The 107128-nt window shown below is 51.1% G+C and overlaps 31 protein-coding genes across 31 annotated transcripts; 18 read left to right on the top strand and 13 right to left on the bottom strand.

The window, feature by feature from the left end:
* Positions 1-5777: 5777 nt before the first annotated feature.
* CGCA056_v011547 (uncharacterized protein) lies at positions 5778-7201 on the bottom strand (the record flags this gene model as incomplete). The annotated part of the gene is made up of 2 exons (XM_037326793.1): positions 5778-6093; positions 6165-7201. 2 exons carry the CDS (start codon positions 7199-7201, stop codon positions 5778-5780), a joined length of 1353 nt encoding a protein of 450 aa, XP_037174904.1.
* Positions 7202-13534: 6333 nt separating this feature from the next.
* Positions 13535-15139, top strand: CGCA056_v011546 (uncharacterized protein; the record flags this gene model as incomplete). The annotated part of the gene is made up of 3 exons (XM_037326792.1): positions 13535-13685; positions 13758-14233; positions 14558-15139. 3 exons carry the CDS (start codon positions 13535-13537, stop codon positions 15137-15139), a joined length of 1209 nt encoding a protein of 402 aa, XP_037175672.1.
* Positions 15140-16983: 1844 nt separating this feature from the next.
* On the top strand, positions 16984-18981 carry RTase-0 (putative RNA-directed DNA polymerase from transposon BS; the record flags this gene model as incomplete). The annotated part of the gene is made up of 1 exon (XM_037326791.1): positions 16984-18981. One exon carries the CDS (start codon positions 16984-16986, stop codon positions 18979-18981), a length of 1998 nt encoding a protein of 665 aa, XP_037174855.1.
* Positions 18982-24521: 5540 nt separating this feature from the next.
* On the bottom strand, positions 24522-31159 carry mpas-0 (Methylphloroacetophenone synthase; the record flags this gene model as incomplete). Its single annotated transcript, XM_037326790.1, has 5 exons — positions 24522-24892; positions 24965-25096; positions 25183-25548; positions 25631-25936; positions 25990-31159. The coding sequence occupies 5 exons, from the start codon at positions 31157-31159 to the stop codon at positions 24522-24524; spliced, it is 6345 nt and encodes a 2114-aa protein (XP_037174854.1).
* Positions 31160-36005: 4846 nt separating this feature from the next.
* On the top strand, positions 36006-37386 carry OpS4-1 (FAD-dependent monooxygenase OpS4; the record flags this gene model as incomplete). The annotated part of the gene is made up of 2 exons (XM_037326789.1): positions 36006-36158; positions 36223-37386. The coding sequence occupies 2 exons, from the start codon at positions 36006-36008 to the stop codon at positions 37384-37386; spliced, it is 1317 nt and encodes a 438-aa protein (XP_037174912.1).
* Positions 37387-37893: 507 nt separating this feature from the next.
* On the top strand, positions 37894-39394 carry pgxB-0 (putative exopolygalacturonase B; the record flags this gene model as incomplete). The annotated part of the gene is made up of 4 exons (XM_037326788.1): positions 37894-37942; positions 38087-38375; positions 38426-38550; positions 38604-39394. 4 exons carry the CDS (start codon positions 37894-37896, stop codon positions 39392-39394), a joined length of 1254 nt encoding a protein of 417 aa, XP_037174856.1.
* Positions 39395-39868: 474 nt separating this feature from the next.
* CGCA056_v011541 (uncharacterized protein) lies at positions 39869-40516 on the top strand (the record flags this gene model as incomplete). Its single annotated transcript, XM_037326787.1, has 2 exons — positions 39869-40034; positions 40086-40516. 2 exons carry the CDS (start codon positions 39869-39871, stop codon positions 40514-40516), a joined length of 597 nt encoding a protein of 198 aa, XP_037175540.1.
* Positions 40517-41652: 1136 nt separating this feature from the next.
* CGCA056_v011540 (uncharacterized protein) lies at positions 41653-42012 on the top strand (the record flags this gene model as incomplete). Its single annotated transcript, XM_037326786.1, has 2 exons — positions 41653-41845; positions 41900-42012. The coding sequence occupies 2 exons, from the start codon at positions 41653-41655 to the stop codon at positions 42010-42012; spliced, it is 306 nt and encodes a 101-aa protein (XP_037175681.1).
* Positions 42013-42322: 310 nt separating this feature from the next.
* Positions 42323-44172, bottom strand: CGCA056_v011539 (uncharacterized protein; the record flags this gene model as incomplete). The annotated part of the gene is made up of 3 exons (XM_037326785.1): positions 42323-43804; positions 43859-43993; positions 44044-44172. The coding sequence occupies 3 exons, from the start codon at positions 44170-44172 to the stop codon at positions 42323-42325; spliced, it is 1746 nt and encodes a 581-aa protein (XP_037175541.1).
* Positions 44173-55601: 11429 nt separating this feature from the next.
* On the top strand, positions 55602-56547 carry CGCA056_v011538 (uncharacterized protein; the record flags this gene model as incomplete). The annotated part of the gene is made up of 3 exons (XM_037326784.1): positions 55602-55837; positions 55969-56197; positions 56284-56547. The coding sequence occupies 3 exons, from the start codon at positions 55602-55604 to the stop codon at positions 56545-56547; spliced, it is 729 nt and encodes a 242-aa protein (XP_037175542.1).
* Positions 56548-56709: 162 nt separating this feature from the next.
* Sugct-1 (Succinate--hydroxymethylglutarate CoA-transferase) lies at positions 56710-58440 on the bottom strand (the record flags this gene model as incomplete). Its single annotated transcript, XM_037326783.1, has 1 exon — positions 56710-58440. One exon carries the CDS (start codon positions 58438-58440, stop codon positions 56710-56712), a length of 1731 nt encoding a protein of 576 aa, XP_037175545.1.
* A 1014-nt stretch (positions 58441-59454) lies between these two features.
* lcdH (L-carnitine dehydrogenase) lies at positions 59455-60423 on the top strand (the record flags this gene model as incomplete). Its single annotated transcript, XM_037326782.1, has 1 exon — positions 59455-60423. The coding sequence occupies one exon, from the start codon at positions 59455-59457 to the stop codon at positions 60421-60423; it is 969 nt and encodes a 322-aa protein (XP_037175546.1).
* An 853-nt stretch (positions 60424-61276) lies between these two features.
* On the top strand, positions 61277-61990 carry LAM1-1 (3-hydroxyacyl-CoA dehydrogenase-like protein LAM1; the record flags this gene model as incomplete). Its single annotated transcript, XM_037326781.1, has 1 exon — positions 61277-61990. One exon carries the CDS (start codon positions 61277-61279, stop codon positions 61988-61990), a length of 714 nt encoding a protein of 237 aa, XP_037175543.1.
* Positions 61991-65587: 3597 nt separating this feature from the next.
* Positions 65588-67462, bottom strand: AO-I-1 (Copper amine oxidase 1; the record flags this gene model as incomplete). The annotated part of the gene is made up of 2 exons (XM_037326780.1): positions 65588-67025; positions 67077-67462. 2 exons carry the CDS (start codon positions 67460-67462, stop codon positions 65588-65590), a joined length of 1824 nt encoding a protein of 607 aa, XP_037175544.1.
* A 1272-nt stretch (positions 67463-68734) lies between these two features.
* CGCA056_v011533 (uncharacterized protein) lies at positions 68735-70770 on the bottom strand (the record flags this gene model as incomplete). Its single annotated transcript, XM_037326779.1, has 6 exons — positions 68735-68782; positions 68841-69483; positions 69544-69677; positions 69764-70071; positions 70121-70558; positions 70722-70770. 6 exons carry the CDS (start codon positions 70768-70770, stop codon positions 68735-68737), a joined length of 1620 nt encoding a protein of 539 aa, XP_037175549.1.
* Positions 70771-71332: 562 nt separating this feature from the next.
* On the bottom strand, positions 71333-72434 carry swnH1-0 (Dioxygenase swnH1; the record flags this gene model as incomplete). Its single annotated transcript, XM_037326778.1, has 3 exons — positions 71333-71684; positions 71767-72142; positions 72230-72434. The coding sequence occupies 3 exons, from the start codon at positions 72432-72434 to the stop codon at positions 71333-71335; spliced, it is 933 nt and encodes a 310-aa protein (XP_037175501.1).
* A 1063-nt stretch (positions 72435-73497) lies between these two features.
* CGCA056_v011531 (uncharacterized protein) lies at positions 73498-74129 on the top strand (the record flags this gene model as incomplete). The annotated part of the gene is made up of 3 exons (XM_037326777.1): positions 73498-73707; positions 73781-73880; positions 74122-74129. The coding sequence occupies 3 exons, from the start codon at positions 73498-73500 to the stop codon at positions 74127-74129; spliced, it is 318 nt and encodes a 105-aa protein (XP_037175547.1).
* Positions 74130-74519: 390 nt separating this feature from the next.
* Positions 74520-75108, top strand: BIO5 (7-keto 8-aminopelargonic acid transporter; the record flags this gene model as incomplete). Its single annotated transcript, XM_037326776.1, has 4 exons — positions 74520-74547; positions 74605-74785; positions 74841-74899; positions 75071-75108. 4 exons carry the CDS (start codon positions 74520-74522, stop codon positions 75106-75108), a joined length of 306 nt encoding a protein of 101 aa, XP_037175548.1.
* Positions 75109-76285: 1177 nt separating this feature from the next.
* Positions 76286-77784, bottom strand: CGCA056_v011529 (Brix domain-containing protein; the record flags this gene model as incomplete). Its single annotated transcript, XM_037326775.1, has 4 exons — positions 76286-77188; positions 77242-77387; positions 77453-77528; positions 77587-77784. The coding sequence occupies 4 exons, from the start codon at positions 77782-77784 to the stop codon at positions 76286-76288; spliced, it is 1323 nt and encodes a 440-aa protein (XP_037175634.1).
* Positions 77785-78247: 463 nt separating this feature from the next.
* On the top strand, positions 78248-79970 carry RRP3 (ATP-dependent rRNA helicase RRP3; the record flags this gene model as incomplete). Its single annotated transcript, XM_037326774.1, has 5 exons — positions 78248-78421; positions 78478-78626; positions 78684-78763; positions 78835-79352; positions 79461-79970. The coding sequence occupies 5 exons, from the start codon at positions 78248-78250 to the stop codon at positions 79968-79970; spliced, it is 1431 nt and encodes a 476-aa protein (XP_037174952.1).
* A 1460-nt stretch (positions 79971-81430) lies between these two features.
* MP1-0 (Cell wall mannoprotein 1) lies at positions 81431-81937 on the top strand (the record flags this gene model as incomplete). Its single annotated transcript, XM_037326773.1, has 1 exon — positions 81431-81937. One exon carries the CDS (start codon positions 81431-81433, stop codon positions 81935-81937), a length of 507 nt encoding a protein of 168 aa, XP_037175637.1.
* Positions 81938-82610: 673 nt separating this feature from the next.
* On the bottom strand, positions 82611-84402 carry CGCA056_v011526 (uncharacterized protein; the record flags this gene model as incomplete). The annotated part of the gene is made up of 2 exons (XM_037326772.1): positions 82611-83557; positions 83622-84402. 2 exons carry the CDS (start codon positions 84400-84402, stop codon positions 82611-82613), a joined length of 1728 nt encoding a protein of 575 aa, XP_037174955.1.
* A 3349-nt stretch (positions 84403-87751) lies between these two features.
* klp9 (Kinesin-like motor protein 9) lies at positions 87752-90327 on the top strand (the record flags this gene model as incomplete). Its single annotated transcript, XM_037326771.1, has 3 exons — positions 87752-88096; positions 88165-89262; positions 89323-90327. 3 exons carry the CDS (start codon positions 87752-87754, stop codon positions 90325-90327), a joined length of 2448 nt encoding a protein of 815 aa, XP_037175535.1.
* Positions 90328-90756: 429 nt separating this feature from the next.
* brf1 (Transcription factor IIIB 60 kDa subunit) lies at positions 90757-93012 on the bottom strand (the record flags this gene model as incomplete). Its single annotated transcript, XM_037326770.1, has 2 exons — positions 90757-92315; positions 92373-93012. 2 exons carry the CDS (start codon positions 93010-93012, stop codon positions 90757-90759), a joined length of 2199 nt encoding a protein of 732 aa, XP_037174956.1.
* Positions 93013-94855: 1843 nt separating this feature from the next.
* CGCA056_v011523 (Uncharacterized protein) lies at positions 94856-95485 on the top strand (the record flags this gene model as incomplete). The annotated part of the gene is made up of 2 exons (XM_037326769.1): positions 94856-94937; positions 94986-95485. The coding sequence occupies 2 exons, from the start codon at positions 94856-94858 to the stop codon at positions 95483-95485; spliced, it is 582 nt and encodes a 193-aa protein (XP_037175635.1).
* A 418-nt stretch (positions 95486-95903) lies between these two features.
* On the bottom strand, positions 95904-96804 carry CGCA056_v011522 (uncharacterized protein; the record flags this gene model as incomplete). The annotated part of the gene is made up of 3 exons (XM_037326768.1): positions 95904-96183; positions 96251-96519; positions 96580-96804. 3 exons carry the CDS (start codon positions 96802-96804, stop codon positions 95904-95906), a joined length of 774 nt encoding a protein of 257 aa, XP_037174953.1.
* Positions 96805-97669: 865 nt separating this feature from the next.
* On the bottom strand, positions 97670-98480 carry CGCA056_v011521 (Signal peptidase complex catalytic subunit SEC11; the record flags this gene model as incomplete). The annotated part of the gene is made up of 6 exons (XM_037326767.1): positions 97670-97851; positions 97905-97945; positions 98007-98041; positions 98094-98179; positions 98239-98332; positions 98400-98480. 6 exons carry the CDS (start codon positions 98478-98480, stop codon positions 97670-97672), a joined length of 519 nt encoding a protein of 172 aa, XP_037175636.1.
* A 640-nt stretch (positions 98481-99120) lies between these two features.
* CGCA056_v011520 (13 kDa ribonucleoprotein-associated protein) lies at positions 99121-99614 on the bottom strand (the record flags this gene model as incomplete). The annotated part of the gene is made up of 3 exons (XM_037326766.1): positions 99121-99383; positions 99442-99537; positions 99590-99614. The coding sequence occupies 3 exons, from the start codon at positions 99612-99614 to the stop codon at positions 99121-99123; spliced, it is 384 nt and encodes a 127-aa protein (XP_037174954.1).
* Positions 99615-100654: 1040 nt separating this feature from the next.
* CGCA056_v011519 (uncharacterized protein) lies at positions 100655-101145 on the top strand (the record flags this gene model as incomplete). The annotated part of the gene is made up of 3 exons (XM_037326765.1): positions 100655-100753; positions 100816-101034; positions 101089-101145. The coding sequence occupies 3 exons, from the start codon at positions 100655-100657 to the stop codon at positions 101143-101145; spliced, it is 375 nt and encodes a 124-aa protein (XP_037175266.1).
* A 39-nt stretch (positions 101146-101184) lies between these two features.
* On the top strand, positions 101185-101997 carry CGCA056_v011518 (uncharacterized protein; the record flags this gene model as incomplete). Its single annotated transcript, XM_037326764.1, has 4 exons — positions 101185-101425; positions 101477-101595; positions 101661-101838; positions 101897-101997. The coding sequence occupies 4 exons, from the start codon at positions 101185-101187 to the stop codon at positions 101995-101997; spliced, it is 639 nt and encodes a 212-aa protein (XP_037175279.1).
* A 3102-nt stretch (positions 101998-105099) lies between these two features.
* Positions 105100-106140, top strand: CGCA056_v011517 (uncharacterized protein; the record flags this gene model as incomplete). The annotated part of the gene is made up of 1 exon (XM_037326763.1): positions 105100-106140. One exon carries the CDS (start codon positions 105100-105102, stop codon positions 106138-106140), a length of 1041 nt encoding a protein of 346 aa, XP_037175498.1.
* Between the last annotated feature and the right edge of the window lie 988 nt (positions 106141-107128).

Below are 107128 nucleotides of genomic sequence, written 5' to 3'. Positions count from 1 at the left end.
ACCCTAACATTTTTTCACCTCCTCCCCCCCGACTGATCAAAGCTTCGATGCGGTCTGCCATGTCCCACGGCTGGACGGCCAGCTTCTCGGGCCTGCTTGTGCTGTTCACCATAGTTACAAGCGTCCTGGCTCAGGACCTCGGCATTAAGCTCGACAAAAGCGCCTATGAGAACGCCCAGCGCGTTATCTACTCGTCTAAACTCACGTTCACAGCAGACACTGCTACGCTCTTCACAGACGACCAACTCTATGGGCTTGCCATCTGGCCCACACGCAAATGCAGTCCAAGTTCCGGGCCGACGGTATCGATCAAAACCTTCAGCCCAGCATGATGGCCGCTATGGCTCTCGGGAAGGACATCTACCTATCCTCCAGTTTAAAGGGTGGCTGGTTCGTGTATAACAAGTTCGCCGATTCGCGTTCCAAGCCGGAGGTCCGACTTGCTCTTGAGCAATGCCAGGCACAGCTACAAGCTTCTAAAAAGTCCCCGTCAATAAAGAGCACCAGACCCGAGCGAGCTGTGCGGAAGTCTTCACAGTTCACCAGGTAAGTCTATCCTACTGCAGGTTGGCCACACCATGTCGAATGGTGGGTCTGCCTAGATGCTTACTCTTACTACGCCGTTTCAGTATAACTTGGATGATGAGGTGTCGCAGGAGGCGCGGAGACGGCCCCCAGCCACGCGCATTGTGGCCTTTGGAAAAGCAGGCATAAGTGGCTCCCTAGGACGTGAGTATTACACCCGTCTCACATTCTGTGGTGGGCAGTGCAGTCGATATGATGCTGATGAGATTTGACATAGCACAAAATGCCTGCGGTGGTGGTGAATCTGTCAATGATAAGGGTTTGCTCACTTGGGGATGCAAGCAGTTCATGGCGAACGAAGGCATTACCGTGGCGCGGAAGCCGGCGAGAAATGCTAACTTGGGCCTTCCGAGGCCATTCCCCACATTCACGAAGAAGCAGATCAGCATAATCCCCGCTACCCGTCCGCGCCCTGCCCAAGGCAGCCGGCCAACTAGAGTGGGGCAGCCATCCCGGCCGACACGAGCTAGACAACCACCTACTCGGCCACACTAGCAGTCCCGTACGGATGGACCTATCGACCAAGTATGATGTTAGACTAGAGGAGGTTGTAACGGGCTCAGTGTACTACCGCCTGTAGACGATACGAGGAAGCGAGCCGTGTGGACATAGAGGTCACGGCATCAGTCGTGGTGGTGTATAGGTTAGAATATTTTCCGGCTCTTAGCCTGAACCGGTAGTCCGCTGTGAGACAGGGTTAGGCATATACTAAACCTGTTGAAAAAGTGCGATAGCTGGTCTAGTTCATATAGGCAGACCGAGACTGTAACACACATTGATTCAAAAAAAAAAACGGAGTATCAGATAATAGAAGGGAAATGAGCGAGCGGCGCAAGAACACTTGGCCTTCCTTTTTATGAGCTAGATGATGGGGGATTAAAACAGACCTAAAGGCAGCAAAGCATGCGGCTGTATCAGAGCTGGCTACCAGGAAATCGACAAGCACGCAATGGGTCGCAGAATAAAGACTGCTGCGAATAGTGTGTAGGCAAGTGACCGCTTCACCAAAGATGCTGGCGCGGCCAATGAGCAAGCCATGACAGGCGAAGAGGACGGCAAGCAGCTACTCCTGTCGGTAGCGCAGCAGAAACAAGGTCCTTATATATGGCTATCGGGATTGTATATAATACGTGGAAGAAATGCGGAAACGCAGGACAGGAAGACAACAGCGTAGAGATTATCACAAAGTTAATTACAAGGGACCTTCGCACGATGAAGAACGAGATAGGGACGGGCAATGGGCACATGGAGCTTCGTCCAAGAATAAAGATTCCAGGGAGATCAACGCAGCCCTTCCAAGAAGACACATACGTAAACTATGATACGGATTATCTCAGAAAGGAGCTATAGTCCTAGCGCAGCTACACACACCGGAAAGGGAAGGCTGAATTGGGACTTACACCAGAGTAGAGTATCTGCTTCATCGGAGTGTACCTAGGGACAAGCGGGAGAAACGGTGCGTTTTCTCTTTTTATTGCTAGACGGCACGGCAGTCCCGATTGATTCGCCAAAGGGAAACACGGAGACGGGACTCTAATCACATTCTCTGAGGAAAAAGGGGGCCTCCAACCCGAAGGACTAGTTGCCTTGTGTAGGCATTGTTAATTAAAACAAAAACCAGAGAATGAAGGGGGAAAGGAGAGGGAGAAAAAAAAAAAAGAAAAAGAAAAGAAAACTGGAAAAAAAAAAGGAGTGAAAAAAACACGAAGGAGCTGGAAGCGTATATCAGCCCGCACTGAAACGGCGGTAAACATATATCCATACACCAAATAACGACGAAAGCTTAGAGGAAGGACCTCGACATGGTCTGCTACTAGCCCTATAAGCAACAGCAACGCTGAGACGCTGCGAGGTAGGTAGTGATATATATAGACACGGAGACAACACTAACAATAAGGCCTTTCAGGGGGCAGAACACAAAGATGTGAAAAGAATAGTGGAGACTATATCGATACTGGTCTGAGTCCTGAATGTCTTGGTCGGGACGCAGCTAACTAGGCGCGTATCTATATATGTGCGTGGAAAGATTCCTTCCATCTCATCCAGGATCCTTCAAGGTTCTCTTAACGTCTCGCGCTGCAGAAGCAACAGAAGATCCAGATGTGCGCTAGCTGGACGTCATTGCTCTTGCAACAAAGATTGCTCTGAATTACCCCTTACGCTTCACAACGCTCGGCGCTAGTGTATTGGAAATATAGTGATATGTTAGCTTGGCGCTGCGAGCTTAAAGCGGGCGGATGCAGCTTCTATAATGCCTAGTAGGGCTGTATAAAAACCCACCAATTAACCTACACTAGCTCTCCTCTCCGTCTTAGCCCCATGGTCTGTCCCATCTCTTAATGCCTGAGACACGTCCCTGTTAGCGGCCCTATAAATGCTTCCCCCTCCACTGGAGATTTACAGACGAAAGTAGCAGTTTGAAGTATTTTGGGAGAGATTACATGATTCTATTGGCGAGTGAGAGGCGGGCACTAAAGGGACATGTCTCAGTTATGGAGAAGATAGCCTGTCTTGTTCAGAGCGCATCGTACGACCCTCCTTAGTAGTCCTGCAGGACGCGAGGGAGCCCCCCTCTCTTATACATTTGTGGTGGCTTGCAGCGATAGCGAACACGCCCCGAGGTTAGCCTATCCACGCTCTGGGTTGATCAGCATGAATACCGATTCTGCTAGTAGTAGTCTTCTATCCAGAATCCTACTTATAACCGCTACGATATCTGAGGGCACTGCCTTTCTCTGCCTCTGCATTCTACTCCGTGGGCACTAGACTCCCTCATCTGTCTTGTCCTGCAGAGAGAGTTACTACCTGACTTTCTATCTTCCACGCCAACGGTTCCTACACCGCAATGACGGCGATGTGTCACCGTTGACCGAAAGGCCTTGACCTTACCGCTCGTGGGCAGGCAGATAAACCTCCTGGTTACTACTACTGGTAGACTCACAAGATCCACTATAAGACACATATTTCACAACCATCTCAGAGCGATTGGGTTAGCGGTGGCCCATCCTAGCACAGTGTCCGCACGTCAGAGGGCTTGCGTACTGATCCGCCTTGGGTTTTGGGAGCCGCTGGCATGTAGATATCACTTCTGGGGGCGTGATCGCCACCAAATTACATCATTTCGGGGTACCGGGCCCTCTGCCGACATAGAAGAGGCCTTCGGAAGATAGTCAAGCGCATGTCTGACCCTGACCACGAACACGAAAACAATTAGTTCATGGATCTCTGCATCGCTTCGCCGGTGGAGCTGCGTTGAAAACCATCCGCTTGCTGTCTGCTGCGGTCCGGCGCTCTAGCTATCGCATCAGCGTTGTTGTCCGGGTCATCTAAGTTATCCGGTATTTGACAGGAGGGTTTCGCATCCTCTTTAATACCCGGTCGTCGTCGCCTACTCCGTTGCGTTTCCGACGATAGTGATAAACGTCGAATCCAGCCATTGGAGAGTCTATTATGTCGCGCGACAAGGTGGGTCGTGCTGATGCACGTAGCAGTTGCGGAGAAGTACCGTCCGCAAAGGAAACATCCATCTCCAAAGTTATTGCAACTGTTGTCTCTAGATCTGGCATCAGTGTTGGTCTGGGGGGGATGACGCGACCTTGCCTTCTCTTGGAACCTCGCGTGAAGAACAAGGTCTCTCTAGGGGGTTGTTTAGTACAGCTGAATTGATGCAGGTTGATATGTAAGACTACGCTACATACCCTAGTTAATTGCACGTCTATATGTACGCATATACATACATACGTATATAACATACATACGTATATACATACATACGTATGAGTCTTAACAGTCTGCTGGCAGGCTCGGGCGTGGTTCTACGACGACAGGCAATGGCGTGAACAGGACGAGAAAAGGTCTCCGCGGCGACCAGGTCTCTGCCAATGATCGTTTAGGCTATGGTAGACACGTTGGGCAGGAGTCTGCGCTAACCGAAAGACTACTTGAAGGGTATCTTCTTCCAAACCAGTCCAAAATTGCTTTACAACCCTTTACAGCACTCACTATTACGACCAACCCAAATCTATCAGTTCATCACGCCGACTAGGCAGCCCACTCTTCTCTCTTTTCTTCCATCCCCCTTTTGCTCTTTTTTTTTTTTCCCTTTTTTTTTTCTGTGTTTTTTCCGTCTTGGGTTCCTTGAACGGGCTCATGAGTAAAACTCTCATCCTATCTTCAATCGCCTCATTCATCGCGATGATCGTTATAGTTACGTTCTGTGTCAATGTCGGAACCATGAGACGTGTATGTAAGCTGCGCCTTCCGGTGCCAATGCAGCCTGATAGTCTCTTCAGAATAGGCCTTAAAACAGTTAGACATCATACAGACCGGGCCTAAGGCAGAACTGACATAACATAAAGCCAAGGTTAGATAGAAGCGAGCTCAGTGCGCAAGGCGCAAGTCTATATTCACAGAAACGTAGAAGAATGCCTGGCCGTCTATGTGTACGGCCAGAGACTACGGGGAGCGAAGGCATAGTAGTTGTTTTAGAAACGGCGCGGCGGCGATAGTCTATTGCGGATCAGTTAGGGCACTATGGACAGTGTGTGTGTTGATTGAGCTACAAACCACAGCTCTGTTAGTGCCTCTAGTCGTCTCACGGTTGTGGGTAGGAGAGCACCCGACTGCTTTAGTACCTACAGTGCCCCGCCGCCATAATGGCGTCCGCTCACAATGGATCATTAGCACCGGATTTCGCAGGTCGTTTGTTCAAAGACACTTCGAGCCACTATCAAGCCGTGCCCGTCGTCACTTTGACCACCTCGTTCCCTCTAAGACCCGACATCTGCCCCTATGTGTGGATTCGGCGGAGGAGATGATTCCTTGTTTGGTGGCGGCCGCTGGACATGTATCCCAGGGGCCGAGAAGATGCACAGCTTCTGCGATCGTCTGGACTGCGACTTCGACGCGGTGGGATCTTTCCTCAACAGGGACGTCCCATTTCAAGGACAAGCTCACATCCACGATTTAGGTCCGTAGGGGCCGACCCTGGACAGCATCTACCTCTAAGCCTGGCCCTGAACCGACTTAAACCACGACGGTCACACATCCCTATTAAGTGGAATAGGGACGCGGGCTCCGGATTGGGTGGAAATATAACACCTAGCCGCTTGCCCGGTTGCTTCCACCGGAAGCCAATCAACGAGCTACTGGAGGCGCGGCGCCAAAGTGCAAACCAGTAGAGGCCAACAGCCCTATAGAGACTCCTCTTCTTCTGCAGCCCGCCAGGAGCGGGGGCCTGATACAGCTCTGGGCATGTACTGGACGAATTTTCGGCGACGGCCGCAGCCTCTGGCCCGGCTAGTCGGCTTATATCCGCTGGCGGGAACTTCTGTTACGCAGGCGTTGTTCATCAACGCAAGGGCATCGGTGCAGTCAACGACACGAACGCCGAAGCTCTGGATAATGAGCCTGTTTGTGACCGTGGGATATCCATGGCAAGCACCTTGTAGATGCTTTGCAGCCTCGGCGAGGGCGTGTTGTCTGAAGCGAATGCCGTGTTCGTCGCAGCTAACACGCGTCAATATTCCCCCCTCGGACCTGGTTCCGCCGCATCGGCCGCTAGCTCATAGGGAACGTACCTGATGATGTAGAAGAGTCCATTAAACTTGATGATCATGCTCTTGGCCCCGGCGGCATTATAGCGGCGAACCTCGTCGATGGTGGTCGTTCGAGCCTCGGCCCTCTGGGCGGTGAGTCGCGCGCGCTTCGGCGCGACGTTCGCGGCTGAAGGCTGCCTGCGCTTCGCCGCACTCCGCCCACACTGCCGAGCCAGCCCTTCTGACGCGTTTGTCACACTCCCGACGAGATAGGTCGAGGCCGTCTCATGGCCTAGGCACGCGAAGCGGTGTCTGTCACGGCCAGTACTCTGGCAGGCCTGCTGGACCTGCGGAGATGGCAGCACGACGACGGAACCGGGCGCGACTTCATGGAAGGCTCCCGAGGCCGCTGTGGATGTCCCGGGCGGACCGTCCGGGGGGGGCCGAGCCCCGTCCTCCGGCGGGGATCGACATACAGCGGCCGACGGTCTCATAGTCAGCCCTCCGACCGCGGCAGGAAGCGAGTGTGTCCGGGGCGCGACGGCATTGTGGGGTGCGGCAACATCGGATCCTCCCCCAAACTGAAGGTCGCTCGCCCGACCTGTCGCTCGGGCGGGAGGTTTGCGTTCCGGGACGCCTTCGCCCCACCCCAAGCCGACTATCGGCATGATCTTGCTCGATAATGGGAATCGCCGGTGGTGGTGTAAGAACACCTCTCTCTCCTGCCAATCGACAGTCTCTAATGACCGGTCGCGATCCAGTTGGATCTGTTCGAGACGCCCGTGCCGGATCTCACCTTGATAACGGCATAATAGTTCGACGACATCTGAGGGCAACACCTGACGGCTGATGAATTGGGCCTGGTTTGCCAGGTCGATTCGAACGCTCTGCTGCGCGCGATCGCAGGCGGCCCTAATACGTTCTCTTGCCTCCTTGAACTGCAGCCTGTTGCTGTCCAAGGTGGCGAACCAAGTGTTCCGCTCCTGCTCCAGTGACTCGCGTTCGTTCTGCTCCCGAGATCCGGGATCAATACGGCCGTGTGTTAGCATGCCGGCGGTCCCGCGGTTGAATTCGAACATTGGTAGCGGGTTATCTATCGTTAAGGTGAGGTAGCAGTGGCTGAACGTGAGCTGTGTGTCGGTCTGGGCAGTAGGCTGATTCCCATCCAGCAAACCGCGGATGCCCAGCCCGGTCTCCCTACACCCGACCCTCGCTTCTCCTTAGCGACGGGGCAATGCGCACATAAGAGATGGTCCAGGCCAGACGGTCTCGGCGGTTGAGCTGCCGCGTTCGAAGTCGGCGATAGCGAGGAGCCTCCCGACTCAGCGGCCCTGCTTAGATATGTCAGATACAATCGAGATAACCTCAATCACAGGATCAGAACACCATATACCTTTCAGCTAACAGAGAAGCGCAGCTGGGGAAGTAAGGCCCCGGAAGGGAGAGCTGGCCCTCGAGAGGATAGGGGGAGCCCAGTCTAAACGAGCTTCCTAACAGACACCGTAGTTGAGGTAGGAGTGGATACGGAGGTAATAACGACAGAATAGTCCGCTTTGCTCCTGTGCGTGTCTGCTGCTGCTGCTGCTGCTGATGATGATGATGATGATGATGGAAACTGACGGCGATGTCCTCTGCTAAATCGGATTGCTAAAGGCCCGCCGCGCGCCTTATGTCGCGCGAAGCTTTTTCCAGCGTGTGAAGTGTGGTGATGCTGGACCCCCTGCCTCATGGGGCCCCTCCCCTGCCGGCGGTCCATGCCGGCGGTCCCTGCCAAGCGACATGGGGACTAGCCTCCACTGTACGGATACATGAAGAGCTATACATAGTATGTGGACTGGTAAGTAGTTAAGCTAGCTGGGTCGGCGGCTGGTAGCACCCATAGCTCCATGAGACCCATTCTCCTGTATAATTACCTGCGGCTAACTGAACCTGCGACCCCATACAAGAGATGAGCTCGTGGCGGCGTCCAGCGAGCATTTACCCGAAAGACTGAGATGGTTCGACGATGCAGGAAACCTGCGGCGCGAGCGAGATACCAAGGGGTCCTTGGCAGCACCAAGTCCCATTCCTCTATCCTGCTGGCCATCACGCCTGCCGTCAAACCTGATGCGACCCATTAACTTTATCCGTAGACCAGCCCTCACTACCCGAAGGACCTATCTTTGCCCACCCGGGAGCCCTCTGAATGGCCCCGCGCATGGATGCAATTTTTTCTGGGCCTCTGGCGCCCGACACCCTGGAATCCATTGTTCTTCGGGTCGGCGTGCATAGAGTATAGGCACGGGTAGTGAGTGTTGGCATTGAGAGTCGGGGGCTGGTGCCGTAGCTGCCCGCACACAGGCCGCGGCCGCGGCGTAGCCGTACGGATCCCCGGCAACCCTGTCCGTTCGATCCGTCCTGGATACTCAAGGTCGTGTCCGTATCATCTAGCTGTCAACGCCCCAAGCGTCCGAGCCGGACCTACAGCCCGGAGCGAACGGGATATCCATGCACAGGTTAGCCTCTCGGCGGGCTAGTCGCATTGCAACCTGGGCAAGGATTGCCCGAGCTTGGACAGGGCCGCCTGGGGATTCGTACCCGGCACACTGCCCCACAAATGTTTCAGACGGGCGTCTGTTGACTTTCTCGGCCTATACGATCCTTGTCGATCGTGAGGCCGTCGTTGACAACAGTTCGGACCTTGCCGCTGCGGGCGCCCTGATCTGACCACTGTACGTACCTTAATACGATCACCACACAACGAAAGCTGCTGTAGAGTAGAAGGTCGGACAAGGCTTGGCGTATTGACGTCGGATATATGGTTACATATACTTATATGAATATATATAAATATATGTATTTATATATGCTTACACATATGTATGTATGAAGGCGAGGCGGCTAAGCAAACGTCGTACGGTTCCCCTCCTCCGACCTCATCCCTCAAAACAACCTCAGCGAACGTACCTTCTCAGAGCCCAAATGATCACATCCCCGAGCCTCTGACCATTAACCATAACTTACCCCGAAGCCTAATCTTCAACTAACCCCCACCAGCCCGAAAACGTATATCTTCTTAGCCAAAACCACTCTGAATTAATCCGCGTATTTATGCGACTTTTCTTCGAATTTTGCGCCCGGTTTAAAGACATTCTTCTTCGGTCGGCGTGCAACGGGCGCGCCGTGGGTGGTATCGGCCGCCCGTGTGGGGCACCTAGTATGGGCCTGGTACCGTGGCTAGCCTACGCACAAAGTTGTGGCGTGGCCGCACGAACACCAGTTTTCATCCGTTCGGATAACTCTACAATGAGCAGGAAGTCCAGGGCTGCCAGGCGTTCCGCAAGATTAACGCCGGTTGGTCGTAGGGCTAGGGTTGCCTGACCTGCTTGGTAGGGTCAATACTAAAACGCCGCTACACTAGGTAGTCAAGCAGGGGTCTTGCTCGTTGGCGGTCTGTTTGGCTTCTAAGGAACACCTCAACTGTCAAGTGACTAGGGGCCGCGCAAAGCGAACAGAAAGACGGATGAGATACATACGCTGCATGGAGCTTGCGACAAGTCGAGCTCAGTGTAAGTAGCAGTTGAGTCGACGGCTACCGTCGCCTCGCGCGTCGCTCTCTACTTGAAAGACGGGTATGGACTGCGGTCTCTGCTACAGCCCGTCTGCCCGGGTTGATGGATCGGACTCGGCATTGCTTTCATATGCACTTCGCCTGACTTATCTCGCCCGCGAGAATTTAGGTCGACCAGATAACTATAACTCACAACCAGACCCTATGAACTAGATGACACTCAGTGATGCTTGTAGGTGTTCATTATCCTTCGGAATGCACGATACAGGGCGGTAGACCCCGGCTTCTACGCCCAACGGACGGACGGGGTGTCCGCAAAGCACGATCATATGCGCAGGGTATACAGGTATTCCAACACAGAAAACGTTGACGCATTCACCTAGTAGACCTTAGAATGCCCCATGTGGGAGAGGGACTTCAAAGTTCAGACTGGCTAGCTTAGGCCCAAAGAAGCCACAGGTATATTCGGCTCACCGCCGCCGCAACAGCAAATCACCTTCGCTGAAATAGACCCGGCGACAGATCACACACCCTGACGCCAACGCCGACGCGCACAACGATCCTTTCGGTGATAGCCGACGTCACGTGAGTATTGCTGGGATGTATGTTGCGTCCACAGAAATCATGAGGGACATGTCGAGGATCGCAAGTCGGACCCTTGGGGTGGCATGTGACGTCACTATCTTGTTACCTCAAGAGTCACTCTATAAGTAGGCAGAAGCTTGGCGTGCATTCTATACAAAGACCCATTTCTTTCTCTCTTTTCTCTCTGAAACCCTCCCCCCCCCCCCCCCCCCCCCCCCCCCCCAACACACACCATGTGGATATGCTTGATGTGGTAATTGAGCTTGGATGCTTGTCGATAATGCCTTAACAACATAGCTACACATCACTTGGGCGATGTTTCCATGCTTACTATAAGGGATTGGGTAGACGGAACGGAGAAGCCCGGGAGCAGCTCGGCCAACGGAGGCCGGAGGGCCGGAGAGGCCTGCGGGTCAGGGCACAGAACCATCCACAGAGAGGACTTGGCGAGTACTCGTTGAAGGCTGGAAAAAGCGAATCCTCGAAGAAGCAAGCAAAAATAGCGCAGCAATACCATACATACCTTTTAGGTTCTGCTTCTATCAGTTTGACCTAACCGTGGCCCGTAGCCCCTAAATACCTTTACACTTACGCAGTACGTACCATGGAGTATGATTAAAGCAATGTTTCAAGTGAATCTAGCTACGGAGGGTGCGCGATTGCTGAGCAACATGTTGTATGCCGAGATGAAAGTCCTCGCTAGGGGTCCACGCAGTTCACTACTGAACTATGTCTACTTACTATTCACTAGATGTAGCTCCTAGTACGCAGGTATAGCTATAGAACCCAGGTACAGCAAGAGACATAGAGTAGGCGCTTTTTTGAACTCTTCTCTACTTCTCTATATCGGGGTGTTGGTATACATGTACGCTAGCGAATCATATATTAGATCCTGCCTAGCCCCCGGTTCTGTGTCAGGACGTTTGGGATTTGTAGCATTGTGAACCATGCAAGACAGCGAAGGATTGAACCACATCCACATTGGAATCTCACGTTCACTGTCTGTCACTTAAAGAAACCAAGGACAGGCGCTGGAACCGCATCCAGTGATGTAGCCTCCTAGCTTTGCGGTCTCATACCTATCTCGCCAAGTATCGTTCCCAAGCCTAATGTTATGTTATAGATAGAGCGGCTTGTGTGATAAGTTGCTAATATAACACTCGAGGGCCTCACTCAATCAACGTGGGCGTCTCTCTCATCTATAACGTAGGTCTACAACGCCTGTCTTGTCAGACCAGTATGGGATCCCCCAACCTAGTTCTACCCTATATAGTACCGGAAGACGGAGAGGGAAAGAGAGGGAGAAAGTGGGGGAGATTGATGCCGCTCCCAACATCTTCATACTAGCTCTCCACGCTGGTTTGGCACCAGTGGATGACCTAGCGAGGCCTTGGGCTGACCCTCAGAGACGGAGAGGGGCGGATTTTCCCTTTTCTCAGTCCATGCTTGCGTGGTGCTGTAAAGTGGGACTGGTCCCGTCCGCTCCACATTCCCGATCGCAGAATAGGCTAAACCGACCTGAGGGACTAACAAGAAACCGCAAGTGTATTAGGAGAAAAGCTTTACGGCATTGGGATTTCATGACATGCTGCGTCTGGCCGCCTCTCTCGTCTTACGTTGTGGGATATCTGATTTCTAACCCCGTTCATCCTACCCATGGGTTCCTTTCCTTATTTCAATCCCCACGTCACATATAGTAACTCGGCATGCCTATGGTAGACGAATAGGAACGACGAAATATCATAGACACCGTCCTGCCCTAGCAGACCTCGGGCTTGATTGAGAAAGGGTCAGCAACTTGCCCAGCCTTCCAGAGTCTGTCTCACGGGACAGAGACCAGTTCAACATATGGCTTACAAGCGCTGGACCGTCCCTATCACAGCCCCTAGCACCTTCAGCCGTCGTTAGGGACACATCGCACATTACAAATTACCGAGTGGCCCTGACCATCTCGACATAGTACGTCGCGTTGGTGTGTACTGTGTGTGAGCGCTGGAGTGCATGAAGGTCGGAGACCTTGCTGCGTCACTCGGCAGCGGAGTATGGAACACCCCCCCGGCCGGATGCCACGTAGGCGAGGCAGCAAGCAGCTGGCACCGGCACATGAGGACACCAGGGTCTCCGGGCAGCCGGTCGGCGAGCTGCATGTAAGAGGCATCGCCGGCGCCTTTGCCGTCCTATTGTCGCGCCTTCCTGCTCTGGAGACGCTTGAGATACGGACCTTCGACCGGGCCGGGCATTAGCAGGGTGATAGACCGGCTACGACACTAGCACTCGGAGACCTTACAGTCTTGCTCCTACGTCGGATGATACTTTCGGCCAATAGTGCCAGGCTTATAAACCGTGAGGCGGCTAGCCGGATTGTCGTGCCATTATCCGGCCGCAGGCACCACCGCCAGGTTCGACTTCCACATCAGCGTAGGCGCCGTGCTTTGTATCTTATGACGGACGGCCCCCGTCGGCAACTACGCTAGAATAATTGGTCCTGAGCAAGGTTGACCTCTGCGAGGTAAGCGTGAGCCGGCTGCCCCGCCCGTGCGTGCCCGAACCTCAGGATTCTCCGCAGGGAGGATATCATCGACGCCGAGCACACACCGTCGTAGGCCAACATACACGCCTTTCGCACTTCCTTCGAGGCTTGTGCGCCCTCGCTGGGAGATCTCCTTCAGCCTGATCCTGTGGCTATGCGGCTTCGGTGTGTCACCATATCACCACCCGCGCTGCTCAGATGGGAGATGGAAAGCTTGGGGAGGCTCGCCGACGTGCTCCGTGCTAGCATGGAATACCCGATGTTCTTCTAGCGATATTCCCGAGGGGACAGCCCGATCGTACCGTGGTAGTATTCGTTCGAGACTTAGAACATGTAACATATGGCTCCTAGGCTGTCAAGCTTGAGGGAGTCGAAGGTGGAGATATAGTCGGCAAGTGAGACATCATAGGCCGAAGCGTTAGGGAATAGCATGCATCGGCTCGGGAGGTTTACGGTATAGGCGTCATCACTGCTTGGTTGGGGGGTGGGGGGGTTTCGAATTCACACCGGTAACCTTCTCAAACGCACGCACAACCCTAATTATCTCACTAATAGCCTTTGACTCGCCTGAGCTTTGATGCTGCTATCCGTACGTCGTGTGGAAAAGGAGGGGAAAGAAAAGGATAAAGCGGGGAGAGTCCCCGCACAGGCTAAAGGGGGAAAAAAAGGGAAGAGAGAGAGAGAGGAGATCATGCGTGCGCAGCTTGGCTAGTGCTGGGGTGAAGCTGTATGGCCCGTCAGCTGACAATGGCTTTCAACTCACTGGTGGCGTCCTTAGCCCTCCTAGGGAGTAGTCTTTCGTTCCTAGCAACCTCGAGCGCTTTAATCTTGATTGGTCTTCACCATACTCGACGCCGGTCTCTACGACACACCCTCGTCCTTAACCTCATGGTTGCTGGTAAGGTGTTCTCCTATCAACGTCAATGTTAAGCGGGATGAGACACTAACCAAGACGACCATCAACGCAAAGAAGTCATTAACTCAGCTAATAACACTATATCGGGGATCATCTACGTTAGGGACCAGGAATTACAACGCGGAATAGCGTGCGTCTTGAACGGCGTGTTTAGTCAGCTCTCAACGCAAGCATCCGACTTCTCCATCCTCGCCATCGCTATAGCCACGCTTCTGGTGATATGGCAGAGAACAAGTATGGCGGACAGCTCATCACTTAAGAGATTCTCAATCTGCTGCTGCGTATGGCTTATTCCGATTACTACTAGTGCCTTGGCTGCTAGGATCGGTGTGATAGAGCCAGTTGGCGGGAACTGCTGCTGGATTGCGCGGGACCGGCCCAACCTTCGACTTGGCCTCACCTATGTCTGGCGTCTGTGGATCATATCCACTACCGTTTGCATCTACACTTTCGTCTGGTGCTATCTCAGCCAACGTCCTCGCCCCGCCGCTAGTACGTCCTGGCTTTCGTGCGATACCGGATCACTAACAGTACGCCCGACGACAATGGCCATACTCGAGCCACGAGGAAGAAACTTCACACCAACCAGGCTTATGTGGGGTACGCCTATGAGGTGCTTGCAAGACAGCCGGGCAAAACGTACGAAGTGTTCCCTTTCCCGCGCCTCAGAGTACGCTCTAACTAGGTATTTAGGAGAATCGGATAGCAGATGCGGCAGTGCTGCTGATGATCAAAGTGGGCAGCAAGCTGGGCCGTTGGCTCCGCGTGCTCCTTCCGCGGCCAGAGTCCACAAGGAAAAGAAGCCACACACGACGGTACGCTCGGAGACGTCGCGGCAGAACGAAACCAGTCCGGATACGAGCCAGGTATTCGGACCGAGGGGGGCGGGCATTGGTCGATTAGGCACCAGGGAGCAACAAACACACGTTAGGGCATTAGGTGAACGACGTCCTCTACAAACTACACAGGCACTTACAGCAACGCTTCTTCAGAGAGTCAGGGACTGCTCAGATTTCACCAACGGAGAAGATACTGCGGAATATAACAGCGGAGGTGGGACTGCAAGCCAGTCATGTATTCCTCAACCGTGGGGAGCTTCCCGCCTCCTGGAGTACAGATGGAACCCCAGCAGAGACACCACCGTCGCAAAAGACGGTGTATCGTCAAACGTCACGGCTGCAATGATGGCTAATCTTTCTACCAAAAAGCAGACCCAGACGTCAGAGCGGCGCATTAAGCGCATGATACTGCTGAAATCCTGTCCTATCTTATACATAATTCTCTGGATGCCCAGCCTGTTGAGCGGAATCATAGAGACTTCTGAAGCTAAGACGTTTAGCTCGGTATCAGCAGCGCTGCAAGTCTCCAGCCAGTTTGTTGGTCTTGCTAATGCAGTGACGTACTGCTTCCATGAGAGCGTAGCGTGTATATCATGAGATTGTAAAAGTTATTGATCGCATCAAAGGCTGTAAGCATAATGGTTCTTTCTTTCTTCTTTCCCCCTCCACTCCCCTGGCTGATTTGCTTTCGCGGTTTCCTAATCTACCTTACTAACCAAGCAACCAACCAACCAAGCCACCAGCCAACCAGCCAACCAATTGACCAAGCCCTCACCATTCTCTCAACAGAAAGAAAAGAAAAGAAAAGAAAAACGGAAGAGTCGTTACAACTACGTGGGGTTGGTTAATATGTGCATAATTTACTTGTTCTTCGTTTTAATATTGAACCTCTCATATGCTTTTGCCCCCTTTACCTTCCTCTGTATGTGGCCGGCTTGATTCTCATGATAGGTCAGTATTAATATCTTGGGTGTCTATGATTAAAGCAAGTGTCTGTCTATGCTCTCTATCATAAGTTAAAGAGATGAAGAGAGTAGTCAAGTACACTAAGGACTTAGCACGTGAAGCCATAGTGGCCTTGGATAACTCTAGTACCGCATCGAATGAGTATATGAGGTGATTTAGCTATGGATAGTCTCTCTAATTATGTCTACTGCTCCCCTTAGTATTATTGCCTTATACTTAACTTATTTTCAAGAAGAAATAGGGCGCTTACCACAGCGAGACCAGATGCTAACGCTAACAGAATCCAGCTCTTCGTAGTAAATACTAGCAGCTTCGAGGTAATGGAAAGATGCCTCCAAGCACCCTCAGTGTTACGCCCACACCTACACCCAGGGGCTGACCACGAAGCCATCACAACAACTATCCCTATGAGTAGGGCCCAGGAACAGGGACGCCAGGATAACCAGCTCTCAGTCCCGGAGTCAGCCCTACCACGGCTGATCGACCTAGTAAAGGCTGGGGCTACAGCCTTACCTACTCTAGGGGAACTGCCCAACCCAGCAGAGCTGGACACCCTAGCTGCCCAACTGGTCAGCCTCTTCCATACAGCTATTCAAGCTGTAGGCAAGAGACGGACTAATCAGGGTAGGGGAGCCCCCTGGTGGACAGAAGAATGCTCAGTAGCCCACCAAGCTGCTATTAAGGCTAGGCGCCAACAGGCCCAAGAACCTGGGCTGGTCATACCTCCCCCTATCCTAGAGGAGCAAAAAGTCTTCCTAACAACTGTGAGAAGGGCGAAACGCACCTACTGGACTGCTAAGATCGAAGAGGCTAAGACAGACCAAGACCTATATAAAATTATAGGCTGGCGGAAGTCTAGCCTAGCAGTTAAAGCTCCGCCTCTAATAGTGGAAGGGCAGACGATCAGCAATACCCACGATAAAGCCCAAGCCTTGCGAAAGGCTCTACTTGAGCGATTTAGTGCTACAGACGACCTATCTGGGAACCCTTTTAGTACCCCAGTGGTTGTAAGTCGTATTATACCCTGGCAGAATACAGTTAGCATAGAGGAAGTACGCCAGGCTACTCTGACAAAAGCTACAACCCCTGGGACTGATAGGATTACTACAAAGTTGCTACAATGCACCTGGGGATTAGTAGCCAAGCCTATACAACAGCTCTTCCAGGCCTGCGTTCAAGTAGGCTATTTTCCTAGACCCTTCCGCAATGCGGAAATTGTCATGACCCAGAAGCCAGGGAAAACAGATTTCTCTAAGACTGGGTCTTGGCGCCCAATATCCCTGCTGTCCTGCTTAGGCAAAGGCTTAGAGCGGCTGATAGCAAAGAGGATGGCCTACCTTACTATCCTAGAAGGGGTTGCCAGCCCACAGCAGGTTGGAGCCCTACCAGGGAGGGCTGCAGTCGACCTGACAACCTGTCTAACCCATGAGATTGAGAGGGCTCTAGATACAGGGCTTACTGCGACGCTAGCAACAATGGACGTCAAGGGGGCGTTTGATTCCGTCTTACGAAACCGACTTATTGTCAGGCTACGACAGCAGGGCTGGCCTAGTAGCCTGATCAGACTGATCTACACCTTCACCTCTAGCCGAACAGCCTGCGTCAGGCTAGAGGATACTACTACAGAGGACTTCCCTCTATCCTGTGGACTACCGCAAGGCTCTCCACTATCCCCTATCCTCTTCCTGCTCTATATAGCTGATATCCTAGCTGATGATCGGAAGCTACGGTTTGGCTATGCAGATGATATAGGCTTAGTAGCTACTAGCCCCTCGCTAGAAGAGAACGCTACAGCCCTAGGCCAGGAGATCAGTAGCATCCTCAGCTGGGGAACAGAAAATAAAGTCGCCTTTGACCCAGCTAAGTGTGAGGCAATCCACTTCAGCAGAAAACATCAACAGACAACAGACCTACCAGATATCCAAGCCAGAGGCCTAACTATCAAGGCCTCAATAAAGCCTATAAGATGGTTAGGGGTCTGGTTTGATAGGAGACTCACCTTCCAACACCATGTAGGAATAAAAGTAGCAGCAGCAAAGAAGGTAGCCTATTTCCTACAGCACCTTACAAACACAAAAGGGGGGCTCCCAGCAGCTGCAGTTCGAAAAGCAGCTATTGCTTGCGCCCTCCCAATAGCCCTATATGGAGCTGAGACCTGGTATGCAGGCTTGACCAGACCAGCCCTGAACAGCAGCACCAGTATAGTCGGCACAGGACAGAAGGGTTTAGCCTGTAGAGTCGGAAGAGTTATTACAGCAGCAGCAAGGGCTATCCTACCTGTCTGGAGGACCACACCAACCAGTGCCCTCATCCGAGATGCTGGCCTACCAACAGCAGAGGTGGCCCTTGAGGCAGCGCGACTACGCTTCGCTACACGCCTACAGAAGGTTGACCAACAACATCCCTTGGTCCCAAGGCTTCTACAGCCAGGGCGGCAGCAGACCAGGCTCCAAAGAACAGCTGGCCTCTTACCTAGGTGCCCAAGGCCAGCACTCCTACAGCCGCAATACCCCCTAGGGTCTCACCACCCTATAGTCACACAGACGAAGGAAGCAGCAGCAAGGATCTTCCAGGCCTGGCTTAAGACTGTGCCAGATAAGCATACTATTATCTACTCAGACGGCTCTAAGGCCCCTGATGGCGCTACAGGGTTTGGCTTTGTTATATACCGTAAGAACAAACGTATAGCCCAGGGCTGCGGCCGCCTCAGCTTAGCAGAAGTGTTTGATGGGGAGGCTGAGGGGGCGAGGGCAGGGCTCCGACGGGCCCTCCTTACCTCCCAGGGCCAGCCTATACATATCTGTATCGATAATACCAGCGTTATCCAGGGGATCCGAGGCAGGGTCCCAGACTCCTCACAAGCGGCCTTCCTTGAGATCCAAGAGGCAGCTAGGACGTATGACATACGAACCCATTGGTCCCCAGGGCATGAAGGCATCAAAGGGAACGAGGAAGCAGACAGCCTAGCCAAGGAGGGCACAACCATGCCAGCCCCTAGGGGCCAACTAGCCACCCTGTCAGGGATCAAACGGCTAGCTAGAGAACGTATATGCCGCCAGTATAGAAAATGGTGGAAGCAAGATGCAACACCCCGCTATACCCAACTAGGGCTTAAGGCTTCCCTTGCCTGCCCCCCTGAACTAGCCCTGCCACGGGCTATACTCCATCATCTCCTAGCAGCCCGGTCAGGCCATGGAGACTTCGAACAATACCATCAACGCTTTAACCATACAGAAGCACTGCTTACCTGCTCCTGTGGGGAGGCAAAGGAGGCAGACCACCTAGTCTACTGCCGAAAGACCTTAGCGAGGAGGCTTCAGTGGCCCACCCTCCACCCCTCTAGTCCACAGGAGCCTATAGGACCAATAGGATCTCTGGATCGATACTACAAGGGGCTAATCACTGATCATGAAGGCTTCCAGGCCTTTCTCTGCGTGACAGATTTCTTCCGGAAGATCTGCCCGCGGTACTAGGGCCTAGGTCTGAACCTAGGCCTTAGTAACGAACCCCCCCCCCCTCGTAGAGGAACTGACGAGTATAACGGAACCAGGGAACCAGCGGGAACTAGGGACGGATAGAACACATAGTAGCCTATGGGCAAGATTTGGAGGACGTTAGGAAGAGGCGTGTACTGTAGAGTATATAGCTTGAGCCTGCGGCCCTCCACGCCATATACCCCTCGGGAGGTCGGCCGCAAGGGCGGCTGCGCCCTTGCCGCCACGGCGTTAAATACAACAACAACAACAACAACAACAACACTGCGATAGACGCAGCTGAGACGAAACGCAACGGTTGTTCGGTCTGTTTCCAAACGGACGATATCTGGATTGAGCTGCAATGGGCGGCGAATGCTAGCAAGATGGTGGCTTTAATGCGACAGATAGGGAAGAAGGGTGGAAGAAATTATTAACAAGATATGGGGAGGAAGAAGGGCACGTGGTTACTCCATGAACGAGGGTACTGAGATTGGAAAGGCAAAAATGAATGCAGTTTGAGGGTAGTGTTCCCAGACTGAAAAGTGCAAACGTCATGTTCAGCGACGGTAGAATAAATAAGCCAGAAGTAGCGATCAGGCTTAGCATGCTTCTGGGTATTATTGACGTGTCTTTTGCTGCAAATCTGTATAGGTGTAAGACTGTGGTAGGGAGTGAGGACGTCGTATGAGTGTAGATCGGTTTCTACCGATTTCATTGGCCACGAAATGGTGTGAATGGTATCACGACCCACCGCAGCTACATAAGGTTCTTATCCGGTTAAGGTGTCGGCTCCTTCGGGAACAGAACGGTGTCGGGAGTTGTTTGATTGAGTGGGTTTCGAAAACCGTACGTGACGAATGAAAATGGTTAAAAGGAGCGGCTGCGGCTGAGACGTTGGAGATTGTGAACATGGGATAGTGATCCCTGAGAGCTTGGCTGGAGGGGCAGCAAAAGCAATAACTGGGAACCATTTCGGGCCAATCATTTCGGTCATATCTCAGGAAGAGAAAAGTGGAAAGACACGGCTCTTTTGGGGTGGTCTGCACACCTACGCCACCATATTCAACACCAATTAATCCATCTCGTCTTTTCGCAAATGGTTCTTCATCCTAGTTTTATCCATTAATTACTATAATACACTACACCTATGCACTGCTGCCAACTCATTCTCCGCGGTTTCAAGCGTATGTGAGAATAGACTACGGCACATATGTGTGGTGGCGTTACTTAGCTTCAATCTGGGGCTTTTGGATGGCTTTTCGCATATCCTCTGCGTGCTGAGGTTATCGTAAAGCAGGTTGCTAATCTCTATGAACCTCTCAGTATACTATAGCGATGACCTGATGTACCTCGCCACACTGCGGAGATTCCTCACTAGACCCCTCTTCCTCTACATTCCTCAATCCTCTTCGGCGTTGCGAATTTCAATTTAACGATTGGAACTCTGCTGGGGCGTCGCTTGATGAATACTACGAGGATAGGGCCGCACCTATCATACTAACTGCGTAGCCAACGGATTAAATACACCGCTATTCTTAACCTTTTTCGATAGAACATTATAACATAGACGGATAGAGAGGGCCTTCAGACAGGCACTGTTGTTGCTAGCGATGTGGAATATTACTGCCACCCTAACTCGTTCTAGTGTCCTGATATTGTGGACAGGTAAACTTACCTCATCGTAAGAACGAAGTTCTTTTCGACCTAGGCACTAGGTTAACAGTAGAAAATTCATTGTATGATATTCGGTTGACTCGATTGTTAATGAGGTGACGTATTAAGATAGTAGTTGCATAACTGTTAGGCGAGATCTACATATTAAACAAGAAGTAACTCTATCTGGATATATCCTATGTCCTTCTTCTCACGACCAATCGCAAGCTACATTCAAGAGGGTCTTCAATCACTGTAGCATGATGGTTCTGATGATCGACAAAGTCTATACAATAACGATATTATACTACAACTTCATATAGAAGGGTTGCTATGCTCACGAATCCCTTTCTCCTGCTGTAGGGGTCGTACATGACAGCTCTGGTGAGTAAGGTACAGGTGTTATGGGAATCTGTGACTTGAACGAGACGGACGACTGCGAGGACCCGGGTCCAGGTGAATGGCAATCGCCTTGTGCAAAGGAGGTAGTGGTGCAAAATAGTTCAGGAGAGGCCTTGACGCATTCTCGGAAAGGGAGGGAAGGGCATTCTGCAGTGTCAAGAGCTTTACCTAACCTGTTAGCAAGTCCATTTTTAATATGAACTCTAATGTGAGTTACAAAAACATAGCAAGAATGCATTACACATACCATTTATTTGCATCATTGCTCTAGGAAGAGCTTCGCTGTCCCTGGACGGTGGGTAAATGTGAGGGATTGTCGACGAAGATATCTTGTTGATGGGATGAGATAAAGTAGATGGCGAAGTAGTGGGACCTACGCCGGCGGCAGGAGACGTGGGACCTGCAGGGGCTGGTTTGGAGATATCTTTCGAAAACGATAAACCAGGGCCGGAGTCTGTGCCGGTGCCATTTCGTGCACTATCGACAGGCGTTTCGGGTTCAGGTGAGGAAAAAGAAGAATATTTTGGATAGATGTAGTCGAGGGATAGGTGACGAATGTGACGGGAGGGGGAGAAAGATGGGTCTGGTGAAACTCTGGGAAGTGGTTTTTGTCCAGACGGTGGGGTCGCAGTGGGAGGACTAGCCTGAGGCTTCCGCGACCGACCGCGTCGGAGCTTCACATGATGACCAGTTTGCTCCAGCGGAGGACGCTTTCGAGGCCGACCACGTCCACGCTTCGGCTGAGGCGTATCTTCGGGCCTCAATGGATGCTTCCGCGGACGACCCCGGCCACGCTTCAGCGTCCCCTCTGAGGTGCCTGTCATGGTGATGTTGATGTATGGATTTAGGAAGGGATGCTTGATATTACTGATAAAAAAAGTGAAGGTTGATGTGGAATTAGGATCACATCTTCATCAGAGGAATGTACTACTTTATATAGAAGAAATAAAGGCAGTAGAACTTGAGATAGTCCATTCAATACAAGGCTTAAAGTCACGGATTTCTAGGGTGAGACCACGGTTAGGTTAGTGTGATGATTTACATCCGGAACGGAGACCGCATACGTGGGTTAGCCAATAAAAACGGTAACTTGATCACAACACCGAAAATGATTATGCGGGTTTCAGTGTGGGTCAAATAATACCACAACTATTGGTTAGACATACCTAGAGAACGTGAGGGGAACAAGGATTATGGGACTGTGGTGTAGCTAACAGGTTCTATGAGTACCTGTAGAGGAGTTTAGGTGGGCAATCTCTGTGTAAGTATATTGGACTTACTGCGTCGGTCTAGTTCGTGCGATATCAATTATGAGATAGATGGAAAAAATCTAGAAAAAACAATGGAAGATGTAGTTTGTAGTCATCATGTAGCTGAAGCTCTCTAAAAGCGTGCATCGCAGACATCAGGACGTCGAGTACTGGAGTTCATACGATTGGAATTATCATGAACATAGATACATGTATCTAGGGCTATTATGCAGGTACATAATGACTTGTTAATGCCTGGGCTGAAGGGGTATTATAACCGTTTCTAAGGTGGGAATCTGGTTACTGTGCTGGATTGCGTGATTCGAGTTAAGAAATGAATGTGTGATTACGTACAAGGTCACTTGTGAGAAGGAAATGTATCTCAAGGACCGTTTTTACTATAGGCGAACCATTTTTTTGGTGTTGTACCTTTTCTGATAAGAAACCAGGACCGTGCGCAGATTTTTTCGACCAATCCTAACCAATTGTCAAACCAAATTTGGTTTAGGGATTAGACTCCTAACTGTTAGGCTTGTAGAAGACGGAAGAGAAGCCCCGCGGGGCTTATTGACTAGGCGCGGACGACTTCCGGCTGAATGTGGGGAGGTCGGTCTGTCCATAGGGGAAAAGAAAACATAAAAAGCCCCGCGGGGCTTTCTACTTATATTAGTCAGGAGGGAGATGATGAATTAAATAGCTAGATGATAAAGAACTACTATGTGCTCCTACCTACTTACCTACCTGCCCTGCCCACCCTGCCTACCTAAACAAACCTACCTACCTAAAACCTTACCTGCCTCGCGCGGGGTCTGTCCGTCCTAGCCCTAACCCCCCCCGACCGGTGCCGTGGGCGGGGGCTACTACCCCATGCTTTTGCCGGCCCACTTTAATTTAGCTGGCCGTTTTAATAAACTCTACTTAAGTTCATCGTGGACGTGAGGTTAGGTCTGCTAATAGAAGCTGGGGATTAACATGTTATAATAGTATACTAGGGTTATAGTCTGGTTATAGGTGTTACGACCCGTTATATGTGGATAACAGTCGACCGACCCACTTGGACATCAGGCGGCTAGGATAAGACATTTATACTGCAGGATCACAGGAACAACAGGGACTCACTCGGAGACGGAAGAACTATAGTACAGGTCACGTGATGATAAGAAGGACCGACGAAAGATAAGCGGTCCTGATCTAGGACCGACATGAAGAAAGCAGTCCACACCCGGGGACCGCTCGGAAGATATCGGTCCTCAGTTTAAAGAAACTACTTAGACTTGTATATAGTATGACACTGAGCCTGGCTCATGGTCAAACTTCTATAGCTCTTCAGCAATCAACTTAGTACTCATCCTCACGGATACTCTCAGCTTACCTTCACTGCGAATCACTTGTTGAGTCTAAGACTGATCACCTTAGCCTCTGAAGACCCGATCTACTACAGCCTACGAACTACGACCTACGACCACGACCCAGTGTACTGTTAGAACGTATCAATCCCCAGCTTCTGTTAGCAGACCCTACTGTCGGATAGCTGACCGTAACAATAGGTTATAGGCTGGTAGTAGATCAGACTTTAGAGGCTAAGGTGATCAGTTTTAAGCTTAATAAATAATTTATAGTGAAGGTAAGCTAAGAGTATCTATGAGGATAAATACTAAGTTAATTACTGAAGAGCTATAGAAGTCTGACTATAAGCTAGGCTCAGGGTTATACTATATATAAGTCCAATTCTGAACATATTCCTTTATACCTTAGGTCGATCTGGACCATTCCGATCCAGAATGATCGTTTAGCCCCTAAGTCGTGTTGGATCATATTGATCCAATATGATCGTTATCTTATCGTCACGTGACTTAGACTATAGTTCTTCTGTTACCAAGTGAGTCCCTGTTGTTCCCATGATCCTGCAGTACAAATGTCCTGTCCTAGCCGCCCGATGCCTAAGTGGGTCGGTTATCTGTTATTCCTGCATAACGGGTTGTAACACTAAATAAGAGTTATTATTAATAGCAGTCCTTAGTTCTAAAAAGTAGAATAATAGAGACATATCTACTTTATAAATCAATTAGAGCTTAAGGTGCTCTTATTATCTAAGGACATAAGACGCACACCTGTTCCATATCACCTTTTTTAGTAGAAAGGCATCACACAGGGCAATTCAATCTAATTACTTCAGATATTGTTTGATTTAGACAATCTTGCGGCCCAGCAATCTCTTTCAGTCTCAATTGCCTATGCCACTGCATGGCGTAAAAACGCAAATCCCTTTTCTACCTCTGCCGCAATACTTCCATTTGAATCCTCATCAAGATCTAACAAATGCGACGCGCCATCAATGATCGCAATCCCTGACTCAACCCCGTGCGCTGCAAGGGACTCACTCATGTCTCTGGCTTGCTGGACAGGAACGAGGTCGTCTTCCGTCCCGTGAACGAGGAATGTAGGTGTGCGATACGTCCCGTTAATGACCTGGGCGTGTGGACTAATGGCCATGATACGCTCCCGAGTCGGCCTTTGCAGCGTCTCATAGTCGCTCGCAGACGCTGACTGCGGAATCTGCCCTTTGCTGGGTAGTCCGTCCAACCATATAGGCAAGAGCTGACCTTTCCAGTTTCCATGCAAAATGATCGTTGTCCGAGGATTAGTCCCTGAAGGCCCTTGGCCCAACCACTTACCAGGCGCAACTGGCCTTCCATTTTTCATCACTCGGCTTTCGGTGATTGGATAGTTCTGAACAGCTTCAAGCAAATCATAACCCCGCTTGGCAAGGCTTTGGGTGCCAGAAGGAAAGTTTGGTTGAAACCATGCTACAGGAGCGTCAGTCGTTAAGCCCAGACAACATGGCACACACGAGCGCGGTGTACGTCTCGATGCGCCGATTATGGTGACTTACACTCATCTTCCAATTTTGAAGGGCTGTAGAATGCAAGAATCGCATTGGGCGGCTCGATCCTCTGTTCCAAAGATGTCCACGCCAGAGTCATGGCTAAGTGACCACCACTTGACCAGCCAATCCCAACAACCTTGGGACCAATGCGAAGACCTGGTCGGTTCAAGTTCATGAAGGGTAACTCATGACGGGCCCACTGTAGAGCGGAGCATGCGTCAGCCATGGCACCCTCCGGAAGAGGCATCTCAGGACACAGCCTGTAGTCAACCGCAACTGGTAAGATGCCGTTGTCAAGCAAACGCTGGACATGCTTGGTATTGATGTCATGGCGCGAGAGGCTGATGTGACCGCCCCCATGGAAGAGAAGGCCTAAACTTATGTTCAGCTCTCTGGATCTTGTGACAATCAAGCCGATGTCTATTCGACTATATCAGGACGGAAAATCACTTACCGACTGACCATGTTTGTGACATCAACTCATCGGAAGGCGGAAGATATACGTCGGCAAATAGGCGATTCTGTCCAGTCTGTTTGAACATCACCGTTTGGATGTCGAAACGTTTCTTCGGGATGATGTCTCCAACGTCGGGGCGCGTTTTGAATCCCGTGATGATGCGAAGCATGTTAGACTCAGCCAGCTCGCCTCCGGTCCAATCGACGTGCCCAAACCCGGCCTGCTCGAAGCTTCTCTTCCAAAAGAACTCGTCGGCAAGAACGTGCTTTCTTCCATCCGTCATCGACCACCAGCCATCCATGACTGCAAAGCGGTTAGCATTTTTGAGATCTACAGAAAGAATGGACCAAACTCACGTCCGAAGACAAGATCAAACCAGAACAGGTTTTTAGTGAACTCAACAAGCGTGACAATTCCGTGTGGTTTTAACATTTGTCGAATATTTGTGAGTGAAACGGATAAATCAGCAGTGGCGTGGATGCAGTTGGTTGAAAGGACGAGGTCAAACTTTCCAGTCATATCGGAAGGGGGACTTTTTGTGGCGTTCAAAGTCTGGAACTCTAGCCGTCCAATTGATTGACTCAGTAAGCCGGGTAATTTTCTCTTGGCCCCAGCGACCAGTCCCGCAGAAACGTCTGTGAAAGCGTAGACGAATGGTATTCCGGCATCTCCCAACATCCGAAGGACGTGTTTCGTAGTCGATGCTGTCCCACCACCAATCTCGAGAATATGAATTGGTTGTCCGTTGCCTTTTTTCAGAGCACTCAATGCTTTCTCGAGAAAAGAGCAAAGCTGTTTGCTGGCTGCTAGATAGAAGGGGCCATTGGTGTACACATCTTCCAGGATATTGGCATTCTCCTTATTCCTGAACACCAGAGTCAGAGGGTCAGCTGCTCCAGTCATGCAGTCCGCCAAAGAGCTCCCCGTGATGTTGAGGAGTTTGTGTTCGGATGCATGTCGAGGGAATCGTTGCACGGCTTCCTGCAGCCGTTCAACCACAGACTGCTTAGGGACAGGCGTATCAGCGCGGACCCAGACATTTCCCTTTCGACGGACCAGTCTTGCGTCTTCCAGAATCTCGAAAAGTTGTGATGCAAGAAGAGCGTACTTCGGGAGATATTGAATGGTTGGGAGTTCATCCCCAGCCTTGAAGACTGATAGATCGCATCCAAGTTGCGGGAGAGCGTCGACCACGTATTGCGTAACCAGAGAAGCTTGAATGGGATACACGTCGTCCCAAAATCTGATTGAACCGTAGGTCTTCGCATAGTCATCGGACCCATTCTTGATGTCTTTGAACACTTCATATGCCCTGCGCAGACTTTCTGAACCCCCCACATCGTCGAAACTTTGTGTTTTTGACTCCAACTTCATGACTGCGAACTCACTCGAAGTAGATGTTGGCGTTGACGAACCAGTGCTTTCGGGGTCGTTGGCCTCACTGAATGTGGGGGAAGCGCCTCGGGTAGGCGGACTGGTCATCAACCTGATGGCGTTGGACGACGGGCTGCGAGCACGTATGCATTGAACCAAATCTCCTACGGAGAGCAGACTCTGATACTCCTCCGCACTCAAATCGACCAAAAAGGTTTCGTTGACTTCGTTGAGCACCTCACTCGACAAGAGGGAGTCAATGCCCAGGTCAGCAAGCGAAGCATCGTTTGCGATGGCGCCGAGATCGATCTCTGCAACTCTTGCCAGGAGGCAAAAGACATCCTCGTCGCTGACAACTTTTGATGGGGTGTCGTCTGCGCGTGACACGGCTGTTTGGGATTGAAAGTCTATCGCGGGGACAGAGTCCTCCATCTTCTTCTCTTGAAAATCTTCGACAACGACGCCGCCGACTTTCCCCCCTGCGTTTTTTGAAGACAACGCTCGAACAAGAGATTTTATCAACATCCGAGTGAATCTCGCGCCGTGAATGATAACAACAATTTTTCCGGTTGCTTCGTCGTAAACATATATGTCGTTATCGATATTCCTCGGGTCGTACTCGCGGTACATGGACAGAACTTTCCATTGTCTCGACGGAGTCAGCGAAAAGCTTGGATGGATCTCCACCTTAGTGATTCGCGTGCAAACGAAAACCTCGTTCTCAGAACACAGTCCACTCAAAGCGTTCACATGGATGCCAGACACCTGGACAAAGTTGTCCAAAGCCAACGGGTCCGTTATCATCTTGTCAAATCCTTCGAGGTTGCACTCGGAAGCCAGCTTGACTCGACTGATCGCTTCATCCCCTTTAGCGAAAATGTCCCAGACACCCTTGTACATCTCATCGTACGTGACGACACGGGAAAACACTGAGTAAACCAGCGGACCCCTAAGTGCTACGGTGTCGGTTACATCAGCGGCTGGAAGCTGTCGGACAGTGTGGCGAAGTGCGGTTTCGTATTGGAGAAATTCGGAGTCGTCTTCGGCGTCTTGTTTGGATACAAGACTAACCTCTCCTGATGCATGCATGCTTGGCCGCAGTTGAGGATCTGCCAGAGATGAAGACATCACGCAGAACTTCCAAGACTGCGAGTGTTCGATCTTGGAGAGGGAAAGTACGATACGGCATCCTTCCCCCAGGCCGAGGGCTTCGTCGATTTGAATCTTCTTCCATGTTGCTGAGAATCCTTTGGTCTCTTCGTGCCCCAAAGCCGTAAGCGCAGCTTGTGCCGCCAGTTCCATGTATAATGGGGCTGGGCATAGGGGCTGGCCCACAACTGCATGCCCTTGTATAAGGCGCTTCCACGTTTCATGCTGAGGATCGACATTGAATTCGAGATTGGCTTCAGTCTTCCGCGTTAAAGTAAGGAGGCGACGCGGAGCGGGCGTGGTGCTGCTGTGTTTGGCTGAAGAGTCGAATTCCAAGGGTCCGACTGTGTCTCTCCATTCAAGCCAGTGGCGAGTCTTCTCAAACTGATACGGTGGTAGGAACGGTACATAGGAGTACATCCCTCTCTGGCAAGTATGAAAGTCCCAGAAAGTGACCGATTGCGACTCTTTCCACAAACCAATGGTAACTTGAGTCAAAGAGTCTCGCAGTGATGTCCTATCCCGCAAATTCATCCCGTAAAATGTGTGTTGAGATGCTTCCTCTCCCAACGCTCTGCGGGCCATGGTCGTAATGCCAGAGTTCGTCCCGGCTTCCAGCCAGCAACAGCCAGCAAGTTCCTCGTGAATCTTGATGATAGCTTGATGGAAGAATACTGGTCTTCGGGTGTGTTCTCTGACACGTTGAGGCCAGGGTAAACATTCCGTATCCCGGTCAAGACAGGTCTCGACAGGTATGGAAGGTTTCCGGAAAACGAGTCCCGCAGCAAGAACTTCGAGATCGTGAAGAATTGGCTCCGTGAAGCGCGAATGGAAGGCGTACGGGACGTCGAGAATCTTTGTCTTGGCATTTTGAGCTGTGGGATCCAGTTTGATGAACTGCTCAGCTTGTTCCACCTCCGATTTCGATCCGGAAATGACAGTCAGTCGTGGGCCATTGTGGCAGGCCACTTCGACAGTGACTGTGTCTGAATTCAAGAGTCGACCCAAAGAAACCGGATCAGTCTCGACAAGTAGCATGGAACCAGGGTCCGGACCCCATTTCTCCTTCATCAGTCGCGCACGCCCTGCCACAAGCTTGAGGCCGTCGGATAGTGACAATATGCCAGAAACACAAGTGGCTGTGAGCTCGCCAAAGCTATGGCCTACCAGTTTGGCGACTGTGAGACCGGAATCAATCCAAGCCTTCGCACAAGAGTACTGCATGCTGAAGAGTGCAGAATGCAAGATGACAGGGTCTTCGATTGGCTCGGACTGGAAAATGTAGGGAAGTATTCCAGGAAATCCCTGAGACTTAAGCTCGCTCTGGCAGCAATCAAGATGGTGCCGGAGAAGGGCACAGGATTCGTATGTGTCCTTATCAAGGGCGACGAACTTCGAATTCTGGCCACCGAATGCCATGACGACAGGCCGAGACTGACTCGGTAAATTTACATTCCAAATGCCCGAGGTACTGGACTCATCAAGACGCTCGGTGAGTTGATCCATGCTGGCGGCGTCGAAAGTGGCTGCAAAAGGCAACGATGGATTTTGCCCTGATACGACGCTGAAGGAAAGATCAGCCAAGCGGGCTTGTTCCTGTTGGTTGGGCGACATCGCAAATTGCTTCAGGATTTGTTTGCGCAGAACACCAATATTGGCAGACAGGGATTGTTGGCTAGAGGCTGTAACGATGAATGGGAACGGGGTATCCTTCGGAAGGCGGCTGTTGTTCGTCGTCCGAGCAATGGCCACACATGGCGATGGCGGCTCTGTAACAATAAGTGCTGCGTTACTTCCCGAGGCTCCATAGTTGTTAACACAAATTGTCAGTGGCCCCGGAGATTTCCATTCAATGCCAGTTGTGGTGATGGCGATCCTGTCCGACTCCGAAAGTGTGATCTGAGGGTTCAGTGCCGTGAAGCTGGCTTGAGGGGGAATCCGTTTGTGATGAATCATCAACACCGCTTTGATCACAGCAGCAACCCCAGACGCACTCTCCGTGTGCCCGATGTTTGCCTTGATTGAACCAACATGTAAAAGCTGTTTTGTCTGGCGCCGCAAACCACCAAACGTTCGTCGAATACTCTCAAACTCAATCGGGTCACCCACAGGCGTCCCAGTTCCGTGAGCTTCAACATAAGTAACGTCGTCGGGCGTCATGCGCGAGAATCGTAGCACCTCTTCGTAAAGATCAGATTGCGAGGGCCCATGAGGTACAGTAATGTACGTCTCGTTGCTGTTTTGTCTGACAGCAGAGCCAGGGATCACAGCCAAGATCTTGTCTCCCAACGCTTGCGCCTCTGATAACTTCTTGAGCAAGAGGAGGCCAACGCCCTCTCCTCTGCAATAGCCGTCAGCTTTTGCGTCAAATGACTTGCATTGACCCGTGGTGCTAAGAAACTTTCCAGCATTGAGGTTCTGGAAAAAGTTGGGGCTTGTAAAGACATTGACGCCTCCAGCTAAAGCAGCTGTGCATTTCCCAGCAATGATGTCGGTGCATGCTTTGTTGATAGCCACAGCCGATGAGGAGCATGCAGTGTCGATCGTGGATGATTCGCCGGTCCAACCAAAGAAGTTGCTGATCCTTCCGGCCAAAAACGCTCTGAGTGTTCCCAGTGTCGAAAATGCATTGGGTGGGTGCGATGCGACGTTGTCAGCATAATCGTTTGCGCACACGCCGATGTAACAGCCGACATCCTTGCTAGGTGGCTTAGGACCGTTGAAGTAGTTTGCAGACTCCAGAGCCTGGTAGGCGACCTCGAGCAGAAGGCGTTGTTGTGGATCCATTGAAGATGCCTCTCTACTTGTTTTTCGGAAGAAGCGATGGTCAAAGGCGTCAACGTCATTGATAAGGTTGGCAAAAAATCTCTGAACCTGAGGAGTTCGCCGAAGACCATTTGTCGAAAACCTCTCGGCCGGTATCTCTTGACAAAGCGACTTGCCAGATTCAATGACGTTCCATAGCTCATCGACAGAGTCCGCCCCAGGAAACCTGCAGGCCATGCCCACAATTGCAACCGCAGTATCTGGATAGCTTCTGGCTGGTGTCGAGGCTATCAAAGGCTCGGTTTGATTGGACAGGCGTAGCGGTGGTCTGATTGAGTACGGGCCCAGGAACCGTGAACTTGAAAGGCACCGGACCGGGCCCAGTTCCAAGACATTCCTTGCATCTTGTCCGGGTCTGACCTTCGAGGCGACTTGGCTTACAACCAAGTGCCAGTCGGCCACCTCCGTCATAATGCACTCCAGTATTTCCTCGTGTAGCGGTCGGCCACCAAGAGTCCGGCCGTCCCGATTGGAGCATACGGGGACTATCAGCCCGTCAACCTCTGGAAACCGGAGCTTTGATCCTTGGGCGCAAAACTCCAACAACTGTTGTTTCCAGTGACTAAGCGCTGGTGTGTGATATCGGGCTCTGAGACTGAGAGGCTTCAATGTGTAGTCTTCTAAAGGGATATGTTGGCGAAGTGCTGCTACCTTTGCCGTTGGTACAATAATTGTGCAGCTTGCGTGATCGATCCTAGTTGCAACGTACGACTGTGTCTGAACATACATTAGATGAGAGAAAGACATGTTCATTCGTGGAGTGCTTACGCAAGTGGCACAGGAATCATTCTCTGGAACTTGCGCGGCAATCCCGCATGGCTCATTCTTTCCGTTACATATTAGCAAACATTCTTCTGCTTTCTGAAAGAAGGGATGCTCACATTTACTTCTTCCAAAATAGAAGTTGCAAGGCTGACGTCTAGGTCCAATCCTCGTTGGCGGCGTAGCACGAATGCTGTAGTTGCCCCTGCTTGGGTTTGATCGAAATCCAGATACACTCCAATGCAGAACGAAAGGCGGAGTGCGACAGCAAAATTATGCACCAAGGCTGTCTCGTCCCTGGAATTCGAAATTGCGGTAGCCGATAATAGTCCTAGACAGAATCCCTGGCATCCGCCGTCTGAGATATTGCCAAGTAACTGCTTGTGGGATAGGTCGTTCTCCTTTAAGTACTGGAAATATTGTACCATCCCAAAAAGGACAGACAGAGGGGATGAGATTGAATTCCAGTATTCTTTTATCTGGTCTTCAATGGCGTCAAGGTCGTGCTCCAGCCAGCGTGTCAACTGCACAGCGCACCATCTGCCAGGCGTTCTTTCAAGGCATGGCTCATGAGCCACTAGACACTGAAATAGGGAAGGTAGTTCTGAGATTGAATCCAAGAGTGGCTGTAGGTTGGGAATCTGCCGCAAAGCTGATCTGATGTCATGCAGAGCTAACCCTCTGAAGCCTTCAGAGGCCTGGGGTCCAAAAAAGATAGCTTTCAGAGACATGCTGGAAGGACTTGTAGAATGATTCTCTGACTTGGGCGAATATGAGATGAATGCGGGAACTTTTTTGAATTTACCAAACTAAAGGTGCCAGGTTGGAGGGCCAGAAGGGTTATGTCTCAATGAAGATTAGTCTCTAGCCTGCTCAGCCGTTACTCAATAGCTTCTCAGCGCTTGTCATCTACTGCAGCATCGGAGACTTTAGTGCTTCTTTACAACGGTATTCCACCACTTTGAAACCCTGACCGTCCTGAAACGCACGCGGATAATTGGCCACTGTAGCTCTTATCGATGGAATAGCTTGGCTGCACAACTGCCGGGTTCCTTCCTTGACTCATTTCACATTGGTTTCATGCAGAGTCTTTGGAGATTTCGTGATGTGTGGAAAATAACCCGCGGTGGGTCGTACGAGTAGCAGAGTTTACACAGGCGGCAGCATGTTTTGGGGTCGTCTACAAGGTTGCTTCAGACTTCGCCAGACGTGCCACCGAATGACCAAAGATATTCACAAGCTCCGAGGCAGGCTACTATATCGTTCTCGCTGAAACAGGAAGTGGTCCGGGCTTAGGTTCGGGGGCTCCCGACACAGAAAATGCCTCGCTAAATTGGGTGTGAACCATCCCGGGCCGCGCCCACGGTCCAGGTGACGAGCCCAGACTCCTAAGCCGATGGTTTGTCGATCTGTTGCCCTCCTCTGGACTACAGTTTCCTCTCACCCACACTCCCACGGCATGAAGTTTCTGCCAACAGGTGTCATATTCGCATTTAAATCCAAGATTTTCCTTTGTGGTTGGCTGTGTGCTCATCTCGTCTTCAGCTCAGATCGCGATATCATTCTCCCATCTTACTGCAAGTTTTCTTAAACCTCAGACTAGACAACTATCACTCTGCACCTCATCATGTCACGATCTCCAGGCTCTGAATCGGAAACTCAACAGCTTTTGGGGCTTGTTGACCTACTCCGTGAATCCGTGCTCACCGTTACGCAACAATGGGAGAAGGAACGTAATTCGTCTGTCACGGAGAATTCTGCGCAGCAAACAGTGCCCAGTCCGGATTTGTTCGAGGCTCAAAGAAGAATCGAGGCCATCGCTGGCACACTCATAGCGCTCGTGGCAGAGCCTTCTCACAGGATCCAGCAAGTTATGACTCTGGCTGTCCAAGCGAGAGCACTAATTCTAGCCACTGAGATGAAAATTCCAGACAAGTTGACAGCCGCCGGAAAACAAGGAATCCACGTCAGTATGCTGTCAGAGCGTACCGGGATTGAGTCTCGCAAGCTTGGTAAGTTCAGCCCGAGCCGAACAGATAACCAGCAATGGCCTTGTGGAGGCCCTCTGACGAGTGGGACCCTTGTCCACTACAGCTCGCCTCATGCGAACCTTGTGTACCATTCATATCTTCAATGAGCCTGAAGAGAACCGCTTCACGAATAACCGCATTTCACAAGTCTTAGTGGACAATGAGCCGCTTAGGGCCCTGGTGCAGTTAGCGTACGTATCAAATAGAAAGTATATTGAAGGTCGTAGGCTGATTTTGCGAAAACTCACATAGGAGCATGCACTCATTCACATCTGAGTACTTGGGTAAATACCTTTTGGGTCCGACTGGATCCTCTTATGAAAAAGACGAGACAGCGTTCCAGATCGCGCTTGGCACGGACAAGACGCAGTTCGACTGGTTCGCCGAGAAAGTCACAGTTGAGGAGCTCAAACGTGGAGGTCGCGGTACTGGCTACCCGGGCTTCTTCTCCAGGCCTGGAGACGGCAACTGGGAGGGGCCAGACTCCAACGGGTTGGTATCCCGCCCTGAACTGGCAAACTTCGGAAAAGCGATGATTGGTAGCGGATCGGTCAATAGTCCCGCTCATGTTCTGGACTATCCCTGGAGCAACCTCGGAAACGGTGCCACCGTCGTAGACGTGGGTGGCGGGGTTGGTACGCAACGCTTGCAACCTTCCAATAAACTAAACTTGATTGACTGGCTAATGTCCGTTCAGGAGGTTTCGCCCTTCAAATGCTGAAGGCCCACCCTCACTTGCGGTTCATCGTGCAGGACCGTCCTGAAGTTATCAGTCAAGGGAAGAATGAAGTCTTTCCCACTCATGCGCCGTGGGCATTGAAAGATGACCAAGTCACCTTCATGGACCACGACTTTTTCCAACCTAATCCTGTTGTTGGCGCAGATGTGTATTGGCTTCGTCGCATCCTGTAAGTTCTCTGTTTCTAAGAGCCTGTAACAACAGCTAATGGTCGCAAGGCATGATTGGTCGGATGAGCCGTGCCTCAGAATTCTCAGAGCTCTCAAGGTCGCCATGAGACCCAATTCGAGGATCCTCCTCGCTGATTGCGTGCTGAATACTACTTGCGGATCTCCAGATGTGCCCTCGGCTCCGGATCTGTTGCCTGCCAACTATGGCTATTGGTGCCAATATAACCATGTGCTCGGGATGATTATGATGGCAGAGAATAATGGGATCGAGAGAACTGCATCCGAAGTCAAAGATCTGATCACTAGGGCTGGATTGAGGATCAACAAGATTTGGCCAGTCAGAAGTCTGGTGGGCATAGTTGAGGTAATGCTATAATCCATGTAGCAATAGTTCAGTCTAGAAAAGTCTAGGAAAAGTATGAATACGGTTTCACGCACTAGGCCTTTGAGTATGTAACAAAACCTCAGAATGTGGCAATGGTCTAGTAGCGGGAAATTCCCAGCCGTCTTAACAGCAGGCGTCAGGAATAGCTTGATAAGGTTCCCATTTCGAAGAACTCGCGGGGTCCACCCAGGCATGCTCCTGCCAGTCGGATGGATAGTTCGGCTAGGTTTCGGCTTGCAAGCATAACCATCCTTGTGGTATATCCTACTCCAAATCTTGTGGCCATCGAAGGTTATGGCCGAAAGCGGTATGCCGTCAGTACGCAAGGAATTGTCCAAAAGCGGTAAGCTGTGAGTACAACATCCAAACGTTTCTATCGTTTCAATTCTGTACAGAAAGTGGGCTTTTTTGGAAGACTATTTGCTGTCTTCGCTCATCTCAATTTGTCTCATTGTGAAGAACGTGCCCCAACTTAATCACCAGCCATCTTCGAGCACTCGGATTTACAGTGCATTCGGAAATTTGCGAGTCAGAAGGCTACGGCGGGTAGCTCCGTAAGCTGGAAAAGCTGAGAAATTGAGGGTAAAGTCTATTACGCGACATGTACCAGCAAATCATAGCCGGCATTATGAGACGAACAATACAGGCAACTCCCTTTTCCTTTAATGCCCGTTCAGGCAATACCAAACGTTCTTGCCTTATAGTCACGACGATGCACTCATGTTCTTATCTGCTGCGGAATTCCAGTTGAATGATTAGACCCGATTCGTATTCATAAAGTTTCTACAATCCTCGTTACATACGCTGAAACTCCGTCATCGTGCGTCTGTGCGAAGCGTCTAGTGCCGCTAACCGAGTCCTCGGTTTATGGCCAGATGGCAAGTTTACTGACATTTGGATTTGGGTCTCGATTTTACTTGGACACATTGTGATCAGCATGGCGTCACCAATGAGCCTCGGAAACGACTTTCACGTTATCATCGTCGGTGCAGGACTCGCGGGGCTGTCAGCTGCTTTGTCGATCAAGCTTGCCAACCCATCACATCGAGTAACTATTTTCGAATCTGCAAAGGAATTCAGAGAAGTTGGCGTCAGTTGGATCACAAATCTTGCAGAGAAATCAGGTCGATGGCATCTAACTCACACACTCGCAGGCGGGCATACAGCTTACTCCCAATGGCGTACGCCTCCTTGAGAAGTGGGATGTGATGAAAGAATTGCCTACGGCATTGCCGAACACCATGAGTGTAAGACGCTACGACGGCTCAAAGCTGCTAGCACATGAGCCTTTCCTGCAGCAGCTCTTACAACGCCGCTGTGGCGCCTCGATTATTGATGTCCACCGAGCTGACCTGCAAAACGCCATGCTCGCCAAGTGTGTTGACGAACTGGGTGTGACTATAAAGCTAGGCACCTCAGTAAAGTCAGTCGATTTCAATGACGCCGCAGTGACTCTCGAAAACGGTTCAACAATCCACGGGGACGTTGTTCTTCTCGCAGACGGCCTGTGGTCCACGATTCGCAGCGAGTTCGCTGGGAAGGACCATCCGCCTATCGCGACGGGAGACTTGGCGTACCGGCTTCTCATCTCCGTTGACGAGCTCAGCGGCCCCGATGAGGACGAGCTACGAGAGTTCATCAGCCGTCCTGCCTTGAATTTCTGGATTGGGCCGTCTTCCCACGTCGTTGGGTATTCGTTGCGTGAAGGCACCATGTTCAACTTGGTCTTTCTTCGACCGGACGACTTGCCTGATGGGGTATCCAGGACTGGTGGGACTCAAGCCGAGATCAGCTCAGCACTCCCCTGGGACCCTTTGCTTCTGAAATTTCTAAAGGCGAGCAAAGAGGTGACCAAGTGGAAGCTTATGTGGGCTAAGCCTCTGTCCCAGTTGGCTAATGAAAGCGGGACTTTCTTCATGGCAGGCGATTGTTGCCATCCCATGCTACCATACCTGGCGCAAGGGGCGAACTCGAGTCTAGAGGACGGCGCCGTTCTAGGACATTTACTTGGCAAGGTGTCACAAGCAAACAAGACCAAGCTTCTTCCTGTGGTTTCGAAGGTGTATCAGCGCTTGAGAAACGACAGAACCCGTTGGATCCAGGAGGAGGCATTCCGCCAACGGGATGCACTCCATCTGTCCGATGGCGAGGAACAGAGGGAGAGAGACAGAGACATGGTCGGACAGCTGGGAAATGAAATACGTGGGCCGTTTCCAATTAGGTTCTTTTGTCCTGAAGCCCAGCGGTTGTTGTTTGCGTACGACGCATATGAGCAAGCGGAGAGGGATTGGGACAATGTATCCAGCACCTTATGTTAGCTTATGATTTGCAGTGGTCTCGCAATTCTCGTTAATTCGTACGTCCGTTCATAAGGTACTGTGATCCTCCTGGAATTCAAGCTAGGCTGCTGTCTTGATATTACTCCAGCGCGTTGGACTGAATGTATGCCGATGAGGCCATGGGCGGTTCTAGGCAGGCTTCCGAGACCCGAAGGTACCAATGAAATCAGCCTCCAAGAGTCTAGGCATTGCGCATGTCTGTGGGGACAGACATCAGGAGAAAGATTCCCCGCGCCAAGAACAGCCAAGGTCGGGTAGAAGGAAGCAATAAAATTCCATCAATCAACTCGTCGAGGACTCTACTCCAAGATACTATGGCCCACATAGCGTCCTGGGCAACCAAAGCCCCGATCACCAAGTAGGCAAGTATACCAATGTGGGCTCGTTGTGATACACGAGATTGCATGAGTCGCAGGTGTATATAAAATGGACTCTATATTGCTCAATAATTCACACTTGACCCAACGGCAGCAAGTTATCATCAAGATGAAATACTTTGCTGTGGCTCTTTTGGTCATCCTGAGCAACATCCTTTGTACGTCAGGTTTGAATATACCTCGTACAGCTGAAGAGTTTCGCCTTAAGCATCCTCTGCCCAAGAGGACTATCCCATGCCGCGCATCTTTCACGCCGAAATCATCAGTGAACAATACTGACGATGTCGCTGACTCCTTTTTAGACGCTATGATGCGTGCTAATAATGGAGGGGCTGTGTATCTTCCTGCAGGTCAGACGTTTGTAATCGGCAAACCACTTGACTTGACATTCCTTCATGATGTTCACATCCGCCTTGAGGGAACCATTAAGTTTACCGACGACGTTGAATTTTGGCAAGCCAACGCTTATCAGCATCCGTTTCAAAGATCGCTAATGTTCTGGAAATGGGGCGGTAAAGATGTATGGATTCATGGCGAGGGTGTCATTGACGGACAAGGGCAAAGGTGGTGGAATGAATTTTCTGGACAAGAGTGAGCAACTGCAATCTCGTGCAAAATATTGGACTAACTCTTTGGATCAGAATCTTAGACTCAGACAATGAGTACCTTAGACCCATTCTCTTTTATGCGGAGGGTATCGAGAATTTGACCGTTGAGGGGATTCTGATGAAGGATTCCCCTGTTTGGCACAATTTTATCGTTGACTGTAAATCCACATTCCTATCGAAGATACAGCCGCAGACACTGATACTTCCTCAGCCAAATACATCACATACCGCGATGTCATCGTTGAGGCAAAATCGAACAATGCCACAGTCGAACCGAAGAATGGCGATTTTTTCAACTCTCTCAACGTTGAGCATATTCGTATTGAGCGCGTTTGGGTTGACTCAGACGACGATTGCTTCTCGCCGAAGAGCAATAATACAGATATCCATGTCAATACGATGTACTGTAATAACTCTCATGGGCAATCACTGGGGAGTCTTGGACAGTATGAGGGAGAGTATGTCTTTGTGAAGGACGTTGTGATTGAGAACGTCTGGATGCTGAACGGAAACAACGGTGCCCGCATCAAGGTCTGGGCTGGGGAAAACGTCGCGACTGGGTTTGTGGAGAATGTGACATTTCGAAACTTTTGGTCTGAGAATGACGACTGGCCTATCTTCTTGGACAGTTGTTACTTCAACGTTGACTCGGAAACCTGTAACCGCTTTCCAAGCAAGATGAAGGTCAGTAACGTGCTCTTCGAAAACTTCCGGGGTATCTCAAGTGGGAGCAAGGGGAGGGCTGTTGCAAGGGTGAGTTGTTCAACGAATGAAAATGGGCGATGCAGGGATATCAAGTTCAAGGGGTTTGACGTGCAGAGCCCTTGTGGTGGGGAGGCGGTGGTTATCTGCGATGGGGTTGACGGCGGCCTGGGCATTCCCTGTGTCCCTTTTGCAAGTGAAGAGGCGCAATCGGCGCTGAAAGAGGTATGCGAGCGTGGAAAGGCCACCATTGACCCTCCTTGGGATGTACGAGACTACGGAGAGAGAGGTATCATGTAGAACCCCAGAACATAGCCTTTAAGTTTTCCAGACCTATGGATATGCACAGTGGCATCATTCACAATTTGGATCTCAACCGTCACCTGCCCTTGTTGTCTTATTAGGGAGCAGGAAACCTTACATTTCAACTAGACTTCAACATCGGTGATGTCTTCGCGGTTGGCGTCTGTCTCACTACTTTATTATCGTATCCCCGTCTTTATTCGCTGCAATAGCAACCCTTTTTCTCAAAGTTATGAACATAAGGTGACCCTTCTTTAAACTCCAGGTATCATGTCGACATGTTTTGGCTCCATAAGCAGCCAGGATCGCCGCTACTCCTAATGTAGTTTAGCACAGGACGATGACGCACACGAACCAACCACCCATAGCCGCATCATGATTTCTTTAAAGGGCGGTCGGCTATCGACTTACCCGATCGCGCCAGATTGAGCCTTGTGGAATAAACAACCTTCCAGCACGGTCGCAAGCACAATGACCTTAATCCAAGAATTCTGGTCTTGGATCACCCCTGCTCAAGGCCCGATTTCTGCATCCCCGGGATTGGGACATGCGGCGCCGACTACGTCGCAAGTGCCGTTCCCTCGCTCCGACTCCAAGCCCACCGTAATTGCCTTCCTCCGGCATTGCGGCTGTCCATGTGTGTCCACCACCCCTGCTGCATGGCCACTCTCACTACTAATAACACAAGTCGCCGAAAAGACCTTCCTTCGACTTCGCGACGCAGCTGGCAGATACCGCGACGTCAAACTCATCGCTGTGTCCTATTCTTCAGAGCTACATACGTCGAAATGGCTTGCGGAAGTCGGAGGGGTTGGAGACACCAATCCGGTTGACGTCGTCGTTGACGAAGACCGCACTGTGTACGCCAAGTGGGGCCTTGGCATATCCTCTTTCCTGCACGTCCTGAGCCCGGGAGAATTGAGTGAAGTCTTCAGTCTGGCATGGAACGAGGGTATCAAAAATAGACCAACAGAGAGCGGAAATCGCTGGCAAACCTCTGGAGCTTGGGCAGTCAATGAGGGTGGAATCATTGTTTGGGGGCGTGCGGCCAAAGGAGCTTCCGAAATTCCGGACTTCGACGAAGCTGTGACGCAAGTGAAGACAGAGAATGGTGGGTAACCCGCTCATTCTCTGCAATCGTGTTTCTCTGTCTGCATGCATGAAAGCAATGACGGAATGAGACAAACAAATAGCAATGATTCGCCTCTTGGCTCGTTGAAGCCTCGGAAGATGTCCAATTTTCGCACCACGTAGATGCCAACCTTGAACGTAGTGGGGCGTGTTCCCTGCCGTGACTTGGCGGTCTGCTTTTGCAATCTCTGAATACCTTCGTTCGATTTGTTGCCTGCTACAGTGCCATTTGCTTGCCGTCACTTGGAGATCCTTGGTCACGAACAGCACTGCGTCCTTTACCTCTTGAACTAGACGTCACTCCTTGTTTGTAGACATTCGATGCGAATATTGCCAAGCCACAGGCACACATAGCTGTGTGCAACAGTGATGAGGAGTTATGCAGCAGATCCGTCACCAAAGCGTACGAACAGTGAGAAGTTCTTTCGGTAATCATTATTGGCATCCCCTGAACGCTGCAGCATGGCGTCTGGGATCTCCGCAGAGAGCCTCCCGGCCCATCCCCGATTGGTTCTTCGTGCCAAACGGTCAGGGATTCATTACCAACATTGGTCCACAGCTCCTCGTAAACCCGTCCAATCGTCGCAGCTGTCTTTTTTTGCCACCCAAAAGCTCATTTCCGAACTCACAGTGTTAGGAAACCACGTGATGGTTCATTGGCGCGGGGGCGCGCACATGGATCTACGCAACACTCCGTATCGCCGTTAATTGAGCTCTCGAGTCTGGTACATTTGTAGGTTGACTGTTGGTTTTTCCATTCCAAAATTGTAGACACCGCAACGCGTGTGTAAGTCCACGGCCAACGAGCCGTGCTTCGTTGATTTCATGGGCATTGTTTTATTAGCGTCGACCCTGGTCTAGGAACTTGTTTTGGAGATGGCTGCTGTTGGCGGTGGTGGGGGTCCGACTGTCCCGGTCAGTTGAACCCCCTGCACCCTTAGGCGGCACAGTCAACGTCCGGGAGATCGAGCAAACATTGTTTTCGGCCTGAAATTGACACTCAAGATGGTTTGGGCAGTTCTATTAGTCACCGGAATTCCTGCCTAAAACCCACCGTGCCACTGCCTGCCTTCTACAATCGTGGCTGCATCGCACGAACTTCTGATCCAAGGAAAATCGTTAAGATGGCGCAATTTAACCAACAATCTCCAGAGCAAGCCCACGCGAAGTCGAGCTGCAAATCTGCCTCTTCTTCGTCACGCCCTCCTATGGTCGTACGCATCCCACACGAGGTGACACCTGAGATCGTCCGCCCGAAGCTACTTGTACTAGAGCCACCGTACGAAGGACCCAACGTGCATGAAGTAGGGGTCAAAGGTTCGTGGATACTTTTTTCAGTGGTTACGTTGAGTATCTGATTCAATCTCGCAGCTGTAGGAAGGTTCATGCCGGTCTCCCACTCTCTCAATTGCACCAAAAAGTCCTCTGAAGGAAGTGGCCAACGAGGTCCAGATTTGCGGCCATTATGGTCATGGGTAAGCTGACAGCTTTATCATAATTGGTGCTTGGGTATCGATGCGGCTTGAAGTCTTTTTCTTCTTCTTGCGCTTGCATCGGTCAATTCATATTCTCGGGATGAAAGACCAAGTTTGGCGGTTGGAATTTGCAGTCGAACGGAGAGCTTACGTGGTTTGTTAAGTTGGCACTATAAATGTTTGATTCGCATTGTGGATTTCTAGAGCAACTCAGGGGAAACGGGAGACTCGTGAATGAAGAACTGCATCATTCAATTTTACTCTAATCTGGAAGTTGTGCAGCACCATGTCGGGCGACGGCTTGACATCAAGTCATCTGCTACTGCTTCTTTGGGGGCAGCACCGTCGGAACCGGGGGACGAGTAGTAGTTCTTGGTAATTCCGGAACAGCAGGTGTCGGGATACAAGCACAAGCGCTGCTGACCCGTGCAACAACATGCTTATCCTCTCCGGCGCACGCCTCGGCAGCATACCCAGGCACAAGGATGTCGTCGGTGTTGAGGCGCTGGGTGTAATTGCCACAGAACTCTCCAGACTCCCTTAGGCGATCAGGAATGTGTGAGGCCCGCAACGCCCGAAGGCAATTATCGGCGTTGCAGACAGGTGCTTTTGGGCATTCCTTGGATGTCATCTTGACCACGAAGCTGCCGCGCTCGATTGTGTGTACGAAAATGAAGCCGGACTTGAAGTTGGCAAACGAGGACCACGATCCGAGGAATGCAACTGTGCCACCACCTTCATTCTCATCATCTTCGGGATAAACGTCAAAAAAGCCAGCCTCGCAGATGCTGCTACCCGTTGGGTCCTTAGTAACACTGCTGACGTCAAGCACGTTTAACCCATTCCCGTAGTTCGACTGATACAAATAACCATTCACCATGTACTGGTTGTGGTCAATAGACCTAGTCTTCCCAGCGTAGTGCCCTACATAGACTGGAGCTTCCAAGTTGCGGATGTCCATAATGTGGGTTGTGGGAAGACCTTGCGTCATTGGGCCGACCTTGGCATCCCTCTCGTCGAATTCGTCGTCAATGAACAAGTACTCTTGCCAAGTTTCGTTATTGACTACACCTTGATGTACGTACTGCGCACCAGGGTAGTCTGTAATTGAGATGATGTTTGTGGTGTTGCCGTTCTTATCAGTGACGTCGTAGATAGTAAGAGTATCCTCGTTGTAGCCATAGCAGATGTCTCTTCCATAGTACCGATGGTCTGGGCCACGATATACTAGACACTCAGCATCATGCACATAACCATCCCCCGCAGCGCAGCCAGGGCTTGTTACGTTGGTTGGGTCGCTGATGTCGAGAAAAATCAGACCGCCCCGACAGGGCAGATCGCCTCGCACCCGAATGGTTTCGTTTCCGCCCACAGAGCCACAAGCAATGGCATAGTTGAGTTCGTGATTGACGACGATGTTGTGAGTACGCCCCATAGGGAGCTCGTCCCAGTGCCCAGTAAGCTCTTCCTGAGTGAAGTTCTTTGGGTTTGCGGGATCTAGATCAAGGACCTTCTTCATGTCGAAGAACTGCACTCCATGGTGAATGGCCTCGGACCCAATCACGGCAATATCACCAACGATACGTATTTCGCGCCATTGCGAGCCGATTCGATCGTATTGTGGGAGACGGCCGAGGTAAACCAGCTTTCCCTCCTCTGAGATCTCTGCAAAGGCGGTGCCGTCGTATTGGCCAATGGCGACGAACTCTCTACCATCTGCTGAAGTCCAGCCCCAGGAAGAGGAACCACGTCCACCCCAGCTGCCAAGCGCTTCATGGGAGAGAAAATGATAAAGGTCGATCTTCATTAATTAGCAATGAGACGTTTTCCACGTGCGTGCGTACAATAAGCTTACGTTGTTACACCTGAAGGTATTATGAAAATCTCCAGGGACCGCCTCAGCAAACCCGTTGACACACGGGGCATATCCGAGCTCAGGATACTGGGAACTATCCATATCGCCAGCGGCGATCTCAGCTTCCCATTGAGCCTTTGGGTCTGTCAGCTAAAGCACTCTGATCAAGCAATGATCGCACACACCATCTTGATTCCCATGATGCGGCGATGCACCTCGCCAGAGTCATACTCTGCTTTCGTACCTGCCCCAGCCGCATTGGTTGATCTCAACAGAGACCAGCCGAGGACGGCTGCCGCATGAATGCGCACCATTTCAACGAATCAAAGAAGTGACAATAGCGAGAGCTACCGAGAGATGAGCTGCTTGTACGAGTCAATGAAGATCAAATCACCTGGGTACCATGTTTCAATGAAGCGGCACCGCCGACCTTTAAGTATTGGGAGTCTATATCTCACGCTTCGGCCATTACGGGTTAGCTACCAAGCATCAACAAGATCAGTAAGTCAACTATTGCCAATCAAAGACGGTGTGCGGAGAGCTCAGAACAAGACCTTATTTTCATTCTCACATCAGCCAAAATCCGACTGGAGAGAATCACGCAAGATTTGCTGCCACCCCAGGGCTTGGCTAATGGAACACAACTGCTAAAAGAAGCTAAGTTGATCTTGGACGACTATCACGCTGACCTTGGCAGCCTTGGCATAGTCGGTTGGACGAGTTATCTGCTGGGTCTACTGCGAGCTCCGCCTCAGAATCCCCGCATTGAACACGCACACATAGGTTTTTTGTAGCTTGGCTTTACAATTGTGGTAGGTGGTTACGGCCTTGGCTATCCAACTAGGCACTTGGCCGTTGATAAGAGAGAAAGAAACACTGCTCTTCGCCGCGGTGATGACTGAAAGATGGCTTGCCGCACTGCCAACTCGTCAGCTCGCAACCTCAAACCAGAAACCATTTTACAGCAATGAAAGTCGATTCGAAATTGAGTGCTCGCTTTGATTCCGCCGCTTGCGGCCAATCTCTGGTCTCGATTCAATCAAAACACGAAAGGGCACTAGCTTGCAAGTGAAGTTCGGTTCCTCTGCCCCATCATTTGTCGCCCTGGTTTACCCGATCGTCAATCCAGGTCCCTGCTCCTTATTTCTACCACCATCATGCTCGAAGCCTGCCAGGAATTCTGCTTCGAAAACTTCGCCGGCAGGACATTCATATCATTTGCTAGGCTTGTGCCTAGGCGCATATCGCTGTGTCTGTTCATGCGATGCCAACACTCGTTGAGAAGCGCTGGATTATTTTGCTTAACGCAGTCCTCCTTGACATCGGAGAAACTGGGGTTGCCAGCCCAGTCAACTGTCACCGTTACGTGTCGTTTCTTCTTGCCGTGGCGCCGAGCAAGCCAGTGATTCTTGATGGTTTGAATGTGCCAAAAGTCTGCCATCTTTCCCAGTACCTCCGCGCGATCCACATGAGCAACGCAGTATGCGCCCCAGGCTATGGGGGCGTCATCCTGAAGTACATATTCCGGGAGCCATGTCCACTCAGCCTCAGGTTCTGCCGCGTCCTAACACCCCAAGAAGTCGAGCCTGGTGAGTCGGTTGGGTCAAGACGATGACCCATGATCAGACAGAATTCGAGTTTGTCATTCGTCAGCGTATCGGCTTCGGCAGGCGAGCGATTTTGGCAGTCGATGCCATTATAGATTTGGCGTTGGGTGCGTTCTTAGGTATGTCCAGGGTGGATGTGCGCATTTAGTCATGATGTTGCAAGAGATATTATGTGATGCTGAGAAAGATCGGTCATCCGGCTTGTTGGAGAACATTCTTCAGCTTGTGTTCTTGCATGCATTGAGTGGTTAGGTAGGTCTTCATTAACAACACCATATTCTATTGCTTAAGCCTTTCCTTGCTAGTAGCTAGGCTATTATGTAGTAACAATACGCTATAATTAAAAAGAAAAGGAAAAGGAAGGAGAAAAAGAAAAGATAAATAAAAATAAGATATATAAGCATAGAATAAAGAGCAGTCTTACCTTATAAAGCCTTAGCAATAAGATTCATAAGCTTAATAATACCTGAAAGACTAACTTTATCATCTATAACGTGGTTCATCAGTCAGCCGGCCGGACCAGTCAGCTGGACGTTTTTTTCCCACATACATAACAACATCTAGTATTTCTCAACCACAACGCATTAAATCAACTATTAGTTGTCGCTATCAGAATCTCCTGAGGGTTCGACATCTTTGGAACAGGTTCGCGCGTTATGCCCAGTCTCACCACACATATCACAGCGTCTCCGAGCTGGCTGGGCTCTCTTTGATAGACCCCCCTCGTCATCCTCTTGAGGTGCTGGACGTTTCCCTTTTTGTTTCCCTTCAAGCAAAACCTGAGATTCCTCTATACTAAGTGCCCCTCTAAGCTGGACCTGCGTTCTTTTAGCCCTCTAGCGCTTAGTTGTTACGACCCGTTATGTATGGATAACAGTCGACCGACCCACTTGGGCATCGGGCGGCTAGGATAAGACATTTGTACTGCAGGATCACGGGAACAACAGGGACTCACTCGGAAACGGAAGAACTATGGTATAGGTCACGTGATGATAAGAAGGACCGACGAAAGATAAGCGGTCCTGATCTAGGACCGACATGAAGAAAGCGGTCCACACCCGGGGACCGCTCGGAAGACATCAGTCCTCAGTTTAAAGAAACTACTTAGACTTGTATATAGTATGACCCTAAGCCTGGCTCATGGTCAAACTTCTATAGCTCTTCAGCAATCAACTTAGTATTCATCCTCACGGATACTCTCAGCTTACCTTCACTGCGAATCACTTATTGAGCCTAAGACTGATCACCTTAGCCTCTGAAGACCTAATCTACTACAGCCTACGAACTACGACCTACGACCACGACCCAGTGTACTGTTAGAACGTATCAATCCCCAGCTTCTGTTAGCAGACCCTACTGTCGGATAGCTGACCGTAACACTTTGATTGCTCCTGTTCAGTAAGTTGACTATTGATTCCTACTAACAGTAACGAACGGCAATGTCTTCCCGCGCCTCTGTCAAGTTGCCTACCCTGGGATCCTCGTCCACTTCAGGAGGACGAGCCACCTAAAACCTAGCCTAGGAACTAGGAGACCAGAAGATGAAGGACGACTCAGACAGCGATGATGACACTGAAGAACTCAAGCGCCAGCTTAACAAGACTAACAGCGACTTCAAGGCAATGCGCGAAATGTTTAACCAGAACGCTGCAGCCCTTAGCGAACTCCAGGAACAACACCCGCCAGAGCACCGCCTATGGACAACACAGCGGACCTATGGATCTCAGCATGATGACCAAACCTAACGACAAAAAACCTTAGAACCCTAAGTGCTACAACTGCAATAAGCAAGGCCATATCGCTAAAGACTGCAGACAGCCTAAGAAGCTCCCCTGGAGACCAGTGGCAGAACGACCTCGATAAGTCAACATAATTACAAAAGCCCTATATGCATCCTAATCGTGGACCAGATGCTACGACGATAACTGCTGAGTTCACCTTGAAGATAAAGAAATATCAGGACACTACCTAAGGGATAGCAACCCTAGACGGTCTGGTTACGATATAACCATCCTAGATATTCGTCCTAGGACCCTAGCAATAATGCACTCCAGCAACAGCAAAGTGGCTAGAAAACCAGTTGAACAACTTAACGAGATGCTACGAATTCAACGACTAGAACCAGTCACCCCCTGCATGACTAGCCAGCAGCTCCACTACAAAGAACAACAAATCAAGAAGGAAATAGAGCTAATCCAGCAAGAAGACGACAGATAAGTACGACTATATCAACAATAAGAATCAGAAGAAGAACCAGAACACTAACACGATCCTCTAATAGAATAATAACTCCTCAGTATGACCAACAACTGGACTTTCAGAGAAGGAGAAAGCTCTTCCTATGACTCAGATGAACCTCGCGACGTTGCCTGACAACACGCTCAGACAGGGATCACCTATAGGTTCACCCCTAGTGTGGACGACTCCAGCTCTGAAGAGGAACCTAACGACCAGGAAGGAAGAATTAAGCAACTTCTGAGATACCAAAAAATCGACATGCTTTAAGACAAGCAATAACACCACTTCTATAGCACCTCAGCAGCCTAACGAGACTGAGGCTACACCCCTCAGCTACATATAGAAGATCATCCCGCGCTGAGAAGCAACCACCGGCTTCACTGAACCCTCTTCTGGCCCCAGTGTTTCCACGACAAGTGTAAGGAACATATAGGAGAAAAACATAACTACTAGTTCTACCCCAGAAGATATAACGACAAACCTATCTATAAGATCTACTCGACCTCTGTTATGATCGGATAGACTATAGTATTATTTGAAGACAACCTCGCAGTCTTCAGACCTAGTCCTTAGTTCCCTATAAGATGTCAATATGACGACAGCATGAAATAGGACGAATGCTAATAAGACGAATGCTAAGTTCACTACTAAGAAAAGGCATAAGCCTGGAGAATCATAAAGAATAGACCTAGACCCCCACAGATCAGGATCTGCAAAAACAGCCTCGCAAAAGCATGACGAGAAGGAAAGCAAATCACCTACCTAGGATAACCAGAGCAGTCAAAAAACTAGACTCGCCTACTGACGACGGATCACAACAGGCAACAGATATAAGATCTATTCATCAAATATCACAAGGATATAAGGGTAATATCGAACTTGAAGTTACTATCAATCAGCAGACAACACTCATGCTGATCGACAGCGGAGCTGAAGCAAACTTTATTGCCCCCCAAGCCATTAATAGGCTAGAAATACAATAGGGAGGAAAAGAACAACTATATCAGTTACACACGGCAGAAGGAGAAGAATTCAAGTATGAAGGAGGTACCATCTATAATGAGACTGCGCCCCTTAAGATGAGCTACCTGAATCGAAAAGAAAGAATCTAATTCGATATTGCCGATCTAGGAATATACAACATAGTGCTAGGACTACCCTGGCTACGAATAAGCAACCCACGGATAGATTGGAGCAAAGGCTAACTCTATTAGGACCACGATGATTCAGTCCCTGAGCAGCCCTGTAAGAATCAGGCCTCAAACGAATCAATACGACAAGGAACAGCAAAACGATACCTCTGTCACCTCAAGGCAAAAGAAGCTATATCACAACCACCGACAACAATAGATCTCGAACAGAAGAACGATCTACTTCTGTCTATCCCAGAAGAATATAGAGTGTATGAGAAACTCTTTGCAGCCGAATTAGAAACCAGACTGCCCGAACACACCAGTTTCGATCACGAAATACCCCTCAAAAAAGGGAAGGAACCACGTTTCAACAAAATCTACGGACTCAACCAGACAGAAATAGAAGCCCTAGATAAATACCTTGAAGAAAATCTCAAGAAGGGATATATCAGACCCTCAACGTCACCAGCAGGAAGCCTAATCCTGTTTATACCAAAAAAGAACGGAAAACTACGATTATGCGTCGACTACTGTATGCTTAACAAAATGACGATTAAGAACTGCTACCTACTAACACTTATCGACAAGATGAGACGACTCCTCTATAGAGCTAACTGGTTTACAGCCCTCAACCTCAAAGGAGCCTATAACCTGATCAGAATGAAGCAAGGAGAAGAATGGAAAACCGCTTTCAGAACCCGAAAAGGACATTTCGAGTACCTCGTTATGCCTTTCAGCCTCACCAACGCCCCTGCAACATTCCAAAATATGATCAACTAAGTCTTACGCAAATACGTCAACATCTGCATAGTAGTCTATCTCGACAACATCCTCATCTTCTCATCAACACTTGAGAAACATAAGGAAGACGTACACCACGTCTTATAAGCCCTCTAAGAAGCTAAGCTATTAGTTAAACCTGAGAAAAGCGAATTCTACACAGAGGGTGGAATACCTCAGATTCACTATCACCCCTGGAAAAGTCTATATGTCAGAAAACAAAGTCAAAGCCATCAAGGAATAGCTGGTACCTAACAACCTCAAGGAAGTCCAAGGATTTCTAGGTTTCGTCAACTTCTACTGCAAATTCATCAAAGACTATAGCAAAATCAACGCAGCTCTCATAAGCCTTAGCCGCAAAAACACGCCCTTTATATGGGAAGAACCATAACGAACAGCATTCCAGAAGATCAAGGACCTCATCGCCAGCAAGCCTGTCTTAAGCATTCCAGATCTAACAAAACAGTTCGAAGTAGAACCTAACGCATCTAACTATGCGATAGGAGCATAATTATCTCAATGAGATTCAGAAGGACGACTACACCTATATGCCTTCTTTTCTCGCAAGCTCTACAGACCTGAACTTAACTATCAGGTTCACGATAAAGAACTTATGGCAATCATCGAAGCCTTTAAGGAATAGAGACCTGAGCTCTTAGGAACCACACACAAAGTACTTGTGTATTCAGACCATAAGAACCTTTCACACTTCACAACTTCAAAAGTGTTGAATAAACGACAGATTAGATAGTCAGAATTCCTATCAGAATTCAACTTCTGAATCATCCACCGCAAAGGATCAGATAATAGCAGAGCTGACGCTCTTAGCTGACGACTGGACTATAACGTCCTAGTACCTAAAGAAACCCAGGTGATTCTCAAAGGAAATAACGACAGAGACCTAGTGCTAGCAACCAAACTCTTGATGATAGCTGGACGATCTAGTACTAGCCCGCCTAACGAACTAGACGACGAAGCAATTATGGAGTTTTATGCTCGCCTTGCATATGGTCACCAAGGAATCACAAAAACCTAGAAACAACTACGATAACAATATAGAGAAAAGGTCACTAGAGAACAAGTGGCAAAAGCAATTAAGGATTGTGAGGTCTGCCTCAAAAGCAAACCCGCTTAACATCAACCTTATGGTATGCTACAACCCTTGCCTGTGCTGCAAACCGCCTGGCAATCTATATCCCTCGACTTCATCGTCAAATTACTGAAGTCGTAAGAACCCCTCATAGGAACACACTTTGACAGCGTTCTTGTTATTATGGACCAACTCACGAAGTACGCCTACTTCATCCTATATAAAGAAGCAAGTAACGCTGAAGAATATGCCTACATATTTCTTAAGTATATCATCGCTAACCACAGAACGCCTAAAGAGATTATATCAGACAGAGATAAGATCTTCACTTCTAAATTCTAGAAGTTAATCACATCATAACTCAGCATCAAACAATTAATATCCACTATATTCCACCTATAAACCGACGGACAAACAGAACGAATCAACTAAATCCTCAAAACATATCTCTGCGCCTACGTCAACTATAACTAAGATAATTAGGTTGTACTGCTACTAATAGCCTAGTTCGCCTATAACAGCGCAGTAGGAGAAAGTACTAAGGAATCCCCCTTCTACCTCAACTATAGATTCGAACCAACCGCCTATAGAGAACCCTGAACAGGCCTAGCTGCAGTAAAAGCTGTCGCCTCAATACGCTAAATCAAGGATATCCAGGAAAACGCACGTAAAGAACTCAAATTCGTACGACAAAGAATAACAAAATTTAGCAATAAACAAAGGATTGAGGGACTAACCTTAAAAGAGGGAGATAGCGCCTATCTCATATAGCGAAACATTAAGACAAAGCGACCAAACGACAAACTCAACTATAAAAAACTCAGACCTTTCAAAATTTCACAAGTAATCTCACTAGTCAACTACAAACTAGGACTCCTAGAAACCATGAAGTGTCACCTAGTATTCTATGTCTTACTCCTCAAACCAGCACCATATGGATTATAAACAAACGATATTATCATCGTCGAAGATAACGAACTAGAGTACGAAGTCAAACAGATTATCGACCACCTCAAAGAACCAGAAGGGTATCAATACCTTGTCAAATAGAAAGGATATGGACATAAAGACAATATATAGGAACCAGCCAAAAACATCACCAACGCAGCAGAAGAACTCACAATCTACTGGCAACAACACTAAGAACGAGAAGTCACACCAGCACCTGTTATACTAGCCCAAAAGAACGATGGATATAAGCAGATCAAGCACCCTTATCGCTTCACCAGACCACCCACAGAAGCAGATCGACCGCGACAAGGAAAACCATTTATTCGCCTAGGAACACCAGAAACAAGCTAAGACGACACCAAAGCACCACCAGCATTAGACACCAAAGGGCCTAGATCGACAAAGTCCAGACCAAAGCCAAACTCTTGCCACTCTGGATCGTTAGGCACCCTAGCAGCCTGAAGGTCGTTCACAACCCACTTCTCATAAGCATCTAACGCTGGAAGCACACCATCCTCCTCGTCGATTTCCTGCATTCCCCGCTCAAAAGCCTCAGTCTGACGCTCTCTCACCAACTTCCTCGTCTTACGAATACAACTTAAGCGGCTAGCAGCCTCCGCTATTTAAGTCTGCAAACGAGCAAACTCCTGATGAAGTGCAAGCAGCTCCTCACCAGCCTTCTCTTCTTTTTCATCCCACTCCTTCTGTTGCTTATTCAACTTTTGCACTACAACACGGTTAGTTATCGCTCGGATAAATTAGGATCAGAAGTCACTATATAAGTTGAAGCCACCAGGATGCTATCATAAGGCTTCTTCGCCTTGATATATATACGACACCTAGACGATTTCTCACCAAAACGGCAAGGAACCTTTGCTTGAAAACAACAGGTATAAGGCATGTCGCTAGCTAAAGAATGAGACTTAACATATTCAATCAAAGCTTCGCGCTCACAATCCTTAAGCGTAGTGACGACCGATTTCTTTTTCGATTTTTGAACGCAACCTGATATAGTGTCAGCATTATAGGTAAATCAGGAAGCACGATTAACAGATCCCCAACCTAGGACTAACGACCTACTTATATTAGGTCTTAAGGATAAGACCTTTAGAGAGGGGACCTGATGTTACGACCCGTTATATATAGATAACAGTCGACCGACCCACTTAGGTATCAGGCGGCTAGGATAAGATATTTATACTGCAGGATCACAGGAACAACAGGGACTCACTCGGAAACAGAAGAACTATAGTACAGGTCACATGATGATAAGAAGGACCGACGAAAGATAAGCAGTCCTGATCTAGGACCGACATAAAGAAAGCGGTCCACACCCAGGGACCGCTCAGAAGACATCGGTCCTCAGTTTAAAGAAACTACTTAGACTTGTATATAGTATGACCCTGAGCCTGGCTCATGGTCAAACTTCCATAGCTCTTCAGCAATCAACTTAGTATTCATCCTCACGGATACTCTCAGCTTACCTTCACTGCGAATCACTTGTTGAGCCTAAGACTGATCACCTTAGCCTCTGAAGACCCGATCTACTACAGCCTACGAACTACGACCTATGACCACGACCCAGTGTACTGTTAGAACGTATTAATCCCCAGCTTCTGTTAGCAGACCCTACTGTCGGATAGCTGACCGTAACATTAGTAAGTGCTATATTCGCATCCTTAAGGGTATGAAGCCGATCAGTCAAAATAGTGATTAAGTGCGCTATTACCTACGCACCCTTTAATAATTGCTTAACTGCAGTAATAATTAGTGTTAATAAGCTTCTTTAATAAGCAGAGATATGACTTTTAATAAAGTTAGACTGTGAGATAGTTTGTTATAGGTTAGAGGGCGTTTGCAACTGCTAAGGTGGAGGTGTTGAAGGGTTGGCTATAGGAGGTGTAGGCGTCTATAAATATATATTAAGCTTTTTTGATAATATGTTCTGGGTCCTATAGTGAAATTCTAGTGCCTTAGAAAGCAGACCTAATGTTTTCCTTATTAAAAACCTTATTATAGGCCTAGTGGAAGGTAATAAAGAACTTAGACTTAGTGATGTGATTTATAGAGGCTCTAATGAATTAGTTGATTTTATCACTATATATGCGTTTCAAAGGCAAATAAAGGGCAATATCTAATAGCTATAGTAGATATAATAAGTATGCAGGCATACTAACAGTTATAATATTATTCTGCTTGCAGTAATCATTAAATTCAGCTGACAAATAGCCCTTATGGCTGTTAATAATAAGCATCCAGTAGACGCCCTTAATTTGGTTCTTAGTGTGTTTATCAAAGTGTTTAATCTAGTCAAGACCTATCTGATTGTCTATCTATCTATTAGTAGTGGGTTTGATCACCTAGTTGCCTGGAAAACCTGATTCCATGGTCCATGTCACAGGCTAGAGCCTGGATTGATATCTCCGGCTTCGCCGGAGCAGTTACTGAGATCCGGCTCCGTTAGACCTACTATTCTGCCGCAGTACGCCGCCTAACCCGGCCTGCTTCACCGCTGTTAGGTGCCTACTCTTGTAAAGTCCTTTCTTCCTTCTTCAGCTTAGAATAGTCAATCGACAGCACCTCTACGTTGAACAAGCCTAGGGGCCAGCCCCTTACAGTCCAACTGGCAAGGTGATATACGCCCTTAACGATTATAAACAGAGGGATGCACCACCCACCTAAATTAATATATTTAATGACTATAGCCTATTCATAGTTGCTAGGCTGGACAGACTTTGCTTTGCCGCATCAATCAGCATATATAACCACTATTAACATAGTGATCATGCCTATCATAAAGCCAGTTTCATCAAAATTATATAGGTCCCCCTCTTAGATGCTGTACTTAGCTATTATATTGCGTAATAGCACAAACCACTTTGATATAACCTCAAGATCTTCTTAAAGAGCTCTTTAATAATTATATGGACGATTAAACTTAGTTTTCAGAGCAGGCTGTGAGTCCACAAACCGCCTGGCCTATCGCTTGCCAACAGGCTCGCCATTACGCGCTCTCAGCAGGAGATTAGCCATATCTTCCACACTGCTGAGGCGGAAAGGAAATCCTCTGGAATCCTGTTTAATAACATATTAGAGAAGTGTTTTCTCTTCGATCAGATCGAGTTTATGTTATTAGGGTTGAGCTTGTTCGCGTCGCAGTCGGTTGTTCATTCTATCGGCTAAGGTGCTCTTTGGGATACCGTAGGTCTTTGCAGCACGCGAAATGCTTAAGTTATTACCTGCAGCGCATGTCGATCGGATCGCTTCAATCGCGAGAATGACTTTGTCTTCTTGGGTGTAGATTGGCATTATGGTTGTTGAGATTTTACGCGTCAAAGGTTTAAGTGATTTGGACGTAAGAGTGTTTAGAAAAAAACGTCCGGCTGACTGGTCCGGCCGGCTGACTGATGAACCACGTTATAGAAATCGCTGAGGGCAATTTATACTGGGAAATAACAAAGTGTTGCAAGCAAAAATCCCTCAAAAAGGGCCTGACCGGGGTTCGAACCCGGGGCCTCTCGCAGTTGTTATTAGACAATAACCCAAAGCGAGAATCGTACCACTAGACCATCAGGCCGTATATCCTTACCGCCATGCGGCTTTACTGCGCACCAAGAAGCCGCAGGTGGCCCTAGCGTTAGTACTAACACTGGAAGTTACAAATGGAAATTCTGCTGTCATAATGGAATAATAGTGTAATGCTAGAGAACTATACTCTCACTGAGATAACTGGTTCTTAATAAGATATTAAGAGTCTGATACTTATTATGTTTGATGACAAAAAATCGCAGGATTCGCTAGTGCTTACTAGATCATAGATGGCTTCCATAAGCATGTCGACTTTCTTAACCCCGCTTCTCAGACCAGAATTCCTGACCCAGCCTGGTTTCTATCTTCTGGCCTCATCCCAAAGACAAAAACCCTTTGAGCCAGCATCGCCTGACATGAAGCTTGTTATTGCTGGAGCAAACGGATTTGTGGGAACGGAGCTCGTCCGCCAGAGCTTGCGGCTACCCAGCATCACATCCATAATAGCTCTTTCCAGACGCCCCGTGGATATTAGAAACGGAGGTTCATCTGCTGCCGAGATATCAAAGCTGACGACTGTTGTGGTTGGATCTTATGACACTTACTCTGACGACGAGAAGGCAGTCTTCGCGAATGCGGATGCTTGCATTTGGTGAGTTCCATCATGTCGCGAATCATTCTTCTAGCCCGGCTCTATCTTCTCTGTGCCCATTTGGAAAAGATGAATACAACGTCACGGCATTGCACAGAAAGCGCTGACGATATATTGCATCCATCGGATAGGACAGTAGCAATCACGCCGTCAAGGTCCGATGCCTATGAGTGGGACGAGGTTCAACGCGTTTGTCTGCGCTCACCTCTTGTGGCTCTAAAGACCATGATTGATGCGCGATCTGAGGCAGCATTCGGCCCCAATTTGAAGCCTATTCGATTTGTGTACATGAGCGGCATAGCCTCGGAGCGTGACCAAACCAAGACTCCTAGTTTCAAGCCTAAATATTCCTTGTTACGAGTAAGCTTGATCCGGTTTTGCCCTCCTCTTCTCTCCTGCTTTTCCGTTGAGGCTCGAAAGGTCATTAACCAGGTTCGAATTGACAGGGTGAAGCTGAAAGTGCTATTCTCGCACTCGCGGAAGAACACAGACCAAAAGTCGAGGTGTGCATTGCAAAACCTGGTTGGATTACTGCACCGAATGATTATATGAAGATGGCAATGGGGTTTGCATTAAAATGGGTTGCATCCTTGCCAAGCATTTGTGTCCAAGAGATATCCGCTGCGATGCTTCACCAAGTTGTCAATGGATTTGAAAAGGATACTCTGCTTAACGACGACTTGGCGGGGATAGGTAGAGCCAACATATGATGATCCGGACTCAGGGATAGCATTCCTACTTGAAAGGACAAACTGCTTTGCAGTGACGCCGGAGACATTGTAATCACCAGTAAAGAAATCAATGGTGTTCTGATACAAGAAGACTTCATTCTCCCATTACATATAATCAAGTATGTGGTTAATTTACATCAATCAAAGAAACTTGACTGTTTCTGCCCTCTCGTTTGCATAGGGCACACTCGGTGTCTTCCATTCGGGAGTTGTGTCTTGCTCGCCCTTGAACTTGACCACAGGCTTCAGAATGCTCAACCTCTTCTTGTCGAAAGCGCTATCGTGAAAGCTTTGGAACCAGTCACTCTCGGGCTGTAGGTAATCCCCAAGAACTCTTTGCCATCCATTCCACACGGTGACAAGGAGATCTAGCACGTGGTGTGATCCTCTCATTTCACCCCACTGGAAGCGTTGCTTGCATTCTTCCACGGCGGCTTCGGGATAAAGCCCAACCTCTTCGGTCAGGGCGTAAGCGTTGACACCAGTCAGACTGGCATGCGAATAGTAACTTCCCCCCTCAACTGCCCGTCTCTTCAGGCTCAACATGGCACCAACAGCTCCGAGGACACCGGTTGACATATCGGAAATGGGCAAGCTGGGAAGAACTGCCTCGTTGTTGGACAGATTTAGCGACTTTCCTGTCACGTAAGCAGAACCGGCGGCAGCGTCAGCAATCTGCTGCCAACCGGGCCTTTCAGCATAGTAGCCGTCAGGGCCGAAACAGTTCTCGCTGACGTATACGATGCCACGGCCGCGCTCACCGGCCATCTTGAGCAGATCGTTGAGGCCAAGACCAAACTTCGGCATCTTGTTGATGCGGAAACCCTGAATGAAAACATCGCAGTCCGAGACAAGAGACTTGAGAATGGCGGCGTCTTCATCCTTGCGTAGGTCGATGGCGATTGTTCGTTTTCCGGCGTTCAAGGTCAACTGCATGATGTTGATGTCTGGTAAATGTGGAGGATTCACACGAATCACGTCGGCTCCATACGCAGCCAAAATTGTTCCGATCTGCGGGCCGGCAATGACACGAGTCATCTCTACAACTTTGACACCAGCTAGAGGACGCTTGTCGTTGGGGTCCAGAGGCGGGAAGGCTACCGGAGGTGTTGGGATTGCCTGCTCTTGCTTCTGAACGTTTACCAAGGGATGTCTCGATAGCGAACGTCCCATCTCCGATTCACGCCATTGCTTGGGCGTGAAGCAAATGCTGCCACAGAATCCGTTCAAAAGATTTGTCATCTCCATCTTCTCTGGGCTGAGCTTCGATGTATGTTGGGCAATGAGCCGGGCGGCCTCCTCCGGGGTCTTGGCGGGTGTAGAGGGGTCTACACCAATAGATCGTAGGACCGGCTCAGCATTCATGCTCCCATGAAGCGAATACCAAACCTCGGGGTCGCTTGTAGGGTACAGACCGGTGGCGCGGTATTTGAGAGGAGTGTCGGTCCATCCTCGCTCCCAGTCGGGAAGCAACTCCTTCAACTTGCCCTGTTTAACCAGGCTCACAACATCAACGCCATCCAAGAAAGCGGTCGCAATGCAACCAAACCAAATGGCAGCGTGCGTGGTATTGACTGTAATCTGACGCTCGTCGTTCTTGGCGCCGCGGAGAGTAAGAATTTCGTCGGCCAAGACGCCAGTCATAGCATGCAATGCTGCAGCTACCGAAGTCGCCTTGATAGGTCCGGGGATGACGGGGTACGACTCCCCAGTAAATTGAACTTTGGAGAGATTCCTTTCATCTTGTGTGAAGCCGGGAGTCTGGCTGGCGATAAGACGAAAGATGCGTTCGGTGTCTTCTGGCACAGAGGTGAATGTTTTATCTGTGAAGGTACCCGGGCCGTAGATGTCGGGAATCTTTTCGACAGTCATGATTTATGATGTGTATTCGGAATGGTTTCGAGAAGGAAAGAAAAGGATGCGATAGAGCAGAGTAAGGCTTGCAAGTTGCAATGGCTAAGAGTCCAAGGATATTAGGAAGCTAAAGACCAGAGGGAGTTATTCGATTTATACTCAAAGACGTGTGAGGGCGGGTCATCCGTGGGAATATGGTTGACAATGGCGGAAACGGAGTAAAGACGAAGATATCTCGGTGACCGGTGCGGATTGATTGGAACAGCCGCTGTCGGAAGACCCTTGCGTCCATCAGGGCTGCGAACGCCGTGAGGACCGATGATGTGGGGCAGTGCATCCCGGAGCATGACGTTAACCAGGTCTGAGTCTCGTGCAAGGCAAGGCGTACGCAAGTCGGAGGTTTTTGGTTGACGCGAATGCCGGCGGTCGAGACACCAGACTAAGGCATGAGAAGAGCAGGAATGACGTTGCCGCAAAGCAACGAGACTGTCACGGGCCAAGAGAAGTTTTCTAGAAACTCCACGGACAGGGAGCTGGAATCGCCAAGATTGGTGATCCGGAGATGGCGCACGAGTCGCAGGCCCGCCGCCCTAATTCCGCGGGCGGAATTCTGCCACGCTCTCCACCAAACTGCAGGCCCGTTACCTACCTTTAGCGCGGGGACATCGGCATTGTGGGTCGCGAAGGCATGCCGAGCTTCCACGCTCTCGCGACCGGGATCGGCCCGGACTACGTCGTTACTTTCGGGGCTTCCGTCCGTGTAGCTATCTGAAATATCCAAGTAACCTTCACTCCCTCGTTAAATTCACTGATCATCACATCTTGTTCTCAAAGTTTCATCCGATTTCTGCCACTTTTTCCCAGTTCATAAATACCTCCTTTCTGTGCCCTGCTGCCTGCGTCCCGGTCGTGCCATTAGCACTACCACCACGGTTCTCGAATCACCAGCACACCTCCCGTATCACTGCCCAATTGCAAAGTCCTCAATCACCCAATCACATCCTTTTCTATCACGCCAGCATTTTCTTCATCATGCCTGACATTCACAACGTTGCCATCATCGGCTGTGGGTCGATTGGTGCGTCTTGGGCGGCACTGTTCCTGGCCCAAGGACTCTCCGTTGTCGCCTTCGACATCAATCCAGCCGCCGAGACTTTCCTCCGCAATCTGGTTACCGACGCACTGCCAGTTCTCTCGTCATTGGGGTTGACGAAAGAATCGGATGTCAAAGCGACTGATATCACATTTACAACCGACATGCGCGAAGCCCTCAAGGATGCCGACTTCGTACAAGAAAATGGACCAGAAAAGCTTGGTTTCAAGCGAAACCTATTCATGGAAATGGCCGAAATCATCCGACCCGATACTATCATCGCAACGAGTAGTAGCGGTCTGACATGCTCGAGTATTCAAGAGGGCATGGGTCCCTCCGGGAGGCCGGAGCGATGCGTGGTGGGCCACCCTTTCAACCCCCCGCATCTCATTCCCCTTGTCGAAGTTGTGGGTGGGGACAAAACTTCCGCATCGACTGTGGAAAAGACGATGGATTTCTACGAGCGCATGGGCAAGAAGCCAGTGCATGTCAAGAAAGAGGTTGTGGGCCACGTTGCCAACCGACTACAAGCCGCGTTGGTAAGAGAGGTCATGTATCTTCTCCAGGAGGACATTGTCAATGTAGAAGACATCGACAAGGCTATGAGCTTTGGGCCAGGCCTTCGGTGGGGTGTCATGGGTCCCAGCATGTTGCTTCACTTGGGGGGCGGCGAAGGCGGGATCAAGCATATGGCGGACCATCTCTTAGGTCCCCTTATGACTTGGTATGCGCCCAAAGACCCTGAAGTGACAGATGAGTTGAAGCAAAAGTGGGTGGAAGGAACAATGAACGGGGTTGCTGGGAGGGAGTATCGGCAGTTGGCTAAGCAGCGTGACGAGGAACTCGTCAGATTGCTGAACATTCGGAAAGAGTGGGATGATTATGCGTCAACCGACAAGCAGTTATAGATATGTGAGAGTGTGTGTTAGTGTTAGACTATAATTGATATATCATCTTTATTAAGAGACTTTTTCACGATCTCCTCAGTATTCTCGTCTTCACCTTCTCTTTTCACCCACCTCTCTTCACAACTAGACACTAGTGGTTGAATGGCACTGAAGGATTTGGAAAACCAAACCGCACCGAAACGCGAGGGGTTCATGGGCATGGCACAACTGGGCAATGACGTCCCACATGAAGGCCTTGACCAGGGGCATCCATGTATATAAGCGGGACCACGCGGAATTTCGCCGCGCAATCAGGAAGACATCCGCCGCATTCTGTGACAGTGGGTATGTCGTGAAGACCGAGGTGCGAAATCCGAGTAACGGACGGAACCATAAGTCGCCGTTAGTGGGCTACCTGGTGAATCATTCGCAACTAGCAAATTGAAAACTTTTTTCTACAAGACGGAACCCGACTCGTAGAACTACTCTCGAATGAATCTTCCGTCTTGAAAGACACCGGCCGCGCAACTGAGAAGTGGTCTTTTTAAAGGAACATTTCGCACGGAACGGCTTCTTGTTTTGGTTTTTATCTTTGCCTGGAGGTTTCACTCATTACGACTATCATTACGGCTGTCAGCTCGATTCATTTAACACTGCCTATTTCAAACACTTAGTAACAATGGGCTCACAACCGCAACAACGTCTTTACATCCTTGACACGGATTTGTCTCATCCTCATCAAGACACGCGGGCCGGACGCATATTATCTTGTCTTCCAGATGGGAGTGACCTTCGAACGATTATTGATGATATTGATACTTTACCGGATGGCATTGCCATAGACCATGCAAACGGCCACATGTACTGGACAAACATGGGATCAAGCTTCAAATCCAACAGCGGTTCTATCGAAAGGGCCAACTTGGATGGATCTGACAGGAGAGTTGTTGTTCCTGTGGGAACTTCAGGTGTCTTCACACCGAAACAAATCACCATCGCGAAGAGAAGCCAGAAGCTGTACTGGTGCGACAGAGAAGGCATGAAAGTCATGCGAGCAAATCTCGATGGTTCTGAGGTTGAGATTCTTATTTCGACAGGGAATACCGAGGCAGATATGCTAGATCAATCAAGGTGGTGCGTCGGCATTGCCGTGGATGAGCGGCGAGGCCTCTTCTACTGGACTCAAAAAGGTCCATCAAAGGGCAACCAGGGTCGTATTCTTCGAGCGCCGATCGATCCAGCTTCGGGCGCCAGCGAGTTGGTCCGAGACATTGAAGTGGTCTTTGAGAAGCTGCCGGAGCCGATTGACCTTGAACTCGACGAAGATATCAGTATGCTGTACTGGACAGATCGCGGAGATCCCCCCAAAGGCAATTCTCTCAACCGAGCAAATGTGGAACTGGGAGGAAAGATTGAGATTTTAGCAATTCGCTTGCACGAGACGATCGGTTTGGCTTTGGATAAGAACGCGAGCCTGGTGTATGTGACCGACCTGTCTGGTGGTATATATGCCATCGATGTCAACAAAAAGGAAAAGGCGGTTTTATTTGCAGAATTGGGTGATACCACTGGAATTGCTGTAGCATAACTTCAATACCATCTCAAAGTTAAATCACGATTATTGGGTGTTAATAGTGACATATTTGATATAAGCTTTCGAAGAGCGCGTAGGTCCACGTGACCTCCATACACGTATATTTCGCCAGACCGCATTTTTATCCTTACTTCATTGTTGCTTCTTCTTTGATCACATGATCCGTTCCAACCCCCCCACGCGCGACGTCACGAGAATCTCGCAATCTCGCCCATCCGTGTTTAGTTCACCCCGCAACACTTCTACCAGCCCTGTTTAAAGCCGCAAGGCCAATTGATTTCTCATCTTCCTGCGTCAACCACTGTCGAAATTCACCGCATCATCGCCATCCAGCAGCATTGACAACGAACGCCGAAGATGGTCGCTGCTGGTCTTCGATCAACCTATCATCAGTACAAGCAAGACACAGATGTGGTGGCATCATGGTTGGCATCCTCAGCAATTCAGTCCGGGTACTCTGGTCCTCTCAATGGTTCGGCAAACAGCCCTGCCATCAAGAAACTGAAAGGCAGGGCTCGAATGGAGGCTAAAAAGAAGTTGGCAAAGGCCGCCGCTGCCTCGGCTAGCTCAAAGCGAAAACACGTCATTGCCATCAAAGACTTCGTTCCGCTAGCCGAGCATGTGGCCGACAAGGTCGCTTCTGCGGCTCTTGCAGTCCCGGAATTCTTCTCAGCGGCACTAAACCGTGTTATCAAATCCCGTCGACGGTTTTCTGCTATTCTGCAAAGGTTCCGATCGTTCCAAGACGTTGCCGGGGATTCCCAGCACGCTTATTTTATTTCGGTCCTCGAGAAAGTACGAGACTTTCAAGTCCCACATTGGTTCGTTTGACACGTCGGGCTTGAGAAGCGCTCTACCTACGGATGATGTCAAAAACGATGACAAGCACAACGCTAGGCTTCGGACAGGCAACATGTTTGAATCTCTGAGTGTTTACGAACCCTCTGATGAGTTCTTATCTGCTCCAGACGCAGTGTTCCCCAGTCTCGACGATGTTCAGTACGCGGCTGAGGAAGAAGACACACAGACGGAATCTCTTTTCATTTTGTCGACGCTTCTGGCGGATTTCTTCAAACTTCGTGAGGAAGTATTGGGCCTTTGGCAACAATATCAGGCTGGATCTAGAGATCTTGCTGCCGTTGCGGTAGCTACAAACACTGCCATCAAGCTTGCTCATAGCATGGAAGATGAGGTTTCCACGCAGCTGAAGAAGCTTGGTGGGGTGGAAGAGCTTATCCCGATGGTATTTGGGGGCGCATGTGCAGCTCGGGGGCTGCATCCTGAGGATAAACGTCAACCTACCGATGACTACAACTACAGGTGCTACGCTGAGGCTAATATGTTCTTCTATAACACTTTATGCCTCCTGAACGCCTACAAGGGACAGGGTCTCTCTGACACGTGTCTTTCCTACAATGGAAAGTTCGGCTGGTACAGAGACAATCGCAAGGCTGGAGACGACCGGGAGCGCTGGCAAGAGGATAAAGCGGCTCTATTGGAGCTCTTTGCGGACATGCATGTCATCGTCACGACGCTCAGGGGCATTCAAGTTCAAGACGATTTCGTCAAAGGTTTCAAGCAAATGATGCAGACGAAGAAAATCCCCGGTGTCTGGCTTGCATTTGGCGCACAGATCTACCTAGACATCCTCAAATCCCTTGGTTCTGAAGTCCGCAGGGGCGAGGAAGATTTGAAGAGGATCACGAATTCGTTTGGAGATGTCGTCAGAGAGGCACCAGAGCTTAAGAAGAGTCGCCACTTCAAGGAGGCAGTTGATGATCTCCTGATGTCGGTGGACCAGTGGGGCTCAGATAAAGATATCTTCAACATCATACGGCAAGGTGGCGGTCTGCCAACCAGGCCATCCAACTTCTTGAGTCACAATCCCATGTTCTGCGGTCTACACGTTCACGACATAAGAACAGCGTTCCACCGGCTTGGTATCGAGTTCGCATCCAAGGGAAATTTGATGCATGCTGTCCAGCTGTATCAAGCGCTGCGGCAAGAAGGAATCCTTGGGGAACAGGAGAAGAGAGCGGACCTTGAATTCATTATGAAGATCCAAGGGAACTCAGCGTTCTTTGTGGGAAATCCTCCAACATCTCTTGAGGCCTACTCCAAAAACTTTGCACTCACCAAGGGAATCTCAGCGACGCATTGGTTACCAAATCGCAGCACTAAGAACAGAAAGATTCCGATGTCTCGGGCTGGTATCAGAACCATCAACTACCAGGCTAGGGCATCTATGGCCTTTGCTCAAACGTTCCTAGTTGACTCGGATTCAAGAGGGCTCAATGTCGAGGTGGTTGATCTCATTCTCGACAGCAGTGGATGGTACAAGAAACACGCTTTCGACGGAATTCGGGAACTTGAGTCCGCAAGCACGAATGATGAAAAAGACTCTATCAAGAACAAGAGAAAGGTGCGTGATAATTCAATTTAGTATGATCTTGCACGAGCTATTGGCTGACACTGGGTGTTTCAGGCGGCTATAAGATCTCTTAGTCCAGTCCAGCTCACCCATCAAGTTTGCATGGCTGTCGACGAAGAAGTTCCTGGCATCATGTTCAGTTATTTCAGCTTGAAGCTCACCTGTCGCGAGCTTCTAAAGACTGTGCGTGATGCTGTGGACGAAAACATTGGAGGCGGGTCCCTCAGTTCAGGGCTGCTGCAGCAGATCGATGCACAAGTCTGCGACGTGGTTGGTATAATTTTTTCAGCGGCGATAGGGCAGGGATTCCCGCCTTCCACCGCGCCTCTCAAGGAAGCAGCCGATGCTTTCAGAACCGTTCCAGAGGCGAAGGTCATATCGAATGTGTTGCCTAGTATTACATCGTATAAGACTGAAAAGTTCTTCCCAGCGCTTGAGGACCGTGAACGTGTGTTATTCTGAATCACAATTTTGCGTTTGATACGACTCACTTTGACAGGTTCATCTGCACTTGGTTCAAACTACTCTGACGATGTTTTCTATTAGGCCGGAGACGCTATTTCCAGCGCGCTGCCGAAACTCCGACATTTGAAGTGCGTGTCTTAAGCTTAGGCTTTAGTCCTCTCGATCCAGGAAACTCATGATTAGTGGAACATTTAGTTCATAACGCTGAGGGTACCCCATGCTTGATATCAATAGTTACTTGTTGCAGATTAGTAAGGAAGAACGAAAACAAATCTGTCGCCACTGAGCTGCAAGACATGACACAACTTACACATCATAGTCGTGTCGCAAAAGTTCTCAATCTCAACGTACTAAGATATCACAAATTACAAGTTCAAAACAGAAACCAGCAGTTCCAAGACATTTGCCGCCTGCTTCACTTCTTTCGATTTGACTCGGCGAACTTTCTCCTCATTACCTGCCTGCTGCTTGGCAATATGGAAAGGATCCATCCGCTGCCGTATGAAGAGTTGATTTGTTATGGCGCTGCTCGGACCGCGGAACATCGTTTGAGGGATTCTTGCGAAAAAAGCTTGTCGGCTTCAATGTGCAAGATAGCTTCTCAGCGGGCATGACAGGAAAGTCTATGTCGTATCAGAGTCCATCGTTCTTTAGCAAACTCGTATGTGGTCATTAACGGCATCAAGGAGGGGCAACTAACCTTCAGGCCGAGTGACATGGGTCAGTCCAAAGCAATGCCAAAGTACGACATCCTCATTCTCGGCATTTTCGTCTCGCGTTGCATACGTTGCAAGTCCAGTGTCCTCCCGACTTTGATTGGTGAACTCCCCTGCGGCCCATAACTCATCATCTCGGTATCGTGTTACCCAAATGGGCTTGGATGCAAAAGTTCCCCGCCGATGATTGAATGTCTCAGGTCCCATCATCAACATTTGGCTAGGTGCTGCATGAAGCTTGTATCCAGCCGGCTTGCCCGATATCTCGTTCACGCGGGATGGGTTCGTGATTCGATACGTACGACCGGACGAGAGGTCTAGGTCATAGCCGCCAGGCTTCGTAATTGGAGTGGTTTTGACGCGAAACGCGCATCCAAAGGGGTCAAGATTAGGGTTACCCCGAAGGGACAAACAATCGTCCCGCACGATTGTATTGTTCCTTTCACCATCAAGTATCGGGTCGATGCGCACACAGAAAAGATGTTGGTGATTTACGGCAAGAACCCCAGGAGCTACCACCGTGCCCCACGGGGATACGCTGAGGTCTGGACGGATTGGCATGGTAGACAGGATACCTGTTGCCCGCACTTCAATGTGAAGATTAGCGGCTTGGTCAAGCACAAAGGCTAAAATGTACTCGTAGTTGGCAACAGTCGACGTGCATTGAATGACAAGTTTGCGGTCTCGTACCACTGAAGACTTGCCGTTGCGGAAATTGGTGTGCTTCCAGCCAATGCCGTCATCGACTTCATGCATACAAACCACGTTCGGCATCAGGACAGGGTCTCCGGTAGCCGAGACGCGCACTCCGTCGAAATAGGCGATGTGGCCGAGGCAATCGCATCCAAGAGCTAAGCTATTGGATGTCAGCCCAAACCCAGAGTCACCAAGATCAAAGGCCTGCTTTCGGTGGTAAGGGGTTCGAGGGTCGCCGTAAGGAACCGTCATTTCGCTCATGGACACTCGGTAGAAAAGAGATCTTTCGCCGTACCGCACATCGTGCAAAACGGGACCCTCTCGTAGTGACCATCCCAGTTGGAATTGCCACTTTTGCCAGAGTACAGTTCGATCGTCGATTTGGAAAGATGGGCCTTCAGGTTGAATAATATGCAAAGGCTTCAGATCTTTGCGTAGTGCCTCAGTGCCGAGTATGTTGGCACTATATTCGACAGGCTCGACTGGTGTCCACGGCTGAGTTTCGGTATCAAGTTCATCGCCAACGCCAAGCGGAAGTCTTTGAAGATCCACAAGCTCCATTGTATGCGCATCGAAGATAGGTGCAAGTGGTAACGGGGTTGAATAGTGATTTGCCTCCTCGTCGTCGTTCAGGGCCAAGTACATATAGCATTGAAAAAGTCGTCTTCTTTCGAAAGGGTCATCCGTGCCGTATGCCCAAGGATCGTTCACAATTCGGGCGCTATCCAGCAACTTCAGTATACACTGTTCTAGTAGATTTCATTAGGCATACCTTGGTGGAACTTTCAACTTTGCAATCTCCGCAAGAACTGCCGGGTGCTTATTGCAGGCCTTAGTCACGAGGTCGTATTCTACCCAGTCCACTGGGCCTTGGACGTCTGGAAGTTCTTCGGTGGTCTCTAGAATGCCGCTAGAGACATTCAAAATCGATTTTGTGAGAACTTTCGAGTTCTTTTGGTGGTAATAAATTCGAGCTTTGCGATCCGGTACCCGGTTACCCCTTTGCAGGTGGGCGAGAACCTCGTCTTTGGACGGCTCTGCCAGATCAACCACCTTAAAGCGGATGCACATTGGTGGCAAGCTCAACTCCTGTAGAAGGAGCTGCGATGCCTTGCGGACTTCATCGACTGATAGAGGGTCTAGGGGGTGTTTGGGCATGGTGGCAGAATGAGGAATAAAGACTGTTTGGGACGAGGTGCAACCTATGTCATCTGGTAATAACAATATCGCAAGCCAGTCATTTAAGTATTGTTGAGTCAATCCAAATAACCACACTCGGACACTGCGATCACCTATTACGTCCCTGTATTGAAGGATGATTTGATCCCGAAAACGGAAATAGCTCCAGCGATGGGTTGAGAGAGTATGTGGGATCTTGCGACATCCCGAATCATCCACTATTTGTACCCACGCAAAACTTAACTCCTTTCGACCACCTCGCCTTTGCATGTGACAAAAGAATCAAAATATACATTGCATAAGTTCTTGATATCTTGAAGTACTTGCAAAAGTGGATGCCGAAGTCAAGAGGAATAAAAGTCAAGATGTCGACTTCGCCTATGTACGCCAGTTGGTGCGACGCGCCAGCTTGGCACGCAACCTTGGGGCTGAGGTGGGCCAGATGCATTGTTCGTCCCGAAAAGGAAAAACTGTCAGCAACTATGACGGTGCGGACTGTTGTTCGCGCCTGGCTTGTTCTCCCTATGGCTCCAGCTATGGTATTGTCTTTGAGCGAGCCGGCTTGTCAACGCTTTTTCCAGCTCCTTGCATGTTTACTATTCTCTTATCTCGCATCTATCTCGGGAAGATACAAGACCATCGTGCGAATCTAGCAACCCTCATTCTTACAAGATGCGGGGTTTAATCAATCCCCATAGATACGAAGGTGATTTGTATCATTTGCCCTTACGAATCAGGTGGCGTAATCCCTGAGGACAATCAAGTCTTAGATTTCGAATGAGCGAGTCGATGAATCGTGCTTAGGTGTCGACATTGACACGAGCGTTGCCTTTTGGTGACTGTCTTATCTCAAAGACTACAAGAATGGGATACAAAGGCATTCGGCTTCTTAAAATCAAATTCTCTGCCATAGGCTTCTACTATCCTTCTGTGCAATCTGTCTGAACCAGCCTGGGTGTCTGATTCAAGATTTAAGCACTGAGATAACTGGTGTCGTTCCTGGGACGTGGTAATTTGAGGCGTCAGTAAGGTGTCTGAGTCTAGTCTACATGTAGACTGCCAAAGGCATGGGAGGTGAGACTCCGTTCGGGCCTTGAATATGAAACAAAGTTGACATCAAAATCCTGTATGTGCTTTATTTCCTAAAATGGCAACAGTCCGCATCCGCACATCGGCTCTCTTCGTCACAAATCCGATTACGACGTACAGCGTACACGTATCTCATGGCCGCATGCCTTTTAACTCCATGATTTAAAAGAACAGATATGCATGTTGCTGTCTGAGGGCCTCAGAGCAGGTCTTTTATTGCGCAATCAGTATTTCTTCGGTCGTTTTTGATGTCTTCAAATGTACTTACAAACTCCATCCAAGGGATGTTAGGCCAGGCACGAGTGTGATTCGCCCTAGCTTCCCAAACCTTTTCAAGCACTTCTGTCATTGCAGCATGTTCAAATCCGGTCGAGCGCTTGATTTGCTGGATGCATAGTGTTGCATAATGCATTTGGTGTCCTGTAGAGGTGTCGACAGCGGCGAGGAAAAGGGGAAATAGCAACCGTTTGTGAAAAGGGGAGCTCATTGGTATTCGTGAACTGGCGTCTAGTATAGCGCTGACCGAGACTTTCACCTTTTCAGATTCACAGGGAATTGAAAAGGTGTCTGGCCAACGGATCACTCGCAAAAGACAGGCATGGCGATAGGCGTCGGCAAGATCTCTCCATTCGGTATCAGGGCTGGGATAATCTAGTTCCTCCAGCCTGATATTTCGAAAGAACACTTCTGCATCTTGCAAGACTTGCTCGAAATCGTTCAAACTGATCGATTTGGCTTGGTGGCGTTTGGCCGCTGCGATGACCTCGCCTATGCGATGGAAAACGGCGGGAGGGCAACCAACCAAGGTGTGGAAGCTTGATCGTGCTTTCGGGTCAGCCACGACACATAGGCGAACGGCTTCTGAGTAAGTAAGTTTCTCTGCGCCACTGAAACCCCTCAGTACATCCAACCTAGCGACTTATGTCAGTTGAAATGTTGCGTCTTCAGAAAGCCTGAAATGATGAACCCACCATGCTAGTGCTGACAAGAAGAACATGCTAGCGCTTGACGTCTGTCCGAGGCTTGAGGCCACTGCAACTCTATCGCATAGAAAAGACACCCCTGTCAGATGCACGGCATGGGCGGATATGCCCATTTCGCAGATCTTAGCTCACGTTAGTGTGACTGATGGGCTCGGATCCGGGACGTGGGGGAGTTAATGACGAATTCTAGATTTGCTAAGACACTCACGTCATGCAAGACCAAGAGCAGTATAATCGCCAGTACGGCGTCTTCTTCAGCAGCCGCCAGTCCGTAGATCTCTTCCTTTATGAGAAGCGAACTCAGAGCGTTGAGGGCTGCCACTCGATGTTGTAGAGCCGTAGCCATATCAACCTGTTCAACTCCATAGGGTGACAGAGTCATATGGCATGCGGCCAAGCCCAGGACGGCGTGAAGAACTCCGACATGCTGATGCGCAAGAGGTAACACATGAAGTCGGAACGGATTTCGGGTCTCGTTGACTACAATTGTCAAGTGTTCGCTTAACTTTTCGTCAACTACTCCTTGTGAGCCCCAATACTAGCTTTTTAGTTTGATGGGACTCACAATAAATCAACAAGTTTCGGTTCAGGGCGGTCAGAGGCTCTTTTTCAAAATGGCGCTCAGTAAAAGAAACAGGCGATGGTTGACCAACCGAGATTTGATGGGGAGACGTCGATGCGTCCGGTGATGTGCCCTGATGCAAGAGATGGTGCAAAACTTGCGCACTGCGACTGTCAGTCGATATGGATGTCCGAGGGCTCTGGGCCGACGGGGAACTTCGGTCTTGGCTCGGACCGGGCTTCCTTGAGGGATGTGAGATATTTTCGTCTTGTTGCTGAACTTTGCTGCCGTTGGACGCGACAGCAGTGGACGGCGATTCGCAAAATTGAAACCTGGGGGGGTATCCTTCGCATTGGAGACCTTTCGACTTGCATCGATTGCATGTCGGCCGTGTTCTGTCGCATTTGCGACACTTCTTTCGACAAGTTCCGCATGCCGGGTCTAGAATTCATGTGTCCAAAAATCAGAGCTGGGACATGGGTAGAAATGGGACATAGCTTCCACTTTGCGAGGCAGGGGAAGATGGGGGCTAATTGACGGGGCAGGTTGCGCTTCCTACAGCAGCAGAGCGCAGCAATCCCAATGAATGATTTGTCTGACTTACCCTTTCGAACGGCTTTTGAGCCTCTGGCCATGGCAAGTTTTCCATGCATGATTGATTTTGTCGCTGTGTAAAGCCTTACTCTTGCTGTGGCTCTTCGGCGAGAGTACAGAATGTAGATGAAGGAAACATAATGGACGTCCTGTCTGGCGTCAAGAGCGCCTGCGCTAGTGGAGTTAACGGAGTTCTGACTAAGGGCAATTGAATCAGCACAATGTCCATATGCGGCACCGTCGCCTCCAGTCTGCCGCTATTTTCTTACACCTCTGCCGGGCCGAGCCCTTGTAATTCACATCCCTGTGTACCCTATTGCCGTGTCTCATCGCTGCACAGTCGAATTTCTCCATCTTGCGTGACTCTCTACCATTACCAGCCTTGGTTTTGTTTACGGCAGTAGGAATCAAGAGGCCTTTTGAGAATTCTCATCAAGTTCAAGGTAAAGTTCAGAGGCTCGGACACATGAAAGGGGCCGAGGTGGTCTTTTGAATTTATCGGGTTGTGAACGTGCAAATGGAAAGAAGACATCGTTACACTGTAAGTGTCATTTGAAATGAATCCCCTTGCAAAACCTGGTTTTAATCACTACAAAAGAACGAATAATTTACCCCTGATGCCTAGAAATCGCTTGGCCTTCCGTCCCCTTTCAACTCTGGATGCAGGACAAAGATCGGATCCATTTGGTCAACATATCCACAGGCAGGGTCACTCATGGCGTAACCCATGTATTCCTGAATGGGCCGGTCATAATTCTTCGCAATATCTCGAGGCACGGAGAGATACTGATTCTCCTCTTGTCGTAGATATCCTCGAATGGAAAACGTCGCGAAAACCAGTCGTTTCTCGTTTTGTGTGGTGTTATGTCCGCCGGCATGATATGCTGAGGCCAGCATGATGAAAGCGTCGCCTTTGTCCATCTCGGCATAAATGCACTCGTCAACTCGTGGTGGCAAGTGTCTGTCGGTGCCCCTAGCATTCAAACACTATCAGCACAGTACAACATGCATCCAATGCGGTCGACGCCGAGACTCCACGGGAAGAATCTTCATACCAGAGGTGGCTGCGAGGAATGAACTGGGTGCCTCCATTCTCTTTTGTGACTTTGCTTCCAGCAACGAAAAGGCCTACTGCGGTCTCTCGGTTCTTGTCTCGTTCATCATCCCATGCCTCTATCTCCTGGTGGTGGTTGTGGCTAATGTAGTCATCCCTATGGAGGGGTTGGGCTTTTCCGCCTGGTCCAATCCTCATGGCAGTGCAAGAGTGGACATACGGCTTCGAAACCGACTCCTTTTTCTCGTTGCCCCACCAGAACCAGTTTCGAGTGGTCAGAAAGTGTTCGCACACCTTCTGATATATGGGATTCATCATCTGGGTTCTGGCGTATGTGGGGCTGAGAGCAAGGAGGGCTGGTGCTCGTTGGGTTTCCTCTGCCATTCATCAGCAAGAGCTGCGTTAATGTCTAGTAGCCTCCCAGTAACATGACTGACGGCTGTTGGTAGGCCGATGAGGCTTACTTGGAAAGAATGACCCATTCCACTCAACGTCGTTTTCGAGGCGCTCACGACACTCTTCGTAAGATTGGTCGACGTCCTCAACGGCCACAAGCCCCTTAACAAATACACCTCCATCGCGCTTCAAAAGGTAAATGATATCCTCAATAGGGGTCTCGACTGAGAGCTTCTGGACTTCGGGGCCGTATCTATCGGAAATTCTCGACATGTTCACAGGCTTTGGTAGTGTTCGACAACAGAAGTTAGGGATAGCGGTTGAGATGAGATACGTTAGAGCCAGGGGCTTGGTGTGGAAAAAGGCTTTGGCGTGATGACACGTGTGAAACTGACTTGGATGGGTACCCGGATTGAAAAAAACAAAAAGTTGGTTTTAAAGACCTTCTGACGCTTCGCTTCCGGGGAATGATGGCTCACTGCAGGCTCAAAGAACTTGGGCCCGCTCGTTCCGCCAAGGCGACGCAGAGTCGTGAGCTACCTACCTAGCATTGGGATGGCGTCTGTTTATTCGGTGTGACAGGCACTGCAGCAGGGCAGGCTCCAGCCCACTGCTATGGTTGAGACTATTTCCTAAAGTGGAAAAAGAGAGCGCAAGCCCCATATCACGGTGGGGGTCCGTGAACAATCTAAGTAGCGTCTCTCTCATAACAGCATGCAGGATGGAAATCAATACAGTTGGCACTGCGTTCGGAGTCAGCAGCCGCCGAATGTCACACGAAGGGGTCCGAATGGCAAAGCATCTCAACTGGGGTAAGATCCTATGACCTCCGTGCAGGCTTCAGGTTTGGGGCCATGGTTGGCAAGGAGTTGCACGACCGAAATGTCTCATCGTCACTTGTCAGTGAAAGGTGCGTCGCCCGAATTGCGAATCGCACAGTCTGCGGGTGGAGCCACTAACACGTCTAGGGCATGGCGAATGGATGCCGAAGATATCTACAGCAGCAATTCGCTATCTCTGCTTGGTCTGTGGTTACAATGCATCGACGAACATGAGGTCGATATAGCAGAAGTGTGATAAGAAAATCAGCTGGGCTGTCAAAAGCACCACTTATGAAGTTGTAGAGAGGACATCATTCTCGGTGGAGAGTGAAACGCTATAAAGACCTTGTCATAGCTTGTTTTCTGCGGTCGTGTAAAGAGAGCCGTGGACCTACGTCTTACATTTTTATAGACTTTCGAAACGTCCAATACAACTTCTGTTCGCTTCCATCGACCTGAGAACGATGGACCTTGCCATACATGCCGATACCGTTCCACATGCCGACCCGGCAGCTATGGCGGCCAAGGGCTTCGCGAAGGATGCAGCCTCGAATGAGTCTCTCCACCGATTGAGCATATCCCATGGTACACTAGAGCCCTACGCGAACATCGACGACGCAATCCTGAGAGCCAATGGCCATGATCAAGTCTTGAAGCGCCAATTCAGCTGGGTTTCAGCTTTAGGCCTCTCTTTTTCTATCACCAACTCTTGGATCGGTTATCTTGTACGCCCATGTTCTCTTTGATCATCGCAAAAATGTGAAGCTTCTTATTTTGCGCTGACGGTTTCCGTTGAAGAGCAATTTCGGTCAGAATCTCGTCTATGGTGGGCCGCAATCGTGTATATTTGGGCTCCTCGTCGCCTTTGCCGCTCAGTTTGTCATGACTCTTGGTCTGGGTGAGATAGCTTTTGCTTTCCCGGTCCGTCGTATCTGTCACATACCAACCCGTCTTCACTGTTAATTAAAGTGTAGTCAACCGGTGGCCAGTATCACTTCTGCTACATCTTATCATCTCCAAATACAAGACGATTCGCTGGATACCTGATAGGTTGGATGTCGATGCTGGCTTGGTGGATCGTTACGTAAGTAATTTTCTCTTTGGAGGTCAGTCGTGGTATTTCGAAAGCTAACGTAAAGTGTCTTGAGATGTTCGGGAATATCCTTGTTCTCCATGACCTTAGCTGGTATGATCCAATTTTGGCATCCCGGTTTCGAAGGAACACAATGGCAGATCTATTCAATCTATGTGGGGACTGCCACCGTCACAGGTGCTTTCACCTCCCGAATTCATATCTAATCCTTTGAAACTACATTTCTGACAACTCTCAGTACTTCCTGTGATTTCTGCCTCTCAAAAGATCACCTTCACAGTTCAGCTTTCGTTGTACAGTTCAGTTTTGGGCTTTCTGGTGCTCTTATTTGTAGCCATCGCTTTGCATAAACACAGCCAACCTGCATCTTTCCTGACCCAATCGGGTCTAGGATCAAGTGGATGGTCTGCAGGGATAGCGTGGACCTTGGGTATCGCGAATGCAATGTACGCCTTTGGGGGGACGGATGGTGGTAAGTCACACCCACGTGATGATATCTCGGATAGGGAATCTTTCTAATACTTGGTAGTTATTCATATTAGCGAGGAAATGCCGCATCCCGGTCGCCGAGTCCCACAGGTCATGATGCTGACAATGATCATCGGTCTGGCCACAGCCTTCCCTCTGTTCTTGTCTCTCATGTTCTACATGAAAGACTTTTCGGCAGTTATTTCATCTCGTTTGCCTAGTTTGGAATTGATAAATCAGGTGTTTGTACTCCTATCACGATCGACACTGGCGACTTCAACTCTAATGCAGTCTCAGGACCGGCAACGACAAGGTCACTTTGTCTCTGTTCGCTTACATCCTCTTCGTTTATCTGGGTGAGTGTTTCCGTATCGGCAATAGCCCACTCGTCCCACTGATATCTGTCCCAGTATGTCTTCCATCACAATGGGTCACCAGTGGTCGTCTAGCGTGGGCATTTGCTCGCAATGTAGGTTATGCAACGCAGGAAGTCGTCCCCTCTACGCACTGTTGCTGACTGTTTCCAGAGAGGAGTACCCTTTTCGAGCTACTTCGCAAATGTTGATGGCAAACGACATCTACCCATTCGAACTACCGTCGCTTCTTACGTATTCGCCTGTCTCTACGGTCTTTTGTACTTGGCATCAACCTCTGCCTTTAATTCAATAGTGACCTCAGCAGTCCTTTTCTTGAATATCACTTATGCAGCTCCACAAGCCATCCTCCTCTTTCGGGGCCGACAAAGAAGCTTGCCTCGTCGGTACTTAAACCTTGGCCGGGCTGGATATGTTTGCAACACATTTTCCATTTTGTGGATATTGGTATTGTTGGTTTTCATATGCATGCCACCTAGCCTCCCTGCGACACCTGCCAGCATGAATTATACTGCCGTCATTTTGGTTGGGCTTTTCTTCGTTATCGTTTTCTTGTGGTACATGGACGGAAACAAAAGCTTTCAGGGGCCTGAGATCGATTGGGACATGATCAGATCATTGAACTCGGGTAGGGTTGAGGCCGCAAATGACGCGAGGTGAACCAATCTGGAGAGGTGCCGGAAAGTCGTCCATCTTTGACACCTCTGTACCGTCACGCGCAAAACAGTGACAGTAGTACGCAGAAAATTGTCGCTTGACAGGATAGAATTACAAATCAGAAAACACACACGTAGCATTGCTTCTCGAAAGGGCCTGCTCATCACCTCGTCACACATAAAATAATACGAGACTCGAACACTTCCCGATCTGGAGATGTTCGAAACCCCTCACTCAATCCCCGCAACCCCGAGAATACTACCCTAGCTCGAGCATCCCATGACTCTAAGCCTTGGTCAAGTGCAATTTCTCCCAACTGGACCTGGTCCAACGTTGAACGGAAAGCTGTCCTCTACCATGGATTTCTCTTGGCGGAATTCGAAACTGCACATGCGCACAATGCCGGAGTCTTCTTGTGGGGCATGAACTTGGCTTGCAACATGCTCTCTTTCCATTCAGGTCGCCGACTGAGGAACGATGAGAAACTGTGCCCTCATGGGTATAGGGGCTGGTGATACGGTTCCACGACTTGGGCATCCGGTGGCAGAGCCGTGGCATCGGCGCTCGTCCTTGTCTGTAACCCGCACCCTCACAAGTCTGAAGCGGACGTTCAATGAAACATGTCACAGGGAAGACATGATGCCTTCATCTTCAGCCACTCCTTGGGTATTATTATCCACCATGAACGAGAGTCTCTTCTATCAAGGTCACTCATTCGTTCGTAATCTCTTCCTCCTCGTCCTCCCACTCACCAGCATCTTCCATCTCCTCATTGACTTGGTATTCCGCATCGCCCGCTAGGCCCTCAGTGTCAAACTCGTCGTAGTCGTCCATATCCACATCACTTTCATCCCCAGCGGTGTCGCCACGCTCGGCCTTAGCCTTCCGCTTCTTCTCGACATTCTCTTTCTGCTGCTTCCGCCTGGCCTCCTTCTCCTGTTGCCTCTTCTCCCATCGCTTCTCCAGCTCCCGGATCTCTTCCTTTGTCTTGTGAACGTACTCGTGCCACATGACTTTGCCTGAGCATAAGCCTTCCTCGACCTTGGTCAAACGCAGACGCATGCGCGGACCAAGCTCAACCAGCTTGACGGCGCGCTTCTCGACCCCCTCGGCATCGTCCGCAGCATCGTCTTCAACAGGGGCAGCGCGTTGTTTAGAAATCTTCTTAGCTGTCGGCTCCAGAACCTCGATCTCCGCGTCCGTGTCGATCTCGCTACCACTGGTAGCATCCGTCATGTATCCCTCTCCATCCTCGCCACCAATCATGAAGTCGGCAATATCTTCAAGCTTGCCTAGGTTCGGCACGCCGCCCTTCTTGCCAACCTTCGAAGCCAGCAGCTTCTCTGCCCGATCGAGTCTTCTGAGAGGTCTCGAGATGCCTGTAGCTCGCGTTGTGATAGCGTAGTGCCTAAAGTTGAGAATGAAAGACCCATCATTCTCAGGCGACAGCTCTCTGTTGAGGAGTAGGACTCGGCGGATGTTCTTGAGAGGAGTTTGATTCGGGTTGATGGGCGGGAAAAGAGATTGGAAGACCGAGGTTGCGAGAGATTCGAGGTGCTTAGGGACCTTTGACTTTGCGTCGGAATCGGGGGAGTGGAAGTTGTTCATGACCAACTAAAAGGGGTCAGTCAATGGCTTTTGGGCTGTTCTTGCTGTGAACTACGTACCAAGGGTGGAGCAAGTTGCTCTTTCGCACTGCCTTTGGGTCTCCGTTGAGCCTTTTGAACATCCTTAGCCAAGGAATACTTGTCGACTCGGAAGTTGAATGTTGGGCCTCTCGGGGTTAGGGCGACTCTGAGGTTGACGTTGCCAGCTGGTTATCGTTAGCAGCTGATCCAGCCGGGGATGGTGACAGGGCTTCGAGTTGGGGACACAAACCTTCGGATCTAGAGAACAAAAGGAAATGGGACACGCCCAAGGGACCTGCCATAGTAACATAGTCCTTTAAGTGGTTCTATTGTCCAAATCAGTGTTTGCACAATGTGAAGCTGAAGCGATGGACGGTGGCATACGGCTCTGCGTTCCTTCAGCCGAGAGGCAGTGTTTGGTTCGAGTACACGTCTGACATCAGTGGCAAGCTGCGAAACACTGCTGCCAACTTGACCTGCGCCTATACGGATGACCATCGACCTAGGCACCTTGGCATCGACGGGCTTCTGGGGGTTCGAAGCACCGACGTGCGTCCTCTTTTTTTGGCGAGGTTTCGCCATTGTGTGCGACTTGATGAGCGATTGAGTGTTTTCAAAAGAAGGTTTGAAAGATCGCGCGCAATCTGATTGAGTACGACGGGTCGAGATGGGAGCCTGGAGAGAAGCTGGGGCTCGGACGGAATCGCAGGAGGATCTTGTGATGGTCTTGAGATGGTGCTGGAGAAATGCGCCTGCAGGCGAACGCCCAGTTCTAAAATTTCTTGCCGCTTTCTTTTCTGCCCAATTCTGCATGCTTTTAGACCCACTCTAAAGCTCACCCTGTCCAATCACTCTATGTTTTATCACACCGCTTTCCCCAGCGGTGTCTTACCTAAGCCAGATTTTCGCGGGGCCGCGGGGCCGAGCTTTGCTGGATGTGAAGCTGGCTCTTTTTTTTTTTTTTTTTTTCCCTTGATTCTGCACGTCTTTCTCTCCCGGGTCACTTTGCGCCAACTGCCACAACCAACCAAACACAACCTCCACGATGCCACCAAGCAAACGAGTCAAGATTTCCCACGGCGGCCCTCCGCCCAAGGCCACACGCCAGAAGGAGGCATCTCCCGCCGAGTCTGTCGAGTCCACGTCCGAGCCGGAGCAGGAGCCGGAGGAAGATGTCACCGCCAACAAAGCTGAGAGCGCAAAGACCTTCAAGGACCTTGTGAGTTGACCGTGCTTGCTGCTCGACTGAACACCGGTTAATCTAGCAATCTTCAGGGCATTGTCGATTCTCTTGTTGAAGCCTGCGACCGACTCGGCTACACAAATCCCACACCCATTCAGGCGCAATCGATCCCCCATGCGCTGCAGAATAGAGACGTCATTGGATTGGCCGAGACTGGAAGTGGAAAGACAGCCGCTTTTGCGTGAGTTATACAGATTACCGCTCTGCAATGTCCTGCAGGCTCACAGCTTCTCAACAGGCTGCCCATCATTCAAGCGCTCCTCGATAAGCCCAGCCATCTGTTCGGTCTTGTCCTCGCGCCCACAAGAGAACTGGCAGGTAAGCCGCCGCTTGAGTCACCCTGCTAAAACTTTGAACATAAACTCTAATCAATTACCTGCACTCAACAGCCCAGATCGCCGCAAGTTTCGAAGCCCTAGGCTCGCTAGTGAACCTTCGAGTCGCAGTCATTGTCGGTGGACTGGACATGGTCGCCCAGGCAATCGCCTTGGGCAAGAAGCCTCATATTGTAGTGGCTACACCTGGACGCTTGGTTGACCATCTCGAGAAGACAAAGGGGTTCTCTCTGCGTTCGCTCAAGTACCTGGTCATGGACGAGGCAGACAGACTGTTGGATATGGATTTTGGACCCAGCATCGACAAGATCCTCAAGTTCATTCCCCGTGAACGTCGAACTTTCCTCTTCTCCGCCACTATGAGTTCCAAGATCGAGAGCCTGCAGCGAGCTAGTCTGCGCGACCCCGTGCGCATCAGCATCAGCTCCAGCAGCCACCAGACTGTGTCGACCCTCATCCAAAACTACATCTTTTGCCCCCACAACAAGAAAGATACATACCTCGTCTACTTGGTGAACGAATATTCGGGGAAGAAGATAGTTCTGTTCACAAGAACAGTCACAGAGACACAAGTAAGTCATAGGCGGGTTTCCGGTTTGGGCTCATAAGAGCAAGAGCCTGAGCCTTGGAAACTCCCATGTTCGCCTTATCACCGATGTCCACTAACACCTTCCGTCCAGAGACTCGCCATCCTGCTCCGTACCTTGGGTTTCGGGGCTATCCCGATCCATGGACAGCTGAACCAGACGGCACGTTTGGGCGCGCTGAACAAATTTCGGGCAGGCTCTCGCGATATCCTCGTCGCCACTGACGTTGCGGCCCGAGGTCTCGACATCCCTCTGGTTGACGTTGTCATCAACTTTGATATCCCGTCCGACAGCAAGACATACGTCCACAGAGTAGGTCGTACGGCACGTGCGGGAAAATCCGGCAAGGCCATTACCATAATGACCCAGTATGATCTTGAGATTTATCTACGGATCGAGGCAGCCCTGGGCAAGAAATTGCCCGAATACCCTACCCAGAAGGACGAGGTGGATGTGTTCCAGACGAGAGTCGAGGAAGCTCAAAGAGTCGCCCGTATAGAGATGAAGAACATGATGGACGCCAAGGGCAAGCGGGGTACGGCCTTCAAAAGCGGCAAAGGTGGCAAGAGGCGTCACGACAACATGGACGCCGAGGAGGGATGAAACAGACTCGTGACTGGAAGGCAAGAGGCTTCGCGGTTTATGTACCATGAGATAATTAATGATATTCACTTCCAAAATGTTGACGAGTTCTTTGGAAAACCACGGAGAGCTGACTGGGAAGAGTGTAGCTGTGCACACTGATTGTCAGTTATGACAGCCTCGAGAAGTATTTCTGACGCCAATGATTTCCTCATCAGAGTCCCAGCAAATGTACAGCTTAGCTTCGTGCAGAGAGAGTATAGGTTGTACGAATCAGGTCTCCAATGTTACGCCCCAACACGCGAGTTGCCTCCCGAGTATCGCTGTGTGGATACATGACGGCCGCAAGCTTCAGCCTTCACTGCTTCGCTGAAATGAAGACTGCCATGGCATTCACATGGGTTATGCTATGAACTATGTTCCATGGTCGCTTGAATTGCTGGAATCAAGAAAGCATGGAAGTAATAGAAAGCAAATAGAGGATCCTTACGACAAATGGCCCTACCCGTTGGAAGTAATGTTAAAAACAATGGGGCAAGAGGGCAAGCGCACTATTCCACCTAACTTTGAGATGCCTTCAATTCTAACGGACTTTATTAGAGTTTTTCAGCTCTCAATCCGTCAAATCGTCATTTCTGCAGAGACGCAGGTGATTCGACCCTGCCATCGCAACTACCCAGACTGTCTCGTTCGGACGCGAAAGCTCGGAGGAACCATTGGTTCAGGTCCAAAAAGGCAAAAGGTGCGCCGGCTTACACCAACCACAACGCCCAGCCACTCTCAGCTCGCCTCAACTGCCCGAACCCAAAGCGCAATTGAGCCAGAATGACCAGTGCCGGCGCCGGCGTCATCTAGCGCCGTCCAATGAGAGCAATTTGCGTTCCTCACTCATGTTTGAGTAGTCACATCGGCAGGAACCTTGCATGAGGGGTCAAGTGGTGATCAGCGGGGTGTTCAGGGGATGGGGACATAATCTGGGGTAAAGCCCCTGCTTCTCCTCGGCTTGGATTGTCAGGATGCCCTGTAGAACAGCATGTGTTTGCGATGATTTGTGTGTTGTTTCTCTACATGTTGGTGAGTTGGGCCAACTTCTCGGCCGAGGACATGTGAAGTGCTGCTCAACTACACGGAACTGCATTCGCGCGATCACACCTCGTCTCCGGCTAGGCAGAGCCATCGTGTCACTCCTCCTTGATATGGATTGCGGGGAAAGATGACATCGATGGCAGGCCGCGAGGCGATGAGCAGCTTTGGTAGGCGGAGGAATAGCTCGATTGACATGGCGGTCGCGCGACGATGCCCTACAGATGAAGATGGTTTTCAGCTGGGATCACTGAAGTGGGAGTATAAAAGGGTCCGTTTGGAACTGACAACAATCATGAAAAGAGCCGTATCCATCGTCCTCCTCATCTCCAGCCTTGAATCGTCAAGCTAGTACACCGTTTTCCCATAGCCTCTATCCGTCGGCAACTGTCGCCAACATGCTTCTCAAGTTCTCGCTCCTCGGCCTATTTGCCACCTCCGTCATTGCCGATGGTGCTGCCATTGTGGCCGCCATGGACGAGATCGCCACGCAGAACACGGAGCTGGGCGATACCGTTGCGTCTTGGGACGGCGGCCTGTTCGGCACCCTCCCCATCATCATCGACTCCACCAAGCTGCTCATCAAGATTAACGAGGCCACCAAGGTCGCCGAGGACTCGGAGCCTCTGAACGCCATTGAAGCCATCACCGTTGCGCAGTCGACGCAGAAACTTGCGGGCGGTGTCGAGACCACTCTCGGAAACGTTGTCGACGCGAAGCCCAAGTTCGACAAGCTCCTCCTGAGCCCCATCATTCTCCTCAACCTCAAGCAGGAGAAGAGTGCGGCTGACAAGTTTAGCGCTGCTGTCGTTGAGAAGGTGCCCGAGGCACTACAGGGTGCAGCGAAAACCTTGGTTGCGCAGATCGAGACGGCATTTAACAATGCCATTGACACGTACAGCTAAAGGGCTTCCGAGCCTTGGAGCTCGATGGGTCTGCTATGAAAGTGATGAGGACGTTGTTCAGGCGCCTCCTCATATGACAAGCGCGGGGACGGGTGGAACGCGCGGTTAGCTTCAATGTTTCTTCTCTTCTTGTACATAAGTCAGGCTTCAGGGTGAGGAAACCATTCACGACGTTCCCATTCGATTGAATTGACTTGTGCCGCTGCTGCAGACCAGGTGCATAATGCGGAACGGCCCTAGGAAAGCCAAAGAGCAGTACGCGTGGTCCAACTTGGCGTAAGAAATAAAGCACATCCGCAGACAGAAGTATTGAATATCATAATTTTCATTGATAACTATAGGAGACGTCAACATCGTCAAGCGCTGTATGCGTTCACGCTTCGCGGAGGAATTCCTTCAGCTCCACCAAGACATAGTGCAAGTCCAGGTCTAACGTGATTCGCTGCATGTGAGCCAGGCATTGGCACCTTCGCCAAGTAACTTTTATCTACCGTCTTTTCGTCTGACGGGCCGCTTTTTTTTTCAGAGATAGAACCACAAGAAAACAGAGAAAGAAACAGGCTGCAAAGTATATGAGGCCAGGGATGGCAAGTGCCCGTCACTTTGGAGGACTATCATGCCACGCCATCCTCAACCGTTATATTTCAGGGAGGTCGAGTACCGAAGCATCGTACTAGATGCTTAGTAGGTTGACGTCCGAGATGCTGCGCTGGCGTTTGTGGGCCATGGGGACCTCACTGGACGCCTTGCGCTTCTGGGACATGGATTCGAGGGGGCTGCGCGCGAGATCGCGCATCTGCTTCTTGGAACGCCGCAGAGGAGTTAGGGGGACGGCCGCCGTTTCGAAACGGTCGGATTTCAGTCCGCGGAGAGCTGTGTAGTTGTAAGGGCTGCTGAGGGCGAGGGAGTCTTGGGTAGCCTTGTCGCTCAGGATAAGTCGTTGATTGATCTGGTCACGACGGAATGCTCCGACGTTGTTCGCATTGATATGTGAATGGAGGTCGATGTCGCTTGAGCTGCGCGGGCGGCCAGGAGTGGTGTTCATGGCATCGCCGTCCCATTGTTTCTCGTCCTCGCCGTCAAGAGACCTCGTATCGTCGAATTCGATAAAGTCGTTGATGTCGAGGCTTCGTTCAATCTCATCCTCATCCTCCTCAATCTCCACTGAAGAGCTCTCATCGGCCGTGTTCGGCTCAGACTGGAAGGGGAAGAAAGCCTCGGCGGGTCCCATGGCTTGTGTATTGAGGTAGTCACCGAACGTATTGGAAGAGAACATGGCGCTCATCATGATCTGAGCCGAGTTGCTGAGCATGGGCGAGTTCTGGTTCTCGTCAATGGGGGCAAGGTACGAGAAGTTGAACTGCTCCGGAGACAAGTCAAGGTGACGGCGGCGATGAGGGGTAAAGATCATCATCTTTCTAGAGATGGGGTTCACAACGGCGATAGGCTTGCGCTCAGAGCTGTCGAGGTTGAAGCGGCCAACGCGAGGTTGTCCTCGCTCGCCCTTGACCGGGTGATCCGTGTCGGAGTCATCCCACTGGTCGGCGGATTGCTCGGGACGCTTAATCTTCCGGCGCACGACAGGTTCAGGCTCATCTTCTTCGGTGGTGTCACCATCAGCTGGACAAGCATGTCAGCAATCACGTTTTCGAATCGCAATCTGCATCACGAGGCACAAACTCACTCTCGTAGCCGTCCAGCTCTTGAGTTTCCTCGTAAGCTGCGACTGGAGTGGGCATTTCGGAGACTTCGCCCGCGGTCATGGGGGTAGCAATAGGGGTGTCGTCGTCGCCAAGTTCCTGAATGACAGCCTCGATCTCCGAATCTGCGTCAGGGGCGTAGTCATAGGCTCCATGGTAGTCGCCATGGTAATCCCAGAAAGAATTGGAATTCTCGGATTCGTCATTTTCATCATCATTCTCGATCTCGCGGCGGAAGGCCGGATCGAGTGAACTCTGATCCACAAAGATGTCGGGAAAGAAATCGGCATGATCATCCTCGGTGTCGGTAGAGTCGGAATCACTCGAGGGAACGTCGAAACGAACATGGCGCTCTACTGGCTCAGACCGGTGATGTTGGTGGTCGGAAGCGGCACTCTCCTCGACATCAGACATGATGCCGTCCCAACTGGCACTGTCCTCGACGTCGGCAGCGCCCTCTTCCTCGTCATCATCTTCTTCTTGATCATCGTCGTCATCGTCTTCGTCTTCATCGTCCTCTTCTTGGACAATGGGCGGCCGAGGAGAGCTTGAGATGCTTGGGGGCAGCACCTCGTGGAGGATATGCTCCTCCTCGGCCGCAACGACATCCTCATCGTCGTCATCGGAGGAGTCGCTGATATCTTCAACCGCGGAATAGCCGTCGTCGTCGGAAAGGTTGAAAGAGGAGGAGGAGGTGACTGAATCGCGACGCTTTGCGGCCTTGCGAGAAGCCGCAGACGACTTGTGGCGAACGTTGCGGGACATGGCGGTGATTATGCAGGGGGTGAAACCCAAGACGGTGGTATTGGGAATGTGGGGTGAAGTCTGGAGGAGCGGCGGTGAGGATGCCGTTGGAATATCAAGCTGGTGATAATGGTGGTTGAGGTAGACTAGAGATAGTCTTTCGCCTGGTGTAGTGGTATGTTGATACCGATTTTCGTAATTATAGAGAAGGGGAGGAGAGACAGGCGGTAGGTCGCGATGCCGGCAGGAAGGGGTTAATAGTGAGTAATAGTTTTCTTCGTGGCGGATGGGCGTGGTGTAGCCGAGTGAATGTCGGGCAAAAGTAGTCGCTTCGGATTGAAATCAGATGCAGACTTCCGTCAATGGGCCAGAACCGTTCCCTCGGGAGGGCTCTGGACAGTGAAAGCCTGGGGGATCACTTCGTCGAAAGCAGAGAGGATTGAATGTCTCGATGGGCTGCTGGACTGCAGAGGCGCCTCGATCAGGCACCCCCGCAGTGGGCGTTTACAGCTCAGCGAAAGCGGGCGACATGATCTCGACGAAGTTTGGTAAGGGTATCTGACTGTTCTGTTCGAATATTCTGTGGCTAGGGCGACTTCGTTGTCTGGTAGTTTGGGGTTGAATTGGTGGTTGAAGAAGGGGGGAAAAAAAAGAGAAGGACCGGGAGGAGGGAGGTAAGGTACAACTGGATCCCGAAAATAATGTATGGCTGCCGGGGTCTCCACAGCCAATCGAACTTTTTTTTTTTTTCCCTCGAAATCGCCCAAACTTTTTTTTTTTTTTTCTTTCTTTTTTGGCCCGTACCGGGTCCTGGTTCAGTGGGGTCGCTAAAGCCTGGGAATCTGGCATCGTCTGGCTCGCTTAAAGTGGGTATTGAAGCCCGCGCTAGGCCTGGTTGGGGACACCGTCACCGCCTTTTTGCGCCTGTTCACCCCTGGCGGCCCCTACAGGTGGCCTGCAGACGCTGGAAAAACACGCTGGAGAAGCACCGTCATTAGTGGATTGGTTCCGTGAAGTGTGGAGGAAACCCCTGTGCCTGGCTGCAAGACACCCCCCTCACCTCACGGTCACAGGCCTCTGCTGGACCATCGACCTCATCAAGCCAATTCTGCCCCTCCCCTCTGGCTGCAACGTCCAGTGTCACCTCGCTCGCCTTCCCTCCAGCGCATCTTCTCCCGTCCATTTCGCCAGATTTCCCCCTCCTCGCTGTCGTCACCCGTCGACCTGGTCTGGATCGAGATGGAACCGGGCTGATCATGCCTACATTGCGTGGGATTTAATATCTGGGATTGCGTGTGACCCGCTGAGAACCTTTTGCATGGCTGAAGATCTCTACGTATGCGATATCTTCAATCACATCTTGAGGTACCTATGCAAGCATAGCAGACGACGCTCTACAACAGATGTGGGAGATGCCATGCCTCGTTCACCGTTTCGTCAGCTCGGCGCCTAGCAAATGCAGCGGCAGCAGAGGAGCCATCGAGAGAGGCGCAGCTGATGGCCGGTGCTGGGCTCTTGGTGCAGCATTGTGGACCATACGGCGCCAAAGCCTCACATTCCATGGCTTCCCAAATGTTCTTCATGGGCAAGACATCTCCATTCCTCACTTGCATTGGACTGCTGTGACGAGCGGTGCCTCCACAACGTCCACGTCTCCATTGTGATCCACTGCTTGCCTGCATTTGGGACGCTACGAATACTTGCGGCGAAGTACGTATGGAGCTTCGATATGCAAAATAGGTAGGCGGTCTCCTGATTCGCCTCGGCTTGGCATATCGAGGGGCATCCAGTAGCTCCTGGAAAAGTCGAGCGAGGGGCAGAGTCGAGTCGAGGGGCCATCGAGGAGCAAGACGAGAATGGCCAGCTCATCATCCTGTGTCCGCCTGCTGCTGCAGACGAGCACTCACTACCGCCGTACTGCGTAAACATTCAGTACATCCTCTGCACAAACCGTAATTTCTTTCGTCCAATCCAAGTTGTTTGGTTTGTCTGCGTCTGAATGTTGAGTCACCTCTAGCGGCAAATTGAGCTTATGCTCAACTGCTTCAGAGTTCCAAGCTGGCACACATTCGTCTACGCTATCTGCAGGACCGGACCATGACTTCCAATAGATGAGCATGAGCCAGAGAGGCAAGGAGAGAGGGGAGGTAGAAAGAGACGAAAGAAGGGGGGGGAAATGACGAGCTCTTGCGGGACCCGGTGCAAGCTTCCCGCTTCCTCGGATGCTCGGTGCTGTCCGATGTCGTTTGCAAGAAAAGGGTCCATCGAAGGCAGTCCAAATTTTCGGCCAGTCACACGGGAGTCATAGGGATCAGCCTGGAACGGCACTGGTCCCCGTTGTCTGGCCTCTTGTCGTTCATGACTCACTGACGGAAAATGAGGGGTTGCTAGCCCGCTGGGTGATGCCTGCGCCGGCCTCAACCATTTGACTTTGAGCCTCAAATGGGAGAGGGAAAAAAAAAAATCTGTCCCGCAAGCTAGAGCTCTGCCAGTTCTTCGAAAAGGGGTTGAAAACTCTACCAGGAGGGGGAGCAGACATGACTGACGACGGAGGTTTCTTCCGACGACAAGACACCTGCTGATACAGCCTGTCCGTTGTGCATCACAAGAGGCAAGACGTCTGTTTGATGTTTCATGGTTTGACTTGGGGTTCATCACAGTGACTTTGAGGCGTTGTGGTCTGACTCAACCAACGAAAGACGCAACCATGCTGCCATTCACCAGAGCCAAAGACTGCAAAATGCCTGACCATTCGGGCCGTAAGCTAAGGTACGGAAGTCCTGTCTTTGGTGCAAATGCCCACCCACGCACGAGAAAGGCAATGCGAGCGTACCACGTCAGATCCAAGATAAGGTCAAGTGCGTGCCTAGGTACGCCATGCATAGTACGCAGTACATGCAGAGTGGGAGGTGAGGTTGGATCGAGGCGAAATGGTTTGTCCAGGGCCCAGGTCCCCGAGCATGGAACTCGCTTCGGCCAGGTCCCCCCTCCCCCTCGGTCGGACCCGACGCCACACCAGCAAAGCACAAGCCCCACTAAGAGCTGTGTCTCAGCGGGGTCCACCGTGCAAAACGTGGCGGGGTTGAGAGGGACACAAAAAAAAAAGCGATGCAAAAATCAGGGGAAAGTGCACGGCCCTCCATCACATTTTCTTATCGCTTGTCGAAGCTATAATCGCTTATCATATCTTATCTCGTCTCCGTTGCCCGGTCACCGGCATAAACAAGGATTCTATGCCTTTGGCGAGCTCCTCAAAGATTCGCGCGTCGGACTCAGCTCAGTCAACCTCGACCGACAGAACGCCATACGGGTCTCGCCATACACCAGCATCACTAACCCAACAGCACGAGACACACGACTACCAGACACGATGGATGCTTCAACGTCATCAAACAAGTCGGCCGCGAACCTCTTCCAGGTCTACCTGCGACTGAGGCCACCCCCGGCTGGAGCTGCATCCTCTGACAGATTCCTGAGCGTTGAAGAGCCAGCAGACGGCTCCCATCCGACACACATTACCCTCAACCCTCCGAATGACCGCAAGCGTTCGACCGAGAAATTCGCCTTCACCAAGGTTTTCGAAGAGGATGCCACCCAGCTCGATGTCTTCCACTCCACGGGCATCGCGTCGCTGGTCGATGGTGTCTTGGCTCCCCATGGCGGCCATGGCACAGATGCTTTGATTGCGACCCTTGGTGTCACTGGTTCCGGAAAGGTATACTGTTTTCCCGCTCATGGCACCCATCGCTTGCCGTCAGAACTTGACTGACATTGCTTTTGCAGTCTCACACAATTCTTGGTTCCCGAACCCAACGAGGCATGACCCAGCTTGCGCTGGACGTCGTCTTCCGATCCATCGGCTCCAACATGTACGACTCTCCCAGCCTCGAAGGCTCTCTCCAGGCCGCCGACGTCTCCGACGCAACCATCATGTCAGCCCCATACTTTCTCGAGACCGTCTTTTCCGATTTTGGTTCATCCCGCGGAGGAGGATCGAGAGCAGGCACGCCAATGATTGTAGGAACCCCATCTATTTATGCCGACCCCTTTTCTTCCCACGATGCAACGCGTCAAAACAAGAGACAGCAGCAGCCATTGATGGACATAGGCGGTGTGCGGTTGGTGCCCTCAACTCCGAGTCGGCCACGACGTCGCCGTCCGCATGAATTCTCAATGTCCATTCTTCACCAAACACCTGAGCATCTTCAAGATGCGCAGAAACACTTCATGACCATGACCGCAGCTTCACAGACCAAGAGCCATGCTAAAACTTCCGCAAAGGGCGAACATCATCCTCCACCGACTCCTCGACGAGCTCTGCAGCGACCCTCGAACCTCCCCCAAGCCCCCGACATCAGCTCCATAAACGTTTCTTCCGACCCCGATGCCGACTACGCCGTCGTTCTTTCCATGTACGAAGTCTACAATGACAAGATCTACGATCTCTTGACCCCGCCGATCAAGTCGAACGCCACGAAAGAGTACCGCCGACGGCCCCTTTTGTTCAAGTCGACAGAGCAGTCCGCCGATAGGAAGGTGGTTGCCGGGTTAAAGAAGATTGCCTGCACTAACATGAGAGAAGCCATTATGGTCTTGGAGGCTGGACTGCATGAGCGTCAAGTGGCGGGGACCGGCAGCAACAGCGTGTCGTCCAGAAGCCATGGCTTTTTCTGCGTGGAGGTAAAGAAGCGCCCCAGAGTCGGCCGCAGCCGGACTTGGGCTGGCAATGCCCTGACTATTGTCGATCTCGCCGGCAGTGAACGTGCTCGTGATGCAAAGACCCAAGGTGCCACCCTTGCGGAGGCTGGCAAGATCAACGAGAGCCTCATGTACCTGGGCCAATGCTTGCAGGCCCAGAGCAGTCTGGGAAGCAACAGCAAGGTACGTCATGTTGCACACCAGGCATACTACGACAGAAGCTAACCTCCCTCTCCTTTCCAGCCCAGCGTCATGCCGTTCCGCCAGTGCAAGATGACGGAGCTCCTCTTTTCCAACTCCTTCTCCACCTCGTCCTCTGGTGTGGCTGTTCGTCGCAACCCGCAGCGCGGCGTCATGGTCGTCACAGCAGACGCACACGGTGACCTCAACGCAACTTCTCAGATTCTCAGATACAGTGCTCTGGCGAGAGAAGTCACGGTTCCACGCATTCCCAGCATCACGTCCACTATCCTTGCAGAAAACCCCTTGACTTCTCACGCGTCCCCGCCTCTCACTTCTCCTGACTATCCTCCTCCTCCTCAGCGTCGCGGTTACTTCGGTCACGGCTCGGGAGGACATAGGAACTTCTCCCCTGGCTCTGACAACGGAGACCGAGTCCTCATGGAACACGCTGCGCTCGAGATTGCTCGCATGCAGGAGGAGATCACAAACCTCCACATCGAGCTGGATCACGAGCGCGAGTCACGAGTGTGTGCCGAGGCCCACCTCCTCAGCATGGAGGATCGCCTGATTGAGCTTGAACAGACGGTACGTGAAGATTGCATGGCCGAATTCGACACCCGTTTCGAGCTTGAGCTGGCGCGGTGGAAGGCAACCCTGGCGGCGGAGCAAGAAAAGGGGGAAGAGCACTGGGATCGCAAAATGGAGCTTTTCGAAAAGGGCCTCGGTGTCACAGTAGCAGAGGACGACGACGTTGGCGAGGACAAAGAAAACCTACTGGTGGAAAACCTTGAGCAGGAGAACGAGAGACTGCGTCGCGAGAACGAGATTCTCAAGCGCGAGCTCGCCGGCCGGAGCCCCAGCAAGCGCAAGCCGCTTTCCGAGCGCGAGGACTTTGGAGGCCGCAAGGCAGACAGCAGCGGCGGGCTCAACAACCTGGGCAAGAAGATGGAACGGTTGCGCGTTAGCAACGAGAGCACCGCGAGCACTGGAAGCACAGGTAGCCCGAAGAAGGTGCGCAAGCTTGGTGGCAAGAGATGGGAGCATGCTGCCGATGACGACTTTTGATTTCTTGTTTCGCTCCTTGGGATGTTATCCGCGCTGGATGGTTGCGCATGTTTCATCGGCATATACCCATGGTTCACGTTCTTTGTCTTTGTTTTTTTTTTTTTTTTTTTTTTTTTTCCCCTCTCTGTCCAGGGGTTTTGGTGTTTGCGGGATGGCAACCTTTTTTCCTGTTTGGGTTCACGAGTGGGTGGATAGACGCACAGATATACGATGTAAAAACTAATTTGATGAAATGACCACGGACTCTTGTTGGCCAATCTAAACCCTATCCGTGAAATACATGCATGGCAGCGATGCTGTTGTAGTCTGCCGAGGCCATATGCCATGAGCTCTTGGGGTATCTAAACAATAAAACATGCCTCCCAACCGATTTTCGCCACCTGCAGCCATCCAGTGACGACGAATCAAGCAGCAATCACAACAATCAAGCTACTCGTCGTCGTCGTTTAGTCCGAAGTCATCCTCGTCTTCATCTTCGCCCATACCCTGATCATCGTCATCGTACATGTGTGACTCGTCGCCCATGTCGTCGTAGTCATCACCGCCCCCGAACTCGTCGTCTTGATGGTCGTCCATCTCGTCTCCACTGCCACCCATGTGGTCACTCTCGTCATCAGCGATGGGATCATCAAGCACGCTGGGGGCCTTGCTGGTCGGGCGACTGGCAGCTTCGCTCTCTGGTCGAGATCCAGGGTCGCCGCGATCAGGGACATCAAACATTTGCCGAATGGCGTCGTAGTTGATACGCTTCGAGAAGCCACGTTCTTTCATGACGTTCACGGCAGCCTCTCCGGGGGTACTTGCAGGAGTTGTCTGGCCCTCGCCAATGCGAGGCCTCTTCTTACGCTTCCGGGTGGGTTTCTCCTTCTGGCCCTCGAGCTTCTTGCGGAAGAGTCGTTCCTGAGATTGGCGCAGCCAATCCTTGTTCTCGTTGACCCAAAGAAGCTCCTTGATCTTGATCTCTTCGGGGGTCAAGCAGCAGTTCAGGACCTCGGGGTCGTCGGCAAATTCGTCTTCACCCACCACCGGAGCCATCGAAACAGCCTTGTCAGGCTGCTGTTGTAGTGCCCAGATGGAGTGGATGCGTGCTCGCTGTTCAGCGTTGCTGAATGCCTTGGCGTGCTCGTATGTCTCGGGGTCGTTCATAATTTCTGAGATTTGTTCTTCCATCTCGTTCTCGTCCTGCTCCCATGCTTCGTTGATCGGTAGCTTCGGCTTGGCTTTTGTGGTCTTTTCGGCCTCCGGTTCTGCTTGCGAAGATTCCTCGTTCGTTGTCGTTGCATCACCAAACTCTTCGGCTAGCGTCTCCAAGTGTTGTTTGCTGTTCGCGTCACGGAGTGCGGGCTCATCCTGTTGAATCTTGGACGGCAATGGAGGAATGATGTAGCCGTCCTTGTCGCGGCGGTACTCGATTGCGGGGGCAGATGACAGATCAGGAGGCGGAGGCAGTGGTGCCGGTGTAGCCCGTACGTTCTCTCCGTCATCTGTAACAGCACGCTTGCGCTTCTTGCCCAGCTCCTCTTGCTTCTTTTGCCAGCTTTCGGTGTTCCTGTAGAAGGACGGAGGGTCGTGTGAGTTGGAGCTGAAGTCCTGGGCCAAAAAGTCCTCCACCGTCATCTTACTGGCGTCCGTCACATTGAACTCTGTTAGACGCTCTTGAATGGTATGTGTGGTCACCTTCACAAGGTAAACGATTTCCCTGACAGTTCGGCGGAAGTTGTGCATTCTCGCTGCCATCAGAAGACAAGCGCCGCAGATACCAGAAGGTCGACGGCCCATGACAATCCAGTCTTGTTTCATGCGCTGCACCAGGCGGATGGCGTCTTCGGCAACGCGGTTGGTCATGTGCTTGAACTCAAGTTTGCTTGCCAGCCGGTAGATTAGATCTTCGGGGAAAACTTGTCCTTCGCCGTTGTCGAAGATGAAGACGGTGGCATTGAGTGCTTTGAAGGCTCGGCCAAGCTTGAAAACGTTCAATTGTGTGAGATCTGCGATTTGTTGTTAGTTTTATGGTGGTCGAGTCAGGGAAACGTGTGTGTGCTTACCGGCAAGGTCCATGAGCATGATGCGGCAAGGCTTTTCCGTACGGCAAGCAGCGTATAGACACACTGCGGCTACCATAACCAAAGTTCGACCCTGAACAAAGTTGGCTTGCGAGGCGAGCTTGAAGATTTGAACGGCAGTATTGACCGTGTTCTCTCCAAGATTCAGCTGATGAGCGTAACCCTGCATAAGGGAACGGGCTTCGCGGATGGACTTCTCTCGGTCGTCGGAGCCACCAACACGGCGGAAGGCAGGGCCAAGGGTCCGGACACCAGCTTGGTCGGCGGCAATATAGCTACCCTGGACCATGGCAGCACCGGAGGAAGTCTCGCCAAATTGGACCTCGGCGACAATGTTGCTGTCGTCAGCGACTCGACCACAGGTCTGGCAGACGCCGTCGACGACGTTGGGCTTGACACATGCTTTGTTCGGACATTGTGGGCCCTTGGAGACGGCGACGGTAGCAGGTCTGGCGCGGTTCAGTTGTGCTTGAGCAGCAGCATTGGCGGCAGCAGCAGCGGCATTGGCTTGCTGACGTTCAGCTTGTTCGCGAATCGCTCGAATTCGGTTTGGGGGTTGGAAGGGCTTCGACTTGGTTTGGGGCTTTTGCGACTTCTTGGTGGGCGTTAAAAACGACGACATGGTAGCGAGTTGAGTGCTCTTCGGAGGCAAGCAGTTGAGCTTTGGGTCTTTTTATCCTCAGCGACAGCAAAGGATCGCACAGAAGTATTGTAAGGTAGGGGCAGTGTCCAGGTTTCGGTCGTTCCCTTCCCGTTCTTCTTCGTCGTCTTCTTCTTCTTCTTCTTCCCCCTCCAGGCAGGCACAGGCACAGCCCGCCTCAAGATGGAGAGAGAAAGATTGAGTTTGAAAGACGCGCCTTTGTGCGTATTCAATGCGTGTCCGGTGACGCAATTGTTTCTCGAATCGACAGCAAATCGGTTAGGGGTGTGTGCAAGCGCGGTTGGTGAGGAAGTTGGTCGCTGTTTGCTGCAGCGAGACACGAGATACTGGTGGCCGGCGACGTGAGGCGGGAAATGAAAAATTTGTGGGGGTGGGCGACGAGATGGTCGAGCGGGGGAAGGTGCACCTTTGCTTTCGGAGATGACTGTGAAGACTGCAGCCGACAGGCACAGAATGCTTCCTCGACCACTGGAGGACGGCCTTTGAAGAGGGGCACAGCGCTGACTCAGACACTGACGAGGACCGAAAGGGGCAAATCCCCACTGTAGCCTTCAGCGTTCCGGCGGTCCACGGTTCGAATCCCCATGGCCACCCTCCATCCAGGTTGTCTTCTGCTTTGGCCTGCTTTGGCCTGCTTTGGCCGGTTTGACTTGATTACCTAGGTATCTTACCACGTGTGCCTTAGCTAAGCAGAACCTCTGCGGCTGGCTGGCTCTTGTTCCTTTTCTAGTTAGGCCTTTTCGGTGTGAAATGGCGCCAAAACGATGTCCGGTTGGTTCATGCTCCTCCTTGTTAAAGCGACGGCAGCACATGATGATTCCAAGCGGGCACCATTGCAACTTGACCGACCCAAACTCGGACTCTGACAACAACAAAACAAACCTTCGTTGGCTTATTTCTTCGTTTCTGGGAATTTGAATTCCGTTGAAAAACTTCTTACAAGGACCGACCCGGGTGCGCGAGTTGACAGACTCTACAGAGTGCTTGCTGCTTCGGTCATGAATAAGCCAGCCACGCAGCAAACTTGTTTCCAAAAGCTCACGTTTTACTGCGGAGTCTCCACCGAATTCCCCGTAGATCAGCCGGACTGTTGGTGGTGGCCCCGTGGGCCGAGTCACAGCGCTCTGCCCCGCGTTGTGGAACTGATCCGAGTCACCTTGGACATCTCCCCTGCATCTTTAAGCTTCCAACTGGACAATCGCATGTCGACAACTGTCCAATTCTTGATCCAATTGTCATGAGACGGGCTGTGTCCTAGTCACATTGGTAAGCGAAAAGGACAGATGTGTTGCAGCTACTTCCATTCGTAGCGCAAGTGGCTTCAGGCTTGAAGGTCCGGGCCGGAGCTCAAGCCTGGTTACCTGGAGTTTCAATGTGTTGCCAAAGGCAGATTTGGTCTCTTCTGCACCGTACAATAGTACATCCGTGCCTCTTTTGATCTACGACCTCTAAGAAGCATGGCGGATTACCGGCCCACAAGACCGTTGTCATGCCTAAGATGGAGGTATCTCGCGTGGACCTTGTCGAGCACCTAAGACGCCCGGCGGCCATCCTGCTGCATCCCCGATGCGGGGCAGCCCGGGTCAACTTAATTCTCACACCATCTCAGCGTCTTACAAAGTCCACATGAGTCCTGCATCTAAGGCTATATAAACCAGCATCCCCGTAACCTCCCACCCGACTTTTGCTCATTGAACCCTTGATTCCAATTGAAACATCCTCAGCCCCTTGATACCCAGCGATCTACCTCACAGCCATCTTTCACGTTCAGCTCGCATTAGCCCTTGACGCAGGAACGTTCACAATGTCGAATAACAGCTTCACCCTCTCTGCCGGCCCCGGCACTGATGTCTGGAAGAAGCCCCCCACGACCAACATCTATAACGGTTTGTACATACTCATGCCATCTCAAGAAGTCCATCTGACCATTGCAGCCCCCGTCCATGCTCTTCCAGCCAAGAACCTGAGCGAGTTCAAGTCCGCCAAAATCACCTTCTCGGCAGACTGGTCAGAGCAATACGACCAAGCCGGCCTCATCTTCACCTTTGACTCCGTCTCCGGCACTCGCGAACGGAGATGGATCAAGACCGGCCTGGAGTACTACAACGGCACCCCTCAGCTCAGCACAGTCTCTTGCGACCGCTGGGCCGACTGGAGCATCACCCCCTTGGCCGCTTTTGAGGATTCCAAGAGCATCACCGTGACAATCGAAAAGGGCCGCGATGGTCTCGGTCTCGGTTTCTGGGTCTACTACATCAAACAGGACGGCACCAAGGAGCCGCTGCGCGAGATCTGCTGGGTCTACGGCGACGACGACTCATCAGGCAAGGACTGGAACCTCACTATTGGTGCCCTGGTGGCCCGGCCCGCCAAGGATGCCAAGGACGATCTTGTCGTTCAGTTCAAGGACTTTGACGTGCAATGGTCCACCTAAGCGCAGCAACAAAGCGTGATAATTGCCAAAGTAGTATTGATGAAACAAGTCTTTATTATACGACCATCTTTTTCTTCTCAACCCTCATCACTTCAACCTGTTGTTGACTTCGGGATCCCTGGTGGATGCAAGAGAACCGCAGTGCCCGATGTGCATGTTGAAAGCCGGGTGAGGTACCCGCGAGAGGGGACGCTGAATTCAACATCAGAAGATGAGTAACAGTCGTCATTTTGTTCAAACACTTTTGGCACCCGGGCAGGGAACCACACCATATTGCCATCATAATCCGTGATGGCGCTGTTACTTCAATTGTCCTGCCAAATTACACCGCTTTCAACCGCCAACCGAGCCTGAACGTTACAGCGGGGTATCATAATTCGCTCTTCCCACAAACAGTCTTAGATTATCTATCACCACCTTAACGACTAGCCGGACCATAATATGTGCCATCCGGTCCAGGTGGCACAGACTGCCCCGCGTTTGAAGGGTTGGATGCGGCCGTCTGTTCTCCCTTGTCTTGTTGTTGCGCTGGAATGTACGCTTGCTGAGGTTGGTGGGGGTAGGGCACATAGGATCCAGCTACCGCCTGGCTTTGCATGGGTGGGGGCGCGTTGACGGGTACCATGAAAACAGGCGGCCGAGAGTTGCGCTGGTTGGTCTCTACGCAGGCTCGGACAAAGAGAATGAAGTGGTTGATGCTGTCGCTGTTGATTAGCACACGAGCTCCAACAGTCTCGGGGAGAGGAGAGGGTCCCATGGACTTACAGCAACAGAGCAGTGAAGGCGGTAATGGTGTTCTGCATAGGAACCACCTTAGTCCTGAAGAAGGACTGCCGTCTGCTGCTATAAGAATAGTAATAGTCATCAACATCTCGGAAGTATATGTATGTGCCCTGAAGGCCAACTGCTGCCGCAAAACAGAGCCAGAAGATTAGGTGTAAGCCAACGTGAGCGCCTGGGTGAATTCCTCGTCGGCCTCCTCTTGCGCAAATGGTAATGAGTTCTGCAGTGTCCCAGATGATAGCCACCGCAGCCTGCAAGGTAGACATTAGCCTCGAAACTTTGAGTGGATATGAAGCGCTACGGCGGCTTACCGGCAGCCAGCTCATAACGTAGAATGCGCCGCCGGAGAAGGCAATTGTCAGGACGTATGCAGAGATGCCGATGACGATTAAGCTAAAGACGATGTCGGAACATCGCATCACGATTTTGGCAATGTGCCATGGCTTGCTGTAGGGGATCACACGCTGGTGACCTTGATGTTCGTACGGTTGGTACCCCTGAAGGCCGTATTGCGACTGATGCGCCGGGGAGGACATGTTGTGCGGACTGACGAGTATAAAATCGGGAGGTCTGGTGATGACGGACAAGGACTAACGTGAAGGGTGCGAACGAAAGACTGGTTGTTCCCGAGGGCAGTTTGAGAAAAGAGCGAGGCTATCGACAGAAAAGTACCTAAGAGACGCGAACTGAGTAAAATTTGCTGCGGCAGTTGGATCTCATTTTATTGCACGACTGTGCCGCTCGTGTGTAACCAACAAGCACTGGCACGCGCGATCAGAAGGATTCTGCCTAGTCACATTCGCGACCTAAAAAGAGGGAGGGTCCCTTGGAAGTGGCGTAGATCAGGGTCGTGCCGTTGGGTAGAGCCGTTGGTTCTCGTACGGATTTTCGTGAGAAACCCTGTCAGCGGCGCCGCTGGCTGCCTAGAGAAACATTTGTCCGCTACCGCTCCAGACTTGTGTGGAAATTGGCTCCAAGCAAGGGGTCAGCCTCCCTGATGTGCGGCTGAGGTTCTGGGTCTGACTGGAACCACAAAGGGCCATCTCTATTACCGGAAAGTTGTGGAGTTAAGTGACCTTTTTTTTTTTTTGCGTCGAGCTCTAGTTAAACCACATTGCTGGAAGATCTTTCCAAAATCACGTCTTGGCGCCCGACACCAGAAGTGTATGGGACTTGGAACAGCACTCGGCCACGACGCACCTAGGGCACGAAGGGCGTGCAATGCTGATCGTGATACCAGGTGATCTCATCTAGATCCCGATAGCAGCCAAGTTGTGGCGTGCAACCACTTCCAGTCCCTGCTGCAGCAATTCAACATCCTCCGCTTGTTGATAACCAGTGTTGAACAACCCATAACGCCTTGAATGCAGAACTAATTGACTTTTGTGTCCGTCTGTGGCTTTACTCCCGCTGCAGTACTACGACCAAACCCATGATTCCCAGCATCACCGTCTTGAGCCACGGGTGCTCAGAGAGGAGAATGGTGACGTATCCGACGAAGGGAATGTATGCGACGACTGAACCAATGATGTCGCTTCGTACGAGGAAGTCCTGGCCCTTGGCATACAGTTCTTGATCGGCTCCTGATTTCCTGTTAGCTACCGCCGCAAGGTGCTTGCCCAAGTCTGGTACGCACCCGCATTGTTGTCTCCCTTCGTGAGTAGCTTCGCTTGTGGTCTATGGCGACGAGCCAAATTAGCAATGCAATCACAAGAGCAGCAGAGGAGGGGCGCCATACCCAGAGCCGAACTTTTGGATGACACGGTGGACAATCTGAGGGCACGTCAGCACGCACGAAGCGTCGATTGAAGCAGCTGTCCCGTACCGGAATGTTCTTTCCCTTCACCTCATATACAACAATCTCGCCGACATCCGTTTCTTGGAGGAAGTTTCGGTTCCAGAGGAAGAGCACTGCGTCCGGTCAGCATCACATCGCATGGTTGGAAGCTGGTGCGGCGGGGGAGACGTACAGTCTCCTCTTTGGAAGGCCGGCTCCATACTACCGGAAAGAACAACGACGATGGGAGACGGCGAATCGCTAACGACGGAGAGACCCTTCCACATCTGCGCGCGCGCACGAGTTAGCAAGTGTTCGGCAGGGCCCTGCGGTAGGCGCAGGTGGGCTGCATACCATGAAAGCGGTGGAAAGGATGAGCGCAAAGTTGAGCAGCTGCGACGCCGCCTGGCGTGGGTTTCCGAGACTCGACAACATGGTGAGAGCGGCGGTGGCAGGAGCAGTGGGATCGTGATGTCGAGGTGCGGTTGGCGGACTTGGAGGTTGAAGTTCTGGCCAGCGATGCACCTCGGGCACTTTCAGTGAACCTTCAAGCAAAGAGCACTGGCCACGCGCTTGTCTTCAGGATGTGGAACGTGTCAACGGAGGGAGGTACGTATCTGTCTTATCTTATCGTACCTACCTTAGCTACCCACCTTCCAGCGGGAGATCTGCACAGACCACCTTTTATTTTCCAGGACCGACCTGAGCTTCGTTGTGCTGGGTTCATGCGCTGCAGGCTTGGAACCAGCCGAGAACACGGCGGCTTCTCATGGGAACATCAGGCTTGATAAAATCTCGATCAGAAGGCCATCACAGATTTTCGGAAAAGAGGGAATCCCTTGCAGATGAGCCTAGCTCTAGAAAAGAGTTTTGCTGGCCGAACAGTGTCCATCCACACGCGTGTAATCCGTAGCAGTCACAATTCACAGATTCAAAATTCATCCATCAATGTCGATCTTGTCTTTCTGCTAGCAAGCTACATAGCTAGTGAGGGGCCAAGACAAGAATCATCTCAGATCAAGCTCTTTTACGGCGAGCACCTTTCCGCCCCAAGAAATCTGTGACCACTTGAGAGCTAGATAGCCAGCCTTTCAACCTTGTCTCGCACCACCTGGATGGTACTAGCCAGCTCACTTCCCTCATTGGTAGTGATGCAGGCAGCGATGACTGGGCGACTGACACCGCAAGCCCTTCCGAGAGCCGCCTTGCTAGGGACGAAGACGTAAGGGACGTTCTTGTCCTCGCAAAGCAGGGGGAGGTGGAGAATGACGGCAAGAGGTGCAGCATCCGCAGCGAGCAAAGCGATTTCGCAGGTGCCACGGTTCAGGGCTTTGGTCACTGATCCAGAAGTCAGTCGGATATGCGGGCAGCAAGTTTGGAAGTGAAGACAACGAACCTTCGTTGGCGCCCCGTTTGGCCTGGCGGTGGTGGGTTGCCGTTTGAGCGAGATCGAGCAGCTCCTGGGTGAGAGCAGCATCGGCCAAAGGCCAAGCTGAAGTGGTTGTTAGTCAGGGCCGGCATGCGTTGCATGAGAAGGCACAAACCTGCAGCTTCAGGCGCTGAAGACATTTTGCATGCAAAGGCTCGCCGGATAGGTTCACTGCCTCGCGAATTGGATGCAACTGCTGTGTAGCTGGTGGAAGGCTCGCCCGAGGGTTCACTGCCTTACTGTCTGCGAAGTTGAATGCAAGGAATGAGCCAAATTCCAAGACTTTTTTTCCCATGCACGGATATGTCACCCAGGGTGGAACACGTGACTGATTGTGCATCTTACGTAAGGTGGATTGGTCTGACCTGCCGAAGGTCAGGTACATGGGGCTGTAAGGTAAGGTAGCCGGATAGAAAAGTCCGAGCTGCAGATGCCCTCCATCAACAGCACCCAAGATCATGGTCCGAAGAGGGACGCCAACAGTGTCGACGCTGCACCTTCCCAGACTCTAGCAGGCTAGCCGGCAGTTTCAATTGGAATGTATCTCTCGACCGAACCATAGCAGCTCTTGCAGGTATCTCACAAGAATAGGCATGGGAGGCAAGCACTTCTGGCCCATTCTACTTATGACCTTGTCGACTCTCTTGCTTCCGTTGTGTTCTTGCTGATTGAATAGACAGCTCCTCTGCACGGATCGAAAGACAGAAGGCTAGATACAGCGTACCTTACCTAGTACCTTGGATGCAATTAACTTCCAAATTCATCTTCGTGCAGCCCAATATAGGAGGCTGCGACAACCTCTTGCCTCGCCTCATGACAGAGCCTACTCCTTCCGCGTCAATCATCGTCCTACCTTAGTGCAGTTGCCTCCTTCCGTGAACATCATCAACCCCAACGGCAGCTATGGCTCAATTTTCACAGCGCGGGAAGGCACGGGCTGCACTTTCTCAGCACTTCTCCTCTCGTCACCTCTTGTCACCTCTTGTCTTCGACTGTCCCGCCGACCTCTTGAACCAACATCCCGTTCCAGACCTCATCCTTGGCTTGCTGATTCAACCTTCATCAATAACACAGCCGCATCCACGCTGAACTTCTTGGACTCGATTCTTATTCCATCATCTCTTTGGTATCGAATCCCTGACATTCCCTCAATCTCTCTGCCAGCCTCCGGATCACCTCAATGGACGCCTCCGTCAGAACGCCTTTGCTCCACGGCCAGGCCGGGCATGCAGACGAGGGATTGCCCACGCCAGCCGCCTATGGCCAGGTCCAAGACCATGTAAGAGTTCCTCGCCCATCCTCTGGCCATTCTCCTGGATTTGGCTTATAATCAATTGCCAGCCTGCATTCCTGAGAGCATGCCACTCGCCATGGCGTTGTCTGCCGCAGAACGCCCTCTGCTGGATTCGAGGAGGTGTCGTTGCCTACTTGACCGCAGTCGGTGCAATGATCCTCGACTACAAGCTTCGAGAGAAGTCGCCGTACTCGAACTGGCGCGTCGTCTTTGACTTCTCCATCGTCACTTATTCTCTGCTTTTGATTTACCACTTGGTAGTGCTGGTACGAATCATCGTCGTGGTCCGTGTTGCAGTGACTGACATGGGTTGCATCCAGGGTTGGACCTACACCCATCTCTACCACCCGCACATTGACGACAGCAACCGTGGCTAGGAATACTGGTTGCTCAGACTGTCGTCGCTGCCCTACGACATGTCCAGCCTCCGCAAGCAGTTCTACTTCACCATGTTCTACACAGTCACCACTGTCTTCACCTTCATGAACACCTGCCTCTACTGGTTTGTACAGCTGCCGCACGACGACAATGGGAACGCCGAGCCCCCCAAGCCCCAGCCGTCTGGTGGCTCGCACGCGTCGAGCATGTACGAGCAGTCGTTGGGCTTTGAGATGACTCGCCTGGAGGACATCAATAAGGGCAAACCACATGGGCCTTGTGAGTCATCCTTTCTGATTGGTATGGCCAAGTCTAATGAATTGATGTTAGTCACGGAGATTTTTGGTGAAGGCTGGTTCAAGGCTTTTGTCATCATCAACCTGTTTCTCGTCTCGACAGTCATTGCACTTTTCGAGATATTCTGGCTCAACAGCATCAAGCGCCCTCTGGTGAGTGACGCCAGTGCCGAACTCGGGGAGGCAAGTGCCGGCTGACAAGACTGACCACCGTGCAGGCTGTTAGTGCGCACACATTGGGCGTCATCTTCTTCGCGGGTCTCTACCTCGGTTGGGCAGCCATCGGCAAGATCGAGACCGGCGCCGATGCCTTCTACTGGCTCGACCAGAAGGTGATCGGATCGCGCGAGGCCGTGGTGGCAGCGTCGATTGGATTTGTCATTCTTGCTCCCATTTGTGGGTAACCCGGTACCGAGTGACATGTTGAGAGAGAGAAAGCTGACCGGTTGCCCAGTGTACGCGCTCATGTATGGTCTCATTGGCATGAGGGAGAGTATCTCCCGGGCTGCCCACTCGAGACGGGTAGCCGCCGCTGCCGAAGCAGCGGGCCACTGAGGGACTTTCGGTCGAGACGGGTCTCGTCGGAGATGAGCGGGGGGGATAGGTCGGGCGGTGAGGACGGCGGTGGCCCGGTTCTGGCGGGCTTGGCCATACGTGGTTGTCAGGTGTTCCTATCTTGATGGATGCCTCAGATTGCAGGAGGGATTAAGGCATGCATCGGGCTGGAGTCGAAGGAGGTGTAGTGCCTTGGAGGCGGTGGAGGAGACGACTTGGAGGGGGTGTGAGGATACGATTCCGAAATAACCTAGAACATTATGACTTCCAACAAGAGAGACCTATTTCCGAGCCGAGGCCAGTAAATGACGAATGAAGAGTGACTGACAGAAAAGGAACAGGAGGCATGGGTGATGGGTGATGGGGTTTGCGAGCTATCTTGGTCATTGACGGGACGGCGCGGGGAGAGGAGATGGTCGATGGTAGAGATGGGTCGGTGCGGTACGGCGCAAGGAGCGGTGTTGAGGCGGTGATGCAGGTCACTGGGCTTGCCGACAGTGAAGAGTAGCGGAGAGCAGTCGGCAAGCCGGGGTATGGATTGGCGGAGGACGGGACGGGTGGTCGGGGTGGTCCAAGATGATTGGCGGCGGTGGTTTTGTGCCTGAATCTGCCCGACTAGCTGCATGGCAATCTTGTTAGGGGTGTCCCTTTGCAGGCTGGAAGGTGGACGATGGTGCGTATGGCATGCTTCGAAAGGGTTCTCGAGAAAGAGGGGGGAGAGGGGGGAATTCCTTGGTGGGATGATGGGATGATGGATCTCTGCCGGGATGTTGGGCTGAGTCCGGCAAAGGCGCGCAAAGAGATGGTTCGGACGAGGGGCACACGGTTCACGACGAGATGAGGGATGGTAGTTTGGAGGGGAAACCACGATATGCCTGACTGTCAGAACAGCAGCCGTCCATGCGGCTAGGACATGAATGAGTAGACTTGATAGCAGCTCGGGACTCTAGGACAGGCGTTGGGTTCCCGTTTGGGTTGTGGCTAGTGAAGTTAAGGTTGCCTTGCCGGCGGCAGTCAGGCCAATGCGAAGCAACGGGTTGAATGATGGATGGTGCTGGCGGAAGCTCAGTCGTGGAATCTCGAGGTCAAGACGAGCAGGAGAGACAAGCGGCATGGTAAGGTATCGATGATGCGGCGAGAGGTTCCTGTAGGGTATCCATGAACACGCGACGCGCGCGAGACGGTGTTCGTGGTTGAGGAGGGGGGAGTCAGTCGTCAGTGGTCAGGGTCCTGGGTTCCAAGTTCAGTCCTCAACAACAACTGGGGGCCGGACAAGATGCAAGATGAGAGAGGGCGACGATTCGGAGAGGGTCAGTGAGGGTGGAGGTGAAGTCCAGATGCTGCAGTTCAGAGTACGTTCCAGAAGGTGTAGACGATGAGCCAACCGGAAGGGCAGAAGGTCGAGCCGCCGATGAGTTGTCAAGTTGTCAGTGTGTTGCTTGGCCAGTTGGGGGGCGATAAGGTACGTTCAGGTTTATCGGTCGGGCTCCCTGGACTCTAGAGCACGGCGCCAGCACCGGGACATGTATCGGGACATGTATCGGTACCCAGCGGCGGTGGCAGGCGTACCTAGGTAGCCAATGACACCCGGGTAAAGGTCCCGACCGCCCTTCTTGCGCCTTCTTTTGGGGTCCATGAGGGAAGAGATTCAGGAGATGAGGTCTTTGGCACAGGAGAAGAGCCCCGCGTTGCGAGTGCCTCACGTGCGGCAACGGGCGACTGGACAGCGCATGGCTGGGTCAACGGGCGACGGGCGACAGTCGACAGCAAGTGTTGACTGATGTTTCCAGGTTTGGGCCGCTATTCCTATTTCTGGCCACCCCCTGTGCTGTGTCCAGCGTATCCAACCTAGGCAAGGTACCGACCCAAGGACAGCGCATTGCTTGAAGCTCAGGGTCGAGACGCGGACAGATGTACCGCTACACATCTCAAGCGATGGGTTTGGGGGTACAGATACCCAAGGAGGTTAACAGCAATTAAGGTGCGTTAGCGGGCGGTCCCCCGGTTGGCGGCGCTTGAGGGCTGCCGGAGGTTCTCGACTGCGCCTATTTCGGTACGTCTCCTGGGTCCTGGGTGTCCTCGTCTGTCCTCGGACTCTGGGCTTGTTGTGTGAACTGGCAGTGAAGTCATTCCAGTGTCACCAGCGTTCCATTTCGAGAGGCCACACAGCCGTTAGGCGCTACCCTGCTTGCCTGCCAGGCCTGCCTGCTCGAGGTGCTTGTCTTGGGCGGCGATGCTGCCTGGGCTGTCCCTGGGCCGCTACCCCCCCTCTCAGCCCTGAGATGAACTCTCAGTGGTCGGGTTGTACCTGGCTCACATCCCCCGCGGCGTCAACCGCCCTCCCGCCGTTCGAGTGAGAGAGACAGCGCGTGAACCCAGTGTTTTTTTTTTTTTTTTTTGCCGTCCTATCATGGCGCGCCTGGTGCTCACCACCATCAACCACTCACAGTAAATGCGGCGGTCGGGGCGGGGGACGGGAGCCAATGGAAACACGCCAAAGGCAAGAATCATCACCAATATCAGTAGTCGGTATAAATATCGCGGCTCCCCCTCAAAAACACCCCTCTTTCCTCTTGTTCTCCCCTCCCCCCCCCCTCCAGCACAACCAAAAAAGGGTCGCAAAGTCAAGTTGGGAATATCTCCTTGGAACCGGTCGTTCGTTCACTCTGAACTCCCTCTGAGGAGACTTCTCCCACCCCGGGCCCCTGTCAATCTTTTTGTGTGTCACTCGTCCTTCTTCTCTCTCTCTCTCTCTCTCTCTCTCTCTCTCTCTCTCTCTCTCCGACCCCCCCCTCATCCGACCTCACACCCCTCCATCATCACTCCCTCCCTCTCCTCTATTCGCTCCTTTCGTCACTCTCTTCACCTCTTCTATCCCCATAGAGTCAAAGACATATAAGGTCCCTTGAGCAACGCGCCTCTATCGCTTTCGGTTCCCCCTGTCTCTCAACTTTATCACACCCCCATTCGAGCATCGTTCGTTCATTATCAGAACACCCGGCAAGAGTACAAGAACAACACTCCCCCACCACCACCCCTCTTCTTCAGTTCAACAACAACAACAACAACCACACGTGAACCACAACATCAACATTCGCCGGCATGTCTCTCTTCAAGCGCACGTTTAGGTCGCAAGACCCCAACGTCCGCGTGGATAAGTCGTCGAGGCTGAAGAAGTCGAGCTCGATCCGGGACAACCAGAAGGTGTCGAAGATGCAGCGCTCCGTGACCGATGACCAGCCCGCCCCCATGGCCCCGCCCGTCGCCGCCGCCGCCCCCCGCGGTGGCCCCGCGCCGATGCCGGCCAAGGCCTCCGGCGGTGGAAAGTCTGCCGTCGCCCCCTCGCCCATCGTCACCCTGACGGTCGGCCGCGAGGGTCGCTTGTTCGCCGCCCACGAGGACGTCCTCTTCCAGTCGCCCTTTTTCGAGGCCGCCTGCCGAGGTCAGTTCTTCGAGGCCCAGAGCAAGCGGATCGCTCTCCCCGACGAAGAACCCGAGGTCTTCTCCGCCATCCTCGAATACCTCTACAAGGGTGACTACTACCCCCGCCTGATGCACAACAGGCACCGCAACTCTTGGGAGCTCGAGGATGCCGTCAGAGGATCCCCCCAAACCTCCCCCAACCCCGATAACCACCACAGCCACCACCACAGAGGTGGCCGCGCAGCCCCCCCTGCCCCGGGCGCCTACCCGCCCACGCCCAACTCGGCCCACACCACGACAAGCAACACCACTGCCGGCTCCGGCGCCCCCGGCAGCGACGCGACCATCTACATCGCGGCCTGCGGGCAACACATCCTCCGCGACACCGTCATCTACTGCGCCGCGGAGCGATACGGGCTCGAGGAGCTCAAGCGCTTGGCCCTGCGCAAGCAGGGTCTGCAGTCCGGCGTCGACGTCGGAACCATCCTGCGCTCCGCCCAGTACGCCTACGCCCACACCCCCGACTCGGACTCGCGTCTGCGCGCTCACTACCTCGCCTTGATCATCAGGTGTCGCAAGACATTCAAGAGGAGCGGTACCATGCAGACTGAGATGGAGCGCGGCGGCAGCAAGCTCTTCTTCGACCTGTTCGTGGCCATGTGCAACCACCTCGACGACGTGATCGACCACACCAACGCACGCACCCCCAAGACCGTCTGATGAGGTGAATATGAGAAAACAACAACAAGACTCTTGTTCGGTTCGTGCTGGACTGCGTCCGGTTCGACGACCGTGAGAGGATGCGTTCGTCTCTCTCACACATGTGCTATCCAAAAGCGAGCATGGTATATTTGCCAACGGCGTTCACACGGTGTTTTTGTCATGTGCGCATTTTGCTTCGGATTTGCATTTACACGGAATGGAGGCTGTTCTGAGAATTGCGATATCAAGGAGGCTTGATTCCTTTCCGCGGCATGTCACTTTCTCCTCTCGTCTCTCCCACACCAGATTGGAAAAACACCATTTGGGAGTTCTTTTTTTCTCTTCTCAAAAAGGAAAAAAAAAAATTCCACTTCTCATCGAGGTTGGCCGGAACCTTTCTGGTGGACTGCGGAGAGCGCGAGGACTAATACCCCCCCGTACACGAAACGAACCCACTCCTCCCGCTCTTCTTACCTTCTTCCCTTCCCGCATCTCTGGACATGATCCACGCAGAAACAGCGGCCCTGGCAACTATTTTTTTCTCTTTGCACTGGCGTTTACCTCCAGGGTCCCCTAGTACGCTCCGCGTTCACTCGCTGGTGGTGGAAACGGGACATCCAAGAGCTCATCAGAGAGAGGAGAGGAAACGATCAGAAGAGAACTTGCTACGCCTTTTCTTTACACAAAACAACAACCACAAAAAAAAAACACCACCCCCACACCAAGTTTGTCCTTTTTCAACTGCTTTTGCTTACTTGGGTCACGGCAACTGGGGAAGGCGGAAACTCAACTCTCATAAAACTTCTTGACTACTCCATTTGGGATGGAAGCAATGCAGAAAAAAAAAAGAAGTGGCGTCTCGGCATCTTAGAAACACCCGGCACAACAAATGTACGGGTCCAAAGAAACCATACAGAACTGTGTTTTGTGTTCTTTTTTTGTTGTCTTCATTTGCTCTTCCCGATTAGGAATTTTTACGGATGTTTTGGAGGACGCATGTTTGCCG

Source organism: Colletotrichum aenigma (assembly GCF_013390185.1).
Source record: "Colletotrichum aenigma strain Cg56 chromosome Unknown KSG_Cg56_contig07, whole genome shotgun sequence".
Classification (NCBI taxonomy): Eukaryota; Fungi; Ascomycota; class Sordariomycetes; order Glomerellales; family Glomerellaceae; genus Colletotrichum; species Colletotrichum aenigma.
Note: the sequence above shows the minus strand (reverse complement) of the source record. Positions and strands in the feature narration are given on the sequence as shown.